The 138,326-nt window shown below is 28.7% G+C and overlaps 1 protein-coding gene and 1 long non-coding RNA gene across 8 annotated transcripts; both read right to left on the bottom strand.

The window, feature by feature from the left end:
• Positions 1-22,319: 22,319 nt before the first annotated feature.
• LOC119610892 lies at positions 22,320-26,746 on the bottom strand. The gene is made up of 2 exons (XR_005232023.1): positions 26,635-26,746; positions 22,320-22,534 (listed from the first exon to the last, which is right to left on the bottom strand). It is a non-coding gene; the product is annotated as an uncharacterized LOC119610892 (long non-coding RNA).
• Positions 26,747-53,321: 26,575 nt separating this feature from the next.
• LOC119610891 (innexin shaking-B) lies at positions 53,322-138,090 on the bottom strand. Of its 7 annotated transcripts, XM_037966294.1 has the most exons (8): positions 138,040-138,090; positions 100,758-100,891; positions 100,465-100,654; positions 60,087-60,241; positions 59,885-59,949; positions 55,950-56,116; positions 55,686-55,864; positions 53,322-55,136 (listed from the first exon to the last, which is right to left on the bottom strand). In XM_037966294.1, the coding sequence occupies exons 1-8, from the start codon at positions 138,088-138,090 to the stop codon at positions 54,944-54,946; spliced, it is 1,134 nt and encodes a 377-aa protein (XP_037822222.1). In that variant the 3' UTR covers positions 53,322-54,943. The 7 variants fall into 7 exon arrangements, with proteins under 7 accessions (XP_037822222.1, XP_037822224.1, XP_037822223.1 ...); XM_037966296.1 differs by lacking the exons at positions 100,465-100,654; positions 100,758-100,891; positions 138,040-138,090 and adding exons at positions 70,643-71,894; positions 81,164-81,865 and having other exon boundaries at positions 54,835-55,136; XM_037966295.1 differs by lacking the exons at positions 100,465-100,654; positions 100,758-100,891; positions 138,040-138,090 and adding exons at positions 70,643-71,894; positions 81,212-81,865 and having other exon boundaries at positions 54,835-55,136.
• Positions 138,091-138,326: the final 236 nt, after the last annotated feature.

Here is a 138,326-nt window from a genome sequence, read left to right as displayed (position 1 = left end):
ATAGACTAGACTATAGAATAGGGACTATTAGGACTAGACTAGTAGACTAGAATATAGACTAGACTATAGACTAGGACTATTAGGACTAACTAGATATAGACTAGACTATAGATCAGACTATAGACTAGGACTGTAGACTAGACTATAGGACTAGACTATAGACTGACTATTAGACTAGACTTAGGACTGACTATAGATAGACTATAGGACTAGCTATAGATAGACTTAGACTAGACCTAGACTAAGACTAGCTATAGACAGACATAGACGAGACTAGGACTATAGATTTGAATAATATTGTGCTGCACATATATGCTAGAAAATTAGGGTCACATTTCTGCTTCTAATACTCTCGTATATTTTTATCCCCGCATCTCTAGTTGAGGTTTAAAACAGTTTATAACACACATTCTCATATCAAATGTGTATTTAAATTGATGTGTTTTTTTTTCCTTTTGCCTTTTTTCCTTGTGTTTTTTTGCAACTAAACACAACTTGGAGTTAAATTATTATTTGCCGCACTTTGCAAGACTACAAAACGATAATCAAATGCTGAAGAGAAAAACTTCTATTAAAGATTTAACAAACATTGCGAAAAAGTTCAACAGCCTTAAAAATAAAGTTTCATGGTTTTGCTCAGACTGAAGGAAATTAATGAAAAAACAAACAAAAAACTGGAAGAAAATTAAATTTCTCCAGAAATATGAAGAGAACTAAAAAATGTTTGCGTTTGTTTTGAAAAGATTAAGAAAGAAAATAATTTAATTTTTTGGCAAATTAAAGCAAGCACAACTCTAAATGACTTATTAAACACACAAGCCAAAGATTAAGGAACTCTGTTGTATGTATGAGTGTGTGTGTGTGTTATTTTGGTGTTTATTTTTTGCTTATTAAAAAGCAAAAGTTCCTTGTTTTCAAGAACATGATTTAAGTTTTAAGATACAAACTTTTAAAACATACATATATTGGCCAAAACGGAAACTTGAAGTAATTAATTCTTTAAAAAGTAAAGAAGTAGCAATGATTTTGTTTAGAAAAGCATTCTTTTAAACTCTTTATTTAACTCACAATGTCATTTAAAGTTTTTTTGTTAACATTTTCATTTTCAACCTTTTCAGGTTTTTGTGTATATTTAATTTTGTCAATTTTTGGGACTTTAAAAACTGATTTCTTTTGCATTTGTGTTATTTGCTTTGTTATGAAGTGAATCTGTTTTTCTTGTTTTGCCTGAATCGCATTTTGCCTGCGAATTCATTTTAATAAATTTATTTATTGTCTGTGAATTGACCTTGATAACAAAAAAAAAAAAAAAACAAAAAAGAAAAACAAAAATTGTATACTAACTCGACATGTTTCAATACTAAAGTTCTGTGTCACAAAACAAAGAAACCTGTATTAACTTTTTTCGGTAATTTTTGTATTTTTATTTTAGCTGTATTTGTGTTTTAAATGACGCATACTCGTTTTAATTCACTTAATATAAATATTTATTATTTAATGTACTAAACGAGAAAAAAACACAAACGATGAACTTGTTTTAAACTGCGTTTAAATGTCAACTTTAACTGTAAATTTTTGCAAAGAACTTTTCGAAATTGGAAAAGTAAGTTCATAAAAATAATGTTATTGTGTACTTTTTAGGCGAAAGTGAGTTTTGTTTCAATTAATTAATTTATTATGTCATTTTGGTGAAAAAGTTGAAAGACATTTTTGATTTTTGTTTGCGAAGATAGATAGAGGTTATGATAAGTAAAAGGGTAGTGGTAGGATGTAAAGAATCCATCAAAACATGTAACGATATTCTCCATTTTCCATGGCAATTACAAACACGCAGAGAAAAAACATGGTTCAAAATGGTTACTGCAACTATCCCAACTGTAACAATATATTGTTTTCAAAAACATATAATTGTTATTTTAATTAGATTTTAACAATATTTTAGTTACTGTAAACATTTTCATGTTCGAGACAATTATAAATTTGAGTATAATTCACTGAATCATAATTATTTTTACAACAACTAAATACTGATAACAAGTAAAACATATTCTGTTATTAACAACCATTTAAACTTGCAAATAACCATAATATGTTATGTTATATAACCATTGTATGTTATGTTGTTATAAATAATCATTATATGTTATGTTGTTATATGTCTGCTGATACATCAACAAATTAATACAACAACAAAACAATTTTTGCTCAGACAGATTACTTTTTCGTGTGTGTTTTTTACGCGACAATAAATGAGTTGAAATAATTCTCATTTGGTTTATAGCATTAAATGTATAAGTATTTCAGTTTGCAAAGAATAATGTAGTTATGTTTTTGTGAATCAAATTGAAATTTGCAAAGTGTGTTAAGTATTGTAAATATGTTATCTTTATTCATATATATTTTTTTTACTTTTTTTAGAAACTGTAATTTTACTGATTCAGTAAAATTTATTTTGATTTCGATACATATTTTTAAATTTTGAACACATTGGATCATAATATGATCATGTATAACAATATTATTATGATAAATAGAAAAATATTATGATGAAATATTTTAACGGTATTTAATCATAATATGATATTTTAAATTTGTTGCAATAACGATATTATGTTAAGACTACAATCATAATTTTAACCATAATATGTTGCTCTTAGAACATGGTTACCACAACCATGTTTTTTCTCTGCGTGAATAAAGATCGTTTGTGCATCCAATAAATATTTCAATTTGCATATGTATGGGGGCTAATTATGGACCAGATTTTTTCATGGTAAATAATTTCATTATTTTGCTTATAAAACTGCGATGTGTGTATAATAATGGACTAGTCTTAATTTAGGTACTAGATCCCATTATGACACGATCGTTTTAGATTTTGTGCGGACACGATCCTTTAAGACTTTGTTAGGCATTTATAGAAGCTATTTCAAAGCATGGTCACTTATAATGATGTTCGATGGCCCTTGAATCACAACATAGCCCTTTGGTTCCATGTTTGATTACACGGTGCACCAGTCATTTTCACATATGAAAAAATCTATGTGTACAGGAAACTGTGGACTATTAATATAAACTCTGTGACTTTAAAGTTTAAAGGACATACGGTTTCAAAAGATGGAATTCCAAATTTACATAAAAAAATTTGGTATTAATACTAATATCAAATGAAGCTGAGAACCTCTACTTCAAAATAATATTATTTATTTCAAGTCATCAGGATTAAAATAGAAATGGAAGCTTAAAGAAAATTTGTCACAAAAAATTTGTTAAAAATTTTGGTTTCGTAAATGAAACCTTTTTTAAATTTAATTTCTTTTTATATTTTTTGTCTAAAAGAATCAAATAAATAAAATAGATAGAATAAACAGATTCCCAGCTTTCATTTGATACCAATATTAGCATTATAAAATGCAAATAAATATTTAAAATATTCGTTTGAAATTGGAAGTCCTTTTATAAGGACATAAGAGCTGATTATAAAAATCGGAGTACACAGAATTGCTATAAATGGAATCTAGTTTCACATGTATATCAATTTGTCTATGTGTGAAAGCTTTTTTCAAAATTGTTACAGACTGTTATAAGACGATCTAGCCATGACCGTCCGTCTGTCTTTTAAAATCACAATATGATACAAATGGAAGGAACTAGAGAGCTAAAAAGTATTGGGAAATATCTGTCCACGTTTTCTTATAGCTCCCATAAAAGTGGCCCCCGAAATGCAGTAATAAATAGGTTACTGTTATGAAATTTTGCACAAGTTAGTTTTATGTACCCAGAAGTTATATTAAGGTTATAAGACGATCACACTTTACGTACTACAAGTCTAATGAAAAAGTAAAATTAAATTCCATCCGTATGACAAAAAAGAGAATAAAAGTCGTAGGATTTATATTTTTTGTGTTTACACGATTGGTATAAAACAAAGCAAGATGGAAACAGCTGATTCACTTGTTTTGTGTGTGTTTACATAAAAACACATCCCTGATCTAATGCGACTTGCTTTGTTTTTTTTAATCATTTCTAAAAATGAAGAGAGCCATACGACTGTCAAATTTTCCATGCGTATTTTCTCTCAATGTGTGATGGTTTTATTACATACATATTGCGTGTAGACGATCCCATCCGTTCTCTTTTACACAAAATTTTGACAGATCATATTACTTGTGTGCTCGTGTGAAGGGGGCTTCGGGCATTTGTTGATCTTAGTCCCATTCTGAGATTGACTTAAACTCTTATAATAGTTATTCTTATACATGTTTTATACGGACCAAAAGCTTTCAACCAAAAAGAATGGACCACAATTGAACCTACAGCTCATTCAGAAAGTCATTTTAACGCTTATAGCACATTTATTGATTTAATCAAGGAAATACTTGATAGATAACTCACAAGGTCTTCTAAACTTAACGTTTTTGCTCATGTTCCACATAATTTTGTTAACGTTTTGCTTTAGAGATTTTCAAACATTTTTAACAGCTATTGTTTGTTAAATATTCAAGAAAATGCTCGAATTTCCAAGAAATTTAATACACTACAATATCACACACATTTCTTATTGTGTTAAGGTGTTAAGAGGAACAAACTAATTATTATACACTTTAAAAATAAACACAAAAACAAATATTTAATTTAAACAATTACTGGTACTTTAACGGAAAACAATGCACCTATAAATTTATTTCAAGAGAAAGTTTTTCTTTCTTTGGTTTTTTTTGCAACCTTATTATTGTTTTGTTGTTAACTTTATTAAATAAATCTTTTCGTTTTAACACTACCGTAATAGATTTGTATTTCATTTTTTTTAATATTATTTTGCATATTGTATCACATGTAATGTAGTAAAGAAGCTGGTGATGATGATGGTCTTGATAATACTACAAGTATCATTGTTCATGCCATTTTTTTTTTTTCAATTTTTTGCTTTAATACAAAACGGAAATGGCTTGTTAAATTAAAATTATTTTTCGCCACTTTAATGTTCAGTGAAGTGACTTGAAAATATAAATGTATTATTATGACATAGTATCTATGAGATAGAGATGTTTTTAAATATTCGCATGTCTGTTGTTTTATCTGTTATTTTTTTTCAATATGGGGGTTAGCAAAAATGTTGTTAACAATAATTGTGAAAAAGTATTAGTAATCTTAGAAAACAATACGAGTAAGAATGTGTATACTAATGTATTCATAGCAAGTTCTATATAAAAGTTTATGAGTCATATTGAAAAAGAAATATTTTTCAAATGTTTTACATGTTGTTATGGCTTGAAAATAATAAAAAAATTTTAAATATAGATTTATATTTTTTTATCAATTTTAATAAAAATTTAAACAAAATTTATAAAAATTTATGTTAATAAAAATTTATGTTAAGAAAGGAAACAATTAAGTATATTGTAAAGGTAAAGGTCGTAAAAATAGCACTTGATAAGTCATAATAAACATATGAAAAATCTGGTACTGTGCTGTTCATATAACTGCCCCATTTTGAGAGTTGTTAGTAGATGGCTGATGTCCTTGGAACTTACATGACTGTCAAAGTTGTGAAGATATACACTCCGTCAGCGATGGACAATTATAATGTCATTTTTTTACTATTGCCGAAGTCAATCGGCTGTGATTTGTAAAAACTTTGATTTGCCACAATATAGGGATATATGAGTTGTTTTTATAAAATTACTAGATCTGGCTATGCGATGAATTTCCCCATTCCATACCGAATACTTAGAAATCCAATAGGAAAGCGTCATCCGGTTTGTTATTCTCGAAGGCAAACGAGGGGAACTGCTTTGTTAGAATCCAAAAAAGTTAACGTGATTAAAGATCATAATTGGGTTCTTAAGTTTTGAAAATATTGGGCTTTTCATTAGGAACGTTGAATGAGTGTACAATCTATAATTTATTATACACATATCGAATGAAATGACAGGCGATCGATGTTGATCTGAAGCTCTTCTAACGTTGTTAGCTTGTTGTTATAGGCCCTCAGTGGCCTATTAATATAATCTTGTTTCTCGTCTTTTTATTTTACTATTTGATGAGTTCCGGTGTTAACACACGATCTGATTTTTTAAGAATATTTGCATTAAAACTGATCTTATCCAGAAACAAGTTCAATTTATGTATGACGTTCTGAAACACATTTTATTAAATTTTTTAACAGAATATCTACTCAGACGTATTCGGTCCAAAGGGATGATTTCTATCGTACCTTTCGACTAAAGTTCGTCACCTCGCGTATGCAGTTTTAAGGCTAGAATCCCTCGTTTTGTCATATCCAATGATCTTCGCATTCTCCAGAACTTACTAAAGTTTTGAAATTGTTGAGGTTTTCATTAGGAACGTTGAATGAATGTATAATCAATACATTTTTTTATGGAAAACAAAGTGAAAGTGCTGGAACTATTGAATACGCTGGATTTTATGAAACGAGCACACAGAACGACTAAAATGACAGACGATATGACGATCGATGTTGATCTGAAGCTCTTCTAACGTTATTAGCTTGTTGTTATAGGCCATCACTGGCCTATTAATAAAATTCCAAAGAAAAAGTATAAAAATGTTAAATTGTATGTCTGTACCTTTAGATACTAAAGGGACTAAAGCTGTAGTTTATAATCCTTTACCAAAACTTTATATTTTACTATTCTATTTTACTCTGTACCACTGATTACCATATTAAATATAGCCATATTTCTCTTTTCCTCCCCATCAATTATTTGGAATCCCTGCTAGGCAAAACAAAAAACAAAATAAGAAACCTAAATCTCAAAAAAACAACACTTAACCACACTCCAAAACTAAACAACACAAATAAAAATTCAACACCAATATTATTATAATACTCAACTTTTTACACCAATAACATAAATTAAGATTTTATTTCTTCTCCTTTATATCCATCTAATCATGTATGCTACGATTAAGCTGCGATTAAAGTTGAACTTAAAGTTCATAGCAGCAGTAAATTTTAATTGGATGCAGAAAAAACCCCATATAAATTTCCATCTTCCACCAACAACATACATATCAGCCTCAATAACATCATCTAAAACTCACACCACACATTCTATTGACCACAAAAATGGCTTATAAATTTATGATTAAAGCCAGTGTACAAATATGTACATGAATTGACGTTGGTATTGCATAAAAACTCATACGCATCGAAATGCAAAAAGGGATTAACTTAATAAAAAGGCTGTCGTCATCACATCACTATCATCAGTGAAGGAACGAATGAATATAAGTCTGTCTAGTGACTAGTAAAGTGGGTACCCTGGGTGTAGGAAATAATAATAACACAACAATGGCAACAACAAATTTTATATAATCAACATCTATGTAAATTTATATTAAAAAAAAACTAGGAACAAAAAAATATCGTCTTTACTACAAAAACACATAAGATATGATTACGAAAAAACGCCAGCATAGTTAACGTCACTATCGTTAAACTAGAGGAGATACAACTTTACACACTCAAAGTAATAATAACAATAAAAAGAGTATCAAACAATAGTTAAACCATAAAGTATGTTCAAATGACACTCAGAGAAAAATATTAGTAGGAGTGTTTAATTAAACTTAACCATTTCACTGAGAGAAATAAAAAACTTCTTTCTCGTCTTTCTACTATTTGATGAGTTCCGATGTTAACACACTATCTGATTTTTTAAGAATATTTGTATTAAAACTGATCTTACTCAAAAACAAGTTCGATTTATGTATGACGTCCCGAAACATTTTGTTAAATTTTTTAAGGGAATAGCTAGTCAGACGTATTCGGTCCAAAGGGATGATTTCTATCCTACCTTTCAACTAAAGTTCGTCACCGCTCGTATGTAGTTTTAAGGATAGAATCTCTCGTTTTATCATATCCAATGATCTTCACATCTTTTCATCCCTCGTTTCGTAATTTCCAATAATCTTGACATCTTTTCATCATCATCATCATCTTTGCTAAGTCCGAATTCATCAATTACTAGATTTTATTCGCATGCTTACATGGTGAGTCTTACATGATTGCTTTATTCTAGGTAGAATTGTAAGACATTTATAGCGCATCAAATCCTTTTCATTGGTAGTTAGAAACTCTGAATCTGGTGATTCCATTACTTCATATCCCAACAGTGTTATACGTTTCCTTACCTAGGTCCCTCTTTGTCGAGGTCATAGGCTTCCAAAATCCTTCAGAAGTTTTTCACATTTGGAGGCTGCCATTAGCATATCTTTTCACTGGAAACTCACAACTGAACTCTCCATCTGAGAACTAATACAAGGAAGTGTTTAGCAATTTATACATCTGCCGACGCTGAATCAGTGTCAAAATTGAATTAATCACTTCCTTAATATATCAACGCAAAATCTTAGTAGCGACCTATGATATAGTCGGGCTTACAATAAAGTTATCGAAAACGAGTAATTAATTATACACCTACACAGAGGGAAAAATAAATATACACGCCTGGTACCAAATTGACATCAAAAATTTTATAATTTTTCAATAACATCCGTTGTCAAAATATATACATACGTACGACAACACTATGTAATGTTGCAACGTTGTCAACATTGCAACAATTCGTTGTCGAAATCTAAATTTTATACACATCCGTTGTCTAAATGTTAACAAACGTGGTAAGCTCACTATTGGCAATGGATAGTTTGTCAATTGTTGCAATGTTTTCAACATTACATAGTGTTGTCGTAAGTATGAATATACTTTGACAACGGATGTTATTGAAAAATTATAAACAGTTTGGTGTCAATTTTCTAACAAGCATGTATATTTCTTCTTCCCTTTGTGTTCCCTTTACTTAGAGCAGGCTGAGCCTGTTCACCGTTAAGCGCTGTCAATTTATTGTAAAGAGATAGTATATTAATAAAGAGTAGTACAATCCAAATGGTTCGGTCTACAAGGGTTTGGAATTGCCGTTGAATATGGATCAAGTGTAGGATCCCAGTAAAAACCTTAATTACCATGTAAGGGGTTAAAATGCCAGTAAAGGCAAATACTTACCACAAACGATTACAAGTGATTAGAAAAAGTAGTCATTGCAAATCGCATGAAAAAAAGTATAAAGCTTCTATATAAGTATTCAAGATACAACATGACTAATGAATTATAAAGTATTTTTATAACACATTATTAGTAAGACCTTATTAAACTACTTCTATGTAATCCATACGTAATTACAATTGAATTTTTGTTGGGAATGTTATCGTATCCAAAAAATTTTTGAAAAAGTGAGGGAAAAGTAGTAAAGATTCCACCATGGGGAAGAGAGAATGAAAATTGGAATATATTTCCAAAAAAACTTCAAAGAGCTTTGAACTCCGAATTTCTTTGCTAATCAATTTATTTAAGTTTTTTAAATCCAAACCAAATATCTCCTTGAAAATTAACTAAACATTTTCTATGAGTGTTACAGTAATGCCACAATATGAGCAATAATAATAAAACATGAGTTGCATACGAAATGATGTTGCATTTTGTAGGCTTAACTAATTGAATCTGACTTAACGTATGACAGTCAAGTAGAACAGAAGAAGAAGAAGAAGGCGCAATGAAAATGACTCAAGACTATGAAGGTTGTTGGAGTTGTTGGTTAGTTGTAACAATCACAGTTGCTGAGTTGAATTGAACTGAATTGAGAAGCTCAGCTGAACTGATTTCATTCGTTTTTTTTTGTTGTTCCTATTCAATTTGGCTTTAAGGAATTTCTAGCCATAGGTGTTGGTGGATCATTAAAGATTTTTTTTTCGTTGACTTTGTTGTTATTGCTGTAATCTTCGCAACTCTATTTACTTTTTTTATTATGATAAAATATTTTTTGTTTCCTCTCATTTTCTTTCTTTAATGTTGGTGTTTGTTGTTACTATTGCACACCTTAGCAGGTGCATTTACGTTGCAGTATTGTCTCTTTGTTCGGCTGTTGCGTAAATGTTTGTTGTATGTAGTATGTTCTTGTATCATCATTATTTATCTTTGTGCGGTCGGTCATCAGTTTTGAGTAGCTTATAAATTATAGTAATCAGAGATTGTTGTAGACTGTTACTGGTGCTTTAGAACTAGGAGTGCGCCAGCCCATGTAGTTATACATATATTTTTATATATATTTTTTATTACGTCTACAATCTCAGCCATAATTATGTAAATTTTATGACACTTTTATAAGACTTATGTTTAGGCTTTTGGTTTATTGTAGGTTGTTTGGTGTTGTATTTTTTCTTTTTTTTTTGGTCTAGTATCTTAAAGTTGTCTATGTAGTTGTATTTATTTAAGGGCGTATGATAAATAGTTTGTAACTATGAAAGTTTGCATGTATTTTGTTCTAATCATGCTGTGCTGATTTGTTAGGATTTTTTTGTTTTGTGCAACGTAAAGCTTATTCATCATATTATTAGATTGATGATGCTAAGATGTAGTCATTTTTCATGACTGAATGATTAACATTTTTCACTCTGCTTTTAATTTTTAATAATAGTAATAAGAATGATTACTATGCAGTTTTTATAGAAAAAATGTCTGTTATTAAAATCAGAAGGGGTAGTGATAATTATTTTGATTTTTTTATACCCACCATCAAAAAAGATGGGGGGTATATTGTTTTTGTCATTCCGTTTGTAACACATTTAAATATTCATCTAAGACCCATAAAAGTATATATATTCTGGATCCTTATTAAATTCTAAGACGATCTAGCCATGTCCGTCCGTCTGTCCGTCGGTCCGTCTGTCTGTCCGTCTGTTGAAAACACGATAGAGTCCAAACGGAAGCAGCTAGCGAGCTGAAATTTTGCACAAATATTTTATATTGATGCAGTTTGTTTGGTATTGAAAATGAGCAATATCGGTCCACGATTTCGCCTAGCCCCCATATAAGGTCCCCTTCAGAAAACGACTTTAACGCTCATATCTGACTAAAAGAAACATCTATAGCGATGAAATTCGACATGAACATATTTTACAGGAACCTTAATATCATTGTAAAATTTTTTAAGGATCGGTCCATAATTGACCCTATCCCCCATATAAGGTCCCCCTCAGAAAATGATATTAACGCTCATAATTGACTAAACGAAGTAGCTATAGCAATGAAATTCGACACAAGAACATATCTTATAGGAATCTTAATATCACTGTAAAATTTTATAAGGATCGGTCCATAATTGACCCTATCCCCCATATAAGGTCCCCCTCAGAAAATGACATTAACGCTCATAACTATCTAAAAGAAGCAGCAATAGCGAAGAAATTCGACATAAACAATTTTTATAGGATTCTTAAAATTATTGTAAAATTTTATAAGGAACGGTCCATAATTGACCCTATCCACCATATAAGGCCCCCCTCAGAAAGTGACATTAACGCTCATAACTGACTAAAAGAAGGTCCCCTTCAGAAAATGGCTTTAAGGCTCATTACTGTCTAAAAGAAGCATCTATAGCGATGAAATTCGACACGAACATATTTTATAGGAACTTTAATATTATTGTAAAATTTTATAAGGATCGGTCCATAATTGACATTAACCCGTCTCCATCTGAAAATGGCTTTAACTCTCATTACTAGACTAAACTAAAATCGTTGTAGAAAATTTGACGAGGATCGGTCCATAATTGACCAAACGTCCCCCCCTAAATAAGGTCCCTCTCAGAAAATAACTTAAACGCTTTTTACTACCTTAAAAATGCAAGTATAGCGACAAAATTCGACAAAAATTTCTCTATACATAGATATAATAAATGTGAAAATTGTTTGGATAATAAAAGCATGGATTCTTAAATATCAAAGTTTATTTATAAGGAAGCATTCCTTTTTGGCAATGATTTGATGGTGGGTATACAAGATTCGGCACAGCCGAATATAACACTCTTACTTGTTGAATTTTTTTTTCTATTTTCAATTCTCTTTAAAAGTGGCAAATGATTAAGGTTAAAAGTTTGCAAATTAAATTATTAATGAGTTGGCATATTTTTTGAATAAAAGTTTTGAAATGCTGAATATTTATAAGAAAAAATTTCACATTAGTTTGAGTTCCATTCAATTGGAAAACATAATGATTTTTGTTTCATTATAAAAACAGTTTTTAAAAAATTTCTTAAAAAGCATAATTTCTACACACATGGGGACAAAGATGGTTTTGCTACCACTAAAGGGTTAATACAACTCATACAGAGATTTGCATTGTTGGCTAAGATTAAAATCGATAAGATATTTAATACAATAAGAATAATTTATTGACAGGTTTTCTTCTTAATTTAATGACTAATATGTCTTATCTTAATTATCCTAGAAGACACACCTCACAACTCAACTTAAACTAGCCCAGGAATAAAAAATAAATCATGGAACGCACAAAGAAAACTTGTTCGTTTGTTTGCTCTTTTTAGCATATAATATACTTTTATATTTGTTATATTTGCTTTTGATATTCTACCTGGATAATTTTAAATATACATTAAATTGAATAAATTTATTGAATGATATTTTTCCCCCCATTTTTTCTGCTGTATTTATTTCGTTGTTACTCGTCGTCATTGAACGTGTATGAAATTTTTTATTAATAATCTTTAAAATACAATCTTTAAACACATTTCAGTCATGACGTTTTTATCTACCTTAAACTTTGTCATAAGTCATCAAATGTCAATATAGAATTTGTTTTTGTTTGCTTTAAAAAAATTTATTTAGCAAAAATACAGTGAATACTCTGGGGATTAAATAGCATAAGCATTTAGTAATTATTATGAATTTTAATAATAAATATTTTTATTATTGTCCAGCTGGCTGTTAGTGTCTTAAGTCTTAAACGTTTCTAAATTACTTTTTTAATGGTTTTACCTCCCTAGCGTTTAATTTAAGCTGGAATTGTTTAGTTTAAAGCATTTTATTTGTATTATGCATATTTTTTTAACTTGTAATATTTATTTTTTCTAAAAATATATATTTAAATAATACCTGTAGACTCTTGACAAAATATTTACAAAATATGTTTATCGATAAAAAAAAAGCTTTAATGATGATTTAAAATTCAAAGCAGAGGCTTTATAAAAAAATATATAAAAATTCTCTGTTTTTATTATTAAGAAAACAAATAAAATTTAAATTTGTTTTTTATGAATATTAGTGAAAAATATTGTTTTAAAAAGAATTATTTTTGAAGACCTGTTGAAATTTTGGTATTCTGCTAAACATTATTAATCCGACTTAATCTGGTTATGAATAAAATAATAACAAAAAAAAAAAAACAGACCCAAATTTTATGTGGCATCGGTATATCTGCAGAAATTATTAATCTATATAAGTTTTATAAATTTAGGTAAATTTTTAATATGCGAATTCTACTTGAATAAATATATTTATAGATTATAGATTAGTCTACTGACTAGTCTGTAGATTAGTCTAATATATTGGACTAGTCTACTGACTATATAATGTAGCGGCCTATTTACTAGGGATAAGCTTATAGACCTATGGACTCTATTGGGGGACTAGTATATCGGCAAAAAAATAGTCTAGTATACTCATAGTGAAAAGGTAAACTATTGGCAAGGGATTGTTTGTCAATAGGGATCTTTCCACGTTTGTTAACATTTAGACAACGGATGTGTATAAGATTTAGATTTCGTCAACGAATTGTTGCAATGTTGTCAACATTACATAGTGTTGTCGTACGTATGTATATACTTTGACAAAGGATGTTATTGAAAAATTATAAACAGTTTGGTGTCAGTATGGTACCAGGCGTGTATATTTCTTTTTTCCCTCTGTGTATTAACTACTCTGTGGATAATTCTATTGCATTGCCTATGGACTAGTCTAGGTTTTTATCATATTTACGGATTAATTTGTTTAGATGTTTATGAACCATTATATTGACACATCTATAGACCTGTTTACGATCGAATACTAGGAATAACTTATTATATGAACTAGTCTTTGAATTTTTCTTTTGACGATAGTCCAGGCAACTAGACCAGTGAATTAAACTATTGTTTAATCAATGTAGTAGCCTAATGACTATTCCATGAATCAGTAGTGCAAGGAGTAGAACAATTCACTAACTACGAACTAATCTGTACAGATGTTTATGAACCATTATATTGATACATCTATAGACTTGTTTAAGATCGAAACTGGTGACTAGGAATAAACCTATCGACTATTATATGAACTAGTGTTTGATCAATAGAGTAGCCTAATGACTAGTCTATGTAACTAGTCTATGAATCAGTGGTGCAAGGAGTAGAGCAATTGACTAACTGCGGACTAATCTGTAGAGATGTTTAAGAACCATTATATTGACACATCTATAGACTTGTTTAAGATCGAAACTGGTGACTAGGAATAAACTTATCGACTATTATATGGACTAGTTTTTGAATTTTTCCTTTGACGAGTCTATGGACTAATCCAGGAAACTAGACGAGTGAATTTAACTATTGTTTAATCAATGGAATATTCTATGTAACTAGTCTATCAATCAGTGGTGCAAGGAGTAGAACAATTGACTAACTAACACTAAGTCTCTGGTTCGTATTCTCAGTGGTTCTTTTTATTTAAAAACAAAAGTACTTACTTCACTACCTGTTTGTAAGCAAGTGTGATAAGTACTTATATAACTCCTTATTTACAAGCGAACTTAGTAAATAATTGCCTCCAATGACATCACCCTGTTTAAATAATGAGTTAAAATTCTTATATTTAATTAAGTATTCATTATTTTTCATTATAAATTTTTCTTGGGTTATTTAGCGTTCCCTCCAAAATAGTATTTTGTATAAAAGACATTCTCCTATTAATAAAAAAACAGAAAAAACCCACCACTATTTACTACGGTTTAACCTTAGACACCTGTAGATTGACAAAAATAAAATTATTAGACAATTACCGAAACAATTACCAACAAAAAATAATAGCATTAACAAAATAATATATAATTTAAATGAACCCCAAAAGTGACCTATACTTTAAAATAACAACAAGCTGCGAGACACAGCAACAACGAAAATTATGTAAATTAAAATTATAGCAGCAGGTCAATGACTTCACCCGAATAAATATAAAACTAATAAATTGTATTTTTCTATTATAAATAACCCTCTTCCCATTACGGAAATAGTGATGGTGAAACATTGACTCTATCTCTATTAAATTTATCTACTCTTATATGACTACATATAGTGAAGTTTGAATTTTTTTTGTTACTGCTGTAAACATTAAATAATAATGATTTTCTTGTGAAATTCAAAAACCAAAAAAAAAAAAACTTTTAAAAAATCTTTCAACTGAGACTAATTTTAAAGGAAATTTTGTTGGTTTTTTTATGATTATAACAAGCTGTTTTTACTATATAGAGTGTATTAAACTTAAATTGCGTAGATTGGCTAAGAGTGCAAAACAAAAAAATCGTATCAAAAAAAAAATTTTTTTTTCAAATGGAATGGTCAAAACTGCCTACGCATTATTATTTCACTTTTGTGTATTTTTTATAATACTTAACAATTTGCTTAATAATGCAAAGGCGGCTTGTCTAAAAAAGCAAACAAATACACATTTGCAGACACCGACTGTTTAAATGTGTCTGTCTTTTTTTTAATACCCTGTTGATGTTGGTTTTAAAATCATTATTCTGGTCGCAAATCCGGTAGGAAAATTTCACTTTGGTTTATATTAATAAAATTTGGTTAACTCTCCAAAGAAAGATTGACTGGATAACAAACCTCACAATTCGTTGTCGAAATCTAACTTTTATACATATCCGTTATCTAAATGTTAACAAGCGTTAACGGATTGTTTGTCAATAGTGAGCTTACCACGTTTGTTAACATTTAGACAACGGATGCGTATAAAATTTAGATTTCGACAACGAATTGTTGCAATGTTTTTAACATTACATAATGTTGTCGTACGTATATATATACTTTGACAACGGATGTTATTGAAAAATTATAAACTTCTTGATGTCAATTTGGTACCAGGCGTGTATATTTTTTTTTCCTTCTGTGTAGTGTTTTCGCTTTAATGGACATTGCTAATATACATATATATATAGTCTATTCTTCTGGGCTCAGGATGAACCCTATTATGACTGGCCCTGTCTCTCAGAGACATGCTAAAATTTAAACAAATTAGTCTTATGTCTTCATAATTCATGTCTGAATTATTAGTTTTTATCCTTTTTTTCTGCTTTTGCAAAAAATTCCCAATGGGGTCTATTCTAAATCTGCGCTATTTACTTAAGACTTTAGCTTTCATATACAAATCAGAGAAAAAAAATTATTTTTATTTGTCTTTACTTTAAAATACAAATAAACCAGCAAGAGTTAAGGTAATATTAGGTTGGCTTAAAGTATTTGTTAGATTGAAATATTTACAGACACCAACTCATACATATTTAAATATGTAATAACAAAAGCAATATATATGAACGTATGAGTGGTGGTATATTTATAGACAAGACCACAAAAAAAACTACAAACTTATATACAAGTGGTTGTGAGTACATACATCTAGTACTTAGTCTAAGACACATTCATAAAAATGTAAAACAAATCAAGATAGATTTGACGTCGACATTCAACGCCTTTCAACAAAAACGAAAACCTAAAGTACTAAAACAGAACAACAAGAAGGCAAAACAACAGTAGAGAAAAAAAAACTGATCCGTACTCAACGCGCGTGTTATAATTGCACACTACACTCAACAAGTTGACGGACATAGGAGAGCAAAAAATTCTAAAAAAAACAAATAAGAATTTATAGTCGGGTATGGCCAACCATATGATACCCTACACCAGTGATTAAAAATGTCTATTATTTTTTTAATAATAAATAATTTAATTTTATTTTTAACTTAATTCAGAAATATTTTTGTTGACAAAAAAGGGATTCTTTAAATGAGGGGTTATATGGGGGCTGGGGGTTAATATGGTGCTATCCTTATTATTTTGGTAGAGGGATTTAGGTTAGGTTAGTTATTTATACACAATATCATCATGATATTAGTGTTTATAAGTGAATTTTAATCATCAATTTATTTTCTGAAGGGGACTTTGTATGGGGGATAGGGTCAAATAAGGCCCGATCATTACGAAAATCAGCAGTATTATTAAGACTTATATAAAACTAAGTTTTGCGACTTTTGAAGTGATACAAGAACATATTTAAGAGGTCAAAAGCCCTATCGGTGGAGGTGATACGGTTGTAGGGATGCTATACGAAAGAATGGACCGATTTTAACTATTTTCAATAGACCAAATTTCATCAAATTTTCTTGAAAATTGTGACCTGTAGACTGCTCACAAAGTTTATATGGACACACAGACGGACAGATGGATAGACGGACAGATGGAAAGACGGACAGACGGACATAGCTAAATCGATTCAGAAAGTGATTCTAGGCGGATTGATATACTTTAAGGATGATGTAGGTAGCATCGCATTTACATATATATTTTTGAGATTTTTTATCCTGATACCGAGAATAGAATTTTGGAAGGCACAGGATTATGATCATAACGAAAAAAATAGACGAACTGATATGACTCTGGAACACTTATATGACACTGCCAGTCAATCGGCTTATAGAAATAATTTTGAATTGATTTTGCAATACATGCCGCACAAACATCATCAAAAATACATCATACACTCGTTATAATAGTGGCATAGGGTATAAACAAGTACAAAAGAAGAGTCACTTAAGTTGCTTAACAAGACAACAGGGTGTGTAAACAAACATTTTAGCAAAAAAATAAAAAAAAGCGTAAAATGCATACCATTTCATTCATACTTGGGAATAATACTTGCAACAAGTTTAAAAAGCTTTTATATAAATACTGATGATGATGATGCTAAATGGTTATTTAATCAAACTTTATATATTATTTGTCTTCTTATTTAACATTTTAATTGCAATCACAGAATATGTCTACAAATGTCTACTAAAAAAGTAAACTATAAAAATGTCTGTGACTGTGATCAAGAATGGTACAAGGTGACTCACTACCATTTATGGTAAATCCATCATCAACAACGCTATCGAGTCAATAAGTATTATTATTTCAATCATTAGTAGATATTTTCTTGTATTTCTTTAATAAAATAATGTTTAAAAAAAATTATACTACATGTAGGCGTTTTCGTAATTGTGTAAATGTATGTATTTAAACGTGTCTACTTTTTTATGTGTTTTTAAAGTTATAACCACATTTAGAAACTTGATTTGACAGTTCTTGTATGTTTTTTTTCAATTCAACTGATTCTTAACTTATTAAGTCTTGTAGCCTACAAACTGTTTTTGTAAGACAAGAAATTTTATATTCTTGTGTATTAAAAACAAGAAGAAAATAAATATCTTAAACAATATAGAATTGAATTTGCAAAATGTTTGATTGATTGATTAGTAATCTAAGCGGCAAAGAAATATGTTAAATAAAATATAACGGAGTATTTGGTTTAAAAGATACGTTAGATTGATATATCTTAATATGGGTTTTAATTTTAAGATCACATGCTTAATATTAAGTACCTAGATTGTAGTGGGCTGCTTTCACAAACATTATTCGTGAGTTCTTATTTATTAATTATACCCACCATCAAAAAAGATGGGGGGTATATTGATTTTGTCATTCCGTTTGTAACACATCGAAATATTGGTCATAGACCCACAAAAGTATATATATGATGGGTCCTCATTAAATTCTAAGACGATCTAGCCATGTCTGTCCGTCTGTATGTCTGTCTGTCTGTCTGTCTGTCTGTCTGTCTGTCTGTCTGTCCGTCTGTCTGTCTATTGAAAGCACGATAGAGTCCGAATGGAAAGAGCTAGAGGATTGAAATTTCACATAAATATTTCTTATAGGTAAGGTTCGTTTGGTATTGAAAATGGGCACTATGGGTCCACGTTTTCGGATAGGCCCCATACAAGTGGCCCCTCGAAAAGCAGCTTTAACAGCCATAACTTGTTTAAAAATACGAATATAGCGATGAAATTCGACATATGTAAGTTTCTTATGATCCAAAATCACTATGCAAAATTGTATGAGGATCGGTCCATAATTGACCCTACCCCCCAAATAAGGTCCCCTTCAGAAAATGATATTAACGCTCATTACTGGCTTAAAAATACTAGTATATAGATGAAATTCGACATAAGTAAGTTTCATACGAGTCAAAATCTATCTAAAAAATTTTATGATGATTGACCCTACCCCCCATATAAGGTCCCCTTCAGAAAATGACTGCAACGCTCATTAATGGTTTAAAAATACGAGTGTAGCGATGAAATTCGACACAAATAAATTTAATACGAACCAAATTCTGTCTACCAAATTTTATGAGGTCCCCTTCAGAAAATTACTTTAACGCTTATAACTGGCCTAAATATACGAGTATACAGATAAAATTCGACATAAGTAAGTTTTATTTGAGTCAAACGAGGTTTGATGGTGGGTATATAAGATTCGGCATAGCCGAATATAACATTCTTACTTTTTTTTTTTTAAATATCAAACATTTTAAAATTTAAGTTTTGACTCAGAAGATGTTATTGGTAGTAATTATGATTTCTCGAATTCCTAAGCAATTTTTAATTTTTCGGAATTGGTTTTCTTAAAGATTGAAATTTAAATGATAAAAGATCTAATAATTTACCAACGTAATGATGCGATGAAACTTTGATGATGTATATGATATATGAACAATGGTGTATGATTGAAGAGCGAACTCAAAATTTGATCATGTAAAAAAACGATCATTTGCTTACTCGGTATCAGCAGAAGTGCACCATGAAGCATATTTCCCCTTCTGCCCAAATGACAGGCAAATTTCTAGTTTATTAGACTCGTGTATTATATTTTCCATATAAACATATTACACCCTGTAACAATTTTGAAAAAAAGCTTTCACACATGGAAAAGCTGATATGCATGTGAAACTAGATACCATTTATAGCAATTCTGCGTACTCCGATTTTTATAATCAGCTCTTATGTCCTTAAAAAAGGACTTCAAAATTTAAAGGTCTTACTATTTCAAACGAATATTTAAAATATTTATATGTATTCTATGATGCTAATATTGATATCAAATGTAAGCTGGGGTCTTATTTTCGAAACCAAAATTTTTAACTAATTTTTTGTGACAAATTTTCTTTAAGCTTGCGTTTCTTTTTTAATCCTGATGAATTGAAATAAATCATATTATTTTGAAGCAGAGGTTCTCAGCTTCATTTGATATTAATATTAATACCAACTTTTTTAATATAAATATGGAATTCCATCTTTTGAAACCGTATGTCCTTTAAACTTTAAAGTCCTTTTACAGGAGCATAAGAGCTGATTATGAAAAACTGAGTACACAGAGTTAATAATGTGCACATAGATTTGTTCATTTTTTCATATCAATGTATAGGAAATTGTGCCCACATTTCAAAGGAGTGTTAATACACTTATGGTGAATCTGTTCCATAAATTACAACATGCGAGAGTTGTTTTATGCGGTTCATAAGCAAAAATCACTCATCAAACAAGTTTGAAGAATTGGTCTTCACGAGAGCTAAAATCATTACTCAAGCAATTGTCAAATATGTTTGGGTATCATACGAACTAAAGCCGAGAGACCCTGTAAAATACCTTTCCATGTTTGAAATGCTACTTACAATAAGAAAGAGATCGTATATGAAGCCTGGTTAAGCAATACTATAGACAACAAAGCCAAATATTCATGGCGCAAAGATAATGCTCTGCATTTGGTGGCAACAAAAGAGTCCAATCTCTCACAGAATGCTGAAATCTGGCCAGATAAAAACAACATGCAACCGATTCGTTTGAAGTGGAATTTGTCCGAAAATGATCAGAATATGCGATCATACATAAAAATATAATAATTAGCGGCATTATTCCATGAAGATTGTTGTTAAACTTAACAAGAACTTGGAAATTTATTACTAGCTGTTCATGCAACAATTCCAAAACGTTTTCGAGCAGCAGGATTTATCCAGAAGCGGAGAAATTGGGTACCATACGAATTGAAGGAGCTTGGATGATGATTTTGCATGAACGTCATGCTGCACTGAATCATTACTTGCGATTGAAAAATGGTTTTACTATATAAACTGAAATATAAGAGATTGTGTGTGAAAGGACCGGCCTGTCAATTCGATTGCCTAATATCAATTGATCTAAAGTAATGTTCTGCATTTGGGGGGCCAAAAAAATATCTGTTATGATCTGCTAAAATCTGGCTAGATCAGTGTATTGAATTCAAACTATTCTTTTCAAGCGAGCATTTGCCAAAATATGCTCAGAATCTGGCCAGAAATGAAATGGCCATATGTTGTAGTAACTGTTTAAAACTGTTTAGAAGGAAGTGGTTGGTGAGTTCTGCCTCACTCCCCAGCAAAAATAAAACGAAGTACTTCCAAAAGAATAACATTTATCACCATTTTAAAAGTAGCACTAACTGAATTTTTTTACCTTCTGAGGAAGTGATGTTTAAAGACTTCCGAAGAAGCGAAAATAATTATATATTTTCAATGTTGAAGATATATTTTTTGTTCTTACATTTTTATGAGATAAAAATGTTATATTTGGGCTTTTGTATTAAATGTTTTTTTTTTAACCTAATTAATGTTAATATTATTTCAGTCAAAATAGTTGTATTCTATAATACTACAATTTCACTTCCGATTAACTTCCAAAAGAAAAGCATTAAAATTACTTCTTCAGAATGACTTCAGAAGTAGTGAATTTGGAATCAAACAAAAAAAATAACAAGCCTGTGTTAAAATCATCATTTCTTCAGGTCTTTTTCAGTACTTCCATGGAGTAAATTATACTTCTTTTTCGCTTCTTTGGAAGTTCTTTTTTTGCTGGGTCGCCAAATAGTCTAGATCAGCTTCGATCTCTCTAGGATATTAGAAAATAAAAAAGTTTAACCAAATTTTAAAAATTTGAGTTAAATATAGAAAATTTCGTTAGAATAAATCCATTAAACATCTACAAACATAATTTTATATTTATCTTTACACTTAATAATAATCTTTTCAAAAATCCTTTTTAAAATCAAATATTATTAAGTAATTTACCAAAAAGAAACCGAAAAAAGTGTAGGTGTTATAAAACACCTTGACATTTATAGCCGTCAAAACATGTTAAAAGATGTTAAATAAAATCATAAAAAAATACATTTTAACAACTTAACACGACACTTAAACCTAATAAAAATGGTTAAAAATTCTCAAATATATAAGTATTAACTAAAAATAACTTTAATAGTTTATAAAGCTTTTAAACTTACCACAATTTTTGCATTTACATTAAAAAGTTTCGTTGTTGTTTTTATTGCTGTTACTGCGGCCAGACTCTTAAACTAAATTAACTCCCCACTGGTTGGTTGTTTACGTTTTTTTTTATTTATTTCTTTTAATAATTCTCTTTTAAAAGTCTCCAAAATTATATACTTTCCCAAAAAAACGAAGTTTTCCTTTCTTATAGTTTAAACTTAATTCAACACTATAACAAAAAATAAAAAAAAGTGGAAAAAATAAACAAACATGAAAAAAATTATAAACTTTTATATTTTTTTGGCCAAAAGGTTTGAAAACTTGTTGTTGTTGTATTTGTTGCAATGAAAGGTTTGAGTGATTTTTTTCTGCTTTTTTTTCATTTGAAGATGTTTAAAATTATAAATATTTTTAATATGAATTTGTAGTTTTTGTTGTTGTTGTATATTTTATAAATTTTAGGGTCTGGTTTGACAACTACTACATTTTACAATGTTTATTATTATTATTATGGTTGTTGTTGCTGTTGTTTTTGTTATTGTAGTAGCTGTTGAGTTGTTGTACTTATAAGTAGTTTCAAGTACTTGTTCAAATAATAATAAAACATTATAATGTTTATTTTTTTATTTTTTTGTATGTTAAAAAAATATTGCACATACAATTAACACAGTTTAACAAAAAAAGGTAAAAAAGAAAGAAAAAATAAAATAAATAATAAAATAAAAATAAAAGGAAAAACACGCAACCTAGATTACCTTGGGAGATGAATTTTGTTTTTTATCTTTTTTGGTTGTAGTTTATTTTCAATTTATGTGAATAAAAGTTATTTATGTGTTTTTTTTTGCAAAAATAAATAAAATTAATTTTTGTGGGAAATAGTAAGCTTCCTTAATAATTTGTGTTTAATCGACTTTAAAATTAAGCATAATTGAAAAATATTTACTATGATGTATTTAGGTTTAAAATTTATCGCCTATTATATTGTTTAATGTTTCAGTTTATCATAGAGAGAAGAGACATTTTCATTACTCAAGATAAACTCTATTTTGACACACTTTTCTCAAGCAAGATCGAAATCCGTCAATCGAAACCAAAGACTCATTTCTAGCTAGAATTATCATGGATTTTTCAACAAAAATTAAAATATCATAAGACGACTTAAGATATTTTGCTTCATTACCGATCGATATGTAAACAGAGTGTCATTGAAATTGTTAACTATGTTTTTGGTATATATCCATTAACCCAAATTAAATTGAACCAGACAAATGAAATCATTAAATTTGCAAACAAACAGAAAAAAAAATCAATTAGTGATAATAGAGTTGTAATTTTGAGTAACTTATAATCGATACAAAAGTTATAATTACTCTGGTTTCAAAATCAGCTTTAAACATTAAATTTAACTCTTTTAAAAATTAAACAAAATCAAATTAAGACAAAGTCTACACAATATTGCCTTCAATGTAGTGCTGCCAAAGTGCTAAACACTGGGTACTGAGTAACGAATAATTGTATATTTAAAAATCTAAAATTAGCATCATTACCATCAGAGTTAACTCCAAAGTTATGGAGTAAACTTTGGAGTTAACTTTGATGATAATTTGTTTTCTTTGTGAAATCTTACAGTTTTATCACGATTAACACATTGAAACATTTAACCGGTATTCGGTTTCGGTATTCGTATTAGCACTCCACTATAGTGCAGTGGGTCTGTCTGCCTATCTGACGCCACTACATAGACTTAAATGCTTTACTATTAATCTACATTTTTAACATACTGATCACTGGTATAGGGTATCATATGGTCGGCCAAGGATTTGTCACAGTCATTGCATGAAAAATTAAAAAAAATATATTTTTTTAAAATGCATTACGGAGCTCAATTTCGATAATCACTTTTGCTCCAAGATTCCACAGAGGAATTCCCAATTAGAACCCCAACCACCTCCAGATGTAACTACACAGAGGGAAAAAGAAATATACATGCCTGGTACCAAATTGACACCAAACTATTTTTCAATAACATCCGTTGTCAAAGTATATACATACGTACGATAACACTATGTAATGTTGACAACATTGCCAGAATTCGTTGTCGAAATCTACCACGTTTGTTAATATTTAGACAACGGATGTGTATAAAATTTAGATTTCGACAACGAATTGTAGCAATGTTGACAACGTTGCATTGTCAACATTACATAGTGTTGTCGTAGAAATATCTGCTGTCAAACGAGCACCGAATTAGCTAAAGTGCTATCACATATCGGGGGATATATGTATATATATTGACAGTCGTAGAAATATCTGCTATCAAACGAGCAGCAAATTAGCTAAAGTACTATCACATATCGGGGGATATATGTATATATACTGACAGCAAAGCTTCTAACAAATATCTAGCGGGTGTCTTCACAACATCTAGTGTAATCAAAGAATGTCGGGTATCTCTAAATGAGATAGCGAGATATTCTAGTATTACACTAATATGGGTCCCTGGGTCATGATGAATTTCAGGGTAACTGTATAGTTAATGAATTAGCCATAAACGGCGAGAAGTTGGATGAGGAAGAAATCGACGCTTTTACTGGTATCTCTCTTACGAACTGTAAGAATCTTGTTCTTAAGGAACTGTTTGGGAAAGCCCAAATCAGGTGGTTCAGTGAAACCAATTGTCAGATCTCGAGGTCTATTTGGCCTCTATATGATGCTCTTAGTTCAAGACTACACATAAGAACGCTTGTATAATTAATTGCAGGACACTGTGTCATAGGCACTCATGCCGGGAGACTAGGCCTTGTTTATAATGGCTACTGCAGAAGTTGTCTTAATGAGGAAGAAGTTGAGACGATATCGCATCTACTTTGCTATTGCCAACATCACATTGCTGCTCTCTTCTTGTCAGGTATGGAGGAGCTTTCTCGGAGATGTGTGAAGTATATCCTATGCTTCATAAATAAAACCAGATGGTTTAGTTCTGAAAGCAGAAAGTGACTTCAAAACACACTCCTGCGACCACTAGGGACTAACTTAAATATACCTAACCTAAAATGCTATATGGTGAAGAGTACAAAAGATTCGATATCGCTGAATATAAGTATCTCTCTTATTTGTTTAATACTCTACAAATTTGCTACAAACATTTCGTAGCTAATGTTAATCATCAGTTTGTTATAAAAACTGCCTTCAATAGATTTAAACTTTATTATACTAATCAATAACTTAAAGCTGTGTATTTGAATTAAACCATGTTAAAGTTAATTCTAAATTATACATACAATTATTACTTGCACAGGTATTTTTAATAAGATTTTTTTTTTTTTTTGCAAACAATTAGTTCCAGAGATTGATTAAGAAAAAATAAACGAATAATTTAGGTTGCTAATGATTTCCTTTAAACTCCAAACAAAATAATAATCAATAATTTTTTCCTTCTTTTTATGTTAAAACCACTTATTATATATAACTATTATTTAATTTATTTTTTTTGTGTGTGTGTTTTTTTTTTCATATTAATTTTTATTTTGCCTTATAAATTTGTTTATTATGTGGGTTTCTTTTCTTTAAATAATGATGATAAATTTGTGTTTCAGTTTTGTCTTGTATATTTTATTTCACAAAAATGTTTGCGTTGGTTTTATGACCTTCATTGCTTTGAAACACTTAACCAGTTAAAGGTGTATTTTTTAAATTTTTTTCTTTAGTTTGGGTTGGTTTGTTAAAGTAAAATTATTGAACTTTATTTTTCAAGAAAATTCAATGAATTTTTGTTTATTTCAAGATTTTTTTGTTATTTGCCAATTAAAAGCTTTAGTTTTTTAATGCCAATTGAATTTTTTAATATTTTTTTTTACTTTTAAGCACTTTTGTATATTTTTGTTTAATTTTATTATTTTATGTAAATTTTGTTTAACGTCATAGAGTTGTGTGTTTGTAAGTATGTATAGGTTTCTAATACTCTATTCACTATTAGAGACACCACTACTTAGACAAAGTATAAAAAAGCTTAAGAGCATTAGATCAGCTTTTTGCGAAATATATTTTTCTTTTGGTTTTGTCAAACTAGTTTTGTTAAATATTTTTTATTATATAAAAATCTTTTTTAACTTTTATTATTCATTTATGTTTCGATTTTATAACAATTCAATTTTATAATAATTTTGTTTATTAATAACTAGATCATCCACTAAAAACACTTTATTTTTATTAATTTGTTGCTCTTTTTCTCATTTTTTTTCTCTCTAATATTTTTTTGTTTTTAGCAACTACAGTTTTGTGAATTTTTATTCTGTTAATCGCGTATTTGATTTAATTTTGTTGTATTACCTTTCCGTAACGTTAACCCGTTCTATTCAGTTACCACCTCACGACTGGCAACAAAAAGTTTTGCTTGTTTTAGCCATATTCCATTCATTTGCAATCTGTTGAGCTGGTGTGTTTGTCTGGTTAGCTGTCTGTCTGTCGGTTTGCTCGATCTCCTACCTGTGTAGTGTGTATTAAGATTGAATTTACGTTTTTTACTTACCACACAGTTAACAAACGTTATAAAGCTTAAGTTTATCTGGCCAAACGTAATAATGATCCATACCTAGTACTCCATACTCAAATCAGTCAGTTTGTTTGCAGTACACTCTAAATAGTGGAGACTTTTTCTACCTGTCTTGTGTGCCTAAACTCACCACAGTTTGAACTCTAACGTTTGTTAGTTGTGTGTTTAACTAACGCTTTTATGATTATTTTTAAAGTATTTTTAATTCATGGTGAGTTTCTATTCACTTTATGGTTATTTCAAGGTAAATTGCTTCATATTTAGTTAGTTAGACATTGTTTTGTCGGTGTTTGGGTGAGTGTAAAATTTTTGTTTTATTACTCTCACAATTCGTTAGTTATAATATTTTTTAATTTTTTTCTTTTTAGCCAAATCTAACATTATTGTTGTCTTGTAATGTGTGTATAGTTTTTATAATGTTTAGAAAAAAAAAAAAAAAACTATTGTGTATTTTCGGCTTCGCTGATTTTTGGGTGCTGTTAGAATTTATTTGTTTTGGTGTTTTGTTTTTATTTTATATTTTAGTCTTGTTTTTCTTTAGTTACTCTTTTTATATATTAGTAATAGCTTAACCCTTTAAATTTGGCAAATTTCAAAACTTGATCAGTTAACATTACACATAGCGATTAATTAAACAAATCAATAGTAAAATGTACTTAACTAAAATAAAAATGTATTATACCCTCCACCATCATCAGTGGTGATAGAGGGTATTTATAAGTTTTTCCGTGTGTATTCTGGTTCCTTATGAAATTCTAAGTCGATTTAGCTGTGTCCGTCTGTCTGTCTGTCCGTCCGTCTGTCTATCCGTCTGTCTGCCTCAAACATTCTCACGTTAAAACTAAGCAAAAGAAATCTGCCAAATTTCCTGAAAATATGCAGTATTGTCCTGAGCAGTTTGGAATTGAAAATCAGCCAAATCGGTTTACAACGTAAAAAGTTATGAGTAAGAATTTCAGACTACCTCGAAAAAATTACTTTTTTTTTAATTCTTGAGTAGTTTTCTCAGAAACTACTAAAGATAATTGGAGGAATTTTGTCACACGTTATTTTCTTTGCCCAGGGATCAAATATGTTCGAACTCAAAACAAACGATTCAAAATTTCCCATAGCCCCTTTGTACATATTCTTGGAAATAGATTTATCGTTAATAACTTCGGCAAAAATATCGGTATCAAATTTCGTACATATGTATGTATATAATATGAACAGAAATCATATTTCTAACGTAGATCTGTATAGGTCCATTATTGGTCATAGCTCCCATATAAGGTCCACTTTTGAAAAATACTTACTTTCCGATAACCACGTAAACGCTCATATTTCATAACTGAATGAAGATATCGGATTATTAGCTTTTGTTTTTAAATATTTGTAAAATATACAGTTATTCCAAGTATTAAATGACCTTGACCTTTTCCCATATTTCTGTCATCATAAGGATTATTCGTCAAAAAAGACAAAGAGTTCGATCCACAAGTAGTTATTGAACGGACAAGGTCTTACTAACCAGTTCTTTCTAAATAGTTTGCCATAGTTTGTGACTGAGCATTGTAATAATGAAATATTACATATCTGGCCTCATATTCTAGGAGTTTCTCGCTCAATGTTATGTTATGATGATCTGGTCAGATTTCAATACGTCATATTAAACTCTGATGTCGATTCAACTTGTTAGACGGGCTTCATATACGATCTCTTACACTTCGGGTTATCATTATGCATTCATATTTCATCCCAAGTAATGAATCGGTTTGTTTTATTTTAAAGCGCCCAAGCCGCATTTCGGATATACAAAATCAATTTTCAAGGTCTCTCGGCTTTAATTAGTATGGTACGCAATTTTCCTGCTTTGGGTGAATTCTGCTGCTCACGAGCGCTGCTTGAATAGCTGCCAATGATTTTGTAAGAAATTTTTGAGTTAATAACAGGTTTTGGTCTTCCAACTTTTTTCGGTGGCCTGAACGATCATCACTTTTGAACCTCATAATTTAAATATAACCGATGGAATACCATAAGCTTCGGTTGGTGATCTTTATCAGCACTTTTATTTAAAGCAAAACTTCTCGACTATGGAACTTTGTTGGCACAAAATTCGAAATTTTCGATACATAGAGGAAAATGACACAAAATAAGTCTTGTAACTTTCGGGGCAGAAATCTAATATATGCGTTTTACCCCGTGTTTAATTAGTTATGTCTTTTGCTTTAAAACGAGAAAGGTCTGTAATAAAGATATTGACAACTTTTAGGTAAAAATTCAAAAAATTTTAAATCTATTCATTAACAAGCTTCAGTAAAGTTTTAATATAATTTCAATAGCATTTAATTGTTATTTAATCCAGCTGTTAATATAATCAAAATGATTAATAAGTTGTTTATTCAAATATAATAGTGGTCGGCTTAAAGTGAGTTAAATCCACACACTATATCAAAACATTGCTATTGTTTTGTGAAGCTTTGTTTAAAACCGTTATTTTTAAAATTTGAAATATTTGAAAGGCAGCCGTCAATAAAAAAAGATACAAATAAGTATTAAGTAACTCTAAAGCTTAACAGTAATATGAATAATTTGATTATAATTTTTGCACATTTAATCAAAAGGTTTTGTTATAAACATATTGTAGAGTTTTTAAACAAATAACTCAGCTGCCTACGAAACAATTGTGATATAAACCGAGTAAAATTAAACAAAGTTTTATTAAAAGCAATTGATTCAAACCTTAATTTCTCTACAAATAAACTTAATTAATTCTTATAGCTAACTTAATATGTTCCTCCTAAACAAAACCACTAATAATTATTTAGCAGTCATTTGTTTTCCTTTAAACATGTCTCACTTTAGTGCCAATTAATATGCATTTTTTTTATTCAGCAGTAATTCATCTTAAAACAACAAACTGATGTCATTTTATTTCAATCATTAAAACAAACATTCCTCCATATGTTTTAAAAGTCATAAACATTTTATGTCACCTTATAGAAATGAAAATTATAGGATTTTTTCCGTTATTATAAATCTTGCTTTCTTATTCAATTGGCACGTTTTTCTATAATATTTGATTTTATATCATTTAATTATACTTCAATGTTATACATGATTTAATAATTTTTAACAGTTTTTATAGAAACAACAAAAAAAAAAAAACAGATCAAATGAATTTTGTGTTTAGAAAACAAAAGACTTAAGCAACAAACCAGTTCTTTATAAAAATACTTCAAATGGATTGTTTTTAGACTTCATACATACTTACTGCTTCTAACATGTTTTCATTGTTTGCTGAAGTATTTTTTTCCTTTATTTTTTTGCAATTTTTTATATATTTATACATAAGTGTTAGTCTTGAAAATGTGTGTATATGATTTTTATTCTAAGCTCTGATAATTTAAATTGTAATTTAATATTAATTATACACTTATAGAAATTATAGTTTCTGCTGTCTGACTTATAAGGCGAGAATTTGTTGAAATTGAAAACAGAAAGGAAATAGTTTTTCTTACAAGTACTTAATAAAGTTTATATAGCAAAATGTTTGTGACTTATATAGAAAAACTCTCCATATTTTGCGCAAATTTTTTTTTTTATATTTTACCCAAAAACATTTTATATAATTAATTGGTACAAATTATGCGGTTTTTTCGTTATTTGAAATTTGACATTTTTTACTTATTCGAGCGATTAATGGGCAAAAATTCATTGATTAACCGATTGATGGTTAATCGTTTGAATACTCTAGTTTTTCCCCTAAAAACCTACATTTATGATTCCTTCCTAGATTTCTGGCATCATATGGATTCTGTCCCAAAACAACTGTGTGTTTTTCGGCTCGTACTCGCATCAAATGAATTAGTTGCATTCGGTATAGGTCCCCTGCGATGGTGTGGTCATCTTTCAGAAGTTCAATATAGGACCATTTTGGTCCCACCGAACCTCGATATTTGGCAATCGAATCAACAGGATGCTTGGTCGGTCTTTCCTTTCAGCAACAGCGACTAGAGACGTATTCGGTAAACCGAAACACGAGAGAACATACTGTGGTAAATCTGGTATGAACAGTGTAAACCCTGAACATACCTGGACAAGGAAGAAAACTATTATAAGATGCCTTACATTCATCACAATTCAACACAGCAAACTTCTCATTCTTTCGATACACTCATAGGGCACAACATCTGACACACTCATTCTAGGTATACAGGTGGATAGGATCCGTATATCCCTACATTAATCCTGTATCATATACATTTAACACTAACTCATTTCCATTGCTTAGTTCTACGCTCACTCCTCTGTGGGATATCTGTTGTCTGGGCAACAGCACCGAACTTATACAGAATTGTAGACTTTACCTTTTAACTGACATCGTCTTTTAACTGGCACCTCGAAGGGATCTCTCCAATAACCGAGACAAGACAAAGTCCGATAGCCCACAGACTATCGGTCCCCTTAGTACTAGATTATGCGGTTCTCTTGTCGCCGATGATTTGATCACCACCAGTTTAAAGTCCCAGCAGACTAGAGGTACAGGTAGCACCTCTTTCCCATAGCTGCAATAACACCAAGATGAGGGTCTTTCATCAAGGTAACATGCCCCCGGGGGGATTGTTTAAGCACACGGATGTCGAAGTGCTCTACGTGAACACAAGGAAGGAAGGGAGGCCTTATTTCACGGTGATATTTTTCAACCACTGGGTGAGCTTTTGCAACAATTCACCACCGCCCCATTGTGCTTCTTACACGCTGGTAGCAATTTACATATATGGAATTTCCGCTCCAGTATACGTGCACTTTGCTCGAGTACTCGAGCTATCTAATATCTTGCCATAGTCCCGTTGGGGAATGACAGGTGTCATGAGCGAGCTCAGTCTAATCTCGACAAAGGAAAAGGCAATCACTGGTTAGAGTCAATAGAAGGGGCGGACCCAACATTAGGTGAAAACATCCTATTGATGTTATGAGAAATGCTCTATCCCCAAAAATATTCTCTTTATCTAAAGACTCACCCCAGTGCATTCCTGGACCTCTTAAAGTCGCCAAACCACACTACTGAGATGGCTTCTGTTGATTCGTCAACAGCACCTAAGGGAAACACGGGTCATTTTTAATTACCAAGTGACCACAAAGATTAAGGTATTACAGCTCCACAACGTCTCAACCAATTTCATCAACATTTCAACCGGCACTCCTTTCATTCCGACATTTCCACAGATACAACTCAGAATCCCTCTCGTCCATCAGATACAAGTATCCGAATGGTACATCTCACTCCATCACATACCCAATCTTTGCATTATCAGTTCAATTCCAACATTTTATAATTCCACAGCCTTACCCTGTTTTTATCCCGAAAATTTATATTTCACCGTGTAACAATCATTTAACCAAGCACCCCTTTCGCGCGAATTTGGGCTTAAACCACAGCCAACTGACCAGCCAGGACAAATCCTGTGGGCAACTGGCCACCCGTAGCACCAGATAAATAATCCTATGACTAGCCAGGGAGTGAAATGTCATCAGCAGTTTATAGTCCCGGCAGACTAGAGGTACTGGCAGCACCTCTTTTCTTCGGGATTGCAATAACACCAAAATGTCATCAAGGTAACCCAGGGGATCGTTCAAGTACAATTTCATACATGCAAAACCGTCATCCAAGGTCTCTCGTCTTTAATTCGTTTGGTACCCAATATCCCAGCTTTTGGATAAATTTCACTGCTCGAAATTAGTGCTTAAACAGCTAGCAATGATTTTGAAAGCTTTAGTTGAGTTTGACAACAATCTTCATGGAATGATGTGTCCATTATGCTTTCATATGTGTCACTATATTCTGTGAAATTTTCGAACAAATCCCTCTTGGTTAGCTTTCAAAAGACCATACTAGATACTATCTATCTAATAGATAGTACAGTTTTGGTCCCACCAAATATAAAACATTACCTTTGCTTCAAAGATATTTAGCTCTAGTGTCTATTTTCTGGTTTGCGGACTTCACATGCGATACACGTAAAACCTCGAATTTTACCACACAAAAATATTTTACCAATAACTAAAAAACAAAAAATCTACTTTTCACCCAAATTATGCACATTATTTAAAGCTGCTGCCTGTAGGGTATTCATGAAAATTCGCCATGAATATGATTAGTGAACACCAGCAAAAAAAATCATAAATATTAATTGCTGTCCAGCCATAAAAGTACATTAAATGCGTAGTGGTTAAACAATTCAGTTTTTGGCAAAATGTTTCAGAATCTTTTTAATTTTCTTATATCTTTTTCTCTTGACAAAAAGATACAAAGTAACAAAACCGGCTTTCAAAAAATACAACAGCAAAAAAAAAAAACAAAATATCAGCACCGAATTGCTAATAACAAAAACTGATTGAATTTCGTAAATTGAAAAATTTCAAGTGATATGTTTTTGCTATATAACGCACAAAATATATTATGTAGAAGTAATTGTAATGAAATATGGGGCTAAAAATTTTATAAAAAATTTGAAAAAAAAAAAAAAACAAGTCACTTTAACATAAATGGTAACAAAAGTAGTAATACAAAGAACAAACACGCACAGATACAACATTTTTAAGTGTCTATAGCGCACAGCAGGTAAAATATTTGTTATAATGATATTTTGTTTTTGTTAGTTTTAAGTTTTTTATATTCTTAAATATTTTTTTTATAAAAGTTCAATAAAATAAAATATTGAAATATTTAAGTGGTTTATTAGTTCTGACTGAAATTGTAGTCTGTTTTATATGAAAAACTTTAAAGCAATTACTAATCAAATAAATGATTAATAGGTTTCAGTTAAATTTTCATTAAGTAGCTTTCTCTTCACATTTCGTTTTTTAATGCACTTTGTTCAAACTATGTTATTAAAATAACAAGTACTTAAGGTCATGCTGTGAGTCAAAACACTTGTTTCAAATTAACATCAACCATAAATGAAGTTCAAAAATCAAAAACAACAAATTTGAATTAAGGTCATGATGCCTTATGTAGATTTCTTGTTAAAAGTTCCTAATTAATGAGGCGTTAGAATTGTGGTTAATTTTCTTTTTGTTTGAAACTTGAGTTGAGTTCGGAAATGCATTAAGTAATGATGACTAAGCCTTAAGGGGAATTAAATTTCACTTGTTGCATTTGCTATAACTTTTATAAGCTTTTGTTTAAAAAAAATATTTGATTTTTTCTCAAGTTATATGTATGTTTGATTAATTTTAATGTTCTGTTTTAATTGTTTTCATTGTATTGCCTGGGAATATTTTTTAAGATGACATCAGTTTTGGTTATAAGTTTATTTGAAGTATTTAATATTTTTAATTTTTTTTTTACATAAATTAAAATTGATTTAAAAATTTTAACTTCAAAAAGAAGTCAGAAATATAAGTCATGTTATAACGAATTACCAAAATTTTCAGCCAGGTTTTCTCGAAAACTATAAAAATTTAGAAAATAAGCGCAAAATCCATTTTTTTGGTACAGGCAAATCACGGTATAACGACTCTCACATTAACGAAAACATTAACTACCTTATATAGCGAATGTTGCTATAAGGCAAAAAAGCAAAAAAAAATAATATCCAACGAAGCGAAAAAGAAGTAGAATTTACTCCATGGATGTACTGAAAAAGAGCTGCAGAAGTGATGAGTTTACCACAGTCTTGTCATATTAGGGATGTCCTTTTTATTTGATTCCAAATTCACTACTTCTGAAGTCATTCTCAAGAAGTAATTTTTATTTTCCTTTTTAGGAAGTTATTTGGATGCGAAATAGTATTATAGGCTACAACTAATTTGACTTAATAATTAATAAGGGAAATAGACACATTTAATACAAAAGCCCAAAAATAAAATTTTTTAACTGAAAAAAATGTAAGAACAACAAAAATATATATTCAGCATTGAAAAAAAAAATGGATTATTTTCGCAAATTTCGGGAATTTTGATGAAACAATGGACCTTGTTGGACTCCATTCTGAGTCCATTTTCGTATTATGCATAGGAATTTACCAGAAACGTGAGTATCCAGCCAGATTCGGCCAGTAGTTTTCGAGATTGAAGCCAACAAAAAAAATTAATTTTGTTGTAGCATGGGTCCTAGGACCAACATTCATCAAAATTGCAGATTTTATTTTAGTTTTGCTTCAAACTCGGAAACTACTGGCCGTATCTGGCTGCAAACTCACCTTTCCGGAATGGATTCAGAATGGACATGGGACCAATATTTCATCAAAATTCCAGAAAATTTTATATTTTAAGGAATTTGTGGTACTATATCGAGGTCTTGAGGCCTAGAGCTGCAAAAATAGTACTTAAGCTGAATCTGAAAATGATATCATAGTAGACCTGAGACTAATATTTCATCAAAATTTACGAATCGGGAATTTTGAATTTTGAAAAATAATAATTTTGTCGTAGTATGGGTCCTAGGTCCAACATTCATCAAAATTTCTAATTTTGTTTTAATTTTTGCTTCAAACTCGGCTTTGCTAGCCGAATCTGGTTGGAAACTGACCTTCCAGGTAAAATCCCATGCTGAATCCAAAAATGGATTCAGAATGGACCTTGGACCAATGTTTCACCAAAATTCCCGAAATTTGTTTATTTTAAGCAATTTGTGGTACTATATCGAGGTCTTGAGGCCTAGAGCTACAAAAATTTTACATTCAAGTTTAGTACTTTAGCTGAATCCGAAAATGAACTCATTGTGGACCTGAGACTAATATTTCATCAAAATTTACGAACAAAATTTCAGACCGATTTTACTAATTTTATGTCATTTCAAAATTTTCCAAAATTTCCTCTACATTTGGGGGGTATTTGTCCTGACTAAGCCAAGGTAAAAACAGTACCATAACAGAACTAAAACTAATTTAGAACCAAAGAGAATTGATCTAAAACTGAAGTGGAATTGTTTCAAATCTTGAACTGAATAAACTGAAAAAGTTTGTTTATTTGTATCTTTATTTCATATTCTTGTTGATTATCTTAAGTATATATCTATGTGTATTGCCTTTATACGATGTTTAAAAATCCTGGTGGTGATCCAAAAACGATATATAATTCAGGCTTTAAGGCACCAAGAACTAAAAATGTTATGAAAAATGCAAATTTCATAATATTTTACCTTTTCTGTGACAAATGCCTCAGGCAAACCATATACTGGCAGACGAAATGGCTCGGTCAGTGTGGCCTCTATGAGCACCATTGTCCCTAGTATTTCCAATGAATCCACTGTAGAATCTGTTACAAGCTCACCTTTAAGATCTAGTTTAAAAAAACCTTGACCAAGACCCGAAAAAGCCTTGAGTATACAAACGCATGCGACGTAATGTTAGTGTTAAGAAAGTGTGTGTACTAATACACAGCACGGAAGTTTAGAGGAGGGGGCTGTAGGGAAAAGGGAATATTAAATTTGATTTAAAAAAGCAAATATTGTGTACAGATGAAGCACTTTATTAATTAATTTATTAGTCCGGCCCGTAAAAAATACTTTAGAAATGAACTTTTCCTGCCTTTTGAAAGTTTGTTGCTTAAGTCTTTTGTTTGTTTTTAAATACTGATCCTAATTTTTGTTAATTTTCTTTTTTGAATTTATTACTTACTTTTCCGTTTGTAATATTCTCTTGTAAATAAAAAGACTTGAATTTATTTTTTATGTATATTTTTTAACAAATCGAAAAATTGTTTTTTTTTATTATTTTTATTTTTTTGTTTTCTTGATCAAAATCATACAACGTTGTCAATACGTTTTTAATCATTTTGTTACGCATTATTATATAATAATATTTTCGTTTTTTTTTTATTTTTTATTTATAATTATAATAATTTATAATGTAATTTAATAATATAATTTTTGTGTTTTTTTTTATTTAATTTAATTTTCTTTTACTTGTTTTATCGTTACCTTATGAACCATTATTCTTAAGTTTTCTTGTTGTTCTTGATGTTGTGGTTTTTTTTCTTCTTGTATTTTTCCATTTTTTTTCTTTTGTTAATAATAGTTTGTATATTTTGTTTATAAGTTTAATAATAATTGTTGTTTGTTTTTTTTTTTCATTATTTTCTTTTGTTTTTTTTTTTGTTAATAGTAAATCAACTAATTGTATAAGTGTTGTTGTATGTGTGCATTGTTTTTCATTTTAAATAATATTTACAAAATGTTTTATAATTTTTTTCTTTTTGTAATTTAATTAATTTTATTTGAATTTATAATTTTATATAGTTGTTTTTATTACTCAACTAAAGTTTAGTAAAAGAAGTTGGTTTTATATGCTTAAACCACATATGCATCTTGTTCTTTTTCATTTTGAGTTAAAGTCTTAGTCCATCTTGTTTTACTAAATTTTAGTTTATTATTATTTAATATAATTTTATTATTTTTGGGTTTAAAAACTAATTCGTTTTATGTTTTTATTTGTCTTGAATTTAAAATTGTTTAAATTATTTGTTTAATATTATTTAAATTTATTCATTTTGTTGTTAATTACTTAAATGTCTGTTCTTGTTGTTGTTGTTGTTGTTGTAATAGTACTGTACTGTATAAATAATTATTATAATTATAATTAATAATAAATACTACAATTTAATAATATGTTATACAATCCTGAAAATGATGTTTCCGTCTTATTTTCATTATTTTTTTAATTTTTTAAATTAATTGTTTTATTTAATTTTTTTTTTTGTTTATTTTCCTTTTTATTTTTTTGCTTAAAACTAAATATTTTCTATATTAAGTTTACCTTACTGTTTGTTTTTATTGGATTTTTTTTGTTTATATAATTAATTGGTAAAATATACTATATAACATTATTTATGCTCATGATTTTCATGAATTTTCTTCGAATTTAATTTTTTCTTAAATTAAAATTTTGTTTAAAATATTTTCATATAAATATTATATTATTAAGTTGTTTTTTTTTTTAATGTTTAATGGAAATATTGATGTCAACTTTTTTTTGGTTTTTTTATACTATTATTAATAAAATGTTTACTTTAATTATAGTTAATTAATGTAATTATTAATTTTATACTTAATATTTTTAATTTTGTGGTCACTCATTTTGAAAAATGTATATAACTGAGGACACATTTATTATTTAATTATTTTTTTGTTTTAACTATTTATAGCTTCTTCAAATTAAAGCTTTATTAACCATGCTCGCTTTGTTTTTCAAATATATAAACAAAATCATAATTTTAAAATTTATACTAAAATTTTTTGTTTTTTTTTTTCGTTTAACAAATTTCTATAAAATTTTAGTTATTTTTGTTATTTAAATTTAATAATTTACATATTTATTTTAATAAAAATTGCTTTTAAATATTTTGTTTATTAAATTTAATTATCTAATTACATTAATAAAATTATATAAAGAAGGATTTTTGTTGGAAGGCAAATTAGTCATTTAACGGCTTAACAACAAACGTAAATTTAATAATTTGTTTTTGTTTTTATCAATGCCTAAAGGTATGCTTGTTAAATTTTGTGGTTAAAATTTTGTCTTAATATCCCAGTTAACATTGATGATGTGCCTTAATAAGTAGAAGTGTCTCTCAAATAAAACAAGTATGAAAGTAGAGTCGGGCGTGGCCGACCATATGATACCCTACACCAGTTATGAATATTAAATGTGATTTATTTTTCATAATATCTCATTTATCTTCAATATTCCCTTGTTCCGATACATTTAAGCAATTTATGGATGAAAAACTAATTTTCTGAAAGAGGCTTTATATGGGGGCTAGGGGCAAATATGGACCAACCCCGATAAAATTTTGTGAATATATTTATATTTACATAATATTTTATTGTGCTGAATTTCATCGCGATATTTGTGTTTATAAGTTAATTTGGGACATTCAAGTAATTTTCTGAAGGGGACTTTGTATGGGAGCTAGGGTCAAATGGAGCCCGATCTTTATGAAATTTGGCAGGGTTATCAAGACTTCTATAAAACTTAGCTGTGCCGTATTTTATCGATATATCTGTATATTTAACATAATTATGAGCTCAGAAGCCCTTTTCGGGGAGTTCTGTTCTATGGGGGCTAGGTGAAATAATGGACCGATTTTAACCATTTTCAATAGGCTTCGTCCTTGGGTCAAATAAAACGTGCGTGCCAAATTTCATCCAATTATCTTGAAAATTGCGACCTGTAGCTTGCGCACAAGGTTTACATGGACAGCCAGCCAGCCAGCCAGCCAGACGGACGGACGGACGGACATAGCTTAATCGACTCAGAAAACGATTCTAAGCCGATTGGTATACTTTAAGATGGGTCTAGGACGAATATTTTTATATGTTACAAACATCAGCACAAATCCAATATACCCTCCCCACTAAAGTGGTGTAGGGTATAAATATTGTAATCATATGGGATCAAATCTATCTATGGAGTATAATTCAGAAAATAACTCATTAGAAATGAATTTTAAACGTAATACCTAAAATCTTTTGAAATTTTATAAATTTGCTTCCAATTGTCATAATAACTAAAACCTATAATTTATTTAATTTTATCTACAAATTCGTTTTTTTTATCGAAACATTAAAATCGTATTAAATTCGTTTTATTTAAAGCCAAATAAATTTCTTAATAGCTCTGTTCAGTTCAGAGAAAAATAAATTTTTTCAATGAAAAATGTAAACTCTGATGACTAAACGTCCTATTGTGAAAATAATGAAAAATTTTATATTACTTAAATTTTTATAAGGAAATCCTTTAATATTGAGTTTTATGTGACAAAATTAAAGGCGGCTTAAGTTTCTTGATAGTAGTGCGTTTGATAAAATAATATATGATCACTTTATATTTCTATAGACAGTAAATTTTTATATGAACAAGTAAGAATTTATAGCCGGGCATGATCGACCATATGATACCCTACACTAGTGATTATATTACAAATATTGATTAATTTATTCAGAAATATTTTAACAATTTGTTGACAAAAAAGGGATTTTCTAAAAGACGGGTTAACTGGTTATTAATATGGTCTATCCTTATAAATTTAAGTAGAGGGATTTACGCCTGCATCAGTATTTATGCGGAATGTCATCGTGATATTAGTGTTTATAAGTGAATTTTGAGCATGAAGTCATTTTCTGAAGGGGACTTTGTATGGGGGATAGCGGCCCGTTCATTACGAAAATCAGCAGTATCATTAAGACTTATATAAAACTAAGTTTTGCTGGGTTTTGAACATTTTACATATTTATGAACTCAAAAGCCCTATTAAGGGGGTCAGGTGTGTGCGGGCTATACGAAATAATCTACCGATTCGACAAAAGAAGAGTATGTGCCAAATGTCATTAAATTTTCTCTGAACACAAGGTTTACATGAAAACACAGAGGGACAGACAGACGCACATAGCTAAATCAAATCAGAAAGTGATTCTGAGCCGATTGGTATACTTTAGGGTGTAGGACCAATATTTTTGGGTGTTACAAACATCAGCACAAACGCATAAAACCCACCCCCCATAAAGTGGTGTATGGTTTTTTTTCTATTGGACTGTTCTATGTGCTATTGTATCGACTAGTCTACTGATCAGTCTATGGATTAATCTGTTGACTAGTCTGTTGACTGCATTATGGACTAGTCTATGGAATAGTGTATTGATCGTCCATGCACTAATGTATTGACTAGTATAGTTAACAACAGTCTATTAACTGGTTTATGGACTGGTCTATTGATTAGTTTATGGGTGTTACAAACATCACAACAAACGCATAATACCCTCTCCAATATAGTGGTGTAGGGTATAAAAACGTGTTTTTGCAAAAATAACCGAGATCTGTGAACAATTTAATATTGTTTTCAAAATCGATTCTTTTAAGTAAAATCTTAAATTAATGACATTTTTTTCAATTGAAAAACTTACAAAATGTTCTTTTTTAATTTCTTTAAATTGGCATCAGATCGAAATCTGTCAGCACTTTAATGCGTCAAATTTATTAAAAACTGTTTTACGTGAAAAAACGTAAGTTCAGATCTTGTTTTAGTTGAGGAAAAAGAAACGGTAAAACTAAAAATCCAATTTCTTAAACAGATCCTGAAAAATTAATTTTGTAATGAAAATTGAACATTACTTTAAATTATCGTCTTATTGAAAAGATTATGAGAAACTGTGATCACTTTAATTCAATCACTTAAATTGATCATCAGAATTAAGATCAAATTCTTAAAAGAGAAAACATGCAATTGGTTGGACAGTTATTGCAGATGATTTTCTAGTACCCAACAACTACACAGAGTGAACTTTTTTCAATTTCAATATTTTTATGTCTTTCGTTTTAGCAGCTTCTTCATCTGAAGTTTCTGCATAAATAATAAAGTTATTTGGATTGGTTTATAGTTCTTCGTCTTGAACATTGATCGTAACATTGAGAGATTGTTAGTTTTTTAACATATGTTGGCCGACTTTTTGGAACATTGCTGGCAGTATGCCTTCTAGGCATCAATTGTTTCATGTTTATCAGCATAACTGTAGAGACTTAAAGTGTCTCCTTAGTAAATACCCGAGAGGTATCAAATTGCACAATCTTGGAGGGAAATTGATGGTTCCATTTAACGAAATTACCAAAATTTGGTAGCGTTGTTCAAGCGCCAATCCATTTATCCATTTACTGATCATAAACGTCAAAAAGTGATACAGTAGGATGTTTTAACTTTTAAACTTATACATATGTAGTAATAATCTCTCATTTACTACCCACTGATCCCTTATAAAGGTTGAAGCAATCTGGCAAGATCATTTTAAAATAAAACGGATCATTATCCAAAATTTTTAAAGCATACTTTTAGGCAACAACTATAAAATCAAATAACAAATTCAATAATCGATAACAATAGAATAGAAAACGATAAATTTTTGGCTATTCAAAAAAAAAAAAACTAACAATTGTTTTTTTTAATACGCAAAGTGAATTAAAATGTGTGTGAATGTGTTTTATTACTCCAATCGATTCAGATATGAATAAATTGGTCCCAATTAATTGAATATTCTAATGAATGAAATTATTAGCATTATTGAAAAGAAAAAAAACGAATACAATTAACTTAATATGTTCAGGCTGTGCAATCAAGAAGCCAAATTTTGAAGTTTAAAAAAAATTAACCAAAAATTTAAAAAATTAAAATTTTTTCATATTTTAAGAATTTAACTATTTTTGTTGATTTTAACTTTATTTGCGATGTATTTTTTTTGCGTTACTGTTTACATCAATCTTTCCATTGTAGCGGATGTGTGTAAGTATGTATGGTTTCACTGATTTCTTTTTTTTATATTAATTAGTTTTAATTAATTTTAAGTTAATGCTATTTAAATTCCTTCGTTTAGTTTACTTAATTGGGGATTTTTGTTTGTTTAAATTTAAATATTATATAATATTATTTATTATTATTTATTTATACTGTAATTATGTGGTAGTTTTTGTTTTGTTTTTTTAAGAGTATATAGTGTATATTTATTACTTACTGTTGTTGTTGGTTTTTTATTAGAACTAATATATTATTAATTATTTGTTCTTAGATAAATATTTGTTTTTTTGGTATTTGTTTTTCTGTCAGAATAAAATCATTATTTCAATTATTCAGTTCTCTTGTTGTTGTTTTTTACACTTTTAATTGTTTTTTGTGGTTAGTGGATTTTGTTGTTGTTGTATTTAAATTAATGATATTGTATAAGTTGTATATTGGGAGTGGTTTATTTTTTTTTTTTAATTTTTTGTTATTTTCAATATTTTATTGTATATTATTTTAAATTATCTTGTTGTGTTTTTCAATTATTATTATTTTTTTTTGCTATTAATTTTTAAAAAATTAAAATAAAAAAATTCTTCTAATTGAAGGCAATCGGCGAATTTATTTTGAATTTCATATTATTATGCAGTTTTCATTATTTTCTTTTTGTTTTTTTAGTTATTTTACATATTTTGTTTTTTTATGTATATTATATTTATTATAATTAGTTTACTTAAAAAAAATAAAATTATGTTAAAATTATTGAATTTAATTTATATTATTTTATTTGTCTATAAGTAAAATATTTACAATTATTGTTTTTTCTCTTCTATATTATAATAATTATTGCGTGAAAATTTGTTTATTTATATAATATTTACATTTTGTTTTAATTTTTTATAAATAAATTGGTTATTTTAAGGCAGTTTTTTTTATAAAAATTTAGTAATTTTATTTTAAATTTAAGAGAAAATAAGTTTTTGTTAGAAATTAGTGCTGAGATTTGTTGGTGATATATTTATTTTTTTATTTGAAAGAAAATTCGTGCAGTCATTTAATTTAAATTTATAAAGTAAATTTTATTTCTAAAGAAAAGCTGGTGCTATTTTAGTAATACAAGTGTGTTTGAGTGTGTAAATGTATGTATAAGTGAGGTTAGAATTTAAAAAAAAAAAATAAAAATTCGTTATGACTCGAGTGAGATTTTTTTTTTATTTCAAAGGAACTGACTGATTTAAACTAGTCTATTGGTCAATAAGTGAATTAATCTATTGACTACATTGGCATGTCTGTTGACTAAGTTATGAAATGATCTATTAAGTAGTCTCTGTGCTAATCTAATGACTATTCTATGTGCTACTGTATAGACTGTGGACTAGTCTACTGGTCAGTCTATGGATTAATCTATTGACTGGTCTGTTCACTGCATTATGGACTAGTCTAATGACTAGTCTACTCTTCAGTCTATGGATTAATCTATTGACTGATCTGTTGACTGCATTATGGACTTGTCTAATGACAAGACTATGGAATAGTGTATTGATCGGTTCATGCACTAATGTATTGACTAGTCTAGTTAACAGCAGTCTATTAACTAGTTTATGGACTGGTCTATTGATTAGTTTATGGACTAGTCACTAACTAGTGTATGTTAAAGTCTACCGAGAAGTCTATCAATCTATGTTATAGTACATGCACGATTCCATGGACAAGTTTATCTATAAATCTATTGACTAGTCTATGGATTAGTGTATTGGCTACTCTATTGACTTGATTAAGGACTAATCAATGAATTATTTTCTGAACTAGTCCATGAAATAGCCTATTGAATAGTGTATGGACGTGCTGTAGAATGACTAGTCTACTGACTAGCCTATCAAGAGTCTGCTAACTAGTCTAAGACTGAGGCGTAAGAAACCCATGACATCAAAATAATGCTCTATATTTGGAAGCAAAAGGATTCCATCAATTATCTACTGAAATGAGCCCAGACGATTACAGGAACTCAATTAATTGGAAGAGAGTATCCACTCAATATTCGACCAGACATGAAACCGTAATATTCTATAATGACAACGCAAGGCAACGTGTAAAATGACCCGTAAAGAACTGTTTAGAATTAGCGATTACTAGGCATGAAAAACTCAGTACTTTTGTACAGATTACTATAATGATTTGACCATTACTTATACATAGATTAGTGCTCAAACTGATCCATAGATTAGTACGAAGATTAGTTCTTACACTAGTCTATAGACTAGCCTATAGAATTGTCAAGAGTCTAGTTATTAAACAAGACGATAGACTAGGCAATAGACTAGTACATAGAATTGTCAGTTGATTAGTCAATAGATTAGTTCATAGACTAGTCAATAGATTAGTCCATAGACTGGTCAATAGATTAGTCCATAGACTAGTCAATAGATTACTCCATATACTAGTCAATACATTAGTCCATGGACTAGTCAAAAGATTAGTCCATAGAATAGTCAATAGATCAGTTCATTGTATAGCCAATAGCTCAGTAATTTGAGTAGTCAATAGCCTAGTTCTGGATTAAATAGGATAGTCCATGGACGAGGCAAGAGCCAATAAAGCTGACAAGTAATTTAACACTACTTGATTAAGGACTAATCAGTGAATTATTTTATGAACTAGTCCATGAAGTAGTCTATTGAATAGTATGTGGACGTGCTGTAGATTGACGAGTCTAATGACTAGCCTATGAAGAGTCTGTTAACTAGTCTAAGACTAGGCTATAAACCAGACTCATTACTAGTTGATTGACTAGTATTATAACTTTTCTATACATTACAGTCTGAACTTGTCCACAGACTAGACTTTGCACTAGTCCTTTTATATTAGACTAGACTTTGGACTTATTGTAAATATATAGTCTCCACAAAATAATTGTTTTTGAGAATTATAATTTTCTTAAATTTATCTGATTAAGTCATAGAGAATGAAATTTAGCAGATAATTCAAAAGCTCTAAAATGTAGTTTTTCAGTCAGTTCTTTCATAAATTTAACTTCTATTTGGATTAGACTTTTAATTTAGATTTACTTAAGTTATTTGGAAGTTCATTAATTATATCGGGTGCATAGTTTTAAAATAAAAACTAAAATAAAAAGACTTTAAGAATCTTTATAATATTATGGAAGACTGCTAGAAGCTTTGAAATAATATATTCATTTAATTTTGTTTTACTTTAAAAACCAAAAATATTGTAAAAATATTTGTTAAATTAAACTGCCTAAAATAATTTGTTTATAAAATTTAACTTAAACATTTTTCATTTTTTTTCTATAATATTTTAAATTATTTATTTTATTTTTTCTTGGTTTCTTCTAATTATTGTCTTCTAAATTTCTTTTTTTTCTCCTCATATTAACTAATTAGAAAAATATGTTTTTTGTAACTAAATAAAAAACTAAAATATAAAATTTCTACCGATTATTTAAATAAAAAACTAATAATAAAAAAAGCTTTTATTTTATTTCAAAAAGTTTCTTCCATAATTTCTTTTCCTCATTTAAATTTTAATTTACTTCCTGTTTTACTTTATTTTTTGTAATTGTAGACTAGTTAAATTATAATATTATTCAGCAAATTGTTTTATTTTTATTATTTTATTTTGTAATATAATTTTCTATCTATATTTATTAGTTTAATTTGTATTTAATTTTGTTATTATTGGCAGTTATATGTAAAACTATTTTATATTATTTATATTACACATATTGTTTTATTATTGTAGTTGTTGTTGTTTGTTTTTCTTGTGGAAATTATGTAGTTTTTGTAGGAGAAATCTAAATATTTTAAATAATTTATTTACACAATTTTTGTCTTTACTATTAAGATTTTTATATAATAAGGCTTCTAAAAAACTTTCGACTAAAATGTCCGTATATAAAGTGATAGTTTTGAAATGTTTGCTTTTAAAATTTCTTCTTTTGTTTTATTTAAAATTGACCTTTTTATTATAATTTATTGTTTAATTCGGTTAAAAGTGAAATATGTGAAAAAATTATGTTTGTAAATTAAATGTTAAAATATTTCAAAGTATATGATTAACTGAAATAAAATATATTATAAAATATAAATAAGAAGTAAACAGTAAACAGTAAACAGTAAAAGTGTGTGAAATAGTTAACATGTTATCCCATTGTGCTGGGTCTCAAAGTTATATTTATGTATAAAAAACACCAAAGATAAAATAGAGTTTTTCCCAAATCTATGTTAGTGACCGGTTTAAACTCTGTTCAATACTATAAAATGGTTTAAAGAAATCCACCGATACCGATCTCTCAGGTAATTTCATTGAATTATAATGAATCTTGAAGATGTGGGGATCTCGCTTAGTTGTTTTTGTTGCAAATCATTTTATTTGGAAGTGAATGGGTTCCATCAATTATAATCTACTGAAATGAGCCCAGACGATCACAGGAACCCAATTAATTTTAATAGAGTATCCACCGAATATTCGACCAGACATGAAACCGTAATATTCTATAATGACAACGCAAGGCAACCGGTAAAGAACTGTTTATAAGTAGTGATTACTATGCATGAAAAATTCGGTACTTTTGTACTTTTTTTCAGTGCTTTTTGAGATAGATAATCAACAGATTACTATATAGACTTGACCATTAACTTATACATAGATTAGTGATCAAACTGATCCATAGCTTAGTACGAAAATTAGTTCTAAGACTAGTTTACAGACTAGGCCATAGAATTGTCAATAGAGTAGTTATTAAACAAGTCTATAGTCTAGGCAATAGATTAGTCGATAGACTAGTACATAGAATAGTTAGTTGACTAGTCAATAGATAGTCCATAGACTGATCAATATATTAGTCCATAGACTGGTCAATAGATTAGTCCATAGACTAGTCAATAGATTAGTTCATTAACTAATCAATAGATTAGTTCATTGAATAGTCAATAGATCAGTACTTAGAGTAGTCAATATCCTAGTCCTAAATTAAATAGGCTAGTCCATGGACGGTATTACTTCGAAATTTAAACTGTTCATGCCTGGATCCCCAGGGCATGTTACCTCCATGATCTTCCCTCATCTTCTTGTTATTGCAATCCGGGGGAAAAGAGGTGCTACCAATACCTCTAGTCTGTCGGGACTATAAATTGGTGGTGGAGTCAATACATCCTCGACATTTCCGATAGGTTCGGTGCTGTTGCCGAGACAACAGATACCCCACAGTTGTTGGATGTAGGGGTATGCGATCCTCATCGATCCGTATACTTAGAGTTAGAGTGTCAGAAATTCTCTCTGGAATCCGCAATTAGTTTGATTAGCTAATTTGGCGCAGAAACCAAATGTTCACAGAAAGATTGGGAAAAGGTCATAGCTAATTATCAATCGAAATTGTGGGAAAATTGTGAGGGAATATTTCTAAGAAGTGATAGTCTATTTCCTGTTTACTCAAAGACATAGGATTACCCCTAGTCACCCTAGGCTATTGAAAGGAGTCAATACAGGAGCTATTTGAAATGAGTAAATACATGGCAATAAAACTCGTCGCTTATGTTTGTTTCTTAAGTGCCTATGTTTTTGATTACTTGGAACAGTAAATTGGCGACTTTCTCCGCTCTATCTCTTACAAAAGGGACACCGAAGTGAATCTGTCGTTTACAAAGAGTACATTCGTAACGATAGATGAATTTGAAACTGTGGATAGAAGTGGAAATGACTGTCATCTTCGGTTGCATTGACTCTTAGTCGAACGGCTGGGATAATTTTCATTCTTAAACTATGTAGTGCAATTCGACACGCCATCATTTGTATTGCCTTAACTGAGGCTAACATAAGCATAATTTATGAAACTTTTATGATTGATCGAAGATTCCTACGCTCTATAATTATTACTCATTACGAAATATTAAGAATAATGCATATTTTAAAAGCCACCGATTAGAGTCAAAGTTGTTAGTATGTTATGAATCTGACAGCTTTATTAAATTAAATCAATTAATTTGAGTAAGACAGTTAGTTAGCTTTTACACATATGTATTATTAGTTTGAGCTGAAATCTATTCCCAAGAAATCAGTTACGTAATAACTTATATACCAAATAAAACGAAAACTTTTACTATATTGTATTAAATAAACCATAAATTTCTCACTAACTTCAGAACATATTACCGAGAATATTAATTAGGACTAACATAAAAATATATATAAAAATTCTAATTAAAAAAAAATTATAACAAAAACACAAAAATCAACTTTTGGAACATTTCAAGTTTGTTTCGTTTATTAGAAAATAAAAATAAATTACACAGATAAAAGAAAAATAAATAAAACACATAATTTACAATATAAATAAATTATAATATAAACATTTACATCAAATCGCTGACTAAAATTCTAAATAAATAATAAATTATAATTATACGAAAATTAAAACTTAAATAAAAATTATAGATAATTTAATTTAACTTAAAATATATATTTATAATATAAAACTATTTATTTAAGAAATATATTAAAATGATTGATGATATTTCGTTGTTTACTATTTATTGCTCAAGTTTTACTAGATAATGATCAAATTCTTTTCACTTAACTAAACAACAAATATTGAACTTTGAAAATAAAGTTTAAAAGAAAACAAAAAAATTCAAAAACTTTAGACAAATTATGTAAGTTTAATACTAATTAACAAAGTAAAATGTAGATACTTGAAATAAATATTTAAGGAAAAAACACAGTTTTATTTAAAAAAAGGAAAAAAAATATTTTAAATATTAATTTTTAATATTTTAATATTTTTTCTTTTTTATTTGATGTTAATCTTTTTCCTTTCTATTTAAAATTGTGTTTTACCTTAAATAATTATTTAGTGGATTTATTTTAAAAATTTAAATTTTCTACTAAATTCTAATGGCGTTATAATTTCTGGTTTTATGTTTAAAGTTTTATTTAAAAAAAATAACTGAAAACTTATTTTTTTATTAAAAAAGAAATCAAATATTGAATTATTTTCTTTTTAAATATGTATATAACTAACCTACTAAAACTAATGCGTCTTTAAGTATCTAAAATTTAAGTTTAATTATTTTTGTTTTGTTTATTTTAAAAATTCTAATAAAAAATTAAAAGTAAAAAAAAAATTATTATATTTATTTTATATTTTTAAGTGAAAAATATTGTTTCAGGAACAAATCTATGTTTCGTTTTTTTTTTTAATTAATAATAATCGAATCTAATTATACTTTATACATGTTATTTTTTAATTATAAAAAAAACAAAAATTATTTAGTTTTTTTAATTAAAATTAAGTAATTATTTATATATAATTTTGTTTTTGTATTTTTTTTTTTTAATTCATTTTATTAAACGATCACCTAATTTAATGATATTTTGAGATTATATAACTATTTTCTGGTTTGTTTTTTTTTATAATAAGTATACTATTTTTTCGGTAATTTTTTTATAATTAATTATTTTTTGTTTTTGTTTTATATTTTTATTAGCACCTTGCTTTTATTTGTTGTTATATTACTTTTTCTTTAATTTGTATTTTAGTTATTTCTTTGTAGTTTGTTTTTTCTTAATTTCTTTACCTGTCTCGTAGTTTACTAACATTTTTTTTTGGGGGGGTGAGGTGTAAGTGAATGTGGTTCTAATGGTTGGTTTTTTTTTGGTTCATCTAAAATTCTGGCAGTGTTTATTATTATTCCTTTTGATCTTGTGTGGTTAATTTTTTTCTTTGTAACTATGGAAATCTCTTTTAACATCGTCCTTAGATTTAAACAAATTAAACTTAAGTTTGGAAATATTTTCTATAAAAAACTGTTTTGAATTAGAACCTAAAATGTGCTTTCGAGAAGTGAAATCATTACAGTCGACTAAAAGCTTTAAGTATTATAGCAAAGTGCAAGTAATAAGGAAAACATCTTTTGTAATTTCATAAGTTTGACATTATTTGTTATCATGTTCATTTAGAGTTCCACTATATTTTCACAGATTTAGCCACCAGAACTGGGTTTTGCGTACAAAGTATTTCCTAAACTTTTCTACACTATATTGCAATTTGACTAGTCTACGTAAGCTTGTTCTTAACCCGAAACTTTTGTGGTTGCTCTTAAGCTAATTACATATTTATTTGGCATAATTCGAGCAACAATCTGAGGTCTGCTTTATCCAAATAGTTGTTATCATGTTTGTGCACAGTTCAACTATATTTTCACAGATTTAGCCACATTTTCACAGATTTTGCGTACGAACTATTTCCTAAACTTTTCTACACTATTGCAATTCGACTCGTCTACGTTGAGGTTTTCTTAAACCGAAACTTTTGCGGTTGCTCTAAGATCTCTAAGTTTTATAAATCTTTCTCATGAAGTTTCGGGCACAAGTAGCCAATAATAACTGTAAAATAGTAAAAATAATATTGAGTCTCATAAGTACGTAAGATTTTAATCAAAGCGAATTCACTTAATTATTTTCATGTTTTGAGCTATACTTTTAGGAAACTTTTTAAATTCTTTCTAATTTAACAATTTGTAGAAACTATTAAAAATTGTAGTATTTCATTGATACATTAAAGTATTCAATTATTAATTAGTACTTCTTTAAAGAAACAGAAATATACCACCCAGGCAGAAGTACGAGCAATAACGGAATGCGTAAATTGGATTAGAATAAATAATAAATGCCCACAGCGCTTAATATATTTACCGATAGCCAGAAGGCAATTAGGGCGATATCAGGCGATAGAACTAAATCTAAGACCGTATTGGATTGTAAGAAAGCTTTAACTGAATACTCTCCCAGAGGTAAGGTTCACATCATATGGGTACCAGCCCACTCGGGAGTAGTCGGTAACGAAAGGGCGAATGTAATAGCTTTAAAGGGTAGGGAGCTCGAGGCAGTTAACCTGACAAACGCGAAACCATTCGACGCAACAAAAGCTGAACTAAAAATATGGGGTGATTCTGATGAGAGCAAGACGAAAAATCTCCTCAAAATGAGCAAGTCTGAAGTTAGTATGAGGATTACGAGCACATCTATGCAAAATTGGACGTGCGGATTCAGACGAATGTAGAGCATGTGGAAAGGACAGTGAAACTCTGGAGCACTTTCTTTGCCACTGCCGAAGTTAGATCCAAGTATCTTGGAAGTGATGTTATTCCGGAAATAACATTCCTGACTAACACTGATTGGAAGATTAAAATTTCAAATTCTTTATTGGTTATATAGTTACTCCAAAATAACATAAGCATTGAGAAAGTATGTTCTGAAGCTTTTCTTTTGAACAACTTTTTGATCTATTTTTAAATCTCCTTTACTTTAACATATCTGAACAAAACTAGTAACCTTCAAAATAACTTAAGTCTGAATCATCTATATTCTAAAAATATTTTCTTCTTTAATCTATTTTGAACCCGTCTTTAGATTTACAAATTGACATAACTTATAAACTTTGATATCTCTTATGTGTTTAAAAACTTCAAAATACATACTGAGAAGCTTGTGTTCAAAAGAAATCATTGATCTTTTTTAACTTGCCTTTATGCTGACATATCAGGAGTTCCTATACTCTAATATTAGGTCTGTTCTGAAGCCAATACTGAGAAGATTTTCTTAATTGTTCCATTCTGAATTCATCCTTTGGTAGTTATGGATGCTTGGCCGACAAAAAAGTTGCCATTCTCAATATCCATATGATTGTTGCCAAATTATTTTAAGTCTAACGTTGTCTGCTCATGAGCTGGAACGTTTTCAAGGAAATATCCTAAAGGGACTTTATTTTACATGTTTAATGATTTGTTTTGTTTTATGACGATAGATAAATATGGCTCTAGAGGCCGTTCGTCAGCTGGTCCGTTCCAAAAAAAGGCCTTTTTAAGTTTTTTTTTTAATTTTAGTATTATTTTTAAAAGAAAACATATCGGGTGTCATCTGGAACGACATATAGAGCTGCGTCCCACGATGTGACATTATTATAAAATTGCGCTCTAAATATGTTTACCTTCACAAAAACTTTTAAAAATATAAGTTCTTTTGAATATGACAATTATAAGAACACGAATATTTATGCTTAATAGATCGGTTAGACTCGAATTGAAAAAGCTTTTGAAACGATATCCCATGAAATCAGTCCAGCTCTCTCTTATGAGCTTTATTGCTGTCTTGCATTCACACGTGTTTAAGAAGATAACTAGGTAAATGGCTCATATTATTTTACTCTCTTGAGGCTCACACATTTGTATATAAAAAAGAAACAAAACTAGTCAGAGGTATGTTCATATACGCATTTAGAGCAGAAATAGTCAAAGGACTTTCTTAGTAGTTTTATTACTCCCTTATTTTCACACGTGCTTAAGAGTAGAAAAAGGCAATGGATTCATTTCTGAGCGATCGCAGCTCATACATGTATAAAAAACAAACAAACATAACTAATCAGAAGTACTCATTTGTCAACTCTATCTAGGTAAGATTTAGAACAACTGTGAAAATGTAAATAGTTTGTAAGTTTTACATATTTAATTATTACAGAAACTTAATTTCTTTCCATGTATCTCATGCTCTCAAAAAAATCTTTGAAAAACTTGTCCACTTATCTTCTAAGCACATGTTAGATCACTACATAATTTATAAGACGGAAGCTATCTAATATGGAAAATTTTAAATTAAAAGCCAAAATATAGGAAATATTTAACTAAAAAAAATAAATAAAGAAAATTATTAACATATAAACAATAATCCCTAATTAGTATTTTTTAAGTCTAAAAAGAAAATCCGAGGATATCTTTTATTAATAGGTTTCCTGCTTTTCTTTTTTATTTTCTTTGCTATAATTTTGGTCTCTAAAAATTGTATTGGAATGAATGCTGGTAGTTGGTTGGTAGTTTTCATTAGTTCGCTAAAAATGTATGCATTTTTGGACGGATATTAAATATATAATATTTATTTATTTTGTTTTTTGTTTTTTATTGAGTTTTTTTATGAATAAACTAAATTTTCTTATGAATTGTAAATTCTTTGTTTTAACAATACTTTTAATAATAGAAAAAGTAATATAACTACAAATAATTGCTTATGTTTTTTTATATTTTTATAATTTCTTTAATTTGTAACTAATTTTTAATAAAAAAATTCTGTACAATTTTTTGTTTGTTTTTTTTTTTCATAATAATATTAATGAGATTATTGTTTAATTTAAAAGGGGGAGTATTTTTTGTTTTTTTACTTAAATTTTCTTTTTGATGTTTGTATACTTTTTAACTATTGATAGAGTAGTAATGTTTCTAATGAGTTTTATGAATTCGTTTTTCTCGGATTTGGTTTTAAAAAAGGTATTTTTTTAATACTATTTTTTATGGTTAAATTTTTGTTTTGTTTTTTTTTTCTCGAGTGTATGTTTTGTGTGTTTTGTAGATGGTGTAATTTTGTTTAATATGATATTGATTTTTGTTTTAATTTTATTAAAAAAAAATTACTTGTTATTATAACTTTTTTTCTTTTTTTATATTTTTTTAATGGTTATTAGATGATGCGCGCTATTTTGTTTGTTTTTGGTTTTCTTAGGTTTGAATATGTTTTCTTTTGTTTTAATTATAAAATTTAAATTTAAAGGATGTTGTTTAAATGGTTGGTTGTTGATATATTCTCGTTTATCTTAAAGGGTGTTGTTGTTTGTTTTAGACGAGGGCGTTTAATTTTGATGTTCATTAGTTAAAACATGATAACTGAGTGTTCTTTATTTAGTTGGCGGCCTGATTATTATATGAATTGTGTTTTTTTAAAGATTTTTTTGAGAGATTTTTTTAAGTAGTTTTATATAAAAAAGGATTTTGTTTGTCTAAATTTAGTTAAATAAATGAACACTTTGTTGTTGTTGTTTTTTTTCATTTGTTATTACTTATTGTGTTGTCATTTTTGTGGATTTTTGGGGGCTTTTGCGTTTTTGGCCAATACAAAAATGCAATTATACACCGGTTGTTGTCTCCAAATTTTTTTTTGATTTTTTTAAGATTTTTTTTCCATTTAAGCTTAAGGTTCTATCATGATTATAAAGTGTTAAACTACACAAAGCAGCAAGAGCCAGTGTTCTTAAAAAATGCTTGAATGATTTCATATGATGAATTAATCCAATTATACTTTTATTTTTTCTAAACCTGCTTTACGACTTTGTTACTCTTGGAGGTCTAAACTTTTGAAACTATTAGTCATGATGTTATGATGATGATGTTTAAAATTTTCTTCTGATTGATCTTATAACTATTTGTTTGTTGGTTGTTTTGTGTTATATTATTTTACAAATTGTCTTAAAACAAAAAATTCAAGACAATTGTTTATTATCAATCCTTAGCTTAAAGACTTAAAAAAACAAAAAAACTTCTTTCCTCTCTTCCTGTTTTGTGGGCTAAAGGTGTTGTTCGACTTCTGTGGGGGTTTGATGATTGATGGTAATGTTTGTTTGGTTTTGTTGGTCGGTGATGATGACGAGATGATATTCTTTGTAATTGTGCGTCTGCAATAATTTTAGTTGTAGTCCTGTAGTTATTGTTTTGTATTCCTGTTAAACCATTTTTATCAAGGACTTTGTTTTCCATATTGTTTTGATGATCGAGTTTTGTTTTTATTGGTTGTTGGTGATGTTGGTGTTTATATAAATTGCTAATAAAAAGCAAACTTGGCAGCATTTTGTTTTTTTTTTCTTAATCTTTTTATTTTTTTGTATTTTTTATGTATTTTTTGGATTTTTTTGTTTGTTTTTTTTGGTAGTTTCATTGAAGTTTTACTGTTTTTTTAGATGGAGACAACGTTTTGCATTTTGTATGGTTTCTAATACTCCCAATATCATGCATCTTGTATTTCGCCCTTTAGTCCAGGCACCCTGTGGTGTTGGTTATGTCCTAAACGATTGGCTAAGTCCTGTACAACATCTCGAAATATAACCGTATCTATGTTTTCGCCTAATAAATACAATAAAAACCAATCGCCCATCTTTGAACGACGAACAATTATTTCTATAGCGTCTCGACGCACTAACCTGTAATTAGAAATTCGTAATTAGAATCAAAAAATAAAAAAAATTGGTTTCGCGAATCAAAAATCAGGCTTGGGAGGTAATAATTATATTCAGTAATCATTACATGTCACAATTATTAATTTTACGTAATTGTAATTTCTAATAATTACAAACACCAATTACAATACTAATTCGTTTAAAAATGATTAAAAAGTAGTAATAATTACTTTTAATTTCAATTAAATTACCTTTTTACTAGTTACAGTTAAACTTATTCATTTAAAAATAATTAAAAATGTATAATAATTACTTTTAATTCCAATTAAATTGCTTTTTACTAGTTACAATTAAAGGAAGTGTAATTGAGAAATATTAATTACAAATTGTTGTAATGGGTAGTAGTTTTAAGTAATTTTTATTCTAAATACTTCAATTACAAAACAAGTAATTGTAATTGGAACCAAATCAATTACAATTACTTTTTAGTAATTACTTTTACTTTTTAGTAAAGTAATTGAAAATGTAATTTATATCCCCCAGACTGAAGAAAAATACAGATTCTTAACTTACCTAAATCGCATACGAAATAAGTACACCCTCATACGTGGTGAAAATATAATAACCACCCTGTATATCAGTGTTAATAATGTTAATAGTGTTAATAATATGAACCAAAACCAAAGGAAAATATAGATTTTTTCATTAACAACATTTAATGGCAATATGCATATGGCATCATGTTTTTCCACCTTTACAAAGAAAAAGAAAAAATAAAAAAAGAAACAAAAAATAGATTAAAATCAATTACAACCAAATTAATTACTCCAAACTTACCTCCCCACTAGAACCATATTTAAAAAATGTACATTTGGTCATTCTAGGGAATATATAAATCATGGGGTCCATGCGATCCTCTTGATCGTCTTCCATATACTTTATCACTTCTAAGCCAAATGTCATAAATTCGCCATCGAAAAATCGATTCATAAGAAACATTTGACCTTAAATTCAAATTAGAAAATAAACAAAAAAATAATCATAAATTTTGTTGAATTTATTTAACAATTTTGTTTAGATAAATTTCGTCTTTTACGTCTATAGCGAGTGCTGTCCTCTTGACCTTTCTATTGTTATTAAACAAATTAAGTTTTTTTTTTCTTCTTTCTATTCATTTTTCAAAAACCCACATGATCTTTAAAATATTAACACATGTTCATCAATAATTATATTAATTGCCCATAAAATATTTGTAAGATCATATGAAACAAGACAGAAGAAAAAAACACAATAGAAATTATCAGTAGATCATTAGAATCCCACAGTTTTTCACATAATTTACAATAAATAAACAATTAGAAAAATTGAAAATGATGATGTGCGAAAATGTATTAACACACACAATCACACAGCCCAAATTCATCAATTCAATTTTCCAAATTAATTTACTTTAAAAATTTATTTATTTTATTTCCAATATAATTTTAAAGGAAATATTTTAACCCATTAGTTTGTTGATGTAGTCAATTTTTTGTCCAATTTAATAAAATCATATTCAGTTTAAAGTCCAGTTTGGTTTCCAAATTTTAATTATTTTCGATTGTTATTTAAATAAAAAAAAATTTATTTAAAATACAATTATATTGCATATTTTCTTATCTGTGCATATTTCATTTGCATATTGGTGTAGTGTCCTTATGAAGCGATAAATCAATTAAAAAAATGGCAAATTTAATGCATTTTTATGATGTTGTTGTTCTTGTTGTGCTAATATATAATACTTGAGAATTTTCTCAAGTTTTAAGAGGAGAGAGTGCAAAGAAATTATTAAATATATTGAGAAATTAATTAAAAAAAAAGTTTCTATATTTAAAAAAAAAATGTGCATTAAGTTGTAAAATATAAGAAAATTAATTTGCAAAATTGCAAAAAATATTATAGACTTAACTTAAGTTGTTATTAATATTATAAATAGTTGTAATTCGTTAATGATACTCTCTTTTTAAAATACTTTTTGCACCAAATAGAAAATTTTTTTCAATTATAATTTGGAATCATTATATTTTTACTTTGAGTCAATTGTTTTTAATCTATTAGTTAGTTTCCTTAATGTTCTCAAATTTCTAATTTTGTTCCAATATTTGATTTTACCTTTAATTGCATTTAATTATAAAATTTAAATTAATTAAAAAAAAAAATATTAATATAAATTTGGTACTAAAGCCTTGTTAAGTTTTCGATTTTTGTATCAGAATTTATGATTTGTCTTTCAATTTTAATTAATTTTCAATTTTGTACTAATTTTTCAACTAGAGACTAAATTTTTGTACTAAATTTTTATATCCACCATCAAAAAAGATGGGGGTATATTGTTTTTGTCATTCCGTTTGTAACACATCGAAATATTGATTATAGACTCACAAAAGTATATATATTCTGGGTCCTTATTAAATTCTAAGATCTAGCCATGTCCGTCCGTCTGTTTCTCTGTCCGTCAGTCTATTGAAAGCACGATAGAGTCTGAACGAGATGAGCAAAAGAGCTGAAATTTTGCATAAATATTTTTTATTGATGCAGTTTGTTTGGTATTGAAAATGGGCCAAATCGGTCCATGTTTTCGCATAGCCTCCATAGAAGTGGCCCCTGGAACAACAGTGTAAACAGTCATAACTGGATTAAAAACATCAGTATACCAATGAAACTCCACATAAACAACTCTCCCAAATTTTATGAGGATAGGTCCACAATTGACCCTACCCCCCATAACGACTATAACGCTCATAACTAGCTCCAAAATGATAGCAAAGCAACGAAATTCGACATAAACAAGTTTTTGGGGGAACTAAAACCTATCTGCCAAATTTTATGAAGATCGGCACATAATTGACCCTAATCCCCATATAAGGTTCCTCTCAGAAAATTACTTTAAAGTTCATAAGTTGCTTCGAAATACCAGTAAATCAACGGAACGGAATCCTAGATTCGTTCATAATCGGTTCATAATAGACACTATCCCCGATTTTATGATGATCGGTCAATAATTGACCCTACTCCCTATATAAGGTCCCCTTCGAAAATACTATAACACTTATAACTTGCTTCAAAATGATAGTAAACTAAAATATCTCAGCCAAATTTTATGAAGATCGGACAATAATTGAACCTACCCCCAAATAAGGTTCCTATCCGAAAATTACGAAAGTCACTTGACATGAAATTCCCCATATATAAGTTTTTTGTAAAATATAGGTGAAATTTAGGAAAAAATTCAATAAATTTATTTTCAATTTATTGTTGTATCAAGCTGTGTTGATATCTCGAAGAACAAGGAAGATATGTCAGATTTTAAGACTTTATTTTAAAGCTGACAGAATGTACTTTCAGATGGCATACAACATTTTATAAATAAAATTTGTCTTGGTGCTGTTATAACTTCTCAAAAAAGGTCTAAAATAGCATTTTCGTGATGGAGAAATTCCAGATTTAAAGTCAGCGCAGCTCATTACTTTAGAGTAGTATACTTTGGTCTCTGCGCTAAAAATTTGTCTGCCTGTGTTCTCTATTGTAAGAAAATTTTAAATTTAAAATAAACTTTTTTTCCAGGAACATTTCTCTATTATAGTCGCTAACTTCTTAGAACTAATTAAATTTTTTCTATGAACATGTCTTTATTATAGTCGCTAATGGCTTTCTTTTTTTTTTTTTTTCTTTTCAGGCTCGCCTCTAATTAATGTAAGTTTCTTATATTTTTTTACAAGAATTAACTTTTGAGGAAAATTTTAAAACAATACTCTCAATTCAGTCAGACAGACGTTGGACCGATATTGTTCTAAATATTTTTTTGGTTGGATCGCTTTTTTTAATAGCTTCCAACGCACTAACAGACGGAAATAGCAAGATCATCTTACAACTTATTAAGGACTTAGAAGTTACAAATAAGATTTCCTAAATCCACAACCACTCTATACCGATGTATTATAAACACAATGATAAACTTAATATACCCACTTTATATGATAAAGGGTGCCCAAAAAGCGTGCTGCATACAAAAATACTTTGAACTAAAGCAAAACCTCCAAATTAATTTACGGACAAAAATTACACAAAAAAAAGTTTAAAATATCCATAAATACTCTACGGTTAAATATGTTTATTTACACATTGGCTTATTTCGTATACAGTTCAGTGGTCAGTTTATGAAAATTTTACATTAAATTTCATTGGTGATTTGTTTATTTTCTTAATCAAACAAATAACAAAAAAAAAAAATTAAAATTGTTTCGTTATTATATTGATATTGTTTTTGTATTTTAAATAACAAAAGTCTACAAAAATGCCTCTTTAGATCGTAACAAAAAAAACATGCATAAACAAATCCAGACATGCAAAACCAAACGATCAGTGTATAACACAGGAGTTCATATACAAATACGAATACAAATTTTACGCGTACATAAATTACTTTTAAACAGTATTGTATTTATTTATTTGAAAAACATTTGTCAATTTATTTGCTATATTTTCCTCATTATGTCAATAATGTCTAACTGACTGTTTGTATGTCTGTCTGTCTGTCCAGTCGTCCATCCGTCCGTTCTTCCCTCTATTTTATTTCATTGTCTGTTACTAGTAGTGTTTTTGTTTTATTTTCGCTACAATTTTGTTTTAATTTTATTCAGAATGATAAATATCTAAATAATTACTTTTCTTACGTATTTGAAAGTTCTCAAGAATTTCGTATAATTTTTTCGGTGAAAAAACTTATTACTCACCTATCACATTTACGAGTGCTAATAACTCGCACACATAGTATCTGTACGCCCACCAGTTGTGATATCTAGGAATGAAAAAAAAAAAATAAAAGAAATATGATGTGGATGAAATTTAAATTCACATTAAACGGAAATGACATTTTAAAGAGTTCTCCTCAAAATGTTGATGAGTTGGCCGGTGAGGTGATAGATAGATACCCACCTTAGGTTTTCCCATAAATAATCTAAAAGTAATTTCTTTTTTTGTTTTTTCTCGGCTTCGGAACAGATTCCTATATCTAAGTCCATGATAAGTGCATGAATTTTGCCACCTTCCCAAGACTTCCACAGCCATCTTGGTGTATAAAATAAAATTGCCTGTAAAGAAAAGAAAATATAAAAGGGTGTTGAAAATTGAAGTTGAAATAAATTAATATATTCAAAAAGTTTCGAAAATGAAATTTATTAGTATATTTAATTCAGATACTTGTTATAAAAGAAGTCAAAATGTTAATTCGTCAAAATGTTAATTCGAGGAGGTCCAAACCAACGAGATACCTGTTGTTAAAGATCGATTGAAGTAAATGAGCAGTTTACAATTTTGTACTAAAATTTTAATTTTGTATTAAATTTTTAATTTTGTACTAAATTTTAAATTTTGTACTAAATTTTTAATTTTGTACTAAATTTTTAATTTTATACTAAATTTTCAATTTTATACAAAATTTTATATTTTGTGCCAAAATTTAATGATTTGTGTACGTTTGTGCTGATGTTTGTGTGATGGACCAAAAATATTGGTCCTACCCCCACCTTTAAGTATACCGGTCGGCTCAGAATCACTTTCTTTGTCCATTTATCTGTGTCCGTCTGCGTGTCCATGGAAGCCTTGTGCGCACGCCATAGGTCTCAAAGATAATTTGATAAAATTACACGTACTTTTCTTTTGACCCAAGGTCGAAGCCTATTGAAAAAGGTTAAAATCAGTCCATTATTTCATCTAGACCCCATACAACCATAACCCCCGAATAGGGCTTTTGAGTTCTTAATTATGTTAAATATTGTTGTATCTCTACAAGATAATGCTGATTATCGTAATGATGGGGCTTCATTTGAACCCAGCCTCCATACATAGTCCCCTTTGCAAAATGACTTAAAGGTCAAAATTTATAAGGATGGACCTATATTACCTTTGCCCCTATCTGGTCCACAAATTGTTAAAATATTTCTGAACTGAGATAAAAAGCTAATTTTTTTTTTTTATAAAAAAAAAAAATAACTCACATTCTCAATGGTGTACGGTATCATATGGTCGGCCATGCCCGACTATACATTCATAATAGTTTTGCTTTAAATTTTCAATTTTGAATCAAAAAAGGTCTTTCTATAAGGACTTAGATCAACTTTGGATTTTACTACGCAGAGTTTGAGAGGGTGATCAATTTATTAGTTAGTTAGTTTGAAAGGAGGATGTAAATATATACATCAAATCCGAAGAAATACACCTAGGCCTCTATCGGGCCTGTTGTGCGCTCAGGAGGGAATCGAACCCACCACCTCCGGTCTACCAGACTAGAACACTAACCCACCGGAGGCAATTTATTAAGAATAAAGGTTTATATAGATGAAATAGGCCAAAGTCCAAAATTAATATTAAATCCAAGACTCCTACAAATCAAATACTACCAACTAGCCTTTCCTGTGATATACTATCCATTTCCGAACATGTTACACAGGGAAACTTTGGTTCTACAATCAATCTGTTAAAGTATTTTTATACCCTACACCACTATAGTGGGGAGGGTATATTGGGTTTGTGCTGATGTTTGTAACATACAAAAATATACCAATCAGCTTAGAATCTTTTTCTGATTCGATTAAGCTATGTCCGTCCGTCCGTCTGGCTGGCTGGCTGTCCATCTAAACCTTGTGCGCAAGGTACAGGTCGCAATTTTCAAGATAATTGGATGAAATTTGGCACACACTCTTTTTTCGGACCATACTAAGTCCCCTTCAGAAAATTACTTGAATGTCCAAAATTCACTTATAAACACAAATATCGCGATAAAATTCAGCACAATAAAATATTATGTAAATATAAATATATTTACAAAATTTTATCGGGCTTGGTCCATATTTACCCCTAGCCCCCCTATAAAGCCTCTTTCAGAAAATTAGTTTTTCATCCATAAATTGCTTAAATGTATCGGAACAAGGTAATAGAAGATAAATGCTTTATTAAGAAAAATAAATCACATTTAATATTCATAACTGGTGTAGGGTATCATATGTTCGGTCACGCCCGACTATACTTTCTTACTTGTTTTATATATGTTGGATTAAGCACCCTAGAATCACAACTAGCCTATTCAAGCAACTTTCCCAGTCAAATATAGCAACGACTTAACTCTTCCATCAATCTATTTTTCTAATTTTGAAGAAATATAAAAACTGACTATAAATTAACAAAAAATTATTAAGTTAAAGGCAGTGATTTATGCCTTAGATTTTACCTCCAATGATATAGTTTTGATTAAATCCCTTAGGAGTCATAAACCCTGAAAACGTCTGTCATTAAACTTTTGATATTGATAATAAAAACTTAAACATTATTTACATAATAAGAGAGCAAATAAGTTAAGGGGAATAAATACGGAAATTCTCTTTCATACAAGGTCTAAGAGAAACTACTTTAGTTAAGTGATAAAATACTACCCTGAAGGTGATAAATTTTTTCTACTCTTCTAGTTCACATAAGTGACAAATTAATAATAAGTTGTGTCATAAATTTAAGATCAACTCACTAAAAACTGAATCGAAAAAATAAACATTTTTAGTATCGTTTTTTTTACTATTGAAATAAATTTTAAGGATTAGTTGAAAAACAAAATTTGCTTTTTCTTAATTTGAAGAAAAACATAAGATCATAAATTTAAATGATTTTATTTCTCCCTAAATTTATTAAATACATATAATAATATTTTTAATTTTATTACTATTATTCTATATAATATTTGAAAAATAAAAATTTATTTTTTTTCTGAGTTATTAAAAAAGCATACTATAAAATTATTTTATTTATTACCGGGCATGAGAATCGGGGTATTTAAAAATTAAATTTTATTTTTTAATTGGTCAATGTTTGTTTTCATCGTTTTTGTCTTAAATGCCCTCATACGCAAGTATGAATAATATCCTCGTTTTTAATATTTTATCTAATGCGGTTAATACTTTTGGCATTGGCTACTAATTAAGTAGAAAATAAAGAACATCAATTTTGCTTAATACTTTTTTTAAATATATCTCTAGGGTTAAGAGTTCATCTGATTTATGACAGCAATATGTTCATATTTTTAAAAGTAATGATTCTTGTTTTCGTGCTGCTTGTTTATTTCGAAAAAATGAAATGATGTTCTGTGTTTTTTTCTGAAATAAAATTTTAGTTGACGTATAACATGCAGATTTAGGAAAATATGAAATATTATTTTGTTTGCTGTAACATTGTCAGTTTGTTTTGGACGCTGGAGATTTGAAATTTGTTTATTTTTTATTTTAAAAATGACTCAGAATAGAATTAAATATTATGTAGAAATGGAAAAGCTAAATACTAAAATCTAGATTTCTTTTATTAGTATGAAACCACTATTAGAATTAATTTAGTTTTTACTAGAGAAAAATATTAAATTGTATGCGTTAGAAAGAGGAGATATGTGTAGAATCTGTAACGCACAGAAATATTGATCCTATATACACACCTTAAGGTACTTATTGGTTCAGAAACCGTACATCATGGCTTTGGAGCTTATCATGTATGTTCTAGTCTCTCCCCAGATATCGGCACAACTTATTTTTGTTATAAGCTTAAAGAAACTGTCGATTTTCATTTGATCAGAAGATATTAAACCCTAGTACTCTAATGAGCGGCATCATATGGTCCGGTATGACCGACTATTTATTCTTACTTGATTTAGATAAATAACTGTGGTCTCTACATGTTTGGTTGGTTATCGTGGTAGTTCACTGCGCGCAAACAGTCAAGTAGAGTCGTAGGGTCACCGTTTTGACAGGACCACTCCGCTCGTCAGATATACATAGTAATTTATTTTACTACATCCAGCCTGTATCAGTAAAAAATATCAGGAAGTCATTAAGTTTTGAAGCAGATGTCTCATCAAGGTTGGATATGAAGAAATTGTCAAGGAATTGTGCATAATTATTTCTTGTTTTCGGTGTCCTCCGATTTCAAACTGATAAAATTGTGATACGGCTGGACAGACGAACATACATATAAATATGTTTCACGAAGGTAGAGATCGATCCATGTCGCCATTTTAAAAGGAACTCAATGATCGTTGATATTGTGAACTATATTATAAAAGAACGAACCTCTTTGCCTTTTATAATCGGTAGTCTGAAGTGTTCAAAAGTCATCTTAAGTAATTTTCATAAATTTCATGAAAAAGTTAACATCAAGCTAAATTGAATAAATTTAACCCAAAATATCTCCCATATATTAACCACTTCTGAAAAACTCTAGGAACTAATGCAACAACTATAAGATAAAGAGAAACTTTCATTGATATACATTTTTGGAGGAGTTTCGAAATTATAATATTTTCAAATAAAACCTGGCCCTCTACCAAAAAAATTTTGCACTTCACAGATCTTTTTTCCTTTCCCTTAAAAGGTCGGCCAACAAGCTGAACAAACACTAAGGCAAAATTTTGAATGATGCCTTTGAAAACAATGAAACAACATCAACATATCGTCAGCATTATCATGAAACACAACATCTGTATGCCATTAAAAATGCATCATTCTGCACGCACACGCCAACCGTACAATGATCAATAGATTTGGCGCTGAAATATCGTTCGGAAATTGTGCGTGAATTTAAACAAAATATTTTATTTTCATTACGTCGATCACGTTAGTTTTCTTTTTTTCTAGGAAATTAAAAAAAAATCATTACTTCAATTCAATGTTTGTTTAACATTTCAAACAAACACATTTTACAAATTGCATTTTGCACTTTTGTATTTTGTTTTAAACTGTATTAAAACATACGAGTGAGAATTAGAAAAAAAAAAAATATATTAATTTTTTGGCAATAATTCAAAGTTTTTTTCTTTTAGAATTTGTTATGCTTAAATACATCAGTGCAGTATTTGTGCTTGTTTTTTTGCAGACGCATGCCATCATAATTGTAGTTAACAGAAAAATAAATAAATAAAATACAAATTATAAACTGAAAATGATCACTGCAATAATTAAAAGAGTTTATTTCTCTTAGATTAAAATATGTTTAAGAGTTTTTCTCTTAAATTCGCCAACATATTGTCCATATTGGCTATTAGCCAATTTGAAACTCATTCGTATACATTGTCTGCTTCCGTATTGTTTATCGACGACTTATCATATTTTTGTTTTCTAGTTTTTCATAAAGAGCGGGTGGGGTATTAATTTTTAATTTTCTGTTTCCATTTTGTGGTTACAATTATTTATCTTGGAGGGGGATTTATTTTAAACAAAATTCTGATTTCATTATGATATATCGTCTAATAATTATGTTGAGATAAATGTTAGACATTTAATCTTATTCAAAAAATGTTGTAATTAACATTCAAATATTTATGGAAACAGAATTAATAGGTTTGGTTTTTAATCATTCTAATAGTAAACTTTTAATCTTCATTATTGTAATTTATTAAATTATATGGATCTTAATGGAGCCGAATATACCAAATGAATTACTAGTCAGGCAAAAAGTACAGGCGTCTGGAATAACCGGAAATTCGTTGAACAACTAGTTGAACTAGTTGAACAACAGTTACCAGAATTGCTAAGTTGTTGTTCATTTTTGAAGGTCTGCCGATTAATGTTCGTGCCCTGGAATATATTTCGATCTCATCAGTTAGGCTTCGAGCAATAAGTAATAACATTTATTACATTATTATATTACGGCTTCACTTGGGATCTAAAATCGAGAGCTATTTTCGGTATTATCAACATATCTGTGAGTTTAAAATATTATCAAATTTCCAGAAATTTAAATATGTATATGAAATTGAACTTTAAAACTCAAAGTTTTAAAAACTGTATACAAAATTTTTTGTTTCAATGCCTATTGCTAAACTTTAGGGTATTAGTTAGTCGGCCTTGACCGTATATAAATCCTAATAATAATGATCTATGCCTAATATTAACACACTGATTATAGTCTCTATGTGCTACTCAAGGGGATCTCCCACTCATCGTAAACAGTTTTTCTAGTTCAAAATGTCACAACTATATATATTTTTTTTTTGTTTGGAAGAATTACACAACATATGATTTCTGTTTAGGTTCCAACAATGCCAAAAACGAAAACCAAAACAACAACAATAATTTAAGACAAAAAAACATGATGTTGATTGTCTAAATTTAAAAAATTTTCACTTTTATTTTTTTTTTTTATTTAATTTTTTGATTTAGTTCTGCTTCGCTAAGTGTCATCACAAAATTTTAATAGACATCGACGCATGAGTCTGGCTATAAATAAATTTATTATAATGTGAATATTTACCGCCTAAATGACTCGTCATAGACGGACCTATCACATTTATTAAGTTAAAATGATGTTGTATTTCAAAGCCAATTTATAGCATGAATAAGAATACAATCGGGCGACAAGTTGTTAATAGTTATCGAAGGTTTAACGATAACAAGGGTTATTTTATGAAGTTTTTCGGCTTATACGTTTTATAAATTTTTTCTTGCAAAGCTTGTTATCGATATACCAAACTATTTTACAAATTATATGTTTAATTTATGAGGTGATAAAATATAATTTTATTATTATAAATTGTGTCGTTTTTTAGTGTTAACAATGTTTTGTTTATTTCGATTCCATTTTACAAATACTCGTAACGCTATTATGGAAAAAACATGTGTCTACGAACAAATTAATTTTCATAAAATTTTAAGTTTTTTTTTTTCTTTATTTGAAATGAAAAATGTAGATTTCATTGAGAAAAACTATAGCAATAAATCTTCAATTCAATGATGTACTCATTATCATCATCGTACATATGTTATAGTTGTTGATTTTATTGTTGCTGTTGATTATTAATTTATTTTTGGATTAAAATTTTCAAAATTGTTGATTGATTTATATAGTTCGTGTGTAACGTATTATCTTAATATTGAATTAAAAGAATAATATACAAAATGGATATTAAAAAAAAAATATATATGAAAATATTTTTAAGAGTATTTATTTTATAAAATCTATTGAGTTATAGAAAAAGTTTAAATATAGTTTAAATTTTGGAAAATGTCTTGTGTAGATTTATTTTTTTTATATTTATAAATACTAATTTATATGAAACTAAAATACCCTGGCTGCTTCGCTACCCTAACTAAAATTAAATACATTTCTGTTCTATATGTTTAATATTATCGAAATTTATCACGTGAAAAAATTCGCATTCAGTAAGGAGTGTGTATTTTTATTTACATTCGTTAAGCTTCCACATTATAGAAAATTTCAAAAGTACTATTTGAAGAAGGAAAGAGTACTATAAAATTACCTCTTAGTGATTCTGAAATTGTAAATTTCTGTTTTAAATATTATAGAAAATTCAAAAAATCTAATTTGATGAACGAAAAAGTACCAGAAGTCCCCTTTTTTAGACTCTCAATGACTCAGGTCTCCACATGTTAAATTTTATATTTCTATATTCAATATAGTAAAAACGGTAAAATGTACCATCTGAAAAACGAAAATGTACGAAGATCTCTCTCAAAAAATTCTCATTTAATCCAAAAGGTACCATTTGAAGAATGGAAATGTACCAAAGAGTCCCCACTTATAGATTATTATTCAGTGGGTTCCATGCATGTTCAAATGTATACTTCCAGGTTGAATATTTTACAAAATTCAAAAAGTAGTAATTGAATTATAAAAAGTACTAAAAAGTTCTATCTTAAAGAATCTTATTCAAAAAAGAACGTGTATGTTTAATAATCATGTATTTTGAATAAATTTTATAGAACAAACAAAGAGTATCATTTGAAGAAAGAAAAAGTACCAAAAGTGGAATTAATTCTACCTTAGTGGAAAATGCTAATAAAAAGAATACATTTTTTCCCCTCTTCGCTTAGAAATATTTTTTCTAGAATTAAGTTTACAAAATGTTCCGTATTTAAATCTAAACAACACAAACGATTCAAATCTGCATTCATTTGTTCCAGAAAAAATGTGCTTTCAAAAAGTACCAAACTATTCACTCGAATTTGGTCCTATATAGCCCTTAGTACTCTATAATTCTATAATAATATACCAATAGCTTATTTCGTGAGAGCAAATAAACTACTTTTTAAAATTTTATAAAAATTGGCTCAATGAATTTGAATAAAATTAAATTTCCCGTTTTTCCCCTTTTTGATACTTTTTTCCCCAGTGAAATAGCAAATATTTCATTTCAATAAATATTACAGAGTTAGTACGTAATTTAATAGGTATACGTCAATAAATCGAAAAAGTTTTCTTTGTGATTAAAAAAGTACCAAAAATACCGTTTTCTCCCTTTTACACCAAAAAAGGACTGAATTTTAAAAACTACAAAACAGGTGTCTCATAATTTTAGAAAATATATTCAAAATATTTACAAAAACTAAATGTTTATTAGTTAAGACTATCTAAAGTTCCAAAAAAGGTACCAAAATCACCTTTGTTGCACATTTTCACCCTTAATTTTAAAAAAGTATCGGACACCCATCTGCTTATTTTAAGAGTAGATACAGATCCATTTAAATTTTTTCTTGTATCACTAATATTGGGTAAGATAATTAAGAAATCCTGTTTTACCCGTTTTTCCCCTTTTTTACCCCTAAATGTACAAATTTCCAAAATTCCCTCCTTAGTGGATCCACATAACACATCTACTGTCAAAATGATTCTAGGTTCAGCCGTTTGGGCTGTGCGATGATGCATCAATCAGTCAGTAACGCAACTCTTTTATACTTATATATGTATAGATTGATAGTAGAGTCTATTTAGCATTAATCGTAGCCTTTAGATTTTTTTTATATTTTTCGTAAGCTAAAAGAAATCTTGTTTAGAACCGATAGATAAGATGAATGAAATTTTTTATTGCAGTTTAAAGTGTTTATTAAAAAGTTATTATTTAATTAATCCAACAATTTTTTGATTTGGAAATAGAAATTATAAATTCGCTTTTATTATATAAAGATGACGATATATTTTGATTTTTAATATATAGAAGTCAATGTAGCAATGTCCGTCCGTCCGTGTATATCTTTTAAATCAATTCTGTGAAGATCTTAGATATCTTTGGAATCGAAATCTTGGATAATTCTTTTTTAAGAAGTTTACTATTTACAATCAACAAAAATTGGACACCTCCGAGCAAAATTAGCGCTTTTATTAACAAAAAAGCAAACGGGCCTATCTAGAAAATTAGTTAAATATTAAAGGTAAAAAGGTCAATTTATAAATATATAAATAAATGTCCGTCCATGTAAACCTTGTAATCAAACTACAGTTCGCAAGCTCGCAATCTTACATGATCTTATCGAACATCGGTTCATTATTGCAACTATCCCCCATAATAAAGTATTAGCTATAATATGATTCTGTGCGATTACGAACATATGTATATGTTTTTCTTTTCATGGCATTCTGATGTAAAAAAAATATACATAATTTTCTTAGTGTTTATAGATGTGACACATACTTAAAAATAATTTGAAAATAATGACCAAAACCATCACTCAGTAATAAATAAGAAAATAAAGAATTTTCAGTTCAGTACTCTGTAAATACCACCTGATGTTTTGGAAAACATTTTCACCAAAAAAATGTGTGACAAAAATATAAAAAAACAAATTTAAAATGATTTTCTTAATGTTATTGTTTGTAATATCCAAAAATTTGTATAATTTAAGTTAAATGAAATATTGTTATTTTAATATTTATTTTTCTATGAAATGTGTGACGTTAAATGAATTTGAATATTGTAGTTGTTTGTTTCTTTCTTTCGCACAAATCTATTTTTGTTTTAATCATTATAATTTGACAGGTTTCAATTTCAAAATTTGTTTGTATGATTTGATGGCATTTGTCAAGCTTAAATATTTTTGCAATATTTCGATGTCATTTTGGATATTTAGTTGGTGCCACCGATGGTGATGATTATGATGATGAACAACAGTATACAATAAATGAGGAGGTGTTTGGTTTAATGACGACGATATGTTTGTTTTTTTAGCATATGGGGATTTTGTGGTTTATATATTATTATTATTTTAACAATGAAATGTTAAAAACATAATTATTGTATATTTATTTTAGAACATGTGTCCAAAAAGGGACCTTGGCTAGGAAAAATGGGAACAAAAAAAAACTAAATTAGTGAACATTTAGAGAACGTAAATATTCAGTTAGGTGGTCGATTACAATTGTTTAAGTCTAATTGATTTTGGAGGTAAAATTAAATGACATATTGTTTAGTTTTATCGAAAAAAAGTTTGTTTATAAAAATATATTTATTTTAGCGATTAAAAAATCTAGGTATTTAATATAATCATGTATCAGGTAGCTAAATGTTAACACAGAAAAAAATTTCAGAAATGTTCTGTACTACCAGTACTTGCCCCAAATTTGTTCTGTACCATATTCTACATAAAATATATGTAATTGAATTGTCTTTAAATCTTTTACAAATTCTCATAATATTAAATAAATAAATTAAACAAATAATGAAAAAAACCCACCTGAAAAAATAGGCAAAAACACACCCATTGATAATATTTATAGTGTTTCTTTTCATGCAAATCCCCATCGGAATTGCCAATGCCCGGATACGGTACGGAAACGCCCTGTTTTTTCTTAAAATAACTTTTAAGCGCGTATGTCGAATGTATCCAACAATATGTATTGAGAACATCTTCTGGAATATCTTTAGTATGAACACAATCGATGGGATTACCAACATATTGACGTGTGGTTATAATTAGGGAAAATGACATCAATATCATCACAGTTATAGAGTAATGCAAACGAAATACTGGTGAATCGGTTTTAACGTGAGTGACCTTTATAAGGTTTTTCAATCCACGGAATATATCTAACATTGTTCGCCAACAATTGTAAACCGACTAACTTCACTTTATAAAATGAAAGTGAAGTTTAGTGCTAGGAGCGTTGAATTTAATTAAATGTATCAGCGTTTTAATGCTAAATATAAGGCGATCTTATTTTTGTAAGTTGTTTTTGTATTTGTTGTAGAAAATGTTTTTCTTTTGTTTTTTTTTAAGTAATATATAGAATTTGTTTAATCGCGTAAATATTATCGTATCGTAGTTGAAATTTTCTGATACTTTCTTTTTCGTGACACTTCCATAGTTAAGCGTAGTTGCTGATCATTTTGTTGTTGTTTTTGTATATCACTGAAATGTTCGTTTTTGTAATTACTATAGTAAAATGCAACTCTGTGGCATTTTCGCTTTTTCGTCGTTGTATATTGTTTTGTACACAAACACTTGAAATTCAATTCCGTTGTTATATTGATTATGCAAAGATTTTGTTTATTTTTTATAGGCTTTTGCATTTTAAAAATTATTAAACATTTAATTTTTTGTTTTCAAAACTATACTCTATAGGATTTTCCTCTTTTTATCCCCTTTTCGATTCTAGTTCGATTTGTTTGGTTTGTAAAATTTCATCTACAAATTTTCGTTGTTCGTTATTTTTATGTTTGCTGTTTTTATTGTGGTTGGATTTAGTTTGTTTGGAAATAAAAATATCTGAAGAGCAAAATATTAAGAAGGCACTTTTTATGCTCATTTTTTTATTTATTTTTTAGCATCACATGTTTCCGATTTTACTATTTGATCTTCTTTTTTTGTAGTTTGTTTTACCCTGTATGGATCATTATAAATCATACTGATGTCACTTTCATTTTCAATTTTATGTTAAATATATTTTTTTTGTTGTTTCAACATTATAGTGAACTTAATTACTTTACTATTTTGTATTCATTTTAAATGAAAATTTATTTTTATATTTATATGAAAAAATTTTATGTTTTGTTGTGATCTTTTAAGTTTTTAGTTTTAAGTGTTTCTACATCAAAAATAAAAATTTTTAAATATTTGTTGGTTTTTTAAATTCTTATAGGGAAATTGATTTTCTTTTCATTTCTTCAAATAAAAAAATAATTTAAAAAGAATAAATCTTGTCAAATGAAAAAAAAATATAAATTTCCAATATGTCATTAATATTAGAAGTTGTTTATAGAAATCTTAGTTACTAATGTATGAAATAAAAAAGTAGCAATCTTAGTTATTATATCCACCATCAAAAAAGATGGGGGGTATATTGATTTTGTCATTCCGTTTGTAACACATCGAAATATTGGACATAGACCTAAGATGTAAGACGATCTAGCAATGTCTGTCCGTCTGTCTATTGAAAGCACGATAGAGGCCGAACGGAAGGAGGTAGACAATTATTACTTACAAATAATGTTTGTTTGGTATTGAAAATAGGCAATATCGGTCTACGTTTTCAGATTACTGGCATACAAAGACGATCTAGCAATGTCTGTCCGTCTGTCTATTGAAAGCACGATAGAGGCCGAACGGAAGGAGGTAGACAATTATTACTTACAGATAATGTTTGTTTGGTATTGAAAATGGGCAATATCGGTCTACGCTTACAGATTACTGGCATAAAAATTCCAGTAAATCTATGAAATTCTACATAAACAAGTTTTATGTGAACTGAAATCTTTCTACCGACTTTGATGAAGATGGATCGATAACTGATCCCACCCCCTATTTAGGGACCACTTAGAAAAATTACGTTAACTCTCAAGTTACTTAAAAATACGAGGCGATTAATTTCGAAATGAACAACTTTTTTACTAAACATAATTTATGTACAAAAGCTTATGAAAATCGGTTTAATAAGATCCACTTCAGAAAATGACTTTAACGCTCAATAATGGCTCAAAAGTTCGTACAAATTACGATAGTTTTATAGGAAATGAAATTTGAATTTGATGAGGTTCAGTCGATAACTGATTATCGGTTTCATTCAGAAATTCGTAACAAATAATCCTATCCGATGAGGATAGGTCCATAATGGACTCTACCCTCCATATTTGACACACTTACTTGTTATAGCCTACACCACCATAGTGGGGAGGGTATTATACGGTTGTGCTGATGTTTGTAACGCATAAAAATATTAGTCCTACAGCCACCTTAAAGTATACCGGTCGACTCAGAATCTCTTTCTCCTCGATTAAGACATATCCGTCCGTCCGGCTGGCTGGCTGTCCATGTAAACCTTTTGCGCAAGCTACAGGCCACAATTTTCAAGATATTTTGATAAAATTTAAACCATATTAGTTTTTAATACAAAGGACGATGCCTATTGAAAATGGTTGAAATCGTTCCATTATTTCACCTAGCCCTCATACAACTTGACCTTCCGATTTTGGGTTTTTAACTCATAACTACCTCAAATATACTACTATCTCAAGATACTTTGATAAACCATACGAGTTTTTTGCTACAAGGACGATGCCTATTGAAAATAGTTGAAATCGGTCCATTATTTCACCTAGCCACCATACAACCTTACCTTCCGATTTAGGGTTTTTAACTCAAATATACTACTATTTCACCAAAAAATGGCACAACTATGTTTTATATAGGCATAAATGATCATGCTAATTTTTATAATGATCGGTCTTTGTTCGAACCTAGCCCCCATACAAACCCCCCTTTAAAAAAATATTTTGAACGCCCAAAAATTTACTTATAACCATTAGTATCACGATTAAATTCAGCATAACTAACCTTTATATAAAAATACATCCCTCTTGCTAATTTGTTGAGGATCGGCCATGTCCGACTATACTTTCCTGTTGTTCTTATCCCTTTTTTTATACCTCAGAGTGTGTGAATATATTCAGTCACCTTGAAAATATCTAAGAAGATCTATATATGTACATATATCTGTCGTTTCGAACCCTCAGACTATCCGAGTGAATGTCCGTCTGTCTGGTACTAGGACTAAGGGGAAGGATGAAATTTTCTCCAATTATCAGAACAATCAGGAATACATTTATTAAAACGTCTGTCCGTCTGTCGTGTGCGACAAATCCAAAGCGAAAGGTACTAGATAACGTATATTTTAATTTGTTTATTCTGGAAAACATTAAGGTGATCTTAAAGTACCCATCAGTCTGTCCGTCCATTTGCTTATTTGTTATGTCTAACTTTAATGAATTAACGATAGGACTCAGGGAAAAGGTCCATCGGTAATTTTGTTTCTTCATATTCATCAAAGATCGGATCTGTTTGATATTCAAAGTAAACGAATTTCCAAAATGAAATTTTTAACTAAATGTCTGTCCGTCCGACGGTAAAACTAACAAACCAGTAATATCAAAATTTATACAAATAGATTTTAAAAAAATATATGAAAATCGAATAAAATATCCATCTATATTGTAAAAGTTAAATTTTAAAATGATTTTTCATCTGCATGTCAAAGTTTAAACTGTTTTAAGAATACCCTACATACATACATATACGAATATGAATATGAAGCACTGGCTTTTATTTAAATATAATTTTAAAGAACTAGTTCGTGGCGATCACCTGATATTAATAAACAAATATTACACGTGTATGTTGAAAGAACTTATGTTCAAAACACACTCACTCTCCTATTAGTCTCGACGTGATCAACCTTAAAATATTTAAACACTTTAATTTACTTTTTATTTCATACATCAATAAGTCTACATTCAGTGTATAATTTTTGCTTAATTAGATAATATTTCTTAGTATTTAACGAATTGTTATATATTCGATTTAAACAAATTATTCGTGCGATGACCTGCTAGTAATCAAATAAATTGAACTCGTGACATACTCCTACTGGTTCTCCGCGTGATTAACCTTAAAATTTTAAACACTTTCATTTCATTATTTTACACATCAATTTATATATATTTATTTTTTTAATTAGACAATATTTTTAACTAATTCACGGACTTTTTTTCTTGAAATAAACAAATTTTTCCAACTAAAATCAATTGTTTCCAAAATATGTTATTAATGTTAAAAACTAACAAACAATTTAACACCCAATTAATTACAAAAGAACTTAACAAAACGAAAAATGGATTTTTAAATATTCCCAGATTTATTTTCAAACTAAACGAATGAAATTTAATGTCAAGTTTAAATAAAAATTTAATTGATTTTAATTAAAACAAATGTGGTGGAACATTAGTGTAAATTTGTATTGTTAACAATTAATTGTATTTATTTAACAATGCAAATTAACACGATTCACTAACTTTGATCGTAATTTACACATAATTTACAAATCGCAAAGAATCGTAATAAATTTGTACAAAGTTTATAAATTTATATTTAATACCAATTTCTGTTTTGTTATTGTTGTTATTGTACTATGTACCAAAACAGTGGGATAACCAAAAATAGATTTTTTAAAGAATTTTTCTTTGCTTAATTTCTTAAAAAATAGGATTCCAAATATTTTTAAACTAAAGAGAGAAAAATTCAATAAACAAAAAAGTAAAATCTAAATAAACTAAAAAGCTGTAGTAGTGGTGAAAAAAATGTACAACTCACTCCCGTCGAGTAAATAAATTTCAAAGATTTCAATACCAATGAATGAATTTTCAAAATGATATAGATACGCAATCATACTTTAAGATACAAGATACAGCTTAGGTAAAATAAATAGCATAAATATACAAAATTAGATTTTCAATTATGTAACTACTTTTCTATCGAAGTTGCTATTATTTGTAACCAAATTGTTAAAATACATACGAAACATATTGATCTAATACATACGTAGCGTATTCCCAAAATTACTATTTTCTTATCATTATGATCACCCGTCTATATTGTATACAAATCCATTTATATTTATACTTTCTTGTATACAAATTAAAATATTTCTGTTCGAAGTCAATGTTTTCAATTAAAATATTGTTTAAATTAAAATACACATACACACACCCACATACAGCTAAACATAAATATGTTGAAAATGAAAAATCTCTAAAGAAGTTTTTTGATACAAAATTTTTAATATTAAAAGAAAAACATTTTAGTTAATAATGTTAATTAATTTATTTTATTCTAAACATTTAACAGGTGTTTTATTAATTTAATAAGTCTAAATTTCAGTTGGATACCTGTATGGCGATAATTCAATTTATTATTTTTTTCGCAAATGTGAATATTAATAAAAATATATTGATGTGATATACATTTTGTTTGTTTTTTCGTTTATTTAAAAACGGAAACTAGTTCAGGATCGATGTATGTTGTTAGGACCTTTACTTATTAAAGGATATATGGCCATATATAGGTTATTTTATAGTGTTGATTATAGGCCGGGTTATAGTTTGGTCTTTATTCCAAATTTCAAATTTGTTTATAGTCTTTAGACCCGATTACAGTATATAATCCTATAATACAGATTATTGATTCGTCTATAATCCCGACTATAGATTCGTCTATAGTCCAGATTATAAATAAGTCTATAGTCCAGACTATAGATTAGTCTATAGTCGAGACTATAGATTCCATTATAGTCGAGATTATGGATTCTTCTATAGTCCAGCCTATAGATTGGTCTATAGTACAGACTATAGATTCGTCTATAGTCCAGATTATAAATTCGTTTATAGTCTAGACTATATATTCGTCTACAGTCAAGACTATAGATTCATCTATAGACGAGGCTACAGGTTCTTCTATAGTCCAGACTATAGATTCGTCTATAGTCCAGAATGTAGAGTAGTCTATAACCAAACTAGATTACAAATTCGTCTATAGTCTAGACTCTATATTTGTCTATAGCCCAGACTATAGATTTGTCTATAGTCCACACTATAGATTCGTCTATAGTCCAGACTACGTCTATAGTCCAGACTATAGATTTATCTATAGTTCAGACTATAAATTCGTCTATAGGCTAGACTGTAGAGTAGTCTATACTCCAGACTATAGATTCGTCTATAGTTTAGACTATAGATTCGTCTATAGTTTAGACTATAGATTCGTCTATAGTTTAGACTATAGATTCGTCTATAGTCCAGACTGTAGAGTAGTCTATAGTTCATACTATAGGCTAGTCTATAGTCCAAATTATAGACTTGTCTATAGACCAAAATATAGTTTAGTCTATAGTCTAGACTATAGTAGTTTATATATTAGTAAAACTGTAGATTAGTCTATAATGCCGAATATAGATTCCTTCAAAGTTCAGACTATAGATTATTCTATAATCCAGACTATAGATTCATCTGTAGTCCAGACTGTAGAGTAGTCTATAGACCAGACTATAAATACAGTTCAGATTATAAATTCGTCTAAAGTCTGGACTATATATTCGTCTATAGTCCAGACTGTAGAGTAGTCTATAGTCTATACTATAGGCTAGTCTATAGTCCATATTATAGATTAGTCTATAGACCAGAATATATGTAGTTTAGTCTATAGTCTAGACTATAGTAGTTTATAGATTAGTCCAACTGTGGATTAGTCTATAATTCCGACTATAGATTACATGAAAGTTCGGACTATAGGTTATTCTAATATCCAGATTATTGACTAGTTTAAAGTCCAGACTATTGATTAGTCTATAGTATAGTCTATAGATTAGTTTATAGTGTGGACTTTATACTAGTCTATGGTCTGGACCCTAGATTAGTGAAATTCATATTATAGATTATTCTATCGTAAGGAATTGATTATATAGTCTAGACTCTAGATCAGACTATTAATAAATAAATATATATAAATTAATCAAAAATTCAGACTATATATTACTTTTTATTAGTCTAGATTCCATACTACAAATTACTATATAATCCATATTATAAAGTGGCTTTGAATCCAAACTTTATTTTAGTCTATAGCCCAGATTAGTCTACAATCTTGACTTTAAATTACTTTATATCACAAACTATGGACTATTCTATAATACAGATAAATCTATTATCCACATTTTATAAATCTATAGCCCAGACTATATGTTACTATACAATTCTTTTTGTGACACGATCTGAATAATTAAAAATACTGTACGAATGGCTTTGTTACAAAATAATATGTTATTTACCGAAGATGTCTGGACCCGTATATAGGCGACGTTTGTTTCTTACAGATCTACGCTCTCTGTTAGGAATCTCTATCTAAGCTGACCTTTTTTTAAGAAAAAAATTAACTAGAATTGTAAATGACAAATCCCCCCCGGGGCATGTTTCCATGATGAAATGTCCATCATGGTGTATTGCAATCCCGGGGTAAAGAGATGCTACCAGTATCTCTAGTCTGCCGGGACTATAAACTGGTGATGTCAAATGTATCCTTGGCTTCGCCTCGGAATGATTTGGCATGGGGTCTAACCAGAGTACCATATAATCTGGCACTACGGGTGGCCGGTTGCCCACAGGACCTAGTCCTGGCCGGTCAATTGGTTGAGGTTCCTTCGGGATCCACGTAGTGGCTGTGGTTGAAACCCAAATCGCGGGGAGAGAATGTTGGTTTAAGGACTGATATATCCTATACCTAATGGGTTGGATAATTCTCTCTTCGAACAGGTCTGTATACAAAGCAGCATATGCTGGATTCCTAAACCCGATCGGTATTTCTTACCGGTCGTGTAGTGGGACGCCGGTATATGCTGGGGAATTGTCAGGTTAGTATTCAATGGTTGCCTGTCATCCCGTCGAGCGATCTTTATGATCATGGGAATGGAACTGATGCGGAAATTGGTGAAAGATCGGGAAAGTCTCCATATATTGGAGATTAGTACTGATTTAGTATGCCTTTTTACGCTTCGGGGAAGTTCTTCGGTGCTGTTGCCATCTCAACAGGATATATTGATACATTCTACGCGACTAATTTGTCGGGGCAATTATTGGAATCAATTGACTTTGGAAATTCCTATTTCCTTTGTTACATTGATCGGTTCATAAAAGAGGGATCCTGATCCATTTTGTTGGGTATTTCGGACTACCAAATATGTCTCTAGGTGCTGTTGCCAAACCAACAGGGCCATCTCAGTAGTGTGGTTGCGCGGGCTTAAAGAGGTTAAGGAATGCACTGGAATGGGTCATTAGATGATGGGGATTGCATTTTGAATAATGCAATCTTCCATGACATCATAGGGTGGTCACCTTCCGGCTTACCGGAAGATTGATTTCACCTGATGTTGGGACTAGTCACCCCCTTCTATTGACTTTAGACCAGTGATTGCTTTTTCCTTGTCGGGGTTTGCATTGGGATTGATCCCATGCTGCCTGTCATTCCGCAACGGGGCTACTATGGCAAGAGATTAGATAGCTCGAGTTCTTTAACAAAGTACTTGTACATGGACCGGCTCAGCCATGTACAAAAATTGCTACCTGAGTTCTTCATTGAAGAATTCAGGGGCGCTGGTAGACCGTCTCTAGTCTACCCAGTGGGTGAAAAAGACCACCGTGAAATTAGGCCGTCAAGGCAGGTGTTCACGTTAAACTCTCGACTTCATTGTAAATGACAAATCAATCTCACTATATATGTATAGGATTTTATGATTTTATCGATTTCTATAACTTTATTTCAATTGAAAACCAAATCTTTTCTACCATTTCCAATTGGGTAGATGAATGAAATACATATTTTATTTTGTTTATTTAATTGGTAAAAGGTGTGAATATTTATTAATAAATTGATAATATTGTTTTTAATGTTTTCAACCCACTTAATAACAGGGTTTATTAACAAAATTGTTGATAAATTGGTTCATATTGTAAAAATAAACAAATTTTCAATTTTCATATTTTTCTTAATCAACTTTTGTCTCTAAAATAAAAGATCCATACACACATATGCGAATTTATAAAGATAAATATGGAGCAGAAAATGATGATGGTGATGTACATCATGGGATTTTTTCTTCATTTAAAAAAGTTGTCAGGAATAAACCATTAGTCATATTTAAATATGAAGTGTGTGTTTATTACCATACTTATGGACAAGAGTATATCTAGCCAAAAAGAAAAGCAAATAATTTAATGAAAATTTTAAGAATTATACATATATTTTTCAAAATATGTACTTTATTTTAAGTTTTTTTTTACTTCTTTGAAGAAAATAAATTCAGCAATTAAATACATACATATAAAGAATATTTCATTTATGAATTTTTTAACTTTCTATATGCATTTTCCAGTTGACTGCAAGTTTTAAGTTTTTTGTTTTTGTTTTCGTTAGATTTTTTTGGGTTTATTTTATTTTTAAAAATATCGTATTTTGTAATAAAAATATTCTACTTTTTGTGTTTTTCTTATTTTTTTTTCTTTTGGTTTTTCTGAAATATCAATTGTGAATTGTTATTAAACAGAACACAACCAATTTAAAATTTTGTATAAGTTTAATAGTTGCTGCTGCTTGCTGTGCGCGTCTGTTGCAGTTTCTAGGGGCATTGAGTTTTTAAGTGAATTTTACTTAAAATATTTGTTGTCTGAAAATATGATATAATAACCATTAAATTTTATCAATGCCAAAGAATTCGTTTGTATAATATAACTTTGGAAAGTGTAAAATTTCAAAATTTTTTGAAATTATTTTATGTTAGAATTTCAGCAAAAAATAGCTTTAAAAAAGCAAAAAATTAAAAGGCTTTTCTAAATGCAAACACTGGAAATCATCATAAACAGCGAATTTAACTCTGATTGTCTAATACTGGACTTCCACTTTTATGATTTCTATATATTTGTGCGACATTAGCACGATGTGGGCAGTTTTAACCAGATTTTTTAAGAATTCTTTAAGTTTATATAATTTTCAAAAGATAACAGTTTGAATAAAACTAGACTTTTACAAATGAAATTTCAAATATTTATAAAATATATTTCCAAAATGCTCACTTTCCTATAATAGTTTTATGGGGTTTGATAAAATAATAATCCGATTTAAACCAATTTAAAATAACATTTAAACAGTGCAAACTCAGACGGACGGACGGACATTGCTAAATCGGCTCAGGTAATTCTGAGCTGAACAGAAAACTTTTTAATTATGTCAAATTTGTTAGAGTGAGTAACCACAATTGATTTATTCAACTAAATTAAAAAAATAACTTTATACGTTTATACAACCCTCTGTTACATTTTAGGGTTAATTCCACCAACTCAAAACATTTTTCACAACAAAACATAAAATTTTCTTCTCTCTAACTTTTTTCATAAAATTTAATGCATTTTCGTTGAAAACAGAACTTCTTACACAATTTTTTTCACATTTCCTTTTATCGCATACTCAAAGAATGTGATTTTTGTTTTAAATCATTGAAATTTTCAAACGAAATAGATTGAAAATTGTACGACCACATATTGATCTCGTAAAAGGCACGTCATGTATAAATCGTAGAATATAAAAACAAATTGTTAAAGATCGCTTCTTTTTATATAGATTTTTTTTGTTTATAATTATGAAAACAAAAATTTCACGATCAACTCTGCATGTAACGTATACACATACGCAGTCACTCACGCACACTTTCGAATGAACGCAACACACGCAATCACGCACACACCCTTTGCGTCTGGCCTATTAGTAGGTAGTTTTCTTTTTCTATTATTATTTTATTTTCCTTCTGTTAATTTCTCGTAAAAAAACTTAAAAAAAACGTATGCAAGACTTTTTCATTATTTATAATTTCTTTTTTCATTTCATTTCACTTCATACATAAAATACACAACATACGCCAACACACAACTTGAACATAAAGTTTTTTTATTTTATTTTTGAAATTTGGTCCACTTTACTTCATGAAGCCAGAACCGAGCGAAGAAAAACAGAACCGAAAAAATAAAATATCGGAACAACAAACAAATATAATAACCGTACTAGTTCGAAAGACCAGACGCCCGTACACAATGCCGCCAAAATAAAGACTATCACCGTTTAGTGTTCAGTTCTAGCATCTCAGTTTGGTTGGCCAAAACAGAAGAAAACTCTCTGATGTTTTTCTTGTTGTTTGTGTGCAAGTGTGTTGGAAAATTGAGTTTTCCCTCTTTGCTTTTATAAATATTAATTAGTTTCCCATTTCTTGAATGTAAAACATGCCTTTATTTTCATAATTTTTCTATTCTTTGTGATCTCTTAAGTTTTGAGATTCTTCAAAACTTGGCAGCACTTTTTGAGAACTTTAGAATTTTTTTTATTTGCCGTCTGTTACTCGCCGTTATAGCCGACGTTCACAACATAACTTCCGGTTTGTTATGCGTTTACCATGTAAATGATGCTGTTGGGTTTTGTGCCGGCCAAATGTGCAGTTCTGGTTAGTGAGTAGTAAGAAGTCAATGTTTTTGTTTTCCTTTGTCTGCCATCTAAAGTTTATACAACATTTTAACACTTTTGTGGCTAAGAGAGTGCTTGCTGCTGCTGCTGCTGCTACTGTATTGTCTTTACTTTAGCTGATGGTTGTCTGCTAGTGTATCGTTTTGTTTCGTTTAAATTTGTTGTTAATGTTCAATATTTGTTTGTATTATTGTTTGCCACACGAATTGTCACAGTTGCTAATGTATTTGTATGTGACAATATTCAAACAATGCCATACACTTGTAGTAATGGCGGGATATACACTACTAATACTAAGAAACATTTTGTGTTTATTGTTGATAGAAAAGTGGAAAATGGACATGGATATGAATATGAATATAAGACGGATATGGGTACAGGAACGGGTTCGTAGAAGGATAGGGAAAAGTTTCGGAATGTTATGAAAAGTGTTACAGCGTTACAGTCCTACGAGTTCATACAAGTTCATGTTATATTTAAAAATTAGCATCAGTTATAGAATCACCACTTCGTTAGTATCCTTTTCTCTAGGACCACGATCTCTAAATTAAGTACATGGCAATATTTCAAGTAGTACTTGAAGATTTTCCATATAAGATGTGTTTCTCATAGAGTTGGTTGCTGTATATCATTTACGAATGTATCATATAAAGAAGAATTCGGATATTCTCTTGTTATATTAATCAAGCAACTAAGGTTCTTAATATATCCACAGTTTTACAACTTTATTTCGCCAATCCATTCTATTATGTATGTAGGTTCATCAAGTGGGGGGTATTAGTTCTAATGATATAAGTTTTTTTTACCTTATTCTTAAAATCGATTCTTAATAACAACTATTTGAGACTTTGTCATTTTATCAACCGCCAGAAAAACACATAGAGTTTGGACCGAGCATTAATGTGCAATAATTTTTGGAGTCAACCACCAATATTTTGAAATGGTGCATGGCCACCACGGAAGTTTAAATAAGGAGATCATTTTATTTTCATTATATATCCTTTGAAAGATGTTAGCCCCCACATTGTTTACACGCTTCTGTCATTCCATCAAACATTATGACACGGTCATGCCTAGACTTTTTAAAATACATATTAAGATTTCAAATTGACAAACAACGATATCAAGGAAATCTAAAAAAATACATATATCTACAAAAGTATCCTTCCATTTCTTTCCATTTACAGAATAACAAATCGCTCAATATTGTGGCGAAAAAAATCACGACACTGTTACTATTCAAAATGACATATTAATAACATGCATATGTTCATATTTTCCAGTGTTTACTAGGAAACTGTTTGTTATGACAAACTATTATTATTATTGTTGTTGTTAGAATGCTGTCGCAACTGTAATAAGACATCATCATCATCTCCATCAGCAATCAACATCATTATCAGAACACACATATCAAGAAATTGATATGTGACATATGTTGGTCGAATTCAATGCGAGAATGAATTTAAATGTGAAAAAAAAAAAACATTTAACAATAAAGACTTTTATTGAGAAAAAGAGAACGTGCATACAATACTAATATTTTTAGTTTATTAAACAATAATTTAAAATTGTAATTTGAAATCGTTTTATTATAATACTGTGTTTCGAATGACAATATGAATGGAGAGATATGGCGGGGTGGCAAAAAGATGCCTATCTCTATCAGCAGTTCTGTAAGGATTCTCATTGTCTATGTAGATTAAGTTGAACTTTTTTGAACACTATTATTTGGCTGCTGCGTTTGGCTTTGCAGCAGCTTTCTTGTTGGTTAAATTTTCCTAAACTTCGCTGATGATATGTATCTGGTTCTATTACTTGAATTGTTTGAAGGAATCGTTTCAGGTAAATTATTATTATTTGTAAATTTATTTGCAATATTTCTCAACATTGTTCATTCTCAAAGCGATTCATGCAGTTTAGGAGGTTAGTCAATACTTCAAATCAGTGTTGATCTAAAACATACTTGTTTCTTTGGACCACCCTGGGAACTGCTGTTAAACTTTTCAGAGTCTTAGATCCTGTCGTCCAAGAAACGTCTACACTTTTACTAGTGTTAATGTAAAGAAGAACCGAGAGTCAACGAGAATACGAACCAGAGATTTCGTGGTTGTTAATCAACTGTTGTTCTCACTGCACCACTGACTGCTTAACACTATCACGTATACGGGACACCGGTGTCCCAAGATTTTTTTTTAAATTTTCCAAAGAAAACTAAATACTTTTTGAGAATTTGATGGCAGTGCATGCTAAAAAGAATAATATCCTTGCAATATCCTTTGAGAACAGTTTTTCCATTTTTCATCAAAAATGAGCAATATACAATCAAAATAAAGTGTGTAGTGAACTTATATCCATAAAAAGTCCAGCGTTTTAATTTTGTGCGTGAAAGTGTTAATGGTTTTCACTTATAAAATCATATAAAAACACAGTTGTTAACCCGCGGTCAAATAAAATGACAAAGCCGAAAATAAGTACTAATTTATCAGACAAAAAGTAAGTCATTACTAGACTCATTATAGGTAATGCAGACGGTATGTAATTGTCATTGAGTAAGTACAACTCAATACCAGGATTTTACATATGTATGTGTGATATACAGTGGAATCATTGATGTTGCAATATTATGTCCCTAACTTAAACAAGCCACTAACTTAAACAAGCCATGGACGTTTTAACATGGACCTATAAATTATATAAATTTCACAGCTTATTCCAGCTTCCCTTTAATCTTAAAGAAACTTATATCCTTTGGAATATCCTCAGTTTGAGAAATACTTTAAATCAAACTAAAGGAACATATGTAGATTTTTTACACACAACAACAAGATTATAAAAAGATGCACATCAATAAAGTATAATTTTGTTTACAAAATACAATTGATGCAATATCAAATGCCCATAGGAAAAGGAAGTCATTTTTACCATACTGACAACAGCAAGTATAATAATTATTCCTCGTATATATTCCATTATAAAATATTGCACTCTCAGCTCATTACCGGAAATGACAGTGTTTAATAAAATCTATAATATATAGGATAAGGCGGGCTAACATGTAACATGGTTTTTGCATGAGTGTAAGTGTAGAAATGTGCGTAATTTGGTGCATTCTTTTGAACCAAAACATGTACGTACATTATTAGGGTAGCTCATAAAACAATGTCAATGTTTCATAAAATGTTCATTTATCAAAGGTTTATAGACCAATTGTGTATGAAAATTTGATTTATATAGCTTTGATAAAAGTTTATGAATAAGATCCTCAGTCTTTGGGTTTCCGCAACATATTAAAATTTCGATATCATATTTCTGTAAACATTACATTCAAGATTAATACAAAATTAAAATTTCCTAATGTATGTATGTAAATATAAGTTTATATATACATATATTATAAACAATGTAAAGACAAAAGAAAATTGTTTGGTCAATGAACGCATTTCTACCGCATTTATAGCTGTGCATAAAAGCCTACAGAAAAAAAATAAACTGAAAAAAAACTAACAATAACAACAAAAACTACTATATCGAAATAAAAAGAAAAGGAATTCTTTGGGGAATAAATATTTGTGGCCCTTAAACTTCAGAGGTTGACAATGAACTTTTGCTGCAAAACAATAAACGAACATGTAAAAGATTCAGCAAACAAATAACTTGACCGCATTGTCATGTAAAAAAAAAAAACATATGGAAAACAAAATACCCACAGGGTCATATAATGTTTATGGTAAATATTTATTAAAGACATTAAAAGACTAGACACTAAATGTAAGAAAATATATAAATAATTTTTAAAAGGTAAATTTAATTTAAAGTTAAAATTATTTATTTTAAATTTTTTTTTGTGATTTTCTTTGTAAACTAAAAATAACTATTACTGTAACTTTTGCACATGTTTATATTTTACTTTTTGCCTTTAGCTTTTTCAATCAGCCAAACAAATTCTACTCCAACGCAACAGTATGTCTGTTGCATTGACAGTTGGCTTAAATATATTACAACCAGCTAGCACACGCACATAATGTCTTAAATATAATTTTGAGGGATTTTGTTTCCCCAACATTTAGGCATTTCATTTATAAGTATAAATAATAATTTTGTGGCCAAATAAACTAAAAACAAAAACATACACGCATTTTAGTTTATTTATGTGTCAGTGTTTTGTTTTTATTTTCAATTTTAAAATTTATTTGATATTTTTATTTTAGTTATGGAAATGATTTGTATTTCACCCTTTTTACTATAAAATTTTTTCTATTTTTAGTTATTGACTAAAAAAGAGTATTAGAGCGAAAAATAAATAAATAGAAAAGTTTTTCCATGAAAAAAAAAAACATATCACATATCACAAATTAAAAAGAAGTGCTTTAGATGCAACAGATGTGTGGAGAAAATTTCAAAAGTTTCAAATCACTTATGCTTTCTCTTCTTTAAATCAGTTATGATTTTCTATGGCAGGTTGTAGAAATATTACATTATAAAATAAAATAGATTTTGAACTGGGTGTAGGCAAAAGTATTTGATTCAATATTACAGAAATAAACAGTTTTCTAACTTATGATACTTATAAGTTCTACCTCAACAAGATTCGTTAGCTCTCTATAGACCTAAAGTTGTTTTTATTATTAAACTTCTTAAGTATAAAACGTACATCGAAGTATTTTTATAAAATATATATCATACATTTTGGAATATCAGTCCGCGAACCAAAATAAATCAACTTGAAATACTTATTTCTAAAGTGAGTGTTCTTCACTCTGATTTTTTTTAGCCAACATGAAGCAATATATACGAACGTTCGCGAGACCGGTTTTTTCGTAAACAACATTTATCGTGGCTTCTTTGGCCAGAAATGCAGAACTTATTAAAAAATATCTCAACAACTCGGGAGCTACACATCCTTTATCATGGACTTTTTATAGGATGTGACTGGTAAGAACTTGCATAACTTTTGGCTTCGACAGGTTGACACACTATTTTTTTATACCCTTCGCCTTCCTGAGATGAAAGTGGAGTTGATTAAGTTATGTCCGTCTGTCTGTCCGTATGTTCATCTATTTATTGAAATCATTTATCGGAAGACCCCAGATATTTTTGGGACCCAAATCTTCAACAATTCTATCAGGCAGGCTTTCGAGAAATCGGTTCTTCTTCTAAACAACATACAAAACAACAACAACACACAGCATCATACGGTAAATTTTGTTCTTGTACTTGTTTGTTTATAAAAACAAAGAAGAGCACTGTGGTCAAAGAAAGGGAATTTTATGGAAAACACAAGAATAGTGTGTATGGTAATACATGCATGATCCGACAAATTCATAGAGAACATTTAAGAAAGTATACTCGGTCGTGTTGCCGACCAGTTATGAATATTAAATGTGATATATTTTTCATAATAAAGCATTTATCTTGAATATTACCTTGATTCCGATTTATTTAAGCAGAGGCTTTATATAGGGGATAGGAGCAAATGTGGACCGATCCCGATAAAATGGGCTGGATAGATTTGTATTTACATAAAATTTGTTTGTGCTAAATTTCATTGCAATAATAGTGTTGATAAATGAATTGAGGATATTCAAGTCACTTTCTGAAGGGGGCTTTGTATGGGGGCTAGGGTCAAATGAAGTCCGATCATATAGAAATTCGACAAGGTCATCAAGTTTTGTATAAAACTTAGTTATGCGAACTTTCATCGAAATACATTTATATTATACATAATTATGAGCTCAAGAGCCCTTTTCGGGGGGTTCAGTTGTATGGGGGCTAGGTGAAATAAGGGACCGATTTTAACCATTTTCAATAGACTTCGTCCAAAACAAACGTGTTTTCCAAATTTCAAATAAAAACATTCGACGCATTAGTTTGGTTATGCGTGTAGGGGGTGCTCTGCATACCCATTATTCATTCTGTACATATCTCATGATTTAGATATCATCTCGTACCCAACATTTAGTCCCACAGTAACTCCTCTGTCAGAGGCCGAGTCATAAAAACTTCTCCATATCAAAATCCCGCCAAGACTAGATGTATTGGTAGCATATTTATACTGTCGGATTGCAATAACACCAAAGAAAATTTGAACATTTGCTCGATTCTAATTTGAATACCTTAGTAGAGCATATTTATTTCGACTATTGCCTAAACAAATCTATTATTTAGCTTATTAATAAATTTTGACATATATTTATGTATCTGACATATATGTCTTTCTCTGCATCGCTGCACTACGTCTGTCCGCTTTTCGTTACAAACAACTTTGTTAAATATTTAAACAATTAAATAAAACTAAAACAATAAAAACTATACATATCTATATGTACTTTAAAATTGATTTATCGGCAAGAGGTGTACAACAGAAAATCTGAGAGCGCATACATATATAAACTTGCCGTCAATTAATGTCTTAGTTGTGGCTGGGCGATGCAACATTTAGAACTGAAAACTAAGAAACAAAATTCATTGATGGTTGACCTATTTTGTAAAATGTTTTATGAGCCAACATAATTTTTAGTCAAATTAAAGATAAAATAGGTAAAATTGTATGAAAAACATGGGGTACATTTTTAGAGTGTTAATGACATGTGTAGTATTAAGTTTTGATTATTTAAAAGAATGCAATGGCAAAACAAAAACTTGTATACAAATTAAAAATTAGTATATTTATATGGTATTTCTGTGTGTGTTTATGCACAAGGAGAAATTGTAAGGTTTTTGTATAAAATACAAAAGTGGAAATTTTTTAAAATCTATATTTAAAAATTTAATGCATTATTATTGCTCTTGCACTTGAAATGTTATCTGCCGACTTTTCTGCTTGTTAGCAATTTTATCAAGATTGTGTTTTTGTTTGCAGGCATGTATCTCTGTCTGTCCACAGCCATCTTTACTAAGTATAATAGTGCAGTTGTCGTCACTAAACTTCCAATGTCGTGTTAAGATTTTTATAACAAATCACGTCCATTTTGTCTTGTCTCTCATATGTGGTCGTCTGTCTAGATTTTTTGCATTTGCCACATGTGGCCATATAAACAAATGACATATGTTTTCTAGCAAGGAAATGAAAATTGTTACTAATGAAAAAGTAAATAGAAATCTGAAATAATTTCTTAACAATAATACTTATTCTTAGTTACAAAATGTTATATGTTTCCTTTAGTTTGCTTTTTTTTCCATAGACGTTGTTTTCGTACTTTGTCTTTTAATTCCCTACATGCTGTTGCTCGCTCAGTGTTTATAATGAAATGCATTTGGATTGTTGCCCAAAATACATCAAGCTGATGCTGTTGTTGATGGTGTTGCTATTGCTGCTGCGACCGCTGCACAAACAATCAACAATTTGCAATAAGTCTACTTTTTAATGATGATACAAATTTTTAAGTTGTTTCTTTTTTCATTACATTTTATTCCTTTTGATTTTCTTTTCTTCATGTTGTACATTAAGAAATGTTTACCGCCACATACACACACATACAACTGCACAACGTATTGCAAAAATGCATACTGCTGTTCAGTTTTAGTCAGAACAAAATGTAACGCCAATTTAAACAATGGGGAGATATCATATCAGAATCCATAAAACTGGCTGTTTTTATTCCTCATACATATTTACGAATATTAACACTTTAAGAGTGCGAATGATGATAGATATTAATTATTATTTGAAAATTTTTAAAGTTAAGTCTTTCGCAATCATTTATCATGAAAATACTCGTTTAATGCTGAATTCTATAGAATTTTTCGGACATTTTGTTCGAAACATTTTCTACATACGTACATATGTATATAAAAGAGTCGCATTACTGATTTATTGATCATCGCAGAGCCTGAGGAAGTACCAAAAAACGGTAAATTTGATAACATTTTAGAAATTGGTTAACAAGCCATACATAGTTCCAAATTTGGAAGAATTATTTGCTACCTTTTTTACATACTATTTGAGTAATTCAGAGCAGATTTCTATCATTTGAGTTTTTTTCTGAAATAAAACTTTAAATACTGAATATTTCTGGGTGAAAAAGGAATAATAGTACTTTTTCTAAATGGTACTTTCGACGATATATATAAGCAATTTATTGATGAAAAATAAATTTTATGAAAAAGACTTAATATGGGGACTGGGTTAAATGTAGACCGATCATCATAAAATTGAATGGATGGATCTACGTTAGCTCATTTTCTGAAACGATCTTTGTATGAGAGGTAGGGTCAAGTGAGAAGACGATCATTACAAAATTCGGTAAAGTCAGCAATGCATGTACAAAACTTAGTTGCGCATCTTTTTGTCGGGATGCGAGTATATTAAATATAATCAGGAGATCAAAAGCCCTATTCGGGAGGTTCATTTATATAGGCCTAGGTCCGATTTTAATCATTTTCAATAGGATTCGTCCCTGCGATAATTGAAGATCATGTAGCAAATTTCATTGAATTATATTCAAAATTGCGACATGCTGTTTGATTACAATGTTTACTTGGACGGGCGGAAATAGCTAAGTCAACTCAGGAAATGATTCTAAGCCGATTGGTACGTTACAAACATCAGCACAAACTCAATATACACTCTCTACTAAAGAGGTGATGGGTATAATTAGGGTACCAAAGCACCAAGTGTATTATAGCTAGTATTCATATATGGTCAATTTCGTGTCAAGTGACCAAACTCAACAAATCGATTTGAATGAAATTTGCACCAAGGTTAGTACTATTGACTAGTAGTTCAGACACAAATTTTCAGATCTATCGATCAATAACTCCCGGAGTTTGTATAAGCTTTCTTCTGGGCAAAACAAAAGGGAGTTTTAAAAAAATCTGAAAAAAAAATCGGAAGCAATGAAGAATTAGCTATCTGTACTCCTCTGGACAATTTTTGATAGGACCAAAAGGAGAAAAGTTACACTCATTTGAATAAAACCGTGAATGACCAAAATGTTCAACTTCGACCCCCTCTAAGTCCGGCAGTTTTTGACCTAGAGCTGGAAATTTTTGTCTGATATCCATTCCAATAGTACTAACTTTGCAGAACATTTCATCCAAATCAGAAGACATTGATTTTAAAACTTGGCTCACTTGACACGAAATTGTCCATATTTAAATTTTATTATATAAATCCATTTGATTAATTTTTAGTCACAAATATAAAACCTATTTGCTTGTTTTTCGATGATGGATGGACAATCATCCAGATCAAGCGAGGATCCAGATCAAGCGCTTGGAGGGGGAAATTTTGTTTTTTTACTTATATTATTTTGTTTCTTTTTCCTCATTTTTATATTTTGTATGAAAAATGTTCGGTTTTGGGGTGGGATAAATGTCCGTTTCCCCGTGGATCCGCGCCTGATCTCTTTTAACATAATATTTTGAGAAATTTGTAAATTCTCCCATGAGCGATATAACTTCAATTATTAGATATTCCACATCAACTTAGAATTTTGCAAGGACTCGAATGTATGGTATTACTGAAAATAACAAATCCTTTTTCTCATAATGGGTTAATTTCGATTGATGCATAATGCCTCTAAAATATAGACACAATTATGTACTATAGTTTTACATTTCCGGCATAGACGTCTAAATGGATATTTTATAAATAAGGAGCAGTTTTCTTTAAATATAGTTTTTTTCGTTTTCTCCACAAATAAATAATTCTCTTCAAATGTTAACCAACAAAATCTTAACTTATTGTCAGCTTTTAAAAGTTTCAATAATAATAATATTTTTCATAAAATGCAAGTGTTACAATTTCTGTTCTATTTTGTTCAATTATTTTCATTTTTGTTCACTTCCATTAGTGAGAGTTGTAATATTTATTTAAAATTTTAGTAAGTGGTTTCTTTATAACACTAAACAAAATAATTATTCTATAAGAATCAATTTTTGTTTTGTTTATTTTAACTCACATGCTCTTAGAGGCTAGAGCATGAATATTTAGATACATTATTTTCATTATGGAACAGTAATACCAAAAGAAAGAATGCACTATTTTTCCACTTTTTTAAATATTGTTGTTATTGCTATAGTGTAAAGATGCTTGCTTTTGTGAGCACAATGTTCTATATTTCTTCAATTTGTATGATGTTTATTTAGTTCAGACTGATTTGTATGTACATATAATCAATATGTATTTGTATTAGAAGCTGTATATAAAATTAGATACTTGTTGCTAAAAATATCTTTATTGATATTGGATATTAATACTTTGTAAAATCTATAAATTAACTTGTAATAATAATTTTTCTTCGAGTTTGTTAAACGAACTTTAAATAAAACTTTCTTTAATTTGCACTATATATTAACAAATGTAATAATATCTTAATTAGAGCAATTTGTAACAAATAAATAGAAAGTAGATGTCTCTATTATGTTCTCGTTGAAATATTCAGAGTTTACACCTGACAGTGTTTAACATTGAGAGAATTTCTTTTGAGCGTTGGAAACCGAAACATTTGTTCGTTTTGTATAATTTATAAAGATCAGCATGACTTGCTATTATTGGCTCTATGATGTGAATGAACAGCCAAGCTATAAATTAGACATTCGATTAGTGTATTGTCTAGTCTATAGAATAGTCCATAAACTAGTCTAAAGGCTAATTCATGGGATAGTTCTTAGTCTAGTTAATCAAGACAAGATTATACAAATCCTAAAAAGTACACACTCTCTTTGCTTGTCTGGTTGTAATCTCTGCCAGAATTCTTTACAATATGGGGGATATAAACAAGACTTGTATATGTCCTCTTCTGAAGTTTAGTTTACATGAAGGAAATCGAATCTGATATCTGTTTTTGTCTATCACCCATCATTTTTCTTGCAAAATTGAATATATTGTTCATATATTACGGACATTTTATATACTGTTTATGAAGAATGCATAACAAAAAATAATATGAGTATATCTAACTTACCCTTGGCTTTTATAAACATATAAATATTGATTTTTATACGAAAAATTTAAAATCGCTTCAATTCAAATAATCGTTAAAATCGATTTTTATATAGAAAATGTAAAATCGGCTGTAGTTCCTTAAATAACGCTCCAATTGAGAAAATAGTGAAAATCTGTGATCACTCATATTTCCCTTTAAAAACCGATTTTTATATAGAAAATCTAAAATCGGCTGTAGTTCCTTAAATAACGCTCCAATTGAGAAAATAGTGAAAATCTGTGATCACTCATATTGCCCTTCAAAAATCGATTTTTATATAGAAAATCTAAAATCAGCTGTAGTTCCTTAAATAACGGTCCAATTAAGAAAATAGTGCATATCTGAGATCAGTCATATTTCCCTTCAAAAATCGATCTATACATAAGAAATCTAAAATCGGCTGTAGTTCCCTAAATAACGCTCCAATTGAGAAAATAGTAAAAATCTGTGATTACTCAATAAGAAATCTAAAATCGGCTGTAGTTCTTTAAATAATGGTCATATTGAGAAAATAGAGAAAATCTGTGATCACTCATTTTTCCCATCAAAAACAGATTTTTATTAAGAAAATCTAAAATCGGCTGTAGTTCCTTAAATAACGCTCCAATTGAGAAAATAGTGAATATCTGTGATCACTTTTATTTCCTACCAAATATCGATTTTTTATATGGAAAACTAAAATCGGCTCTAATTCCTTAAAGAAGCCTCCAATCGAGAAAATATTGAAAATCTGTGATCACAAATATTTCCCACTAAAAACCGATTTTTATATAGAAAATCTAAAATCGGCTGTAGTTTCTTAAATAACGCTCCAATTGAGAAAATAGTGAAAATCACTCATATTTCCCACCAGAAATCGATTCTGTGATCACTCATATTTTATATGAAATGTCGATTTTTATATGAAAAACCTTAAATCGGCTGTAGTTTATTAAATAACGCTCCAATTGAGAAAATAGTGAAAATCTGTGATCACTCATAATTTCCCAACAAAAAATCGATTTTTATATGAAAAATCTAAAATCGACTGTAGTTCCTTAAATAACGCTCCAATCAAGAAAATAGTGAAAATCTGTGTTCAGTCATATTTTCTACGAAAAATCGATTTTTATATAGAAAATCTAAAATCGGCTGCAGTTCTTTAAATAATGCTCCAATTGAGAAAATAGTGAAAATCTGTGATCACTCATATTTCCCTTCGAAAAGCGATTGTAATATAAGAAATATAAAATCGGCTGTAGTTCTTTAAAAAATGCTCCAATTGAGAAAATAGTGAAAATCTGTGATCACTCATATTTTCCATCAAAAATCGATTTTTATATGAAAAACATAAAATCGGCCGTAGTTCCTTAAATAACGCTCTAATTGAGAAAATAGTGAAAACCTGTGATCACTCATATTTCCCATCAAAAATCGATTTTTATATAGAAAATCTAAAATCGGCTGTAGTTCTTTAAATAATGCTCCAATTGAGAAAATAGTTAAAATCTGTGATCACTCATATTGCCCACCAAAAATCTATTTTTATATAAGAAATCTAAAATCGGCTGTAGTTCCTTAAATAACGCTCCAATTGAGAAAATAGTGAAAATCTGTTATCACTCACATGTCCCACAAAGTATCCATATTTATTATATAAAAAAACAAAAAAAAAAAAAACACTAGGTAGGGCATTACTCGAAATTGTTCGCGACGAAAATGTTTAAAAGCACTAAAACATTCCTAAAAGCACGAAAATATAAGAACGCTAAATAACGTTTCAGTTTACAAAATAGTGGTGGGTTATTTCAACCCACCATAAATTAAATTTCTGCTGAGCTCAGCAATTTTGCTGAGTTCGACACACAAACACGTACATTCTTTACGGGAACATTTTGCTGAGATACCCCGCCTTTCAGTTCAATGTTGCTGAGGCTCAGCAAATTTGCTGAGATAAAAATTCACCACAGTGGTGAATTCTTTTTTACAAGTTTAGATAATACAGTACCCTTTGAAAACTGTATTATCTTTGTAAATTATATTGCCAGAAACTTTTGAGGTCATGCAGTTAATACCTTTTGCATACAGTTTTTGAATAGGCACTGCTTTAACATTATTAATTATTACGAGTACCGATAATATAGTTTACAGTATGGCTAAGCAGTGTAAGCTGGTTTGTTACTTTGATTTATTCGGCACGAATACACTATAGCAAGATTAAGAACCTTAATCTATTACAATAATAATGATAAATTGTAGTAGTTTTTGAAAACCGTTTTAGCGTTGTTTTTGTTTGTAAGGTTAAACAGTTCTGTATCCATTTAAACGTTACATTTTTCACTATTTTTAAAATGTAATAATTTATTTTTTAAATAAATAAATAAATTATAAATTAAAGAAAATAAAAAATTTTAAATTCAAAGAAATTAATTTGGTTTATTTCCCTTGTTTAATTCATATTATTTGATTTTTTTTTCTTTTGACATTGTTAAGTATTTATGTTTGTTTTGATTGTTTTTTCATTGAGACCATAAACTTATGACTTGCTGCAAAGATCTGTTAACAATCACTATTACTATACTTTAGTTGGTACAAAATACAACTAGATTGTGAATTGAACAATTGAATATAACAAAATTGTATGTGTTAGAAAATAATTAAATATTATAGAAAAATTTTAAAATATGTACATTAGGGTGGGTCGAAAAAAAAAGTTGAGTCAGTGACCCCCTACGATTAAAGATTTGTTAATAAAATTTCCGAAAATATAAAAAATATTTTTTTGCCACGCCTAGAAATACCGCCCTTTTTGTTTTTATTTATTACGCCGATCGTTACATATGATATATTTATGGCTTGACTTTAGCTATATTTCACTCTTATACAATTTTTTATTTCGACGTCATATTCTTTGCGCGACTTCTGATATCTCGGATCCTTCCCCAAAATCTAAAATTGTGGCTATACTGGAATAAAGTACATTTAATTACATAGAATATAGGCTTTTAAAATGCTCACGTTTATGCATAAAGAGCAATTTTACAGGTATTTAAAAATACCTGTATAGTTCAAACTACAAACAATTAATTTGCTAGGAATATGGTCGAAAACAATTTTTTTTAAATTAATTTACAATACAAAAATTGCATCCTACCCCTTAACAAAAGAAAGATCATTTTATTCAGCATTTAATTCTATTAATTAATAACAAAATCACGTAGGTACATTAAAGTTAAACATTTTATTTTATAAAAATCGATGAAAAATTAAAGTGTTATGCTAAGTATTACAAAAATGTTTTTCATGTTTTTTTCCATACAACTACTTGTTTCTTGTTTCTTTTTTTTAACAATTTTTAAATGTTTTTATAAAATGTGATAAATTTATTTTATGATTCTTTTAAATAGTTATATATTTTTAAAGAAGTTCTTTAAATAATAAAAACTAATAAAAAACGAATAATCGGGAATGGCCGGCCATATGATACCAGATATGAGCATAACTAAAATATGATTTATTTTTATACTTTAGTGGGGAGGGTATATTGGGTTTGTGCTGATGTTTGTAACGCACAATAATATTGGACCTATACCCACCTTAAAGTATACCAATCGGCTTAGAATCATTTTCTGAGTCGATTTAGCCATGTCCGTCCGTCTGTCCGTCCATGTAAACCTTGTAATCAAACTACAGGTCGCAATTTTAAAGATAGTTCAATGAAATTTGGTTCTATTCTCACAGCGACGAAGCCTATTAAAAATGGTTAAGATCGGTCCATTATTTCACCTAGCCCCGATACAACTGAATCTCCGAATAGGGCTTGTAAACCTTCTAATCAAACTACAGGTCGCAATTTTGAAGATAATTCAATGAAATTTGGCACACGATCTTCTATGATTACAATTGGTTAACATCGGTTCATTATTTCACCTAGCCCCCATACAACTGAACCCGCCGAATATTGCTCTTAAGATCATAATTATGTTTAATATACTCGTATCTCGACAAAAACCTGCAAAACCAAGTTCTATACTAGACTTGATGACCGACGTGAATTTTATAGTTATAGGGTCTCATTTGACCATAGCCCCTATACAAAGCCCCCTTCAAAATTTGACTTAATTGTTCACAATTTTATTCAACAATAAATGACTTAAGTATATCTGAGACAAGGTACAATTCAACTTAAGTGCTTTATTATGAAAACTAAATCACATTTTATTTTTGTAACAGGTGTAGGGTATTATATGGTCGGCCTCGCCCAACTATTTGAGTGACTTATTCGCCCTATTCGGGGAGTACGGTTGTATGTGGGCTAGGGGAATAATGGACCGATTTAATCCATTTTCAAACAACTTCGTCCTTGGGTGAAGTTAAATATATCGGGCTATTTGCATAGCATTATCTGGAAAATTTCGACTTGTAGTTTGATTACAAGTCGGATGGACAAAGCTAAACCACTATAGTGCTGTAGGTTATAATAAACTTTCCTTTTTTTGATAGGAAGTAGGGTCTGGAAGCGTTTGTAACTGAAAAAATAAAATTTTTATAATTCATTTAAAAAAAAATGTTTTTGACGGTTTTTCCTGGCAAATTAATTATTTGTTGTGAGAACGGTTGATAATGAATATCTGAACATTTTTAAATATCTATAAAATAGCTATTTATGCATAAAAGTGAGCATTTCAAAAGCCTTTATTTCATACAACTAAAAGCTCTTTATTAATGTATAGCCACAATTTCAGATTTTGGGAAAGGATCCGAGATATCAGAAGTCGGGCATAGAATGTTACGTCTAATTTAAAAATCGTCTAAGGGTGAAATGTAGCTACAGCCAAGACATAAATACTGATATATCATATGTAACGATCGTACTTAAAATGACGACGTAATATATAAAAAACAAAAAGGCATGGCAAAAAAATAATTTTTATATTTTTGGAAATGTTTTTAACATATCTTTAATCCTAGGGGGTGACTGACGCAACTTTTTTTTTGTCCATAGAGACCGACCCACTCTAATGTACATACACATGTATATCTGTTTATACCCTACCATACTATAGTGGGGAGGGTATTATACGTTTGTGCTGATGTTTGTAATGCATACAAATATTGGTCCTACATCAACCTTAAAGTATACCGATCTACTCAGAACCATTTTCTGAGTCGATTAAGACATTGCCCGTCTGTCCGGTTCGCTGGCTAGCTGGCTGTCCATGTAAACCTACAGTACACAATTTTGAAGATATTTGGATAAAATTTGGACCATACGAGTTTTTTGCCTATTGATTTTACCTAGCCCCCATACAACCTTACCTTCCGATTTAGAGTTTTTAACTCACGTCAAATATACTACTATCTCACCAAATATTGGCACAACTAAGTTTTAAATAGGCATAAATGACCGTGCCAATTTTTATGATGATCGGTCGTCGTTTGACCCTAGCCCCCATAGAAACCCCCCTTTAAAAAATATCTTAAACGTCCAAACATTTACTTATAACCATTAGTATCACGATGAAATTCGTTATATAAAAATACATCCCTCTTCCCAATTTTTTGAGGATCGGCCTAAATTTGACCCTAACTCCTATATAAAGCCTCCTTTAGAAATTTAGATTTTCATTAATAAATTGCTTAAATACATTGGAATTAAAATTCAACAAATTCTTTATAAAAATAAATAATTTTTAGAATATATCCATGGTGTAGGGTATCATATAGTCGGGCATGTCCGACTATACTTTCCTACTTGTTTAATTGTGATAAATTGCATAAATTTCGTTGGTAAGTTGTACTTACTAAGTACTAACTAAGTAAACTGATTGTTTGTTTTGCTCCATGGATATTTGATTTGGGGGGTTGATTCGTTTAGATTTTGGGGTTGATTAGGTGACGCTGGCGGCGAATATCTTGGATCGACCTAAATAAAATCGCCGTATCCCATAGGGGATACTGGTGTTCCAAATAAATATAGGGATACTGCTTTACTCAATAAAGAACGTCCCTATTATGGAATACTATAGTTAAAATTTTAGCAATAATCATTACTTGCAATCCCTTATAAAACCTGTTAGAAAAAACTCCCATGATTGTCTTGTTCAAAATTTTCTGGGTATTTTTAGTTTAAAGTTTTTTTTATACCCTTCACCTTCGTGAGAGAATATGTATGTATAAGTTTGTCATTCCGTTTGTAATTTCCAAAATATAATTTTTCGACCCTATAAAGTATATATATTTTGAATCCTTATAGATAGCGGAATCGATTAAGCCATGTTCGTCTGCCTGCCTGCCTGCCTGCCTGGCTGGCTGGCTGGCTGTCTGTCTGTCTGTCTGTCTGTCTGTCTGTCTGTCTGTCTGTCTGTCTGTCTGTCTGTCTGTCTGTCTGTCTGTCTGTCCGTCTGTCTGTCCGTCTGTGTGTTTGTTGAAATCAGTTTTGTGAAGACTTCAGATATTTTCGGGATCCAAATCTTCAATAATTCTGTCACATCTGAATTCGAGAATTTTCCTATTTAAAATCAGCAAAATCCGTCCATAAATAACGGAGATAACCACTAAAAATTTAATCAAAAAAGACAATTTTTTGCATGCTTTGATAAATAGGCAACATAAACACTTATTCATTGCGTTGTGTATTTTGTTTCGTATGTTTGGATGTCTGTTCGTTTCATTGCCTTGTATATATTGTTTTTGTTTTTTTGTGTATTATATTTGGTATGTTTGGATGCTGTTGATTTCATTGCGTTGTGTATTTTGTTTTTTGTGAGTTTCACTGCCTTGTGTATTTTGTTTGGTATGTTTGGATGCTGTTGGTTTTATTGTGTTGTGTATTTTATTTTGTATGTTTGGATGTCTGTTGGTTTCATTGCGTGTGTATATTGTTTTTGCTTTTTTGTGTATTTTGTTTTGTATGTTTGAATGTCTGTTGGTTTCATTGCGTTGTGTATTTTTTTGTGAGTTTATTTTATTTAGGGTTGTTGTTGTTCCTTTTATTTTGCTATTACTAAAGTAATGATAGAGCCGGGAAAATGAAAATTTAAAACGACCCTTATATAAAAGAAATAAACTACAATGAATTGTTAATATTTATAAAAAATATAAAATCCACAAATATAGCGGATAAATTATAAAAAATCCTCATTTTTTTCGAAAATCCCCAAATCGCTCCCACGAAAACTTCTCCCCAAATAAAACATGAAATTCCCAATTTGGGGACAAATCCCCACATCTGGTGACACTGTTAGTAGTTAAAACATTACATACCTGAAAAAATAGCGTAAACGCCACCCATTGATAATATTTTGTGTGTTTTATTGTTAAAGGTCCACGTCCCTGTGAATTATGAACTCCAGGAAAAGGCACCTCGGAACCTTGCTTTTTCATAAAAGCATCCACCACAGTGTATGTTGAATGTATCCAACAATATGTATTAAGTACATCTTCCGGAATGTCTCTATAGTATTTTAAACAAATTATTGTTGTTTTAAAGAGAAATAAATTTAAATTTAATGTGTTTTTTTTAAGTTTTCTTTTGCATAGAAAACAATATTATTTACCTTGTATGTACACAGTCTATTGGATTTCCTACGTATTGACGCGTTGTAACAGCAATTGAAAATGTTATTAATAATATAACGGTTGCATTTGTGTGTAGGCGAAATACAGGTGAATCGATTTTAACATGAGACACCTATTTTAGCACAAGTTGTGTTCGTTTTGGTATTGGTTATTTGGGGAAAGGGAAATATGAAAATAAATTTGTATTAGTAAAATTTTTAATGATGTGTGAAATTTTTTAAATTAAAAACTTTTATTATTAATTATAGATAAAACAAATTTAAAATATATTATTTTTTCCGGTTTGTTATTTTTTTTATATTATTATTAAAATTTGTAGTATATAATAAAGATTTAAACTATATGGATTCTGGTTTATTGTTTTTTTTTTTGCTTTTGTTTTAATTTATAATTACAATAATAAATACATACAATAAAATTTGTTTTTAGCTATTCAATCGTTTAGTTATAAATGTTTATAGTGGAAGTATTTAGTAGTTATGATAATATTAATTAAACAAATAAATATTTATTTATGCAATTATGTTGTTTTTTGTAATATATATATTTTTTAATATGGAACTATTAGTTAAAAATTAGTTGTTTAAATTTAAAATAAGTATATATAACTTGTCTGTATTTATATTTATTTAGTATTTTTTTTTAATTTTTTAGTTCTTTGTTAGGAAAATTAAACAAAATAATTAGTATTAACATTTCAATTTCCTGTTATCTCATAATTAATATTAATATATTTTACACTCCGAGTTATAGAAAGCAAAAAACCATCAAGCTTTAGAAAAATATCAAAGATAACGAAAGATCCCTGAAATCTCTCAAGTAATTAAGAAAAAAAAACGGAACTATGTTATTGAATATTTCGTTTAAATTATAATAAACAAAAACTATTTTTAAATCCCCGGGTAATTTATCAAATTTTGTCGAAGTGTAATATAATATTCCATATATTTACTCTGTTTAATTGGCTTGGCAAATTTCAATAAACAAATTTAATAATTCAATAACATTTTAATTTTTCCCTTAGTGTTCAGCTACCTGTAAATATATTCTTTTTTCTAAATTTCAAAATTATTATTTTTTTGTTATATTTATTTGTTTAATTAATTCATATGATTTTTTTCGTGTTTTGTTATCACTATTATTTTTTTTCAGAAATTACATTTTAAATAATAGAAAATAAGAATAAAATTTAAATTTACTCGTTTTTTTTTTTCAAAAATATAGTAAAGTGTTGTAGTAGTATTTTTGCATAAATAATTGTTTACCGAAAATATAATTAATAATTTTATTATGTATGTAAGTTATTTTTTTCATTTGAAAATAGATAAAAACAAAATTTATTCGTTTTTTTGTTGTATGTTTTTTTTTAATAATAAATAACATACTTAACCTAAAATATTTAGTTGTATTAAATAAGTATATAAAATAACACAAAAAATCAACTTAAAATTTTTTAAAAAAATTATTTTTGATAGGAATGCAAATTTGTTTTTAATTAAGTTAAAAATTAAATTTCAATTAAAAAAATATATATTTATGTTATGGACGATAAAAGAAACATTTTAATTCGTTTGTTTTTATATTATTCATATTTAAACAATTTTATTAACATTTTTTTACTTTTAATAAAATTTAAATAAATATTAAATGTTTTATAAATCTGTAGAAAGCTGTTTTCTATGGCAAATATATGTTTAAATTGAAATTTTAATATATGGGTAATTTCGTATCAAAGGACCCAAACAGTGTTGGCAGGAGCTTTAGGAAAAAGATACCAAATCAAACTTTAAAAAAGGTCAGAAAAGACTAGAAAAAAGCTAACTTTTGATACTTTTAAATCTGTACTAAAAAAATGAAAAATTATAGTTCAGCATTATGGACATTTAAGTAAAATTTTGAAGGGGGCTTTATATAGGGACTATGGTCAAATGATACCCTATAATTATAAAATTCATGAGAGTCATAATGGGTAGAACTTGGTTTTGCAGATTTTTGTCAAGATACGATTATATTAAACATAATTATGAACTTGAAAGCCCTATTCGTCGGGTTCGGTTGTATGGAGGCTAGGTGAAATCATGGACCGATGCTAACCATTTTCAATAGGCTTCGTTTCCCGTACCATAGAAGATCATGTGCCAAATTTCATAGAATTATCTTCAGTTGTAGTTTGATTACAAGGTTTACAAGCCCTATTCAGGGGTTCAGTTGTATGGGGGCTAGGTGAAATAATGAACCGCTTCGTCCCTGGGACAATAGAAGTTCATGTGCCAAATTTCATTGAATTATCTTAAAAATTGCGACCTGTAGTTTGATTACAAGGTTTACATAGACGAACAGACGAACATCGACTCAGAAAATGATTCTAAGCCGATTGGTATACTTTAAGGTGGGTATAGAATCAATATTATTGTGCGTTACAAACATCAGCACAAATCCAATATACCCTTCCCACTAAAGTGGTGTAGGGAATAAATAGATTTTTTACTTGTTAAAAAACATTTCAAACGCCTCTTTAAACTAGACGTATACTTCATATTTGTAATATCGATAAATCATTAACACGTATACATACAGGTGTCGTCAATAAAAACAGTACAATTTCACAATATGTATAAAACTTTTCACTTGAAAAAAAATTTAGACGACGTTCTTTTATTATATACATATGTTCTTTATGACAAGAGCTACAACTTTGCCTCAAAGAGTAAATTAAAAGCCCTTAAAGCTTCAAACAAAAACATATCTTTTAACTCAAGAATAAGATTTTTTCAATATTTGGCAAATGTTCCATTTTCCCCTATATTTTCGTAATGGAAGTTTTTGTTTTTATTTTGCTCTAAAGAAAGCTTAGACCATTTCCTTTAAGAGCTTTGTGGTGAGTCCGAACATCCGAACAATTTACCAATAAGAAAAGCAGTTTTTTCACAATCATCGTATTGGCAAATATTCGCTTCGAATGTTTGTTAGAGAAATAAACGGTCCATTTTGAAGATCAGTCAAGAATTGATAGTAAAAGACTTTTAAAGATGTTTGTTCCACATAAGGATAGCGTGGATACAAAACGAATTTTTCTTGAAAGGCATTAGCCAGTCGACTAAAAAAATGTTTACATATACTTATGTAAATCTCTGAGTATCGGGAGTTTCAAAGGAACATTTTCAAAATGTAATATCTATTGAACAATGTTAAACACCCAACATTGTAACGAAGCTCTAGTTAATAATATTATGGAGATCAGACTGAATGAAGTATTCCTAACGTTGTGAAGTAAGAAAAACTTCGTGGTGCTGAGGCATTTGTACGCTCGATATGATTATTTTACATCAATATTAAACTCAAAATTTTGGTGAAATATCATGATATGTGTTCTCAATTTGAAATCAACTCTATTAGCAGGATCTCATTTCAGAAATGCTTGACTTATAACTACTTAAATGAATAAGAAGAACTTGATATAATTTTGCCTTCCCATAACATCTCGTATAGAGAAACCTCTTTGAAAGTTCGATATAGATCAAGTGAAGTGATTAGCAATTCCAAAAGTAAATAGTTTTTACAATAAAAGCACCATGACATGACCTATCAAAGATCTTGGTAACATTTACGGGTTGAATGGAATGACATAATTTTTCCGACAGAAAAGCTGTAGGTCTAACCGTATAGATCCATACTCGTCATTAAGTGAATTTTTGGACTTTAAGAAGTGTTTAACAGTGTTTATTGAGTGATAACTTTCAGAGATTGGTGTTGCGAGCTTCAAGGCCATGGAGACTTATATACATAGATAACACCGTCCGACAAAAAGAGAAACAAAAATCAGTAGACATTAATGGTTTAATGGAGAAAAACTGCATTTTTAGTTTTTAATTTAGTGATCCTGTCTCCTTTTTAAAGGAATTGTAAGTTTTAAAGAAATACCTTTTTCAAAAAATATTTAAAAATACTTCTACTGATCAAATAACGCCAAATTTTATGTCAAAAGAACAAGGTAGGTTGGGAAATATTTTTGATTATTTTTACTTTATACGGACAGATTAAACAGATGTCTAAAATGTCTTTCAAAATTTTTTTTTAATATCGATTTGACTTTCTGTATGATTTTTTCCAAAAAAATTGTTAAAGACATTTTTGACAACTATTTATTCTGACAGAATAAAATAAAAATAACACAAAACATTTTATAACTCTTTTTGGTCATTTGACACCAAATTTGGCTTAGTAGGGTAAGCGGAAGTATTTATTTATATATTTTTAATGTGCTCCTTTGAAATTTAGAAGTCTTTTTACATGGAAACAGGATCACGAAATAAAAAACTGGGAACTCAGTTTTGCTTTATTTTAGTATATGGTTCGTGTCTAATTTTGAGTGTCGGACGGTGTAAGATATCTATATAAGAGATGTCGAGATCTGCACAAAACTTTCAGTTTTTTGTTTGGTATAGAAGTTATAGATATTGTTGTCTATTAGTATAGAGGTCGAAGGTTAGATTCCCAGCAGAGAGAGAGAGAGAGAGAGAAAGGATCTCAAAAAAGGGCCTGTTAATGGCTAATACTACAACTAATACTGCTTCAAGCTGGGGCTGTGGTTGAGAGTTACTAACATTTTAGCCTTATTAATCGGATCACCGAATGGTCTCTCTTATAGAGTGACGGAATTGAAGAACTCGTATTATTACTTACTTTTGATAAATGACCAGAAGATTTTACTGTCTAGGGGAATCAATAAGGTCTTTAAGAAGCTGTTCCTAACTCATTGCCTTGTCATTTTACGAAGCGACTCTGTTTCAACGTTTCTTTCTTTCCTGTCTGGATCTGACTTTAATTATTAACTTTTTATTAAACCAATTAAAATTGTCTCTGATTCGAATCGACGATTTTTTATGTGAATGATTTCTCAACAACGGTTAAACGATAAACGGAGATTGAAATTATGGGCCACTCTATATGATAGGTGATTCCCCAATCCCTGATCATAACATTTGTATTCCTAGAGCAAATGTATTGAACGTATGTATTATAGATTTCGAGTTTCTAGTTATTTTAGGATTTAAGAAATTTTTAAAATTATCATCATAGAAATAAAGGTGTAAAAACTTTTGATTTCTAAGTCAAGCTAATTTCACCACTTATAAAAAAGTTTTCCAAATGTCTGATATTAGTTTAAATAAAATTTACATCAAATTTAAGAAAAATAACAAAAAATATTAAACTCAAATCTAAATAATTATATTTAAATTTCTCTTTTTTCGAAAATCCAAATTAAAATGTTTCTTTTAATGTTAATAACTATGATCTTCTACAAGAGAAAAAAAATGTTTGAAAAAATGTCATTTGAATATGACTTGACAAATTTTTGTTGTTGTAACGAAAATGATACATTTTAGTTATTTAATGCAATTGTTGTTTGTAAATTTTTAATTTGTTTAATAACGATGACCACTGAATCGATATTTTATAGGTTTTGTTTCAATTTTTCATAGTAAAAACGATATGAAATTGAATTGAGTTAGACAGAGATAGAGATTTAATGTTTTAGTAGTTGCTGTTATGAAATTTCGATAATATCAGTTTTTTTTTTAATTATTTCATTTTTTGTTTTTTAGATCTAAATTTCTATTTTTTAACTAATTAGATAAAATTTCTTGAATTTTTGTTGAATTTAGTGAGTGAAGGTGGTGAGAAAAAAAATTAATAATCAATTATAGTTGTATTGAGATTAGAATTTAGCAGTGATACTGTTTTTTTGTGGTGAACAAAAAAGAAAAATTAAGAAGAGTGGTGAACAAAATTAGTTGAAGTGAATGTTGTGAACATTTTAAATAGTAAATTGTTTCGAATTTCTGGCATTTGTTGAATTTTAATGGTGAAATTTTAAAGTGAACAAGTTGAATTGTTGTTAATTTTTAAATTTGAATTAATTTAAATTGAAGTAGCAGTTGTGAGATTTATTTTTTTTACTTGTGGTGGTGAAATTGTGAGTTTTTAGTTCAGTTGAAAAGAGGTAGTGAGTTCTAACTTAGCAGTAGTTTTCAAAAAATTTTGTATTTTTCTTATGTGGTTTAAGTGGTGAAAATTGAATCATGGTGAGTTTTGTAATTCAATTGTTTTTATTTTTTTAGTTGTGGGCTGAGTATGTGAGGTGAGAGAAACCTTTTTTTTTTTTTGGTTGATGTTGAAAGTAGCTGAAAGGTGAGGTGAAATTTGTGATTTTCTACTGTTGTTAAAGGTGAGAGAAATTTTTAAAGTGTCTTTAAAGACACTTTAGTGATTTTTAGTTTTTGGTAGGTGAAGGTGAAACATTTTTTTTTATTGGTTGAAAAAAGAAGAAACGTACTTACTAAGGTGAAAATAAGAAAATAAAGAGTTAAATAAACTTAAGTTAAACATTTTTGTTTTTGGTTCAAGGAAACTAAAAGTTACTTAGAAATTTTGTTATTATTTTCTTTAGGATTATAAACATTTAAAGAACTGATTTTTTTTGTTAATACCTTAAATTTTGTTTTGAAAAAAATACATTCAAAGCATAAAAGTTTCACTTACATACATCTTTTAAATACATACATACATACTAATAATTTTGTTTCATATAGTTTTCGATTATAAATAAACATACTTAAAAATACATTGATATAAAGAAGACACATAAAGGTTTTTCAAAAAAACAGGGAAATTGAAAGCAATACAGTCAGTTGTTTTAGTTTGAAAGTGTTTAAATTTTTATTTTTGTTAATCAAATTTAGCTTAATAACTTTTTAATTGGTTTGAAATTAAGGGATTTGTGTGATAAGTTTGTTAGTAAATTATTTTAAGGATTTGAGCTTTAACGGTGTGAATTTGTTTTATTTTTTAAATGAAAAATTTATTTAAAAATTTTGTTTAACTTGTAGCTAATTTTTAATTTTGTTTTGTTACTTAACTAATTAGCAGTTTAAAAGAAAAACTAAGGCCTTGTTTTATATCTAAGATTTTAGTCTTAGTTTTTCTTTTGTTTTAATTTTTGCTGAGTGTTTTTTTTTTTTTTTGTTAAGTGAGTGAAAGTGAGGTGAATTAAAATTAAAAGTATAAAAAAGTGTTTTAAAACTTGTTGCGACTACTTAAGTTTTCTCTGTGTGTAGTTGTTCTTTTTGGTTTTTTCTTTATAATAAATAAAGTGTTTTAAAAGTGTATATTTTCTTGAGTGAGTGTTTTGACAGGAAAGAAAAATGCTGTGTTTAAAGTGTGTTTTTTTTTTAACTTAATTACGCTTTTTTATGTTTTAAATGTTTTGTTTGAAAAAAATTTCATTAACACTTTGAACGCGTGAAACGAGCTTTTAAATTTGTTATTATTATTGTTGTTAAATTTGTTTAAAATTAACATTCCCAAACGAGTGTTTTTTTGAAGCATAATAATTTTGTTAGCAGGGCTTAATTTTCGCAACAATGCAGCAAAATGTTTTTATATGCATGTAATAATGACATTTTGATAATGCTTGATTGAATTTTATTTGTTGAAATGTGAAAATTTTTTGCAACTGATTTTTTTTTTGTAGCAGTGATAATGATAATTTTTCATGAAATTTTGTTATGAGGTTTTATTTTTGGTTTGGCTTTTCTAAAGAATTTTTGTTTAAGTTGTTTTAAGTTATGAATTTATTTGTTAGTTTTCCTTTTAGTTTAGTATAGTTATGTTGATGGCACAATGTTTAATTTTTTATAAAGTGTTTAGTTTTCCTTGATAATTTTTGTTATATAATGAGTTGTGTTACAATGATTTTTTTTGTTTATAAAATTATAAACTTTTTTTATTGTTGTTTTGTGGTTGTATTGTATTACTCAATCTCTGAAAATGTTTGTCTTTCATTTTTTTTAATGCAATAGTTTGGATGATAGTTAGTTTTTTTATATATATTTTTATTTTATCTTTGTTAATTAGTAGTTGACATTGTAACAGTTTTAGTACAATAAAATTATATGACATTGTGATATATCACTTATAATAAACTTTTAAATAACAAGATAATTGTGGTTTTTAAAATAACATTTTATATTTTAATATGTACACATAGAGAAAATATATGGGATTAAACTAAGAGAAACAAAAATTTGGGAAGGTGGTCCTATAGATGGACTTATATGTACTTTATTATTTATGTTTACTAATTTATTAGATTATTTATGAATTGTTTTACTGATACCACCGTCCGACAAAAAAATTTGTCATTTTTCGATCAGTACACAGAGGGAAAAGGAAATATACACGCCTGGTACCAAATTGACATCAAAGAGTTTATAATGTTTCAATAACATCCATTGTCAAAGTATATACATACGTACGACAACACTATGTAATGTTAACAACGCAACGTTGTCAACATTGGAACAATTCGTTGTCGAAATCTTATACACATCCGTTGTCTAAATGATAACAAGTGTGGTAATCTCACTATTGGCAACGGATTGTTTGTTAATATTTAGACAACGGATGTGTATGAAATTTAGATTTCGACAACGAATTGTTGCAATGTTGTCAACATTACATAGCGTTGTCGTACGTATGTATATACTTTGACAACAGATGGTATTGAAAAATTGTGTATATTTCTTGTTCCCTCTGTGTAGAAGTATTTTAAAATATTTTTCGAAAAATGTACTATTTAAAACTTTGAAGTCCTTTAAAAAGGACACAGGATCATGAAATGAAAAACTAAAAACGCAGTTTTCTCCATTAGTTTATAGTTTCAGACATATATCATCCGGTTCGTATCTAATTTTGAGTGCCGGACGGTGTATTAATATGAATATCATGAAGAAGAGAAGGGGCCTTTTTATGGCAACTTAACTAAATTCAAACAATTTTGAGAGAATGGTTCATTTCTTAGACCAAAATAATTTGAGTCGAATCTTATGCTTTATTCCATAATTTTTTTAAATAATAATCTGATTTTCATATATTCATTATGGACGGATCGTCATGAAATTTGGTTTTTATAGAACTTGTTAGTGTTGAAAATTGTTTTAAGCCAGTTATGAAGGTCAAAATCATTTCTAAACTGGACTAAAGTCCAGGGCACATTAAATATTAAATTGTGCCAAACGATTTCTACCTAATCAACAAATTAGGACTATTTGAACCGCATTCAAAAAAACGTTTGGCTGGGAGCTATTCCATATCTTGTGGTTGACATGGCATCCGACCGCCATACTAACGGACATTGTTTAATTCTTATGAAATCAAATAAATGTAAGTTTTGTACGGCAAAGACTAATGTGTTTCCCGAGTACAAAAATATGGTAAAAAGTGTCTATACTGTATATACTTGTTGAACTCCCATCATCTTGTTGTTAATGTAATCCCAGGGAGAAGAAGTGCTACTAGTACCTTTAGTCTGACAAGACTATAAAGTGGGAGAGTGATTTTCGGGATGCACGAGATAATTGTGGTTAAACCCAAATCGCGGATAGAGAATGTTGGCTTAAGGACTGACATACAGTAAAAAGAGTGTTTCGGCATAAGTTAGGTGCTGTGTTTCGGTAAAGACGCTAGAGTGATTGTGGGGCTAAATGTTTAGAACGAATTGATGTCAAATAAATGAATCAAAGGTATGGGGATCTCGCAACTCCTGTATACTCTTACGAATATGGCGGATGTTTCTTCTTAAATATGCCAGATATAAGTGTCGAATTTTCGATTGAATAGTAATGTATGAACGGTATCTTATTCATGTGTCATACTAGTATGTCCCTTATTTTTATGGTATGTTAAGGGTTCGCTGTGAGTAAGAACTTGTCCTTGACTTATTTGATGGATTCGTACTTTTGTCTATCGATCACTTCTTTAGGTACAAACGTTCAAAAAATATTACTTTTTTACCATAATTAGTTTTACTGATGTGAACTTGTCCGACTATACATATATTTTCTCTAAGTGTAAAAATGTTTACTTTAGTTGACTGTAAATAGGAAAAACCTTTAAAATTTTAAGTTAAATTTGACATTCAAGAAAAAATTTTACATTAAATTGTTCAGTAATATTTTCTCTATTAAAAGCTAAAAATTTTGGCTGAGTTTTGAAACTAAAAAATTTCCCTTTTAAATGATATATCACAATATTATCACTACCTATATTTTGATGCTAAAATTTTAGTAATGAAAATAATTATAAATAAATAATTATTCTTTTCTAATTAAAATGAATAATGTGAAAGGATTTTTTGTAATTGTATTCAATACTGCCCAAATTTGTATCAACAATCATAGTAATTAAGCAACAGTGTCTTTTTTGTAGCGAAATATTTGACCAAATAACCTGTTGTTTTTTTTTTTTTTTTTTTTTTTGTTAATTTCGAATAATATTTTGACATGATTTTGTTGTTTTTTGCAATATTATATCACGGTGTTTTTATAGTTTTTTGTTGGACAACGTTGTATAGATTTCTATGATTTTTTTTTGGTAAATCCTTTGAGATGAAATAGATGATTTTAAAAGATCACTATTGATGTCTGGTGGTGATATATTTTTTAGATTAAAAAATTTAACTCTCTTCGTTTTCGTATTATAATTATATATTTGTTACTGTTGTCATATTGTTGTTCTTGTAGTTTTGTGGTGTTAAGAGAATTGAGAGAGAGAGATAGGGATATATAGTGAGAGAGTGTTATTGATTATATTTTGTTGTTATTTTTTTCTGATCAGCTTTTGGTGAAATGATCGTTATTATTTTTAATTGTTGCTGTTGTGAAGATGATGAAATGTTGATGAGAGTACGCGTGTTGTTTGACTGATATTTTTGCAAATGCATTAAAATTGGCAACTTCTTAAATTTTGTTAAAATTTTTTTATAAGGTTATATCATATAATGTTTGATTTTTTAATGATAATTGAGATTTAAAAACTTTTTGTTTGTTTTTTAATATTTTTTGGTGCTAAAGGTAGGAAAGTTTTAGTAAAATTTGTTGATGATGGATAACCGTTTTTTTTCTTGAGAAATGGTTAAAGTAAAATAAAGTTTTTAGGTGATTTGATTTTAGCAGTGAAATATATGGTAAAAAACTCATACTTAAAAAGGAAGTTTTAATGAAAATATGAAAGAAAAAAAATTGTATATACAAACCTATAAAAAATAAAAAATAATTAAAATATTCTTTAACTTTTACAACAGAAACCTTTCAAAGACTGCAATTTTTTGTTTATATTATTACTCTTAAAGCCTAAAGTAATACCTTTATGCTAGGGTTTTAGTCGTCTGTATATTGTTTTGTAATATTTTTGTTTGTTTTTTTTATTTTATTAGTCATTGTCATTAACTTTATGTTTGTGATTACCCACGTCGTCATCATCATCATCAGTGCTATTATCGGTCTTTGTAAGAATGTATGTGGCTGTAGGAGTAGTTCTGGTTTCAATATTAGCAGCAAGTAAGTATTTTATACTGCTGCGAGTATTTTTATACACATATACATATGTACATTTAGAGAAAAACTGTGAATGGACAATGTTTGTGGTTATTGCAAATTTTTGTGTTGAATTTAAATGATTGCAGCAAATAAGCATAATATTGCCACAAGCGCTTTTAAGGTAGCAAGTCCCATTATATTGCAGTTTAATTTGGTTACTAATATTTAAACACCACTATTACAACATTATTCTGACAAACATTACTGAGTCAGTTATTTAAATGATTTTAATATGATTGGAGTAATCATATTAAAGTTGTATATTTTTAATAATATTTATTTGCTGTAACAATGTTCAACCCTAATTTTTCTCTGCGTGTACATATACATAAGAATATGTTATAGCCTTTGGAATAGTATAGCATAGTTTAGGTTGTTACATGTTATGGGGCTATAAGCCTGTAACATAAACAATATTAAAGAAGTTTTTCTTTCTTTTACTTCGTTTGTTAGTTGTTTGTTATATTCTTTGAGATTCTTGCTTTAACAAAAATGTAGTTTTCTTTTTTTTTTTTTTGGCAATAAAATGTAATAATGCATAAAAATAAAACTAAAGACAACAAAGTCAAAGAAGAATGAAATGAAAACAAAAAGTTGTAGAAAAAAAATGAAAAGAAATATTAAATATTACATGTTCCTTTTTTGTATTTTTTTTCTAACATACATACATATTTAATATACATATGTATATAATTGTAAGTTGTTCGTTAGACAAATAGTATGTACATACACTTCATTCGTTTTTATTTGACATACCCTACATCAGAAATGTTCGACCAGAAGTAATGGTTTGTGCAAGGAAAAAATATGTATAGGTCGATATGGTTACAGGAATCATTCTAACAAAGAATTAAGTAATATTTTTGACACCTTATTAACATATTCATATAATAATTGAAAACATTTTTTGTTAAATTAATTGCTCAAATGATTGCCGGAATCATACATTACAGCAAATAAGTTTATGTTTCTAACACTAAAATAGTTACAAATATCAAAAACTTTGAGTCATATAAGGGCTTGTTTGCTGTATTCATATACATACATATTGTATATAATTGTTACAATCATTTGTCTGATAAATTGCACAAAATAAATTTGTTACAAAAAGAAATATTAATAAAGTAACCATAACATAGTAGAATTTTGGGTATGTATTTTAAAATTATTGCTGCAATCAAAAGTAATCATATTTTTTCTCTTAGTGAAGGGTATTTACATTTCTCTTCATTTGTACACTTTCCCGCCAAAGCTATCATTACTTATGTTATAGCTAGAAGTTTTCTATGATTTTTGTTTGTTTTTTGAGTTAAGAGACATCAACTTATTTTGTTGTTTTTCTATTTATGTATGTATATATGTACATATACATTTTTGCTCATAAGTCATTTAATATTGCTAACATCAACCACCCTTTTCTATACTTGTATTAGGTTTGCGTATTTTTTGATTTTTTCAGCCTACAACCCTTGCTATAACTGCAGAATAGTTAGAATATAAGATTTTCTTTTGTTGTAAGTATGTTAAGTAATAAAACATGTATCATAACATGCAAAAATCTATTATTATTATTATTTTTCATATGTGAAAAACAAGATAAAAAGTAGGTTAATAATATACTGTCTCAAAAATTATGTGTTTTCATATTTATTTGTTAAAAATTTTGGAATTATTAAAAAAAGACTTGCTTTTAAAGGAAAATGTACAAAGAATGGATGTCAGACAGACAGGCATTTTGTTAGAAATAACAATCACTAAGTAAACTGTGAGGTCAATGTATATAACGAAAACTGAAATGACTAGACAGGTGAACAGCTTATTTTGTTATTTCAATTTGAAATCATGTGACAGTTTAATTCGTTATTTCGTTTGTATATCTATCTAAATGATTTAAAAATTTACCAGTAAAATGTATGCCAGTGATGATTTAAATTTTAGTCCGAGAATAAGAACTTGAACTAGAACTGAAATAGAACTGAACTAGAACTGAATTAGAACTGAACTAGAACTGAACTAAAACTGAACTAGAACTGAACTAGAACTGAACTAGAACTGAACTAGAACTGAACTAGAACTGAACTAGAACTGAACTAGAACTGAACTAGAACTGAACTAGAACTGAACTAGAACTGAACTAGAACTGAACTAGAACTGAACTAGAACTGAACTAGAACTGAACTAGAACTGAACTAGAACTGAACTAGAACTGAACTAGAACTAACTAGAACTGAACTAGAACTGAACTAGAACTGAACTAGAACTGAACTAGAACTGAACTAGAACTGAACTAGAACTGAACTAGAACTGAACTAGAACTGAACTAGAACTGAACTAGAACTGAACTAGAACTGAACTAGAACTGAACTAGAACTGAACTAGAACTGAACTAGAACTGAACTAGAACTGAACTAGAACTGACTAGAACTGAACTAGAACTGAACTAGAACTGAACTAGAACTGAACTAGAACTGAACTAGAACTGAACTAGAACTGAACTAGAACTGAACTAGAACTGAACTAGAACTGAACTAGAACTGAACTAGAACTGAACTAGAACTGAACTAGAACTGAACTAGAACTGAACTAGAACTGAACTAGAACTGAACTAGAACTGAACTAGAACTGAACTAGAACTGAACTAGAACTGAACTAGAACTGAACTAGAACTGAACTAGAACTGAACTAGAACTGAACTAGAACTGAACTAGAACTGAACTAGAACTGAACTAGAACTGAACTAGAACTGAACTAGAACTGAACTAGAACTGAACTAGAACTGAACTAGAACTGAACTAGAACTGAACTAGAACTGAACTAGAACTGAACTAGAACTGAACTAGAACTGAACTAGAACTGAACTAGAACTGAACTAGAACTGAACTAGAACTGAACTAGAACTGAACTAGAACTGAACTAGAACTGAACTAGAACTGAACTAGAACTGAACTAGAACTGAACTAGAACTGAACTAGAACTGAACTAGAACTGAACTAGAACTGAACTAGAACTGAACTAGAACTGAACTAGAACTGAACTAGAACTGAACTAGAACTGAACTGAACTAGAACTGAACTAGAACTGAACTAGAACTGAACTAGAACTGAACTAGAACTGAACTAGAACTGAACTAGAACTGAACTAGAACTGAACTAGAACTGAACTAGAACTGAACTAGAACTGAACTAGAACTGAACTAGAACTGAACTAGAACTGAACTAGAACTGAACTAGAACTGAACTAGAACTGAACTAGAACTGAACTAGAACTGAACTAGAACTGAACTAGAACTGAACTGAACTGAACTAGAACTGAACTAGAATGAACTAGAACTGAACTAGAACTGACTAGAACTGAACTAGAACTGAACTGAGAACTGAACTAGAACTGAACTGAGAACTAGAACTGAACTAGAACTGAACTAGAACTGAACTGAAGAACTAGAACTGAACTAGACTGACTAGAACTGAACTAGAACTGAACTAGAACTGAACTAGAACTGAACTAGAACTGAACTAGAACTGAACTAGAACTGAACTAGAACTGAACTAGAACTGAACTAGAACTGAACTAGAAACTGAACTAGAACTGAACTAGAACTGAACTAGAACTGAACTAGAACTGAACTAGAACTGAACTAGAACTGAACTAGAACTGAACTAGAACTGAACTAGAACTGAACTAGAACTGAACTAGAACTGAACTAGAACTGAACTAGAACTGAACTAGAACTGAACTAGAACTGAACTAGAACTGAACTAGAACTGAACTAGAACTGAACTAGAACTGAACTAGAACTGAACTAGAACTGAACTAGAACTGAACTAGAACTGAACTAGAACTGAACTAGAACTGAACTAGAACTGAACTAGAACTGAACTAGAACTGAACTAGAACTGAACTAGAACTGAACTAGAACTGAACTAGAACTGAACTAGAACTGAACTAGAACTGAACTAGAACTGAACTAGAACTGAACTAGAACTGAACTAGAACTGAACTAGAACTGAACTAGAACTGAACTAGAACTGAACTAGAACTGAACTAGAACTGAACTAGAACTGAACTAGAACTGAACTAGAACTGAACTAGAACTGAACTAGAACTGAACTAGAACTGAACTAGAACTGAACTAGAACAACTGAACTAGAACTGAACTAGAACTGAACTAGAACTGAACTAGAACTGAACTAGAACTGAACTAGAACTGAACTAGAACTGAACTAGAACTGAACTAGAACTGAACTAGAACTGAACTAGAACTGAACTAGAACTGAACTAGAACTGAACTAGAACTGAACTAGAACTGAACTAGAACTGAACTAGAACTGAACTAGAACTGAACTAGAACTGACTAGAACTGAACTAGAACTGAACTAGAACTGAACTAGAACTGAACTAGAACTGAACTAGAACTGAACTAGAACTGAACTAGAACTGAACTAGAACTGAACTAGAACTGAACTAGAACTGAACTAGAACTGAACTAGAACTGAACTAGAACTGAACTAGAACTGAACTAGAACTGAACTAGAACTGAACTAGAACTGAACTAGAACTGAACTAGAACTGAACTAGAACTGAACTAGAACTGAACTAGAACTGAACTAGAACTGAACTAGAACTGAACTAGAACTGAACTAGAACTGAACTAGAACTGAACTAGAACTGAACTAAACTGAACTAGAACTGAACTAGAACTGAACTAGAACTGAACTAGAACTGAACTAGAACTGAACTAGAACTGAACTAGAACTGAACTAGAACTGAACTAGAACTGAACTAGAACTGAACTAGAACTGAACTAGAACTGAACTAGAACTGACTAGAACTGAACTAGAACTGAACTAGAACTGAACTAGAACTGAACTAGAACTGAACTAGAACTGAACTAGAACTGAACTAGAACTGAACTAGAACTGAACTAGAACTGAACTAGAACTGAACTAGAACTGAACTAGAACTGAACTAGAACTGAACTAGAACTGAACTAGAACTGAACTAGAACTGAACTAGAACTGAACTAGAACTGAACTAGAACTGAACTAGAACTGAAATAGAACTGAACTAGAACTGAACTAGAACTGAACTAGAACTGAACTAGAGCTGAACTAGAACTGAACTAGAACTGAACTAGAACTGAACTAGAACTGAACTAGAACTGAACTAGAACTGAACTAGAACTGAACTAGAACTGAACTAGAACTGAACTAGAACTGAACTAGAACTGAACTAGAACTGAACTAGAACTGAACTAGAACTGAACTAGAACTGAACTAGAACTGAACTAGAACTGAACTAGAACAAAACTAGAACTGAACTAGAACTGAACTAGAGCTGAACTAGAAACTAGAACTGAAGAACTGAACTAGAACTGAAACTAGAACTGAACTAGAACTGAACTAGAACTGAACTAGAACTGAACTAGAACTGAACTAGAACTGAAGAACTGAACTAGAACTGATCTAGAACTGAACTAGAACTGAACTAGACTGAACTAGAACTGAACTAGAACTGAACTAGAACTGAACTAGAACTGAACTAGAACTGAACTAGAACTGAACTAGAACTGAACTGAACTAGAACTGAACTAGAACTGAACTAGAACTGAACTAGAACTGAACTAGAACTGAACTAGAACTGAACTAGACTACTAGAACTGACAGAACTGAACTAGAACTGAACTAGAACTGAACAACTTGCATGTCCAAACTTTTACAAACTATCAATAGCTTTCATAATGTAGCGCTGAGAAAATTCTTAACAAAACAATAGTTCATTGTCAAGGGAACTAACAGAATGAAAGCGTATTTATTCAAACTCGCAAATTTTGTTACAATTTTAAATATATTCATATTTTTAATTTTTATAAACATAATTTATAAAGTTTCATATTTTTCAAAGTTGCAAAGAAGAAACAAATTTGTATTCATAATAGATTTTGATAGTGAATAGACGAAAAAGAAAAGTTTCCTAAGATTTTTCATAATATAGCAGTGATGATGGTGGCAGTGGTAGTTAAGTTGTTTTTCAACAAAGAACTTGTCCAACATTTTTTGTAAAATTTATGACTTAATAACTCTGAAAGCATAAAAACTCCCTCGAAAAAACCTTAAGCTAAAGAAAAAGTAAATTAAATCAAAATAGAGAAATAAGTAAAATTAACAATTAATACCAACAGTTACTTGGGGGATGACATTAATTTAGTTTAACTTGATTTTTAATTTACTTGTTTTTAACTTTTTTGTTTTTACTTTATATTAAGGTGAATATAACAAAAAGATTTTCTTGTTTTATGAACACAAATCATAAGAAAATTATTAAAAGGTTTATTATTTTGAATAATATAACTAGTTAAAAGCAAAGCTATGGTGGAATTTAGGGGGATATTGAGTACAATATAGTATTTAGATGATATTTATAAAAGGGAAGTTAAGCAGCAGTTTAGACATTTTATATTACGTACAAATACAATACAATGCAGAAAGCAAAATAACAATGTACACATAAACAAAAATTATAAACTTAAAAGAAATATTACAAATTTTAAAAGAATATTATTTTACTTCACAAAATTAAAAATGTTTTTAAACTAACTGAAAATGTAAAATTTTAATTAAAATTTACACAACGACTACTTTATTTACAAAAATAAACTTAAATGAAAAATAGGTCTAAATAAGGGAGGTTTGGGGCGGAAGAATTTCAATAACGAACAAATTAGAAGAACGTCGATGCAGATTTTTTTCCTTCTCGTAAGAAAAAATAATAACATTTTTAAAATATAAAATTGAGAAGCAGAATATATTAAAAGTTATATTTATTTGAAATATAGTTGTTTAGTTTTTCAAAAATATTTTTCTTTATATATTTTTTTATCGTAAACATTTGCATTTTGAGAATTTAATTGCAAGGTGTTATTAAGTGTGGTTAGTTTTAAGGTGTTTGAATTTAAGTTTATGTGTTTTTGTTGAAGTGTAGGATATTTAGAGTTTTTAATAGTATTTCCTGTATAGCGTGTTTAAATTAGTTTAAGATTTAGTTTTTTTTTTTAAAGCACGAAAGTTTTTTTGTTTAGATAAATGTATATTCTTTGGTTTTTATTAATTTACAGAACACGAGAGAAATACAAAATATTTTTTTGGATTTGTCCTCAGTTCCCTACCAGTTTACTAAAAAATAATTTTTGAATAATTTATCATTAATGTAAATTATCTCCTTCATATAAAGAATTAAAACTAGAATCCGTACATTACTAGTTCTGTGATATTTTAAGCCTCTAGAATATTATTTCAGAACTTTTAAAATGATCGCTAAAAATAGTTTCATCAGAAATTTTTCGATAGAGTCCTAACTTATATTTATAATAGTATTGATTCTAAGCCTCAATAACACAAGCGGATAAATTTTCAAGTAAAGTTAAATTTATAAAGTGTATAAAAATACCTTTTGAATTGTTTTAAAATTGCTGTAGTTGACGGACGGACAGACATAGTTAAGTCGAATCAGAAAGTGATTTTGAGTCAATTGGAACATCCTTAGATAGGTGTGGAACCAATATTTTCTTTCATTATAAACAATATTTACAAAGCATTATAAGCTCTAGTATTGTAGGTTATAAATACCATGAATGTATCGAAAATCGTGAGTTTTCAATATGTAAGTGACGATATCTCGAAGAATAAATATGATATGTTAAGCCTTTATTTTAAAGTTGACAGAATGAACTTTTAGATGACATACAACATTTTATAAATAAACTAGCATTAGAGCTTTTATAATGTCTCAAAATGGTCCAAAAATTGCTTTAAATTTTTGTCGTCCTGTGTAATTAACCGATCGCCATGGAGATTGATACAAAATTCATAAACTTATAACTTCAAAATAGGCGAAAGTCACAAGAAACGATTTGTATGTTTGATAACATTATTTAAATGATCTTTCGATGCCACCTAGCGATCAAATGAAATATTAGCTTCGAAAGTGTCGAAAATTCTTGCAATAAATCTTTATTTGGGGGAACAACATTAAAACTGAGAATGACAAATATAGAAGAGAAATTGAGTCATTCTAACAAATTATATATATATTCCCGCCGAAGTTTAAGAAAAAACACTATCAAGTTTAGAATAAAGGGATGTTTTATAGAAGCATTAAGCGTGGTCATGTTCAAAAAATATGTCAATTCATTTTCAAGAGTAAAGAGAAAATTTACTTAAGAACTCTTATGTGATTAAGTAAATAAGGCTTCTATTTACAAAAAAGTGATTTTTCCCGAAAGCTAGATTTACGAGTTGTTGGTGATCTTATAAAATAGTACATTTTAACCTTTTTTGACCTTTTACTACCCAGGAAAAAATGGACGTGGTAATAAGAATCGTTCTAACATATTTGCCAGTAATTTAAGAATATAATATGATCATTAGTTCAATCAATTATATTATGTTAAATTATTTAACCAAACATATGATTATAGCAATTAGTACTACGACATTTAGTATTGTATTTATTTGTTTATTCTATAACCATTGTTTATTATCAAACATTGGTACCACAAGTCAGAAAAAATTCTCTTTCAAATTAATTTACAGTATAACCCCCATTAAGCAATATTTTTTTATGTGTATTCAATTTAAGTGTTTAATTTGTGTTTATCAGACATAGAAGAGAGAGACAGAGAGATAAAAAATATATAACAATTTTTTTGTTAACAATACGAGTAGCAACTTACAAAAAAGCCAATCACAATTACACAAGACTCATCTTAATATTGAGATTATATAACAATGCCATAAAGTGCACATACACTTGCTATATATATAGAATAATTACAACAAATAAATATATTTATATAGTTATAGATATCATGTACAAGATTATAATAATATATATTCAATACAATATATGGTTATAGATTATAGTTAGTAACAGAATATAATAGTGTAGTTATAGCATAGAATATTAAGAATTAATATTTTATTGATTATAAAAAAAAAAGAGAAGACACACTAAATAATAAACAAAACTATAATAAACAATTAAATTTAGTTAACATAAAACAAATGAGAATATACAAACACACACAAAAATCTCTAAATACACGCACACACTCACACAGTTTCACACACTTGGAGAAAAAATAGGATTGTTTATTTTTATATTATGAAGAATTTTATGAGACTAAAGAAAATTACCATAATCTGCAATTATATTGCTATTTGCTACAACCATAATATTTCAAATTAATAATTTAAATGTTTCCCTTAATCTTATATATGATCGAAATAAAAATTATGTTTGTTTTTCATAATAAGATTATTTCAATCATATGACTGTGTAAGTCATTTAAATTATAAATTTAATATAATATGATTAACATTACTATTGCATATAATTAAGGTGATCATAATTTTGTTGGATTTATTTTTTTAATTATGTTAAAAAGAATATTTTAGCAATATCCAATCATATTATTTCTCTGGTTACAAATGATAAATAAAGCAGATAATAGACACCCACAAAAATATTCAAATAAAAATCAAAATATTTTAAAACATTTTGCCAGGAAGTTGAAATCAAAATAAAAAAAATATATTTGTATAAGAGTATTAGTAAGTTTGTTAGTAAATAGCAAATATATATATTTTTTTAATTTTTATTTTATTTATATAGTGAGAGTAGAGTAGTAGTATTTAGTAGTATTGCAGAGTATTATAGTATTATTTATAGGTATTAAATATTAGTATTAGTAGTAATTGTGTTAGATATTTGTTTAAAGTATAAATGTTCTATATGTATTAGTGTAATAGTTAATATTATTAAGTATTTTTAAGTGTACAAGTGTAGTTTTTCATGTATTTACTTGTTCTAGTATTTAGTGTTCTGTGTAGTTGTTTTTGTAATTGTTTTATTTATAAATATTTAAAGGATTAAAATGTGTTCAAGTGTAGTTTAATAGTTAGTTTTAATATATATATATTTTTAGTTTTTGCTGCTGGTTAGTATAGCTGTTTTTTTTTTGGTTTTGTAAAATTTAAAATTAAAAAATAAAAACACAAAATTAAATTAATTGAAAACCAAACAAAAACATTTTAGGTTTTTATACTATTTTTTTTTTGTTTGCTAGAGCATTTTTAGTTACAAAAAAATTATCGAAATTTCAATCGAAAAATATATTAGATTTTTGTACAGTTTTAAGAAAAAAAATACAAAATATTCTTTTTTAGTTTTGTATTAAAGGAAAAAAAAAAAACAGTTGCTCGATTGCCAACATATATGCTGTCCGTTTAATTTGTTTTAAATTTTTGTTTATAAAATTTATATACTTTCTTGTTCAAAAAACAAATATAAAATATACAAAAGGTTTACACAACACTTTCTGTTCTTTGTTAAATTGGGTTTGAATAAAATTTTCTGTTTATATAGATATATATATAGTATATATAAGTTTATAAATATACATATATAAATATTTGTTGGAGATTATTTTAATATTTATTTTAATTTTTTTTTTAAATAAAGGATTATTGCACATTTATTAAACAACATCAACAACGACAACTACTTCTTGTTATCTTTTTTATTATTTATAGTTACTTTTTGCTTTTTTTTGGTAAATAGTTCGATTATATAAAAAAATAATTAGTTATTTGTAGCTTGTAGTAAATAATATTTAGTCTTTTATAAACAAATTTTCATAGTTATTATGCATATATACATACCTGTAATGAAACATTTTTTGGTTGTAATAAAGTTAAATAGGTATTTGTACTTTTAATCATCCTTATTAAGAGATTTAAACTAGATTCAAGTTTAATGTAATATTTATTTTTATTTTACGAAAAAATTATGTATTTTTGAAGTTTATTAACTAATAAAATATTGGTGAAAATATTACAGAAATAGTCCCTTACAAGGCATTACAAGTTTTAATATTGCGGCGTTTTTAAAACCTTTCTATAAATACACCTTTCGAATTTTGCTAAAATTAATGGCAAAATTTACTAGAAATCGGTTTGTTTTCGCACAATTAACATTGTCTCAAGCGACGCCAATATTTTGTTATAACTGAAACCAAAAAGATAACCTACACTAATGTAATATCATCATATTCCAAAGAGAACTTTATTTTATAATTTTAACCTATTTATACAATAGTCCATAAACTAGTCAATAGAATAGTCCAATTAACATATTATTCAATCGACTATTTCGTACTACTCCACTGGCTTATCCAAAGAGAACTTAATATATTTTTTAATAGTCCATAGAAACGGCAATACTCTACCATTGAAAGTACTACCTAATGGTCTAATCCACAGATTCCTTAAACTATACATAAGAGTTTTTAATCGACTAGTCAGTATAGCAGTTTATCGTATAGCCAACAAACTGGATCATAGACCAGTTCACAGACTGGTATAGTCTGTAGCAGAACTAACAAGTCCATTGTTAGTTAATTGACTAGTGCATACACCAGTTAATAGACCAATCTAAAGTTCATAGATTTTACAATTAACTATATGAAATATATCGTCAAAATACTCCATAGTCTAGTCAAAATACTAGTCTAGTCAATATACTAGTGCATAGACTAGTTACTAAACTAGTCCATGAACAACTCTATAGAAAGACATATAAATGAACTACTCCAAAGAGAGACTAATCCAAAGATAGACCAGTCAATGAACTAGACCATAGGTTAATCTATAGACTTATACGTCAGTAAAATATACTGCTATAGACTAGTCTATTTATATCATTAATATAGCTTCCAGGCGGAAGTCCGATCAATAACGGAATGAGTAAATTGGATTAGAATAAATATAACGCCCATAGAGCTTAACATATTTACCGACAGCTAGAAGGCAATTAGGGCGATATCAGGTGATAAAGTTAAATCTAAAACCGTAATAGCTTTAAAGGGAAGGGAACTCGACTATGGGTGAGAGAAACCCATAAGGTCTCTTGGAATAATGAAACCGTGGGTAGAACCACAAAGATCCTATGGGGTGAACCTAAGGAGAGCAGGACGAGAAACCTCCTCAAAAAGAAAGAGTCTGAGGTTAGTATGATGGTACGTATTCTGAGTAGACACACTGGATTACGGGCACACCTACGCACACCACACTCTGGAGCACTTTCTTTGCGATTGTCAGGCTTTCGTGATATTATTCCGCATATAATATCCCTCACGAACACTGATTGGAAAATTCTTAGGAATTACGTCCAGGAAACTGAGTTTGAGTGAACATCGGACGATAATATATTTAGTGAATACTATATAAGGTTTTTGTTTTTACCAGTAAACCTTTTCCATGAAAAAGAGCGCACAGCAGGCCCGATAGTGGCCTAGGTGTATTTCTTCGGATTCGATGTAGATACATCCTCCTATCAACCTAACCTAATATATTAATTGGTCGTTTGGTTCATGGACAAGACAATGGACTAGTCATTCGACTTTTCAAAGAACATTTCTAAAGATAAACTATTTAAGGTATTTCTCAAAGACAGAGTAGCTTGATTTTAGTCTATGGACAAAATACTAGGCCATAGACTAGTTCATAGACCTGTCCATAGACTAGCACATATATTTGTTTATAGTCTAGACTTGTTCAATCAATAAACTTCCATAACTCAAAAGACTACTCCATAGTTCATGGCCGAGTCAATAGACTTGTGAATATATAATTAATAAACTTAACCACAGTCCATTCAATAGACTAGTCAATTGACTATTCTGTGGACTATTCTATAAGAATTGTGAATTTAATACTCCATAGACAGACTAGTATCTGACCAATACACAGAATAGTCAAAAGACTTCTCCATAATATAGATCAGTGAATTGTTACCAAAATGTTCTATAGACTGATCCATACAATAGTCTACTTCATAGTTCAGTTAATAATTCTGAAAACGTCATTACTCTGAAAATTATAAATATTTCTGTTATTCACCTATAGGCCTTTTGCTCCCTCAAAAAATACCTTTATTTGTTTCAAACCCTACAACAGTCTCATGACTAATCATAATATTCAAAACCTATTTTCAACATTTCACTTTTTAAAACTCCTAAATTTCTAATATTATATATACACATACATTTGTAAATTAATTGTCTGTTATAAATGAGAAATAAACAAAATACAATTCCTTTTTTATTAAATTCACGTAGACGATTATAGCAGACATGCACACACATACACACTTCTTTACAATATTGATTATTACAGGATGATCATACGATTAAATTATGGTACAAATATTTACTTCTTTCAACTACACATACGAAAACGAAAAGAAAATTTTCAAAGATTTTTGAAAAAAATCACATAAATAAGACGAAAAACATAAATTAATTTCAACTTAATAAAAATTATATTTAGTTTTTTTTGGAAACCAATAATATTGTAAAATAGACTGCAATTTACGTGCACAAATATACTAAATTTGAATTTAATTGTTTATAAATAATAAAAGTATTTTTGTTTTGCATTTTTAGTTTTTTTTTTGTTTTAGTTATATTACCACATACGTTTATTATTACATACGAACACACACACATAGATAATTAGTTATTAATTTTTTGTTGGTATATATATTTTTAAATATATTTGGTAGTTAAGATTATTGTAGATTATAAGTTAGATTATATTATTTAGGCGCATATGTAGTAGTAGTAGTATTAGTAATAATTGTATTTTTTTGTAGTAATTACAACAACATATTAATAGATTAAATGATGATTATACGAATACAATACAAAAAAATATATATTCAAGTGCAAAATATATTGCAAATTTGTTGCTGCTGGTGTGTAATTTTTGAAACACAACTATAAATTACAGTTATTAATCCTTGTTATTAAAAAATGTCAAATATAATTTGTTTTTGCTTTTTATAGTTAATTTTTTTTTTGTATCAAAAAAACAGACATACATATACGCGGCAATAGAGCTGTTTTGGAATTAGAATTTAAATTTTATCTTAAAAACAACAAAAAAATAGTCATCGTTATTGATTGTTCAAAGAAGTCGTCTGAGAATTGTTTTAAATAAATTTTGTTTTTATAGAATTTTTTGTAATTAAATTTTTACTTCTTTTTAAATAAAAACCTCCTTTAAGATAATGAGCTTATACCACCCACCTTTACTATATTTTTTTTTTACAAAAGTTATTGTGTAAAACTTATTTGTATTTCAAATTAATTAGATTTATTTATTTATTTATTTTTGAGATTTTTTATAATTTTATATGTTAGACAGCATATTTTTAGCAGCATCCGAGCAAGTGATTTTTTTTTTGTGTATTCTTTACTAGTAGTTTTATTTAGTTTTTTCTCATTTCTCATTTCAGAGGCGTAGCGAACGTTAAAATTTTTTATCATTTATTAAGTTTATTTAATAAAATATCGATTTTCGTTTCGTTGTTATGCGTTTTTTTACTATTTGCATCCCCACAGTAGGTGCTGTTGTTTTGAAAACAAACTTTTATTTTATTGTTTAATAAAAATAATTTGCTGTTGTTATAAGAAATAAATAAAATAAACGAAAATTTTAATAACTAAAAAGAAGTTCCATTTTAAGGATAAATAGAGTGAGAGAAGAATACTTTAAATAAAAAATTTTGTCATTTTCTTAAATTTGAATATCAAAAACTGTGTTGAATTTATTGAATCGCTTTGATCGTTATTTTATTTGAAAATGGGCCAAATAAGTCATCGAGAATAAATAGAATAAAATGTCCATTTGATATTGAACATATGTAGGTGTAATTGGGATAGCTAATAATTATAATAATATGTCTGTTTGTCCGCTCTTGGGGGGTAATGACTACATTTTCAATTACAATTACAATTGAGGTAATTGTAATTGAAGATTTACCAATTGAAGTTTTGCCAATTACAACTATTTTTAATTGTAATTGAAGTTTTGATAATTACAATTACTTGTAATGGTAATTGAAGTTTTCCCAATTACATTAACTTGAAATTGTTACTGAAACATTGTGAATTTTGTTCCTTATAATTACATGTAATTTGTAATCAGTAATAGTTCAATTACATGCAATTTTAATTGGAAACTTCAATAACAATTACAATTAATTGTAATTGTCAAAACTTCAATTACAATTACAAATAATTGTAATTGGTTATTGGTCAATTACACATTATAAGCAATTGTAATTGATTATTGGTCAATTACACATTACAAGTAATTGTAATTGGAAAAACTTCAAATACAATTACAATTACAAGTAATTGGTTATTGCTCAATTACAAATTACAAGTATTTGTAATTGGCCATGTAATGAATTACTTTGTTTAATCATTACCCCCCATGCCCGTTATAAACTAATTGTTGTGTTGAACATCATGACGTATACTTATTTTTAAATAAATCATACGCAATGTTGAACACCTTAGGTATCTCAGAAAGGTACCCAGAAAGATAATGCTTCATATGAGGGTAAAATTGTTTTTCAATGTACATATTGGTATAAATAAAAGTATAACTAAATGTTGCTGTCAAAACTTCCTGTCGTTTTTATACTCCAGGGTAATGTTTAGACTTTTTTGACTCACTGTAATGTAGAAATGTAGCATTAAATATTGCACTTTTTTCAGTACTTTCTGACATAGTCCATAGAAAGCTTCATAGATTAGTATGCAGAGTAATCAGTAAAATAGTCAAAAGTAGTTTAAAGACTAGTCAGTAAATTTTTTCATAGAAAAGGCTAGTCATAGCCTAGCTCATAGACTGGAATGGAAGAATATTCGTATAATTGCATAGATTAGTTAATATAATTGTTCATAGGTTAGTATATACTATATTAGTCGGTAGAATGGACTATATATCAATTCATATACTAGTCCGTAGATTAACTGCAGTGGTCAATAGACTAGTCAATAAACTTTTCAGTAGGCTGGTCAGAGGAAGAATACATATAATATTAGTAAATACAGTAGTTCATAGTCCATAGATAATTAAACTAGTCAATTGAATAAACTCTAGAATAATTCATATACTAGTCCATAGAATAGTCCGTAGACAAGCTAGTAGATTACTTAATATATTAATTAATGAACTGGGACTAGACTAGTCCACAAAATAGTCAATAAATTAGTCGTATATAAAATAGGCAATCGACCAGTATATAGAATTGATAGTAGACCAATCATTAGACGAATTCATAGATCAATTAAGGAGGCAGTATATAGTTCTAATAACAGACTAATATTTAGATTAGTCTATAATTTAGAATAATTAATAGATTATTCAATACACTAACCAATAAAAGAGTTGATAGTAGGTCAAAATAAAATTTAACTAAGTTTTTATGTAATAAAATGTTAAAGTCTGTTATAAAAAACACTGTGGCGTATACGTATGATTAAATAAATTATACGCCATAGTAAACACTTCATGAAAATCTCAAAGCAATTGTAAGCAAATGAGTGTCGTGATTAAAAGATCGATTCTATTTTTAGTATAACAACTAAAAAATATGATAATCATTTTTGAAAATAAACAGTTTTTGATATTCATAATTTTTTAGAAAATATCGTTCCTACTAAAGTGTATTAATAATAATTAAAATTTATATTCCATATATTAAACTTGCAGTCATATTAAAAAATAAAACAATTTTAATAAAGACAATTGCTATTTTACCAATTAAATTTCAAATAAATAAAAATCTATAACTATTAGTGATAAGTATTTGTTTACAAATAAAGAAAAATAAAACGAAAATAATAATTAATAAGAAAGTTTAAAAGGAAGAAGAAAATTTTGAAAATATTAATTACCATCTTCTTTTACTATGCGTACGAAAATCGTTTTGTGGTTTAGTGTTTTGCAACAGACGAAACCACTTTGAAGTTCACTGAGTTTTATGTTACAGATTATTATTATATTTGTAATTATATATACAGAATGACGACGACAACGACGACTATGACGATAACGTTGAGGATGATGGCGACGACAACAATGATGATTTACAAAATATACAAAAAGCACGATAATATTGTAAAAAGGCACGGCTGACTGAAATTTTTTTTATAAATATATATATATGTATGTATTTTTTATTTATATATATTTATATGATGGAGTTTTGTTTTGGTTTATTTTGTTCCTTGGAGATTTTTCTTAATACTTATATGTACAATAAAATAATGCAAAAAAAATTATTTAATGTTTTGTACACAAATATTTATACATATACAGTAGTAATAGAGTAGAGTTGTAGTTTTATGCTGTTTAAATATTTATATTTGTAGTTTGTTTTTGGTGTTTTTTTATTTATAAAAGACACTTTACTTTATAGTTCGTAAGTGTGTTGTGTTTTTTTTAGTTCTGCTTTATAGAAGATGTTTAAAGAGAGGGGTTCTTTGTCGGGTTGCTTAAAAGAAACCAGCTGTGGTGTATGCAACTCAATGGTTTTTCTAGATACGTTTATCTTTAAATTAGTAGATCTCACTCTGTTTTATTTTACAAAGAATTATATTTACTTTTCTATATATAATAAATGGAGTATTTCTTTATATTTGCATCAAATACGTCTCTTTGATTTTGGTTTATTTTGATTTGTTTATATACGTATATATATATTTTATATATTAATGAGTGTATATATATATTTGACAGTTAGATATAGATATTGCTTCTTATAATAATGATCACATTATATGTATTTGATTTGATAATATATTTATACTTATATATGTATGTATATGTGTATTATTTTGGTTAAATTTTTTTCATTTAACTCTTTATCATTTAATCATGTTGCAGTTTCTTTTTGCATAAAACATTCTGTTATTTTGTTTTTGTTGCCTTTGTTTTTCATTTGTTTATTTTCCTGTTGTTGGTTTTCTTGTTCTTGCTGCTGTTGTTGTTGTTGCTGTGATTTCATTTCCTGTTCTTCTTCTTTTATTTGTTTCAGTGTTTGTTGTTGGGCAAATCTTTGTTTTAACTCTTCTTGTAAAGCGGCATTTTCTTTGTCATTAAAATATCTTGAAGTTTTAGTACGAATAGCAGAAGTAGTAGTTGTAGTCGCTGTAGTGGTTGTTGCTGTAGATTGCGTTGTTGCAGTTGTTGTTATTATAGTTTCTGGTTGTTCTTGTTGTCTTTGCATGATAGTTTCATTTTCATATCCTTGATGTTGATAGTCCATCTTTATTAGGTTTTGTATTTTAGTTGTTTTAAGTTTTAGGTTTTTTTTTGTTTCGTTAATTTTTTATTTTTAATTCAGTACCCAAGAAAAAAGATTTTTTAGAGAAAAATTTCTGATATTAAAATTTTTATTGTATTTTAAATTTTCCATTTTTTATTGTGTTTGCAATCTGGTAATCTGCTGATAAAGGAAGGTGTCCAAAAAGGAGGAAATTAGTGATGTTGTAAGAAAGTAACCGAATTTTATAATATCAGTGGTAGGAATTTAAAATGTAATTGAAAAGTTTAAATATCTCATCTAGAAATGTATTTTTTTTTTTTTGTCTGAAATATGAGTGAAAGCTCATTTTTTTATTTTCTCAATTGAAGTGTTATTTGGGGATCTGCATTCGATTTTGGACCGGAAATATAAATGACAACAACTTTTTGATATTTTCTCGATTTCAGCGGTATTTAACAGTATACACCTATATTTGTCAGTTTCCCTATTATTAATTTGAAATCATTGTATAGCCAAAGGCTACTTATATTAATTATAAAATTTTACACTTTAATAAAACTACCACACTAAGTAGATAGGGTTACTTTCCCACACTACTAGTGCTAGTGTTAATCCATTAATTAATCACTTATACAAATTGCAATAACCCCTTAGGAGACCTTCCTTTTTTTCAGCTGAAATATTAATTGGAATAAATAGAGAGAGAGAGAAATAGAGAGGTGGGCAAACAAATTACGATTGGTCAATTGGTAACTATGTCTACACATACAAACTCATAAACATTCTCTCACGTACATGACTTAGAGACAATTGTCTATATTTTTTTTTACGACTTATTCATATATAAGTAAGTATGTGCATGTAGAGAGTAGAGAATTAGAGATCGAGAGTAAATAGAAGTTGTTGTTATTGTTAATAAGATATAATGCTTGGTATGTATGTAGGCGTACATATGTAAGTATAAAGTGTAAGTGTTTGTGTATACTTAACATTACTACAAATTTCATGTTTAAAACATTTCCGTTTCCGCAGGTTACAAGTGTGTTTGTAAGAATATTTGTATATATGTAAGTATTTATTTATATATGTATATAGTAGTAAAAGTTAGTTATTGAGGAATAGAGGGGGGAGGTCAGGTTTATTAACATTGCATATTATATACATTTTACCATGTATATATGTAAGTATGTAAATTTTTATATATGTATGGTATATCTTAGTATATTGAATATTTTGTTTGAGTATATATGTGTTGGTGTTTATGTTAAAGTCTTAAGTTCCTTAATCATTAAATATTCATTTTTTAATTTGCTTTGTTTTATTTACCCAACAAAGAAAAAAAGCCGGTTATATATTTTTTTATGTTCTGTTTTTTTTTTTTTGTTAATATTAAATTCTCTTAGATATTTATATAATTTTCTTCCCAAAAATAAAAAGAAATTATTATTATTTTAAATATACAAGTTTTTCTTGTTGTAGTAGTTGTTTGTTGAAATGAAATATAAAAAAATATATAGGGTGTTAAAAACATAAAGTTGGTTTTTGTTACCAACGAATTAAATATATAAAAAAATTTTAGTAATTAAAAAAAATATAATTTTTGTAAAATGCTTTTTATTATTATATCTATGCATGTTTTATAAGACATATTATATCATGACACACTGGAGTGTTTATTTAATTTATTTTCTTTATTTTATGTATTTATGCTTGTTTTTACTGAAAAATATTACTTATGCTTCATGTAATCCCTTGACATGTTGTCTTAGCCTTAGAAAATTTTAATATATTTTACTATTTTTTTTTTTTGTTTGAAATTGTTGTATTGCATACTAGGCAGAATTTTACTTGAAAAACATATTTATAGATTTTAATTTCTTTAAATTTTAAGATTTTTCCTTTATAGAAATATTTACTAAATAAATATTTTATATAAATATGTTAAAATTGTTTATAAATAATTGTTTTTCTTTTTTGGGTATATTTTCAGGTTAAATCAATAGTGATTTAAAGAAGAAAGTATTTTTTGGGTAAGTTAGTTATATACATATTTCAAATGTTGTTAAATACATAAAAATAGGTTTTAAACGGCCAAATCTTGGAGAAACATGCCCAAATCTGTGATATAGTTTTTATTAATATTGTTCGTGGTTGCTTTTCCCCAGTTTTCATATTAAATTGTCTGTTTATGTTGTATATTTTGTTTTAAAATTAAGACAATTTACTTTAGTTATTCTAACAAATCTATAACTGACTGCCAAAATATTAATAGCATTTATTTGTCTTATATATTTTAAAAATTATTTTCCCTACACATTTAATAGAATTTTAATATATTAAAGCATTTTACCACATAAAAACCAAATTAATATAACAAAAATCATTAAAACAAATTCCAATAATAATTCTGGCTCAAAAAATTATAACAAAAAGGTTAATTTTAAAACGAACCCTTACACAGAAAAAGAAAAGTATAATTATAAACACAAATAAATATTAACATTAATTAAAAACAACAACAGAATACATAAAATATACACACAAATACAAATCTTAATAATAAGTGTAAAAATGAAAAAGGACAAGAAAAAAAAAATACCCCAAATGAAAAGGAGAGAGAAAAAAAATACGAAAACTAATATAAATCACAGACATTAACACCAAGAACAAAAATAACAAAAAAAAAAAAAGGAATCAAGATCAACAAATATTTTACACTCAGAGAAATAAGATGATTGGAAATGGGAACTACAAATATTTTGAAAATTTTCTTTCATTTGCAAAAATATTACAGTCTATATGACAGAATCTGTAGTTAACGCAAACATACTTATAAATTCACTAAAGATATGTCCGTTACAATAACTTCGTATTAAGTTAAACAAAATCTTTTAAATGATAAACTGAACAAAATATAATTACAATATTGAATTACTGCAACCATAACCAACCCAAATATTTCTCTGCATGTATTATATAATTTAGAAAAACTGTAATAAAATGTTCACAAAAACGAAAACACAACAGGAAATGTTACCCAAAAAAAAATAAACTGTAGGAAATTAAACACGTAGTACTTATTAATTTCTAAATTAACACTTTCATTATTTATCTTTTTGTTTTCTTATTTTCATTCGCAGCTTGTTGTTATTTTTTTTAATATTTTCTCGTTTTTTTTTTTGCATTTTCCTCTACTACTTTTCTTTCTGTCACTTTTAAGACACCGCGCTCTTATAAAGCTAAACACTCCATAAACACAAATTCATTTCCTCTACCAAGTTTCACAAGAAGAAAAAACGACAATTATAATAAAAAATATTTATTCAAGTGAAAGAACATTTCTTTTTCTAAAAGAATTAAATTGGTAAAAGAATATCGAAAAAAAAAAACAACAAAAATAATTTAATACAGCTAAACGAAGCAGCATACGTAAAAAAATTAAACAAATATTTTCTATATTTTTCTTCTAAATACTTAAATTAAAATATTTTTTTTCTCTCTTTTCAATGAAGAACATGAAGAATTTAAAAAGTTTTTCTAACTTATGTTTAATTTTTATGAACGTTTGTTAGAAACGGCAAAAAAGCAAAAGAGAAAGAAATATGTAGTAAGAGTAAGGAGAATAACCAATTAAATCAAAAATGTTAATGAATTAAGGTGATTTTTCGAGTAAAAGAAAAGGCAATTAAAGCTCAACCTTAATAAGAAGAAAAACCCCGGTTAAATGAAAAGGAAATTGCTATTAAGTAGAATTTCTTGTTTTATCTTTTTACCACAACAAGAAATTAACAAAATATTATGGGGGATTTTTTGGTTTATTCAAAATTAAAAGCTTGTAAATTGTTTAACAAAACAGATTAATTTTGAGAAAATTGTTGAAATTTATGTAAAGATTTTTTTTTAAATTGATGTCGAACTGAACTAGAACTGAACTAGAACTGAACTAGAACTGAACTAGAACTGAACTAGAACTGAACTAGAACTGAACTAGAACTGAACTAAACTGAACTAGAACTGAACTAGAACTGAACTAGAACTGAACTAGAACTGAACTAGAACTGAACTAGAACTGAACTAGAACTGAACTAGAACTGAACTAGAACTGAACTAGAACTGAACTAGAACCGAACTAGAACCGAACTAGAACTGAACTAGAACTGAACTAGAACTGAACTAGAACTGAACTAGAACTGAACTAGAACTGAACTAGAACTGAACTAGAACTAGAACTGAACTAGAACTAGAACTGAACTAGAACTGAACTAGAACTGAACTAGAACTGAACTAGAACTGAACTAGAACTGAACTAGAACTGAACTAGAACTGAACTAGAACTGAACTAGAACTGAACTAGAACTGAACTAGAACTAAACTAGAACTGAACTAGAACTGAACTAGAACTGAACTAGAACTGAACTAGAACTGAACTAGAACTGAACTAGAACTGAACTAGAACTGAACTAGAACTGAACTAGAACTGAACTAGAACTGAACTAGAACTGAACTAGAACTGAACTAGAACTGAACTAGAACTGAACTAGAACTGAACTAGAACTGAACTAGAACTGAACTAGAACTGAACTAGAACTGAACTAGAACTGAACTAGAACTGAACTAGAACTGAACTAGAACTGAACTAGAACTGAACTAGAACTGAACTAGAACTGAACTAGAACTGAACTAGAACTGAACTAGAACTGAACTAGAACTGAACTAGAACTGAACTAGAACTGAACTAGAACTGAACTAGAACTGAACTAGAACTGAACTAGAACTGAACTAGAACTGAACTAGAACTGAACTAGAACTGAACTAGAACTGAACTAGAACTGAACTAGAACTGAACTAGAACTGAACTAGAACTGAACTAGAACTGAACTAGAACTGAACTAGAACTGAACTAGAACTGAACTGAACTGAACGGAACTAGAACTGAACTAGAACTGAACTAGAAACTGAACTAGAACTGAACTAGAACTGAACTAACTGAACTAGAACTGAACTAGAACTGAACTAGAACTGAACTAGAACTGAACTAGAACTGAACGAGAACTACAGAACTGAACTAGAACTGAACTAGAACTGAACTAGAACTGAACTAGAACTGAACTAGAACTGAACTAGAACTGAACTAGAACTGAACTAGAACTGAACTAGAACTGAACTAGAACTGAACTAGAACTGAACTAGAACTGAACTAGAACTGAACTAGAACTGAACTAGAACTGAACTAGAACTGAACTAGAACTGAACTAGAACTGAACTAGAACTGAACTAGAACTGAACTAGAACTGAACTAGAACTGAACTAGAACTGAACTAGAACTGAACTAGAACTGAACTAGAACTGAACTAGAACTGAACTAGAACTGAACTAGAACTGAACTAGAACTGAACTAGAACTGAACTAGAACTGAACTAGAACTGAACTAGAACTGAACTAGAACTGAACTAGAACTGAACTAGAACTGAACTAGAACTGAACTAGAACTGAACTAGAACTGAACTAGAACTGAACTAGAACTGAACTAGAACTGAACTAGAACTGAACTAGAACTGAACTAGAATTGAACTAGAACTGAATTGGAAATTAACTAGATTTTAACTAGACAGATGTCGAATATTAAGCATTCCATGTGGTAAAATACATCTTTATCTTCAATTCTCAATAAATTTATATAATTTTTTTTTGCCTGTTACTTTGAGGATAAAAAAAGCTGCTGTGTTTGGCATCCGGTAGAATTTAAAACCGGATATAGAATAAATTATAAGAAATTAAAGCAACTGAAGATAGAAATAAATATATGTGTTTGGATATGACAAAAAAAAAATAATTTGAAAGATTCTAAAAAATGAGATAAGAAACCAATACCCTTAAAATAGTAGTTGTGGGTATGGTTGTGGTTTTTGTTGTTTAAGTGAAAGACTAAAAAACCGACCAATTTAAGTTAAAATACACAGATTCTTAATGAGTTGTGGCAATATGAGATGCGACAACAAAAAAATATACATATAAAATATATTCTAAGGACCCTGTTCTCCTCTTAGTAGTTGAAAAAATCATGTAATTTACATTAATGTTGGTTATATTTTTCTCTTGCTAATATTGTTGTTGTTGCAAATTAAATTTAATATGCTTTCTTTTTTAATTTGTGGTTTAGTTTCTATTATGTTTCCTTTTTTATATTTTCGTTAAGGATGTTGCGTATTTTTGTTAACTTTGTGTGATTAATGTCTGCATATTAATTTATATTTTTAATGAGTGAGTTGAGGAGAGGATAGAGAAAGTTATATAGTAGTAGATGACGGTAAGAGAGAGAAAGAAAGAGATAGTTTATGGAAATAGTAAAAAGTTGTTGGTTGAAATTATAACAAAATGCATTAGTACGAAATGATGCTTTTTATGTTATACTTTTTTCGTTTTGCCTCATTTTGTTGTATTTTTTTTTGCTCGATGATTTTTATGTTGGTTGTGTTTTGTTTTGCTCGTCGCCGTCTTTTAATGAGAAAGATTTTGTTTTGTTTTAGTAACTTTTATTCTTTTTTTCTCCTAATTTTTTGATTTACTACCGTTCGCTCGCTCACTCGCTCAGGTTTTTGTTAAAGTTTCTTTTATATAGTTATTTTATAGATATGAAAAAATTATGCATGAATTTATTATTTTATGAAAATTTTATTGTTTTGTCTTTAATAACTAATTAATAATTTTAATTTTAAGAGCATGAATAATGTAAAAGTTATACATGGGTTTTTGAGTGTTGAGAAACTATTTCAATTTGTTTTTATATAGAAAAGTTAATTATAAAATCAAATTAATTTATAATTTTAAAATATATACATGAGGACAGAAAATTAGGTGTATGGATTACTTTCATTTTAAAGTAATAACAATTGAAATGATAAACTATCATCCCACTCTTAGAAAATCTAACAATGAAAAATTCAATTCTTAAATAAAATAAGCTTTGCCCAATTTCTCCTTATTAAGGAAAACCCAAATTTCAAAATCTACAGAAAACATTTAAATTATAAAAAAATTCCACACCTACTTTTCAAACCACATGTGTAAAGTAATTTGTAAACTAATTCACAATATCATGCCCTTAATATTTAGTTTCAATTTGATTTATATCTTTAAATTTCAAAATGATCAGATGCTGTTGTTATTTCTTAATTGTTTTTTTACCTATTTTATCACACAAATAAATTAGTAGATCAATTAATTAAAAAAATAGCACGCAAATATACAAGTTTTAAGTTCGACTTATAAAGTAATTGCTTAATAATGACTTGTAAGGACATGACATAACTCACAAAAATTTTCGGTTTTTAAATAATTTTAGTGAGTATAATAGTATTAAAATAATTTGTATACGATTATATATGTAAATTTGAATATGAGTGTCAGAGTTATAAAATTTGTAAGATATTTTGTTTGTAAATACCAAATCAAATGGGGAAAAAGTTTGTTTTAATATATGTTGTTAAGCAGTATAGTTAAGTTTAGGTTTTTAATGGTTTTAATTGATAGTTTTTTCCAACCAAAATCAATCAATCAAGGTACACAATAACACAAAAAAGTAGAAAGAAATGTATATATAGATTAGTACAGTTGTTAAAATGGTATAAGCGACACTCACCGATGATCTACTCACTTGCATAAACGCATAAACACCACGTAAAAACTCCATGTTAGGCTGCTGCTGTTGGGATCCTTTAGCAGGCCGCTGCGCTCGATTATATACTGTTTGACGGTGTCGGCTACTAAATGAGGTTTTAGTTTACGTGATAATGCTCTGGAATAAAAGAAATTAAAAAAACTTAATTCGTTTTCTTTATAATATAAAATCTAGCTTAAAGAAGTAAATATTATCGCTACTGAATAAAAGTTTTACAAGTACCCTTGCCATTTTGTATTTCACATTCA

The sequence above is a fragment of the Lucilia sericata genome, unplaced genomic scaffold, assembly GCF_015586225.1.
Source record: "Lucilia sericata isolate MDLA Ls3-8-SP2 unplaced genomic scaffold, ASM1558622v1 Contig001303F_arrow, whole genome shotgun sequence".
Taxonomy (NCBI): domain Eukaryota; kingdom Metazoa; phylum Arthropoda; class Insecta; order Diptera; family Calliphoridae; genus Lucilia; species Lucilia sericata.
The sequence above is the reverse complement of the archived record's forward strand: the minus strand, read 5'-3'. Positions and strand labels throughout refer to the sequence as shown.

Coding starts and splice junctions, on each gene's coding strand:
- LOC119610891 (XM_037966294.1), bottom strand. CDS start 138,090: ATGGAGTTTTTACGTGGTGTTTATGCGTTTATGCAAGTGAGTAGATCA. Junction 60,242..100,464: donor CGTTTACGCTATTTTTTCAG/GTATGTAATGTT, acceptor TTTTCTTTACAG/GCAATTTTATTTTATACACC. Junction 55,865..55,949: donor AATATGGTTCTAGTGGGGAG/GTAAGTTTGGAG, acceptor TTCTTTGTAAAG/GTGGAAAAACATGATGCCAT.